Genomic DNA, 135,763 nt, shown 5'->3' with positions numbered 1-135,763 from the left:
GTTTTGATCAAAGTTTTGTCGAGTAACCAAACTGCGTCGCCAAAGAAACTAATCAAAAAGTAAATGTCAACACATATCAAGAGAGAAATCCGAGCAGCTGAGCTCATATCAGAAGGCTTGCCAAGCTCTGGTCTAATCGGGTGAACTGCAATATTCATTCACACATTCATTCACCCGTTTTTCATATATCAGAACATTACTTGTACAAAAGAAGATCGCACGGTATTTTTGTAGCAAGACGCTCACCAATCACCATTGACATGAAACCATAAGAAAAAGCCCTTGGAAATTTCCACTTAATTAAAGACAGCAAAAACAACTGAGGTTTAGAGGAGCTTTAGCAATGATGTTAGAACCAAAGAACAACCACACGAGTTTCAGCAATGCAACACTAGAGAGCTTTCACAATTCAGGGAGAATTCTTATTAGATTGAATAACACTTGTGGCTGTTAAATAGCCTTACAATGAAACTGAAAAAAGGATAACAGCTGCCCACGATTTTACAGCTCCTAGAATCGTGGTAAAGACTATGTCAAACAGAAAATGCATACTTGTCCCTTAAGTATAGGGATTATTGAATAACAACCCTAAAAGCTAGGAACCCTAGCACTAACAGAAAAACCCTAGCGATAACAGAAAGCCCTAATAACTTTAACATCCTCCCTTAAACTGAATACTTCAAACATTCAGTTTACTTCTGAAAACTTGCAGATGCCCAGTAATCCTCGCAACTTCAAGAAAACATCACCCTTCAAAGGTTTTGTGAAAATATCTGCAATTTGTTCTAGAGTTGAACACTGTACCAGCTCCAGAACTTCACTTTTAACTAAGTCTCGAAGAAAATGAAACCTTACATCAATATGCTTACTACGACCGTGCATCACAGGATTCCTTGAAAGTTTGATTGTTGAGACATTATCACAATACACTAGGCTGGGACCATTTTGTTCCTGACCAAGACTGTTAAGAATTCTTCTTAACCATACAACTTGACAAGCGCTCGAAGCTGCAGCTATGAATTCTGCTTCTGTCGTGGATAAGGTTACAACTGGCTGTTTCTTTGAGGACCAAGAAACAGCCCCTGAGCTTATTATAAACACATAACCTGAAGTGCTCTTTCTATCGTCTTGATCACCTGCATAATCACTATCGGTATATCCAGTAAGCCCTTCAGTTCCTTCCTTTTTGTAGAATATCCCTAAATCAACAGTCCCTTTCACATATCTCAGAGCTCTTTTTACTGCCTGCATATGAGACTCAGTTGGTCGTTCCATGTATCGACTTATCAAACTTACAATAAACATTAGATCAGGTCATGTAGCTGTTAGGTACATGAGACTTCCCACCATCTGCTTATAGACAGTGTTGTCCACCTCAATACCTCCCTCATCCTTCGTGAGTTTAAAGCCGGGAACCACAGGATTTAGTACTGGGTTACATTGATCCATGTTGAATCGTTTTAAGACTTCCTGAGCATATTTCCGTTGACTGATGAAGATCCCTCCAGAACTTTGATTTACTTCAATACCAAGAAAGTATCTCATTTTGCCAAGATCGGTCATGTCGAATTCCTCCATCATCGATTTTTTAAATTGTTCAAACATTGCATAATCATTTCCAGTAAAGATGAGATCATCAACATAGAGACATACTATTAAAATCTTACCTCATTCTGCTGACTTTATGAACAAAGTATGCTCATAAGGACACTTGTTGAATCCTTCCTTTATGAAATATGACTCTATACGACTGTACCAGGCTCGGGGGGCCTGTTTCAGTCCATATAAAGCCTTCTTGAGTCGATACACCTTTGACTCTTGGCCCTTCTGTTCATATCCCGGTGGCTGATCAACAAACACCTCTTCATCAATCTCCCCATGCAGAAATGCAGATTTAACATCAAGTTGGTATATCACCCAATTCCTTTGTGCAGCGAGAGAGATGACAATTCGAATGGTATCTAGACGTGCTACTGGTGCAAACACCTATGCATAGTCAATTCCATACTGTTGACAGTAGCCCTTGGCAACCAAACGAGCTTTGTACTTGTCCACTTTGCCATTCTCGTTCAGCTTTGTCTTAAACACCCACTTCACTCCAATTTTTTTCCCTCCTGGTGGTAGCTCTACCAATTCCCACGTATTGTTTTTCTCTATGGCCTGTATTTCTTGATCCATGGCATGTCTCCACTTCTCAGACTTCACTGCATCTTCAAAGGTAGTGGGATCTTGTGTAATACACAACGCCAAGTGAGCCATGCTAGCACCCTCCTCATCAGATAATCCTTGACCCGTCTCATAATCTCTCATCCACACTGGTGGTCTTCGAGTTCGTCCCTCGTGGGGTGAACTCTCATTACTTTGCATGTCCCGTTCAACCAATGAGTCACTAGAATCCGAATCAGGTTCAGTTTCTCCCCCAGCTTCATCTTCATCAGACTCGGGGTCATTCTCCTCCCTTGATGAGTTATTCTCTTCATCAGTGTCCCATTCAAGTTCTGTCACTATGGCTTCCTTGTGACTGTCTCCCCATTTCCACTGTTGATCCTCTTCAAACACAACATCTCGACTAATAATTATTTTCTGAGAAACAGGTTCATACAGTCGATATGCTTTAGATTCTTCACTCACCCCAAGCAAGATACACTTACAGCTTTTGGCATCGAGCTTTACCCTTCTATTGTCAGGAACATAAGCATGTGCAATGCAACCAAAAATCCTGAAGTGATCCACAGATGGTTTGTGTCCATTCCAAGCCTTATCTGGTGTTTTGTTCGTTACAGCAAGGGTAGGGCATCGATTCAACACATGCACCGTCCAATTCACTGTTTCAGGCCAGAAAGTTTTAGGAATTTGTTTTGCTGACAGCATACTTCGCACCATGTTCATGATGGTGCGATTCTTCCTTTCTGCAACCCTGTTCTGTTGGGGAGTATAGGCTGCAGTTAGTTGCCTGTGAATTCCATTCTCAAGACAGAAGTTTGCAAACTCATGTGAGTTGAATTCTCCTCCTCGATCTGTCCTCAGACCTTTTATAAATGCTCCAGTCTCTTTTTCAACCCGTGCCTTGTAGGATTTGAATACGCCAAAGGCTTCTGACTTTTCTACCAAAAAATAAACCCATGTTTTTCTGCTGAAATCATCAATAAACGTAATAAGGTACCTCTTATTGCTGTTTGAAGTAGGGTTTATTGGCCCGCATATGTCTGCATGGATCAGTTGGAGGATCTCGGAGGCTCTCCATAGGCTTTCTTTGGGAAATGGATCTCGATGTTGCCTTCCTACCAAGCAATCTTCACACACCCTTTGAGAGGCTATGAACTGAGGCAATCCTCTCACCATGTTCTTCTGTTGTAGTACTTTCAGCCCGTTCCAACTGAGATGCCCAAAGCGATGGTGCCATAGGTTTGCTGGATCTGTGGTGAGAGAGGAGAAACACTTTTGTTCCTTTGGAGAGCAGCGAGTCAACACTGCAAACATTCGATTGTGACTCATCGTGGTTTCTATAATTAATCCTCTCTCAGCATGAAAGATCTTGCATTTTCCATGTTGAATGAGAACTGTAAGTCCCTTCTCTTGCAACTGACCAATGCTCAACAAGTTGTTTCTCAAATCTGGCATATAGAAAACATTTGTGATCACATGTATGATGCCATTCACCTCCATTCGCACGCTTCCCTTGCCTTGCACGGTCAAACTTGAATCATTTCCCAACTTAACTAATTCTCTGAAACTCTCATCAAGCTCACAAAACAGGTCCTTCTTGCCACACATATGGTTGCTGCACCCGGAATCCAGAAACCAAATATGCTCCATTGTTGTCTCCTTGATATCCACGAGTGCCATCAGTAGCATCTCTTCTTCTGTCTCCACAAAGTTTGCTTTCTCTTCCTTGGATTTCTTAGGGCACTCCCATTGAAAATGCCCTAGTGCATGGCAATTATAGCATTCTAGGGTTGACTTGTCAAACCCTCTACCTCGTCCTCTTCCTCTTCCTCGAAAGGTTCCTCGTCCTCGCCCTCCTTGTTGGACTCCATGAGTGACTTGGAGAGCCTGTTCATCTACCATATGTCGGCTGATCCTTTGCTCGTGGACCAGTAGACTGCTTTGAAGCTCATCAATGGATAAGGTGTCCAGATCGTTAGATTCTTCGATGGAACAAACCACATAATCAAATTTTGAAATCATGGATCTCAAAATTTTCTCTATGATTACCACATCATCCATCTTCTCCCCATGAGTCCTCATCTTGTTTGCTATGGCTAGTGTTCTCCCAAAATAATCAGTGACTGTTTCTCCATTCTTCATATGGAGTACCTCAAACTCCTTGCGCAGAGCCTGCAACTGAGCACGTTTTACACGTGCAGTTCCTTGATACTTTTGCTTCAAGGAGTCCCATATATCTTTCGCAGTATCCTTCTTCAGGATAGTCTCCAATATTGATCGATATATGGCTTGAAACAAATAGTTCTTCGTCTTCAAGTCCTTCAGCTTTAGTTCATCCATAGTCTTCTTCTGTACTTCACTGGATTCTGACCCTTCTGCTGCAGCAGTAATTCCATTTTCCACCAGGTTCCAATACTCTTTGGAACGAAGAAAGTTTTCCATCAGCATACTCCAATGGTCGTAATGACCATCGAACCTTGGAATAGCTGGTTGCACGAAACTGTTCTCGGACGCCATGTTTGTTTCTTCACTCTAGCACCTAGATTGCAAGCTGTTGATCAGGCCCCGTATCGGGGCTCTGATACCAGATGTTAGAACCAAAGAACAACCACACGAGTTTCAGCAATGCAACACTAGAGAGCTTTCACAATTCAGGGAGAATTCTTATTAGATTGAATAACACTTATGGCTGTTAAATAGCCTTACAATGAAACTTAAAAAAGGATAACAGCTGCCCACGATTTTACAGCTCCTAGAATCGTGGTAAAGACTATGTCAAACAGAAAATGCATACTTGTCCCTTAAGTATAGGGATTATTGAATAACAACCCTAAAAGCTAGGAACCCTAGCACTAACAGAAAAACCCTAGCGATAACAGAAAACCCTAATAACTTTAACAAAAAGATCATCACTGAATTCAATTTCCATCGAATGCAGATTGGAACGAAATCATGTGACATAATGAAGGTAATAGAACGAAATTTGGGATGAAATGAAAGGGAAATGAATCATGTGCATATTTTTCCGTTGTATTGAATAGATATAAAAGAAGAATTAAGGCCAAAATTAAAAGAAAATGCGTAGATAACAAAAAAATGTGTGCAGAAATCACTATCAAAAGAAATTGAAACCCAATAAAGAAGTGAACAAGCAAAAAGAAGGGCTGTGAGAGTCATCCTTTAGCGTTGGATCATATCGATATGATCTTAACGGTTGTAATGAAATCACAAGTAAGAAAGTGGCGGGAGAGGAATCAGAAGTGTTACAATCTAATCTGACACCGCACCCCAAATTAGTCTCTTCCGGTCCAACGAGAGAGAGTGAGAAAGAGAGAGATGAGTTCTTCGCCGAAGAGCAAGGGTGACAAAAGACCAAATGCGGATGTAGTGCCGGGCCGACACCCTGAGCGGTGGCGCAAAGACGCCGCTGGAAACGTAGTCTGTAAGCGCTTCTGTAACTGCCAGGGCTGCCTATGCTTCGAGTACGATCATATCGTCCTCTTCTCCAAAGGTCTCAGTTTCCTCTCTTTTCAACTGGATAATTTAAATTTCTTTCTGCAAAGTTTCAATCTTTCGATGAATTTTGAAGTGGGTATTTTGAATCTCGCAATTGTATCGTAAAGTTTCAATCTTTTGATTGGTTTTGGATATTTTTGAACTGGGTATTTAGAATTTTAGCATTTTTAATGCATATACTGTTGTGCCTTGGCCTGTTCATTAGTGCAGAAAGGAGATTCAGATTTCAACCTCATCAAAATCACTCACAGTTGAACAGAATAAAATACAAGAAATAAAGACACCGAGAAATTTACGAGGTTCGGCAAAAACCTACCTACGTCCCCGAAGAGATATTGCTCTTCACTATGAGAATAACAGTACAAGTATACATGAGTTAAATCAACATAACCCAATCCCAAATCCCTTGCACACCCACTCATAGAATTTTCCCAAGAACCTCACTCTACCCCAAGAGTTCTTTCATTAGAATACTTTTCACTCTAGCTCTCTTGATTTTCTCTCACCCATGCCCATGCTTTCCCATGGGAGAGCCAAATGCTCTCCCCCTTTGGATGTTCTCTGATGCTTTCCTCATACCTTCTCAGGAGAGAGCCGAATGCTCTCACTCTCTCCCTTCGGTTCTTAGCAAAATAAATAACAAAAGAAAAAGGAATCAACTTTCCCTTTTTCCACAAACATCATCATTAAAGTAAAAGCAAGCATCATCATTATGTTTTTACTCATGATGATGTCCACCAAACTTTTGCTTTTACTTTGTCTGCAATTTTCATGCAACCCACACCATGTGATATTTCCACCGAAAGCAAACACAGGTCACTTCATTGTTGTTAACACATGACTCATAATTACTCACAAATGTATGAACCAAACACAACATATACTAGTTTCTTGAGCTCGATTTCACTACGGGCTTTTGTGAATTCATTTGAGTTCTCATTTACTTAATTCTTTGCTGCTGAGTAATGGTGGGAAAGAAACAGTGTTTTGAGCTGGATTTACTTAATTGTTGCTGAGTGGCTTCCTAATTGACAATGTAATTTACTTCATTTGGACTTTTGAATTGTTCAAACCATGGCCTTATGGAGGAAAGTTTTTTTCATTTCTGTCCTAATCACTGGTTACACAAAATAGGGGCCTTAATCTGCAACCAATTTGGACTTTGGTGTTTGAGTTACTTGAGATTTGGGTTTGTGTTGTAGGTGGTGAATCCACTGAAGGCAATTGTCACATTCCTCAAACAAGAGTGAACAGATACGAATCAGACAAAAGACAAAGTCGACACAACTCAGTTGAAAGGGAGGATCGCTGCGTGAATCTGTGTGACGCAATGCTCTTATGTTCCACTGATAACTGTTGTGGGTGCCATCCCCAAAATCATTTATCACCGGTTGAAGAATGCCTATGAACTGTCTTCCTGATGTAAGATGCAAAGATTCGCTATAAGAATATTTGTTTTGGTCATGGTAACATGAATTATGTCTCAATATGTCCAGTGCTTTGTAAATGTTCTAGTTGGGGTCGTTCTTTCACAATGCGGACGTGCTAAGGGGGTTGTGGTTAGTTTTCGGGGGACAAACTGAAGGGTTGAATTTGGTAGGCTTTGGTCTTTGTTTGAGTTACTTAGATATTGATATCATTATCATATCATATCATATCCTCGTTGATTCAATGTTGGGACTTGGGAGTCGAAAATACAAATTTTCTTAGGTTATGGTATGCATTTTGATTATTTGTGAAAGAGTTATGAGTAGTAGACATCAGGGAGTGCTAGAATTCCTTTGTCCCACATCGGCCAGAAGGCTTGAGAACAAACCATTTATATAGAATTACCCCACTCTAACTAACACCGAAGCATTTTGTATTAAAACCCCACACCTGACGGATTGAGCAGGTGGCCAAGTGGGGACAGTATCGGTGTTGTTGGAGTGGGCCTATGGCCCGTCTACCTGAAATTTAAGATGGTATCAGAGTCAGGGGACGGGTCCGTACATCCACATGAACGGGTGGGTCTCCTTTGGCCCCGCGCAAATGCGTGAGCCCTGACTTGGCTCCACGTAGGCCAAGAGATGCCACGTGCATTGGCCCAGCGCGAACGGGTGAGTCCCGACTTGGCTCCACGTGGTTGCCGATGTGTGGAACTCCACGTGTGATCCATAAAACGGGGTCTCACGTGCGGGGGAGTGTTAGAATTTCTTTGTTTCACATCGGCCAGAAGGCTTGAGAACAAGCCATTTATATAGAATTACCCCACTCTAACTAACACCGAGGCCTTTTGTATTAAAACCTCACACCTGATGGATTGAGCAAGTGGGGGAGTGGGCACATGGCCCATCTACCTGAAATTTAAGAGGGAGGGAAGTACATTTATCTCTAGCTTATATTCGTTTAGGCTATACCTTCGCTCTGAACTTTCTGATAACTAACTGTTTACTTGAAATTTCCTCATAACCTTGACTTCCCGTTGCTTATACCTGCCATAATTGCATCAGATCTCGTTCTTGAAATATATTCATAAACCTAGATTTGACATGATTTATAACATTTGTTCATTTTTCTATGAATCTTATGCTTGGCCAGAAGGCCTGAGAACAAGTCATTTATATAGAATTACCCCACTCTAACTAACACCGAGACCTTTTGTATTAAAACCCCACACCTGATGGATTGAGCAAGTGGGGGAGTGGGCACATGGCCCGTCTACCTGAAATTTAAGAGGGAATGAAGTACATTTATCTCTAGCTTATATTCGTTTAGGCTATACCTTCGCTCTGAACTTTCCGATAACTAACTGTTTACTTGAAATTTCCTCATAACCTTGACTTCCCGTTGCTTGTACCTGCCATAATTGCATCAGATCTCGTTCTTGAAATATATTCATAAACCTAGATTTGACATGATTTATAACATTTGTTCATTTTTCTGTGAATCTTATGCTTTCATTTATCGAATACCGAATATGAAATGAATGTATGCACAAACGTTTCACATTCTTGTTCCTGTAGTAGTAACTAGAACCGGTCACACATGCATCTCTTTAACTTGCAGATAAGGAGCTGGACATAATCGAGATGGCCGTGTATGGTGACGTGATCCGGCCAGGAAACCAATGCCGATGCAGAACTGTGGCCGAGATGCTTGGCCAGCACAAGTCGAAGGACCAAACAGCTGCTTGCAAGTTGCAATAGCTTAGGCTCCTCAGCAACCAATTGCTAGGTTCTAAATAGTTTTTGAGAAGGGTAACCCAGCCCACAAATTTGGGTCAACTTGATTAATGTCTGGTTAGACATGTTAATCAAATTTTAACTTTCCTTGTGCCATCATGGCCATTGACATAATGTTTGGAAATTACCTTCCCCATTATAAAAAGCAATCATGCAAAGCAATTTTCTTAACCTGCTGTGCTAAAGTCAATGGAAACGGTAAAGGTCTGATTTATTGTTTTACTTTCACGAAAATGATTACCGCACATCTCTTTTCTCCTTCATGTGGATAGTACGTCTCTAAATTTTTATTTATTTATTCAATTCAAACGTTTGGTGGTAAAGCATCACCACGTCAAAAAATGAGTGTAGCTGAGATGAATGTTTTGTTGAATGTGTAAGCACATGAAAAAAGACAAAGACATGATTAAGAATGAGGATATCTGAAGTAAAATAGGAGTAGCCGCAATTGAAGATACAATGAGAGAAAATCGGTTAAGGTGGTTTGGACACGTGACCAAAGACCTACAGATGCTCTGATTAGAAAATGCGAATATGTGACAGAAGCTCAGAGCAAAAGGGTAGAGGAATACCTAGAAAGACTACGAAAGAGACTCTAAAAAAAACATGAAGTATTTGGAGCTAACAAAAATTTTGATACAAAATTGAGCATAATAATATTTTAGAATTCATATAATCAACCCACTTGTTATGATAATTATTGTTGTTGTATTCACTACAAATGTTAGAAATAATCAAGAGTGCAAAAAAGAAGCTGGGCATGTAAAAATCATTTTCATTGGTTGACAAAAAACAAACCACTTTCTTTGTTTTTTACATTTTTGTACAACTATCGTACATGAGATGATGAGGACGTATTTCAGTAAATAAAATCTTAGCATACATGATTGGTGAAAGGGACATTATTAATTCTAGCATTTCTAAGATCTAGGCATGCATGATTGATGCTGCACCACCGTCGAATCATTGAAGGTTGGACTAAAATCAAATAAGTAAATAATGAATAGGAACACTATCTAGAGGGGACATAAAGAGAAGAATGGGTCATACCTCCATTGACAAAGTAGACCTACCTTCTTGATTGACCCACCAACTGCGGTACAATTCTGGCCGGAAGCAAACATGAACCTTAAAGCTCATTTTTGTGAAAGACTAGTGTAAGACTTTTTTTTAAATACTTTTTTAAAATGAATTCAAGCGTTTTTAGTAAAAATATTTTTGAGTTTTAAAGCTCTTCAAATGTTTTTTCAGGATTCACTTACACTTTTACTAAGAATTTATTCAGAAAACATTTTCATCAAAAACGTTTTCAGCTATTTTAAAAACATTTCTAAATGAGCCCTATATTGTCAAGTTTGATACTAGATTGTACTATACTACACTACTTAAATAATTTGATTTCATGCGTATTTAATGGCACATTTGTTTATCATATAAGAGAATAAGAATGAATAGGTATGATTATCTGAATTTTGCATTTACTAAAACTTGTAAAAAGTATTAATTATGTGAGTCTCGTTAATTTTGGGTGTGAGATACCCAAAAAATGATAACTTAGGGGAGCTGTTTATCTCATATCAATATTTTACATCCACAAACTATACCCTAAGAATTTGAAAGTTGTCTTTTAACTTAGTTGTCTTCTAGCTTGGGGACTAAGAAGGAATACTCCTACCCTCCTAGGCAGTCGATGTCTAAAACTTATTCTTACTAATCTCACCATTTCAAGCTGATATGTGCGGATAAATTTTAGGCATCAATCTCCAAGTTATAAAACTTGTATGTTCTTCATGATTGCGCATAAAATCTAGTTATTTAGTTAATCCAATCTAGTTATAAAACTTGTATTTTTAGAGGGATGTATATTCATTTCCTCCTACTGGTATTGACATTATATAAAGTAGTTTTAAACTTTTAAATATGAGCTCATCTGAAAATGCTTTTAAAAATGATGAAGCGTTTTTGGGGAAAATATTATTAGAATTAACATTTGGTAAATATGCAAGTGAATCATAGAAATGCACTTTGAAGCGCTTCATGCGATAAGCACCTATTCTTATAGAAAAAAACATTTTCTCTAAAAATAATTTCAATTATTTTAAATATACTTTCCAACAAACTCTATAACTATTATAATTAACCCAACCTAAAAGCATATTATTATATGGTAGTGCATGCAACCAAACCTGAAAGCATTATTCTTGAAGGATATAAGAATTTATATCTTTCTTTTATTTTATTTTTCCTGTTTTGTGAGTGTTCCTATATAAGATATTTTCTGAGACGAACAATGTGCAAGAGTCTCAAAGGTCAAAAATCCATCTGTCCTGCGATAGTTAAATAACTGAACCAAAATATCTTATTTGTTTGCCTTGTGAGAGTCTCTGACCTGTCCTTGCAAGTGTGTTATAATATGTATTGTTCTTCTATCTTTTTTTTTTTTAAGGAAAACTAATGAAAATAACTTGAAAATTTTGAGTTTTAATGATAAGGACAAAATAAAAGGTAAAGTGAATAGTACCAGGTTTGACTTTTTAGTGTAAAAATATGATTTTTCGTTAAAGTAAACAGTACCGTGAGCTTTTCCTTAAAACTCAATTTTTTTAATATTATTATTTAGAGAAGGGGATGATTCGAAATTTAGGAGAGTGAAAGTCTCTAACTCAAAACACATAAATATAAACTCAACATCTTATCCACTAAGCTATTAAACCGCGCGCAGATGCATTGTTCTTGTATCTTTAGCTCATAAATAAGATATTAAAAAATGTATTCACCAAGGAGACATATATAGCTGTCGATTAATTAGTTGATCTCAATATTATATATATATATATATATATATATATATATATATATATACTCATCTTAATTATATATGAGTGAAGTCGTTCAACTAAATGGTCTTCGTATGTGACACACATGCAACCAGACCTACCTTCAACTACCCCATCAAATGTCCCTATTTCTTTAAGGTTAACTGGGCAATTTGGTTTCTGCAGATCGCACAGTTTTGTGTCATGAGATCTTTTGCAGTGAGTATGAGTTATTTTGAGTGTTTTAACGGTTAGATTTTTGTTTACATTATATATCCGAAGGAAGCTTTCAGTTTTAGGAATTAGGATATAGGGTTAAGTTCTTATGATAATTAGGTTTCAAGGTCATCAAAAGTAAGCCTTAGGTTCAGAAAGTGATATAGGGTTTCTGATCCTCTTTTGCAATGTGATATAATTAATAAAAACAAATTAATATGATAACAAATTCTTTGTATAAATTAAAAAAAATGATATCAACTAATTTATTATGTTTTCTTTTCATCAAAAGAAGGTTTCTTATATTTTCTGGTGCGTGAGTGCTATCGATGAGTAGCTAGAGAGATCTTTGATTGGATCATGGGAAGCAGCAATCATAAAGGGTGGGTTCAAGTAGTGGTGGCAACTGGCATGCACACACATCACATGCCAATTTCTTAATTAAAGTACGTAAAAGTTGGATTATCGTTGTCTTATTAACTAACTAATTAGAAGGTTCATTAGATATAGCTAATACATGTACCCAATTCATGGACTGGTTCAAGTTGCACTGTTGCAGCATCACAACTAGTGAATTTGTAATAAATTATAATAATAACCACTACAAAGTGACCTAGTGAATAGGGATGAGTTCCAAACCCGTATTTTACATCATGTCCTGAGTTCGATTGGCGCATGTGAATCACAAGATAGTGACCCGAAGAATGGCTAAAATACTTCTTTGAGTATTTCAGATAGCACATGCTGATCCCCTTTTATAAAAACCAAAGATATAAATTATAATATTGTTTTGTGTGTCATATGAACGTACGAAACTTCATGCATATTGTTTCGTGGAAACCAAAAATGAAGTAGACACATTGCGTATTTTGCATGTAGATTAACAAAGCACACCCCAACAACATGTAATTGTTAAATCTCAGCTAAACTGACTTGACGAGGTCAGCTAATTTAGATATCTTTGTAATTGGGAAGCTTAATTAAGGTGAAGGATTAGCATTGTTAGACAATTATCATGCTTCAAAAGCTTAAGCAGAAATACATACAAGGCACAACGTACAAAATCTCATAGAATATAAACTCTAACAGTATATTAGACAACCACTAAGTACTAAAAACTGGATTAGGATTCTCTCAGGATCCATTATATCAGGATCCTCCGAATTACCCACTCTTCTCATTCTCCTGTCTTCTGCAATCACCAATCACTGCTGTAAACAACCCGATACGCGCCGCTGTAAATTTACCGCTGCAAACTCGAACCCTCATGGATCACAAGAAGCACAGCACAACGAACCCTCATGGAATCCAAGATTTAATGCCATATCAGATAACTATAAAGTCCCAAAAGCTTAAGTAAAGACAAATACACGACACAAAGAAACCTCATGAAACTAAAACTTTGATAACATATTAGACTCAAAACTTTAAACCACCAAAAAAATAAGCTGACAATGCATATTAAACTAACAAAAATTCCTCTTAACATCAATTGTATGCATAATTGCTTTGAATTTACTTTGTCAAAATTGAGATGTGGTTTGAGTATATTTCAACTTTTACATTTATGCATTGCTCCTCACTTTCTCAGACATGCCCTTAAATATATTAGTTTTTAGCTAACTACTTTTTACATGTATCATCAATTGCATGTCCCCAAAACCATCATATGAAAGTGTCAAATTGTGAAATCCCACTATTCATTTATTTTCAGCATCTTAAAAAAGTACTCCTTCAAGAAATGAAATGTGGTAAATGTCACTCAATATTTAGAAATTTATGAGATTAGATTTACATTTAGGGATTTAGATACTCCTACCAAACTTAGGTGAAAACAGATAATATAATTAAGATGTTTATTTCTTCATTAAAGTGGGCAGATGCAGCAAACCAACTTGAGCTAAAACTGCTAAACTAAGATTAAGCATAGAGATGCTTTGTCCCATTGTTTTAAATGGACCCCACCATCAAACTCAACATGTGGAGAAATTTTTTAGTGTTCCTGAAACACGGGATCTGATACACTAAGTGTAATAATATAATTGGTTGGAATTTTTTTTTTCAAATTTGTAATCAATCGTATTATTATACTTATTATAACAAGTTGTGTTCTAGACACGTGAATTTTTTTTTTCCAACATGTGGGGCCATGAGACTAATGAAGTTTGAAGCCCTCATGGGCAGAAACTTAGAAGTGGGAGATGGGCAAAGGAACAGCAAGGAGAAGGAAAGGTCTTTTGTTTGAGTTTTCCATTCTCCTTTATTGCTTTCCAATTTTCTTTAATCAACTCCCTTTCTTTTCTTCCATTCCCCCCTCTTGTATCTTTCCACAAACCCTACCCCTACTCTTATGCCAAGGCTTGAAACAGACTTTACAAAATCAAATATATTTAATTTTGAAATTTATATATATAATTTATGTATACCTATATTATGTAACGCTCCGCCTCCAAAATATTTATTTCAGAAAATAAAATTGGTGATAGGCCCCAAACTTAACTCTTGTTTAGTTAAATATCTACAATCACGATTCTTTAATTAAATCCCTTAATCCCTCTCAAAATTTATATCCAACATTTATTTACCAAGCATAAGGTTAAAACTCAATTTAATCACCCAATTCCTTTTCTTAGTCCAATTCCTCAACAAAACATTTATCTCGATTATTTAACCCCATTTATTTTATGACTGCATTTAACTTCTCGTTAAACTGTCTACGTATCCAAAACAGGGATCAAGCCATTTGTAGTTCACCAACTCAAATTTAATTCAATTCCGAATATTCAAACAAGTACCTAACAATCACCAACTAGTTTCAAACAAGTGAATCACACCAAATTCGGTTTCAGAACATCAAAATTAGCTTTGAAAGATGACATTGGTTCACTGGCCATGCAACGCCGTACACGGCGGTAGGCCGTCCTGAGTCGCAGGAAAAATCAACTATCTCCAAAAATTACCAAATTTTATAGAAATGTAGATCGCGATGAGTGGAGCAAGTTTTATACATGTGACTAAGGCCAATTTGACCAGGAAAAGCTCCAATTTCACTAAAATCCGTCGAAACCCTTGAATTTAGGTGTCCTCGATTCATCACCTCCAGTACTCCGCCGCCCAACCAAGGCTTGGGACATGTTCTTGGGTTCACAAGGAGTCTATTGATGGTGGTGGTGATCGGTGTTAGCTTCAGAATCGGTGGATCACCGCCAAAGAGCTCTGGTGAACCCACCGTGTGAAATTCACCATTCCAAGGTTCTTTTCCCATCAATTTTTGGGGTGGAATGGGTAAAAGGGAAGTCGTGGAGTGATTTCCCAGGGGTTGATTGATATGGTTCGTCGGAAAACCGATGAAAACCACAGGTGAAGACGAAGGAAACGGGTTCGCCGGGTCCAGTGTGATCTAGTGTGACCCCCTTCTCTCCGTTTCCCTCCCGGTTCTTCCCCCCCCCCCCCCATTCATCATTTCCCTTATTTCTCTCCTTTCTCTTCTCTCATTTCCATCACAGCCGCCCATCTCTTCTTTTCCTTTCATCCCAGCCACACATGTGGCACATCTCAAACTCCAGAAAATTTGGAGTCTTCTAGATAAGGCCAAAATTACCTAAACGTCCCTAACTTTAAACGTTAATAACTCTTTCGTTATAACTCCGTTTCATGAACAGTATTCGCCTATGCGCTTGTAGGGTCGTCCTCTATTCAAATATATCAAGAAATATGATAAAATATATGAGGATAAAATACGACCTCGTATAATTACGTTAAATCGACTAGGGGTATTTTTGTCTTTTCCCATTTATCGATAAATTTTACGACGTACATTAACATAATTCCTAGAAACAAAATTTTAAAATTTTCCAATTACATTTTTTTATAGCTATAAATTGATTTATTTTCGATTTCCTCCACATATTCATAATTATGAATATCTAATTCATATATTTAAATTTTCAGGGTATTACATATTACCATCACACCAACAACAAAGTTACGTCACTTTAATTTGGCCTATCACAACTAGATATTGATTTCGTTACAAGTCCTAATAAACTAAATGAGTCGAATCTGCGATGAGTGAAGACAAGTGCTAAGAGGCTACTTTAATTGAGCTAGTTACATATAGGTATTAAATTCATCATAAATACAAATAGAGCAAGTTAATCGAACTTAAGATGAGTGGAGATAGCTGCCAATAAACCAAGTGAATTGAATCCATAACAAAGTTAATAATCAAGTGAATTGAGCATGATATGAGTGGAAAGAACAGCTAATAACCCAAATGAGTCGAAATAACAACAAATTAAACTGCTAACTAGATTATTCTTGTATCCAGAAGAATCAAGCCTAAGACATTACCGACTATATTAATACAACTACCATTCAACCAAGAACTACTTGCTTCAAAATCAAATTTTTATAACCCAAAACTGAATCCAGAAAATAATCACAACCCAATTACATATCATTAGTCAACATTACAACAACTACCCATATTTGAGTCCTCATGACTAATGACTCATGACCCAACCACTATACTAGTTCAAAATCACCAAACTTGATCGGGACCACTTGTATAATGCCAGTCTATGCCTAAAACATGATTATGTACACCAAATGTCATAATACAGTTGTTAGAAATTCTTTTTTTTTTCAAGTATCCAACCGTTTCTATTATGACACCTGGTACCGAAACTGTATTCCCGACACACTGAAAAATATCTTTCATGCAGCAACCCCATCCCCACGTAGTTGCCTAATGGTGCCTAAATAATACAGCCTCATTAACTTTGAGCACACGAAATAGCAATGGAAACAAAAGAAAATAGCAATGCAAACAAAAACAAAGAATAAAATGGCTGCAAACAAAACAACAACAGTCCCCGCATGTCCGTCGGCAATCGCGCGACTCATTCTCATTTTGTTTTCAAAAAGTAAAGAATAGAACTAGTCATCTATGGAACTTGAATTCACAACTAGAGAGAAATGTTCTTGAAAACGTAATGTAGAAGTGTCTTTTCTTTTTCAGACAACTATATATTTACATTTAAGAATGATGAGAGGTTTGTGTGAAACTACATAATAAATTAGTCATAATATATGAACATGAAACTCGCCGTCAACTTAAATCAAATTTAAGACATTTTCATTCCTAAAGGAGTGAAGAGCAATACCACTTATAAGTGCCATCTAAATACGAAAGAAAACTGTATGAATTCCTCTGTACTTAAGAGTCTTTGTGATTTCAAACTGTCATTTTCTTTTTAATATTATATTAGTATTCTTAATATAGATTAGTATAGTATACAGTTTGTGTTGGAAAAAAAAATCAAAAAAAACTTAAGCTTTAGCACCATGAGAAGAAATTTTTCAGTATGTGAGGTACATGGCTCAGTATATTAAGAGCTCGTTTGAATGTGTTTTTACAATGATTGAAAGTGTTTTCGGTGAAAATGTTTTTAAAACTAATCTTTAGTAAATACGCAAGTGAATCCTGGAAAAGCACATAACTGGTGTTTCTTACAGAAATTCTTACAGAAAGCAATTCAAGTACTTTTGAAACCCAAAATCATTTCCTCTAAAAGCGCTTTCAATCATTTTAAAAGTACATCCAAACCAATCCTAAATCTAATAATACAACTAGTTAAAAATTAAAATAAAATAAAAATTCAACCAATTATATTATCGCCGTGTCCAGCACTGAAACGGGCTCAAATACGTTTCCGTTGATTTCGGTGTTTTTAAAATTCTGTTCTTTTCTGTTTGCATGAAGAAGACCGCGCATTAAAATCCTGTATCCTCCATCGGCCGCGATTACCGCAAAAAATAGAAAGTAAATTTTCAAAAAAGCGAAGAGAAAAAGTTAGAGAGAGAGAGAGAGAGAGAGAGAAAGCGAGTGATGAAATGGATCGTTGAGATAATTACAAACAAACATTCTATCTTTGGATTGTTTGTATAAAAACCCAATTTCTGTTTCCTCCTCAATTCAAGCTCTGCATTTTCCCATTTTTTGATGTTTTGAGCTTACCAGCTGGTTCGTTGGTTGGTTGGTTGCTCTGCACTTCCGACCCCAGCAGAGCCGGTGGTTTCCCGATCCGGGTCGACCCAGAATTTCGGCGGGTGGGTCGTGCATGGTCATTGGGTCGGCGGCCGGGGATGGGTTGCGTGAGCTCGAAGCAAGCGGTGTCGGTGACGCCGGCGATCGACCACTCGGGCGCCTTCAGGGACAATGTGGGGAACTCGGGTCGGAGTCGGGTCGGGGTGGGGGAGGTGGAGAAGAAGAGTAAGAAGGGGGCTGAGTTGAGCGGGAACGAGTTGGGTGAGTCGGGCAGATCGAGTTCAAATGGTGGCGGCGGTAATTGTCACAAGAGTAATAATAGTTATCCCGAGTCTCTGAGTTTTAGATTGAGCAATCTGCAGAAGTATGTGGAGGGTGAGCATGTGGCGGCTGGTTGGCCGGCGTGGCTCAGCGCCGTCGCAGGCGAAGCCATTCAAGGGTGGGTCCCACTCCGTTCCGATGCATACGAGAAGTTAGAGAAAGTGAGTCTCTCTCTCTCTCTCTCTCTCTCTCTCTCTCTCTCTCTCTCTCTCCCTCCTTTTATTTGATTTTGTATGCAAAGTTTGTGTCTTTTTGTGTGATGATACTGATTTGTTTGGTTTTTGTTTAAAAGGTTTTGGATTTTACAGAAATGTTGAGCACAAACGTTTGCTTACACCTTTTTAGAAACTTGGCATTTTTGTGTAGAAAGTTGGCATGTTTTGTTTAGAGTAGTTTTTGAACCTGAGTTTGGTCCCGTCTAAATTAGAGTAGTTTAGAATATCGACTGGTTAAAAAGCTAGAAACTTTAAGCACTTGCTTGAAATCGACGGCGTGCATCAGAGTAAGCTTACAACAACTTACCATTTTCAGATTGTTTGGTAAAATATAAGGCCTTCAAATCCAAACTGGTGTTTCTGTGACTGCTTTTTCTGCTGTCTAAACTTTCAACATGATTAATTTGGCTGCCCGGAATATGTACATGATAAGTTTTTCGATAGGATCATAATCTCGTGCTTTTGTTATTGTTTGTATTCCTCCTTGCAAGCATTAGTTGATTGTGAATTGTTAAAACTCTGTTCTTATTCGATCGCAATTCCTTGAATAGATTGGACAGGGTACATATAGTAGTGTGTTCCGAGCACGCGACCTTGAAACTGGGAAGATAGTTGCTCTGAAGAAGGTGCGGTTTGACAATTTTGAGCCTGAGAGCGTCAGGTTTATGGCACGAGAAATCTTGATTCTTAGAAGGCTTGACCATCCAAACGTCATTAAACTGGAGGGCTTAATAACTTCCCGATTATCATGTAGCATATACCTTGTGTTCGAGTACATGGAACATGACATTACCGGACTCTTGTCTAACCCTGACATCAAGTTCAGTGAGGCACAGGTATGCTTGCCAATGCCCTTATGAGTAGCTGCTGTTATCATGCTAGTTTCATAGGCTTCATCTCTTGTGATGTTCTATTTCACTCTTAGTTATCTGTTTATCCATCCACTATCAAGCTGACATTGGCGATGTTGGTTTTGATTTTGTAGATTAAATGTTACATGAAGCAGTTGTTATCTGGACTTGAACATTGTCACTCGCGGGGTGTAATGCATCGGGACATAAAAGGATCAAATCTTCTGGTGAGCAACGAAGGGATTTTGAAGGTGGCTGATTTCGGGTTGGCAAACTTCTGTAATTCTGGGAATAAGCAACCCCTTACGAGTCGTGTTGTCACTCTATGGTATCGTCCTCCTGAACTTTTGCTTGGATCGACTGATTATGGAGCTTCAATAGATCTATGGAGTGTCGGCTGTGCATTTGCAGAGCTACTGATGGGGAAACCTGTTCTTCAAGGGAGAACAGAGGTAATGAACTAACCATAATACATGAATTCCCGTTATCAATCTTGTTATAATAGTCTGGATGTCTACCAACACGACAGTTTGAATGCGGAGTCCTCCCCGTTCTAATTATGCTTGCATAAATCACGAAATTAAGTATCTGATTCTCTTAAGGCATATGCTTACAAGAACAAACTGGTTGATTCTCTTAGGATGCGTTAGATTATTTGTCATACTTTGCTTTGACTTCTCCAATTCAAGTTCTTATAAGCATTTTCCACAGGTTGAACAATTACACAAGATTTTCAAGCTTTGTGGCTCCCCGCCAGACGAATACTGGAAAAAGTCCAAACTTCCTCATGCAACTCTATTTAAGCCACAACAACCCTACGATAGTTCTCTGCGGGAGACCTTTAAAGATTTGCCTGCAGCCACTTTTAACCTACTAGAGACTCTCCTTTCTGTAGAACCACACAAGCGTGCGACTGCCTCCTCTGCTCTTGCATCCGAGGTAACTCGCAAAATAATGTAATATGTACCTTAAACATTGGTTGCATCATTCAGATTTTCCTAATACAGTATTCTTCATTTACCACTTCAGTATTTCAAAATGAAGCCTCATGCATGTGATCCGTCAAGCTTGCCTGTTTACCCACCTAGCAAAGAGATTGATGCGAAGAACCGGGAGGAGGCAAAGAGGTGAGTGGTTCTCGAAAATTTAGTATAGTCCTCACCAAAATATGAAAATTGAAATTTAGCATGTGGCCACTGATTTTTCAGGAAAAAAATTGGTGGGCGAGTTCGTGGATCTGAAACACGAAAGCCAACAAGGAAGTCACTTGGGTTTAGTAAATTGGCACAAGCAGAGGTCTCTCTCTCTCTCTCTCTCTCTCTCTCTCTCTCTCTCTCTCTCTCTCTCTCTCTCTTCCTTTCATGTATGTTTGTGAATCTGTGTGTTATAATGGTAACCACTAGGTTCTTGTTGACACTCAGCTTGTCTTGCAGAACTTGGCAGTACAGTCTCGAGGTTCTTATAAAATTAATGGCACTAACGGACATATTCTTAAGGAAGATGATTCAGTTCTGGGTAGGGAGCTTCCAAAGCCGTCAGCTGGTAAAGTAGAAGACTCTTCGCATGTAAAGAATGCATCTCAAGGAGACATTCCCTTCTCCGGTCCATTAGAGGTTTCTACATCAAGTGGCTTTGCATGGGCAAGGAGACGAAAAGATGAGGCCAGAAGATCTCATACTCGGTCTTTTTCAAGAGGTCACATTTTTAACTCAATAGAATCTTCAATCACAGTGCATCCAAGGAGTAACTTTGACTCCAAAAGGCATGAAAATGCGGAGCTTATGTATAAGGGGCGCAATGATTCAAGAGGGCATGATTCGTATGAGATTGCAAAGCTTGCAATGCTGAAACAATGGGGCAAGCTTGAAAATCCAGATTCCTTTGATGCTTGCGATGGGTACCACTCGCAGGAATTATCGTTGGCACTTTATCAAAGGGAGGAAATGGCAGCTCACGGTGATATGGTAAGTTTGTAAATACAAAAATCAGTTGCATCATTATTTGAATTTTGACGTAGAACTCCCAGTTTTCGCATTACCTGGAACACCACAAGGAGTACTGTCTCATATATCTTGTAGCTTTTCTTTAGTTATTCGTTTGTTTGGTTGAGTTGAAAATACAAGTAAAAGGCAAACAAGTTTTCTTTTTTTATGATGTTATATGTGTTCACCTAACGTATTTAACCTCGTTAATATTGGTTTTGTAGCAGGGGTTTCAACTTCAAGATCAAGAAGACAAGGTTGAATTTTCCGGACCCTTGTTGTCTCAACCGTATAGAGTTGATGAATTTTTAGAAAGACATGAGCGCCACATCAGAAGAGCAACCCGGAACTCATGGTTCCATAGAGGTACAGGACTAATACTAATTTTTCCGTATCTCTTCTGAAGGTGTTTTCCCCATACCTAGTGGGTTGGCGATACATAAACGTGTAGCCGACTAAATATTGTGATAATTGCTGTGGCTGTCTTTAGCTAAATATTGTGACTTTTGAATTGCAGGCAAGAAGCAGGGGAAGTAATCGTCTGATGGAGAGACTTTGAGTAAACCAGAAAAGGAAACAGTTCTCGACGAGAAACAGATTATGCAAGAGTTCAGCCTGGTAGCTGGCATTTCCATCTAGGTGGCTTCATCCACTAGTTGAGGAATTGAAAATCTCCGCCACAAGCTCGGTGACAAAGCCAAGAACTACCCTTCCACTTTAGAACATCCGGGAGGGGAGGAAAGCGCGAGAATGATTGAATCTCTTGTCTAGAGTAATGTTCTTTCTCTCTTGTTCGAAACTTTTTGTTTGTTGCCTGATTAGCTCCTGGTTTCCTATATTTGTCAAGTCCCATTGGGCAAATGTGTAGATTAGTAGCGATGGTTTCCGAGGAAAAGCCGTGTACAGTTTCTTGTTTCGTAGCCTCGTAGGCCAGGGCATCAGTTTCTTGTTTGGTTCTTCCAAACTACTTACTTTTCAGAAGAGTCTTGAAGTGAAAGAATAGCAAAAATGGAAGGAGGTTTACATATTTGAACGTTAGACAAGCCCAGATTGTTGCACATATAGAACATTTTGAGGCCCAAAATCTGAGAGCTTAGGACAAACCTCAACTTCACATTCAGATTTAAGTCCAATCTAACTTCACATTTAAGTCCATGTGAAGTTGAGAAATTAGAAAGTCCTTCAATTGATGGTACGAGTATACTGTTACTGTAATGTCCCATGTTAATAAAACAACAGCGTGTAGAGAAAAACGTATACATGATGATGTATTCTCCACAAGACGTCATGGTGGCTCGAGTATTCGTGTCATGACATGAAAGTGAGCTGTGAGACAGAGGAGAGAGACAATATTTAGGGAGTGCACTCGATTTCATGTAACTTTTAACCTGTGATTGAGAGAACTTAGATGAAATAAGGATGTCAAGGTGACAAAGGGCAGTATCCCAAACCAATTACGTGACATCGTGTAAAAAAAATTCATGTAACTTTTAACCTGTGATTGAGAGAACTTAGATGAAATAAGGATGTCAAGGTGACAAAGGGCAGTATCCCAAACCAATTACGTGACATCGTGTAAAAAAGTTAAAACATTTATGACGACACATGATAAATTTGGGACACATGATAAATTTGAAACACCATTTAGTATGTCACGTTGGCGTCCTCGTCTTATGTAAGTCTCTATCGGATATCTCAAAACCTTAGCCGCAACTACACCTTGTAAGCTTAGTGTTGGATTCTCATGTCAGAGAATCATACGGCTGGCTTTGCATCAGCATCAGCAACTAATTAGTTGGCCAGCTTTGCACCAATTGGATGAAAACAAATAAAAAAACAACGTTAAGATGGAAATTAAAGGCATGGGTGGAGTGAAGGGCTCTCCAACCTCCATGATTGTAATGTAATGGGGAACATGAAAAGGAACCAATGGCCCAAATCTGTCACTGCCACAGAACATGGGTCTATCTGCATGGTTATCCTCCACTCAATCTTCCTACCTCGGAATGCTATTGTGATAATATCTTAAATCAATCATGTATTATTATGTACGTAACTTTTCTAAGTGATGGTGCATGATTCCCTTGGAATACTGCCACATTGATATTCACGTTGCATTGATGTCTTTGTGGTGACACCTAAAGTCAATGACACATTGTTATATGTTTTAAATTTTACATTGCGTGATTAACTTGAAATATTGCTACAATAACGTTCAGTTTGAATGAAAGTTCTCTTTTTATACAAATCTTAATGGTGCGCAAGACGGGCGGGGTTGATGGACCATCCACTCACACCCACATTTGCTGGCCAGCATTAGTTAGGATCACATTTTGCATGAGAAATTTCTACATTGGAACGTCACTATAATAATATTTCAAGTTAATTACGCATTACATTCTACATTTTAACTTTCTCACTTGATCGTGTGTAATTGACTAAAGATATTATTACAATAACATTCTTATTGTATGAAAGTTCTCTTATGCAGTCTTCCATGGTAAGCATCAGGTGCGGGATTGAGTGACCAAGCGGCACTCACACCCGCTCTTGATGAACACCATAATAGGACTTCAATCCTCTCCTGAGCCCAAGAAGAGGATCCTCCTGACCAAAGGACTTGGACCATTGGATGAAAATCTAACGGCTATAATTATTATAATTTAAAGGGAACCTCTGTTTGTAACCGTTGGATTTTCATCCAACGGTCTAAGTCATTTGGTCAGGAGGATCCTCTCCTTGGGCTCAGGAGAGGATCCAAGTCCACCATAACAACCCTCATTAGATAAATTCCAAATATTGTTAACAACCTTATAACTAGTACTCGTCAGCACCATTCAAACTAATTAAAGTAAGGAGTCCCACATTTTAATCAAAAGAGTTGTCTGAAGACTGAAGCAATTGAGATTACTGTTACCATAATAATTACCTTGGTAAAACACATGATGGTGAAGCCAGGTGAAGTTCAGTTTTCCACAAATATCATATTCGGAAGAAATTTTTTAGTATATCGAAAACACGATTTAAATTGGTACAAAAAAGATATGAATTTTTGTAAGAGTAAACTTCATAATGAGAGAAAGCTTCCTTGAAGTTATTGAAATTTTATTTTAAGTATACAACTACTTATACTATGACATTTAGCCCAGATTTGGTACTGAAGTGATTCTGAAAAAAAATGGCTATAAAAAAAAGCTGGGAGCTTTTTTATGTTTGGTAAACATTCAGTTTTAGTTTTTTTCACATTTTTTGGTGAAAAAAAAAGCCAAAAACACAAAGTTGCAAAACCCAGCTTTGAAAAACCAGTTTTTTTTTCACATCTTTTTTACATAAAAGTTTATCAAACACTATAATACTGTTTTTTTCTTTTTTCAAAAGCATTTTTACAAAAAAGTTTACCAAATATTCTGCTGCTTTATTTCACAGCTGCTTATTCTCACAGCACAACAAAAGCTGTTTTTTTTCAAAGCACAACAATACCAAACCAGCCCTTAATGTATCACACCGTGTCTATAGTCCACTGAAAAATCTGTCCACATGTGGCAGGTGAGATCTCCCTTTCATGATCATCTCACCAATTGATATATATATTCTGTCAGAATATGCTGGGATTGCACATGGCATGCATGGAGTGGCTGGAATCGTTTCGTGGGTCCCGTTTTAAGATGATAACACTAATCGCACCGTTCATGTTGTTGACTTTATGACGAATCACCTGCATGGCATGCACGCCACGTGGATCTAGATCTCATTGACTTTGTGGTCCTATCTTCTTTCACACCCCCGCCCCCCAACATGTGTCTCTGATTTCTCCAATGACAATGTTTCTTTGGTTACAACTTACAAGGATATTTAAAGAGATTAACAAAGTAATTAACAACTTAAGAACCTCATTGGTATTGTATGGTAATTAAAAGAAAGTCTTAATGAAACATTCCTGGTATAATTCACCTCCACCTTTATTTTGTCATTTTGATTGAAACTAAAGTTTTTAAAGACTTTTCTTTAATTTTTCTTAATTAAAACCAATCCAATAATGCATTTCATGCTATGAGAAATTTGCTTTCTTTTGCTTGCTTGCTTGCTGGCTTGCTTTTTTTTTTTTTTTTTATCTCATCAGTTGTATAAAACATGTATGATGAGGGATGGCTCCACTAACGTTCGAGTCCTGCTGCCAACAGTCATATGATGAGGGATGGCTCCACTAACGTTCGAGTCCTGCTGCCAACAGTCATCGTTGATGCACAATATGTAAATTTTTACGTAAATTCATAATGGTGACAGCTGACAGTTAAGTGTCACGCGTAAGTTATTATGACTCAAAATTGTAGATATTCCCAGTGCTAGTGATGAGAGTAACGGATCTCCCCCTAAATTTTTTTTTTACCCAAAAAAAGTTAAAACCCGCAAACCAAAATGGCATGCGATCTTCATCTTGTCCGCGGAGAAAAATTGCTTCATCTTGCACTTGTAAATGGGATTAGGCTACTGCCACTTAGTATTACAGTCTCATGGTATTTTTCTTCACTTGTAAATGAGAGGTCTTAGGTTCGATTTTCGTCAAATGTGAGTTTGAATTATATTATTGATAATCCATCGTGATGCTAAGTTCACTCCCTTCTCTTAGCATAGATACTATCGATTGTTAAAAAAACAAAATACAAAGGTTGCTTGCCCCATCGCCGTACATTAAATTGTCACCGTCCATTGCTTGAATCGGCTGAAAAGTAGGTAAATGGGCGGCAGTGATTGGTGCCTTAAGAAACCTGACCTGCTATACGAAGCAAAGCGACGGCCCAAACTTTGACCCCGAAGAAAACCAAATTAGGCGGCCCAAACTTTGACCACACGTGAGAGCAATCATGTGGTGGTTCCAGTTGCTTAACGACATCCCTCGGTGCTGCAAAGCTGTCGTATTGCAGGTAACGAGCGAAAGACGTTCCCGGAAACGTACACACGCGACGACATGACGTTTTTTTGGCGCAATATGATTATATAACTTCTTGGCCTCCCTATCCTCAAAAGATGAACATTGGAACTTCAAATTTGAATTCTTGGATTGTAAATCAAAGCAAATCAAAGCAAATCAATATAAAGTGCCTTTCGATATAGCCTAAGATCGAGAATATTACTTAGGTACTCATTAACGAGTACTTATTTTATTATTTTGTCTAATTTAGAAATTTAAAAATCTCATGATAAATCGTATTGTGCATTTTGAAGTAGCATTATAGTTGAAAAAAAATAAAATAAAAGCTAGACAAAACTCGAATTACATGTATTTGACTCGTGCAACGATCAAAGTAAAAATATCTTGAAAATGGCCCTTTATAAATTGTTTTCAAATGAACTTGAGTCACTACTATTGCAACACTTTTAAGTTTCTGACAATTCTAACTTTTTGTGATTAAAAGAAAGTAAACTTGCTTAATGCTACGAAAGTATTAAAATATCCACGAAAGTATAAAATATCCACGAAAGTGTCGTTATTTTTCGTGAAATATTTAAAAAACAAGGATCGATATGTAAAGGAATGAAATGCAAATTTCACCTTATATTGACGATATATAGGAAAATCAATGAATATCAATATTTTTCTAAAACACATTTCAAATTTCGAATTTTTTAAAAATTTTTTTAAAGAATTTTTCTCTAATTTTGATTATATCTGAATGAGTTGATATACCCACTCTATTACAACTTTCCATAACTTTCGTCAAAGACAAATGATATTGATATAACCATTAATATTTTTATAAATTTATATATCGGCAATTTTTTTTTGAACAATCGATATTATCTATTGTAAAGGGAGAGTGGTGGATTTAACCTCACAATGAGCTAGCAATTATATGATTCAAATTCGTCTTTGGTGAAAATTGAATCTAAAACCTCTCACTTACAAATGAAAATAAATACAATTAGACCGAAATACTAATTAATTTGAATATCGTAATTTCACCGTATTAAAGAGGTCGCACTTGGTGCGATGACAAGTGCATTCGCCCATGAACGGTAGGTCTCGGGTTCGAGACTTGGGAGCAGCCTCTCCATAAATGGGGGTAAGGCTAGCCGACATTCACCTCTCCCAGACCCTGCGTAAAGCGGGAGCCTTGTGCACTGGGTACGACCTTTTTTTTTTATCGTAATTTCACCGTATTAATATTTTCACCCACATTTATATATATATTTTTTTAGTATATCGATATTTTTACGCTATGAAATGAAGAATTCGGCTAAATTACATAATGGCCAGCTTAATTTGATATCAAATTCACCATTCACGATATTCGAATTTAAAACATCTCACTTTTAAACAAAGATCTACATCGATATTTTAAACAGAGGTTTACCACAAGACCAAAGAAACAAACGTAATCTTTTTCCTTTTCAGGCAGTTACAGTGGTCTTAATTACCTCATAACGAATTTAATTCATTGATCAATTATTTTACCAGTGTCGTATTTGCCACGTCGGACAGCTGCCCGCCCGATCGCTCCCCGCGCTGCCCAACCGAAAAACAGAAAAACATAAAAAGAAGAGAATTAAATTTAAAAAAAAAAAAGGAAAAAAAAAGAGGAAGAGTTGCAGAAGACACACAGGTGCCCAAGGAGCCAGGGAGAAGAAGACGGGTCGGGTCCTAATAGCTGCTTTCTCCTTCTCAGTCCACTTCTCTTCTCTCTCTCTCCTCTCTTCTTTCTCTCTCTAGAATTCCCTCGAATTCCAATTCCCTTTGCTTTTCCATTCCCAAAACCCCCACTCCCTCACTTCGTCTCGGGAATTCAATACCCCCTTTTGATTTTTCTCAATAGGCGATTTCTTTCGTGATTTTCGTTTCGCCGGAAGGGTTCGGCTCGTTCGGGTCGGGTTTTGGACCGTTGAAGAATCGGATAAGGGGGAGATCTGGCTGCGTATATTGTTAGGGATCGGGATTGTGATCTAATTGGAGCTGGTTTGGATTACCGTTTTGGATCCGATCGGGGGAGAAACAGCGCCATCTGATGGCGCTGTTCAGACGATTCTTTTACCGGAAGCCGCCGGACCGCCTTCTTGAGATCTCCGAGCGGGTGTACGGTAATTTGCCGTTTCCTGTTTCTTGAGAATTTGAGAAATTCTGGTTTTTTGGTGCTCAATTGTTGAGGTTTGGTCCGTGTTTGGGCCAATGCGATTGAATTTGATGGAAATTCAGAGTCTTTTTTTGGGGTTCTTGCTGAAATGCGATTGAATTTGCTTCGAAATCGATTGAATTTTGTATTTTTTTAGTGCATTTTGTATGTTTGGGGATTCTTTTAGCTCAAAATTGTGAACCTTTTAGTGTAATGTGGATTGATTTTAACTTGTTTTGGCTCCAAATTATGCAGTTTTTGACTGCTGCTTCTCGACCGATGTGTTGGAAGAAGATGAGTACAAAGTATACTTGGGTGGCATTGTAGCACAGCTGCAAGACTACTTCCCGGATGCTTCTTTCATGGTGTTTAACTTCAGAGAAGGGGATAGGCGGAGCCAAATTTCCGACGTGCTTTCGCAGTATGACATGACAGTAATGGATTACCCTCGGCAATATGAGGGATGTCCTTTGTTGCCACTAGAGATGATTCATCACTTCCTTCGTTCGAGTGAAAGTTGGTTGTCATTGGAGGGGCAACAGAATGTGTTACTGATGCACTGTGAAAGAGGAGGATGGCCTGTTCTCGCATTTATGCTTGCGGGTCTTCTGTTGTACCGTAAACAATACAATGGGGAGCAGAAGACTCTTGAAATGGTTTACAAGCAGGCTCCTAGGGAACTTCTCCATCTTTTGTCTCCTTTAAACCCACAGCCTTCGCAGATGAGATATCTTCAGTACATTTCGCGACGAAATTTGGGTTCTGAATGGCCTCCATCAGATACACCTTTACTTTTGGATTGTCTGATACTTCGAAACCTTCCACTTTTTGATGATGGAAAAGGTTGTAGGCCTTTCATACGTGTTTTTGGTCAAGACCCTTCTACACCAGCTAACAGGATCTCTAAGCTTCTCTTTTCAACTTTAAGGAATGAAAAGAATACCCACCTCTATGTACAGGTAATGTCTACTTCATGCAACGAAATCTGATGTATAAGATGATATATTTTTTAAGCATTCTTATGAATCCTAATCACAGGCAGAGTGTGTGCTGGTGAAAATTGATATTCGTTGCCGTGTTCGAGGGGATGTGGTTCTTGAATGCATCCACCTGGATGAAGATCTTGTTCGCGAGGAGATGATGTTCAGGGTTATGTTCCACACAGCATTTGTACGGTCAAATATATTGATGCTTGGTCGTGATGATATTGATATTCTTTGGGATGCCAAGGATCAATTTCCAAAGGACTTCAGAGCAGAGGTATGTTATTGTTTATTGTGTGGATGTCCTTTTCTGATGCTATAGGAGTTGAATGCATACTCAAATCTGTATCAGGTACTTTTTCTGGACGCTGATGCTGTTGTGCCTAATATCACCACAGTTGTGGCAAGTGAAGAAAACGAGACAGGGAGTGCTTCACCCGAGGAATTTTTTGAGGTGGAAGAGATATTTAGCAATGCATTGGATTCACAGGAAGTGAAGGCGGATTTCGACTCTTCCATGGTTCACGACAATACTCGTAAACATATAGATCAGCAAAAAGTCTGGAAGGAGGATTTAGATCGTCATGCTTTTGTAGACTGTACGTCAGACGATGGAAAGCACAAAAAGGACAGAATGGCAAATTCTAATAATGATGCAGTGAAGGACATTGCCGTTGATGATGTGAAGTATAAGCTCGGTGAGGTGGATTCCAATGTCGATGCTGTGAAAGACATTGCTGTGGATGATGGAGATATGAAGTCAAATTCCATCCCAGTTGCTGCTGATGTGCGGAGTCATACTGGAACTAAGGAAGTGGTAGAAGAGGTGCGCCAGAAATTGGAAGAGATGGAAGATATAACTAATGAAGAAGACTTGGCTACACGAAAGAGATTAGAGACCAAGGTTGCACAATCAAAACTGAGTGCTGAGGTCTCTAGACCAAAAGCTGAGAAATTGCAGCCACCTGCCTATAAGAGACAGCCTTCATTTAACACAAAAGTAGGTGTAGAAACTACGACAGCAAAACAGAAGTCTAAACAACAAGAAACTCAGGGAACTTCGGCAAAAATAGCAAAACCAAATGCGGTGTCTAGGTGGATTCCCCCTAACAAAGGCTCTTATACTAATTCAATGCACGTTTCCTATCCACCATCAAGATATAATAGTGCACCAGCTGGTTTTGCCGGTGCTGCTTCTTCAAAAGATACAAATGCAAATGATAAACTGAAAGCTTCTTCTGGAACTGTGGTTTCAAAGGATGTGGAAACTGAACTGAAACATAGTAAAGTGGACCCTTTGAAGCATTCGAAGTCTGCACCAGAGACACTAACAGAGACATCCACATCCTGCCTGCCATCGACACTACCACCAATCCAAGAGACAGAGACTTCCTCTATTACAACAGAACATACTGATGCACAAGCAGTTTCCCCTCCACCTCCACCTCCGCCTCCACCTCCGCCTCCACCACCTATGTCTCAAATATCTTCATTGTACACTTCTCCAAAGCTTTTGTCACCAGCTATACCATTGTCACAAGTAGCTGCAACAGCACCTCCTTCTCCTCCTCCTCCACCATCGCTGCCACCTCCTCTGCTAAGTTCTAATTCTGTCTTCTCAAAGCCCTCTCCAGTCTCGTGCTTGTTTCCATCTTCTACCCCGCCACCACCTCCACCTCCACCTCCACCTCCACCTCCTTATGCCTCGTCATCTATCACGCAGAATACTGGTATAGCTTTGGTCCCTGCACCTCCCCCTTTCCCTCCACCTCCGCTGCAATCTGGTGGGCAGAATAGTGGCACCATAATGCCTCCACAGCCTTCTTCGTCCCTTTGGAAGGTTGGGTACTCTTCAGCTGCTCATGTTATGGTGGCAAGTTCTCAAAATTCACCATCACCGCCTCCCCCTCCACCTCCTCTTGCTGCAAGTGTATCCAAACCTCTTGGAGTTGGAGTACCTACTCCACCGCCACCACCTACTCGTGGTACTCCACCTCCTCCTCCACCGCCGCCTCCTTTGCCGGGAGTTTCATCTACTCCACCACCCCCACCACCGTCGCCGCCTCCAATGCAAGGAACTCCACATCCACCGCCACCACCTCCCTTATTTGGAGCTCCACCACCGCCCCCACCTTCTTTACATGGAGCTTCACAGCCACCCCCGCCCCCACCACCTCCAATGCAAGGGGCTCCACCTCCACCACCTTTACGTGGAACTCCACCTCCACCACCCCCACCACCATTTTCAGTACATGGAGCACCTCCTCCACCACCACCACCACCACCTCCAATGCAAGGAGCTCCACCTCCACCACCACCTCCAATGCGTGGGCCCCCACCTCCACCGCCACCTCCAATGCACAGTGCCCCCCCTCCGCCGCCACCTCCAATGTATGGGGCCCCACCTCCACCGCCCCCTCCAATGCGTGGGGGGCCACCTCCACCACCTTCAGGACGTGGTGCACCACCTCCGCCACCCCCTCCAATGTGTGGGGGAGTGCCTCCACCCCCTCCACCACCTTCAGGGCATGGTGTGCCACCTCCTCCTCCACCTCCCGGTGGAGGCCGCGCTCCCTCACAGCCTGGAGCACCACCTCCACCACCACCTCCAGGAGGTCGTGGTCCAGGGCCTCCTGCTCCACCTGGACTTCCTGGTGGTGCTCCTCCACCACCACCCTCATTAGGTGGCAGAGGACCTGCTGCTGGCAGAGGGCGCGGACGTGGGATACCTGCCACAGCGCCTCGACGCTCCTCCTTGAAACCACTACATTGGAACAAGGTGACAAGGGCGTTGCAAGGAAGCCTGTGGGAGGAACTGCAAAGACATGGAGAGACTCAAAAGTATTCCATCTTATTTTTCAACTTATTATTGCCTTTATAGCTGTTTTCTGCCATAAAGTTTTGTTGTTGATTTGATGGATCTTACATGTTCAACACACACAACCATGTATTTTATTTCAGGATTGTTCATTTCAAATCACTAATATGCTTCTCTTTTAATCTAGTGCGCAGGAATTTGATGTGTCAGAGATAGAGAGCCTTTTCTCTGCTACAGTTCCAAAATCTTCAAACTCAGGAGATAAAGGAGGGCGCCGCAAGCCTGCTGGTTCTAAACCTGACAAAGTTCAACTGGTAATTTTATGCAATTGGTTATTTTACTGTAAAATCATCCTTCTAAAAGTTATGCTTGTTTTTTTTGAACAAAAAAGTTATGCTTGTTAAAGGTGATTCTTTCCCTGTTCTTCCTACCGGTTATGGGATTTGATTCTTCTGTTAGAATGTAACTATCTGTCAACCATCTCTCCATGTCTCTAGAGTTTTTGTTGTAGAGTTGCACTTATATTGATAAGTTGGGTGTGTACGATGCTGGCTATATTTGTTAACGCAGAGATTTATTTTGATGAATATTTTTTTTTCTCTTTTTTCCATATAATTTCAGATGCTATTACTTCTCTACTTTCTTACTGTGATTCTCTTTGAACCACATTGTAGGTTGACCTGAGAAGGGCATACAACACAGAAATTATGCTCACAAAAGTTAAGATGCCACTTCCTGATATGATGGTAAACTGATACAGTTGAATTTCTTCTTACTCATGATTTGTGAATATAGATAATTTGCATATCTGATGAGTCTTCTCAATTGGCTTTTTGCTTCCCGAATATTTTAATGCTGATGTTGTAAATGAACGCTTTTCATACTTAGCTAATTATGTATTTATATGCACATTCTCAGGCTGCTGTTTTAAAAATGGATGACTCAGTATTAGATGTTGATCAGGTGGAAAATTTAATTAAATTTTGTCCTACTAAAGAGGAGATGGAACTTCTCAAGGTGTAGCCTTTTTTCTTTATTTTATTTTTACTATTTTGATGGTTATTTTACTCTTTTTACAATCTGACATGGCTCCATCCCCTCATTAATCATATGTTTTCTTGCTTGTGATTTCTGTTGTTTAGAACTACACTGGTGACAAGGAGGCCCTGGGGAGGTGTGAACAGGTATGACCAGATCAAATATATTCTTGAAGTATTTGTCGTAGTTACTATAAGAGCATCTTCAATGGTAGGATTAATATTTGCATATCTCCGTTGGAAAGTTGACTGGCCAACCAAAATTGTATATTACACATTTCAAGGGATTTTGCATCTCCCATTGGAGATGCTCTAAGTCGCTGGCCCTTTCTGTGTCATGTACGAAAGCTTTGACCAGATTTTGGATATTGATTATGATTTAAATTCTATACTGGGCCCCTTATCCTGTACTCTATGAAGTTATAATATTAAGGAGACACAGATCAGTCCATTCACTACTTATTCAGTTTAATTTTCAAATATTCCTCGAATATTACTACACGTATAAATGTGGCGGCAATGGAAGACTTGAAGATGGGCTGATAATCGGTAAACATCAATAAAGGATTTCCCTGGACTGTTGAAAAATGAAAGATTCTAAGGGATATATTTCGCTTGTCCTTGTTTAAGATGCTAAGTTGCACTGCTACTGGTTTAATTGGTGTGTTAAATAGACATAGGAAAAACCTAGACATTTAGTGAGGCACCATAGCATGTTATATGAAGTGATGTTAATTCAGGCGGAGTCATTTCAGATTAGTTTTTGTGGTTGTAGTTTTATTGAGTTTTTGAATATTGTTTTCCTAAAAATATTTTATGTTGCTCAGAGAATTTTAATAATAGCAATTATGTGTTAGATGTTTTGAGTGCATATTGGATTGTAATGTCCCTTAAATACTTTTACAGCTATAACTAATTGTCAGATATATAAAGTCTCTGTATATTTGTAATGTTTCAGTTTTTTTTGGAGTTGATGAAAGTGCCTCGGGTGGAGTCAAAGATGAGAGTATTTTCTTTCAAGATTCAGTTCAACACTCAGGTTTGGTAGTATCTGCCGTTTTGTTCCCAATGCAGTAAATGGGACCTAATGTATGTCTCTTTGCATCATATCTAATTATTGACCTTTTTTGCAGGTCTCAGAATTTACAAGAAGTTTGAACACAGTAAACTCTGCATGTGAGGAGGTATGTCAGCACTACTAATGAATCGCTTCCTGCAGTATATAGATACCGATTTTAACTTAGCTACTCTTTTACTGATAAATTAGGTTCGGAACTCTTCTAAGCTGAAGGAAATTATGAAGAAGATTCTTTTTTTGGGGAACACATTGAACCAAGGAACTGCAAGGGGTAAGTTATATTGGAATTTGTTATGTTTGTTGACTTAGAGCATGTAGGAAGGTTCTTTTACATGTTGCTTAAAGTAAGCACTTTAGATAATCTATTACTGTATACTGGGAGGTGGGAAGTATTAAGATAAATTATATGAATGCAAAGCAACTGCCTCATATCTCCAAATGGCTTTCAAACGCTTGAGTACCATTTGATTTAACCATAGGCAAGTCCTTTCGGAACATTGTGCTTCTGTTTTAAAATTATGATCACTGTTGGGTTCAAGGAGGAGGATTTAATTAATTTTAACGACACTTTATTCTGAGGCATGTGCTTCACATGCCGGAGCTTAGAATTGATCTTTTTATCTGGACCTTAGAATTTATCCTGGAGAATTAAGAGTTACTGGCAGAAGCAACCTTTATATTTGAAACCAGCTATTTCATGTTCCATTTTAAATTCCTATGTGCACTTGGCTTTATTTTAGGTAGCCTCCAAAATAATATGAATTGTCAAATGTTTTTGTACAGGTGCTGCTGTTGGGTTCAAGTTGGACAGTCTACTGAAGCTCTATGATACGCGTGCCTCTACTAGTAAGATGACACTCATGCATTATCTTTGTAAGGTACGTTTCTTAAATAGTTTTGGTTATGTAATGAATAATCAAAGCGGGGAATAAGAGATGATCTAGAACTAACAAATAAGAGATGAGTGCTTGCAAAATTTATGTTTTTGTTGCCAAATGTTTTGAGATACAAGATAACTATCATATTTTGAGTCTCATGTTTGGCTTTCTTGTGTCTTAGATCCTTGCTTCTAAATCGCCAGGACTTCTTGATTTTTACCAGGACCTTGTCAGCCTGGAGCCTGCAACAAAGGTGCTCATTCGTTTCCTTGGTGCTAATTCTAAGCATTGTAGTTAGATTTTGAATGTGACAAATCTTGTTTCCATGCAGATACAATTGAAGTCTTTAGCTGAAGAAATGCAAGCTTTAATCAAGGGGTTAGAAAAGCTCAAGCAGGAGCTGACGGCATCAGAAAATGATGGCCCTGTGTCAGAAGTTTTCCGTAAGGTATGTAATCTTTCTCTTTTAAAGTTTATAAAGCTTTCTTGAAAGGCCCTTCCTTTCTTCTTCTGTTTTTTCCTATTCCCTAACAATTTCTTTGTACTTGTTTTTGTTGTTGAATTTCTAGACATTGAAAGAGTTCATTACTGTTGCTGAGACCGAAGTGGCATCTGTGACAAACCTATATTCTGTAGTGGTAATATGCTAATTATCGTCTCCTTGTCGCCTGTCTTATTTTGTATTTTGTGATCTCAATTTTGTCATTTGCTTTTGGTGGACAGGGTAGAAATGCAGATGCTCTTGCATTATATTTTGGTGAGGATCCCGCCCGCTGTCCATTTGAGCAAGGTTAGTTGCGGGTGGGGTTGGGGGGTTTTTGAATTTTTTAGATTTTGAATTTTGTAAGATAGTTTTGGGACCTTTATGCTATTTTAGGGGCTGAGGGCTTCTCTGGATGCCTACAAATGCACTCTTTTCATGCAGTAATAATGGAGCTGACTTAAACCGTATTAAAACCCTGTTTTGATGACTGCAGTTACTGTGACTCTCTTGAACTTTGTTAAGTTGTTTCGGAAAGCACACGAAGAGAATATCAAACAGGCTGAATTGGAGAAGAAGAAAGCCGAAAAGGAAGCTGAAATGGAAAAGGCCCAGGGCATTAACCTCACAAAAAAAGCACCAAAATAGGTGAAGGATATAGTCATTCTATCGCTACATGGGAAATCGAGCTCTCCCGCCATACAGAAGAGTGTTCAGTCGCAGTGTTGCTAACTAGTGGCAAGGAGCATATGCTTTTAGGATCCTGGTCGGAATCCCCTTCTCAGAACTAGTGCAAAGGAAAGCCCTTCGAGATATTATTTGGATGAGGGCGGAAAGGGCAACTAGTCGAGTCCTGCAGCATTTGAAGTTTTGAACTATGCATGAATCTTTAACTATACATGCTTGACAAGATGTTCAATCAGACGATCACGGCCAACTGATCAGTCATGTGGGATATCATACAAAGAGACCGGACCTTGGCTCTCACTCTACAGTTGTGTACCATTCATTTAGAAGCAAGGGTTCCCCGAGGCAATCTGGCTTCGTCTTCCACCATGATGTCGGACATGGCCCCTCTGGCATCCTTGGGAGAGCAAAGTTCAGTCTCGGTTCACAATCAGGTTTCAGCTTTCATCATTCGTTTGGCATAAAATGTACAGCGCCAAGGAAGATGCCGTTGGGATCTGTAAATCCCACATCGCTGCTGTGCCGTGGAACTCCTGTAAATCACACTAACCCTCTCTCCGTAGTTTAGAATTCAATTCATTTTCCTGTAACATATAATTTAGTTCCTCGTCACATTGAAATTTTGGATAGGAGACCCGTCGTGATAGGCGTTGTATAGGGAATCAGGTTCAGAAAGAAACTAGACGACGACAGGGAATTTTTTAAATTTTTAGGGTAATTGTAAAATAAATACTGAGCGCAGCAGTGCTTTAGGATTCATACAGCCGACCCCATTTAATGGGATAAGGCTTTGTTGTTGTAATTGTAAAATAAATATAGGTTGGTTTAAGAAACTGACTGTTTCTTCCTTGTGGTTGTTAGTCAAAAAGTATATACTTAAATTCATGAAATTTCAGAATTTCCATATTTTTAGAGAAATTTATGATTTGCATCCTCTATCAATTTCTCAAAGAGTTTTAACTATCAAACTAATTGATGACTGAAGTTTCCTGTTTATGAATACAAATTTAAAAGATCAGAAGAAAACAAAAATACGATTATAATAATACAACGACAAATCACAGTACGAACATCTCAACGTAAGTAACAAAGTTAGATTTGCTATGCCACACGGGAAAAACGCACATTCAACAGACCTTGTATATTTCCAAAGTCACCTGCAACCTTTTCAAATTAATAAATTGAGTCCCACAATTAAACATGAAATTTGGACCATCAATTAAAACTAGTGAGTTAATGCTCACATTTTTTGTGAAAAGTGTAATTGTTGAATGTTGGTAACATCGTCACGTGATGTCATAAATATCTCGTGTATCATGTATGAATTTAAAAAACCATATGGTGTGATGAAAATTTCACGAAAATATGTTTTAAAATGATTTTTGCAGTTTTTAGCAAAATCAATATAAGACTATGAGCTACATTTTTTTTGTTTGTTTTTTTGTGAAAAATGTGATGACTGAGTTTCAAAATATCTTTTGCGTACACAATAGAACATCTTTGAAATTTCATGCATGAGTTTATAAACCGCTGCAAGATGTCAATTTTATATTGCTCAATCACTCTGGTACAATTCATTGGAATTTGACCAATATTATCCCTCTAATGCTAAACCAACACAAAACTAACTTCAATAACAAAAGTGGAAAAAGAAACAAAGAGACCAAAATGTAACATCCACACTGCTAAAGTTGCCAAATTCCAATGGTTGGGAACGAATTTCAGGTCTGTATTCCACACGGCATGTTCTGGGTTTAATATCTAACGCTCGTGAATCACACGATGGTGGTAAAGGAGAGGTTGAAATGCCTCTGTGAGTCAGCCCTTGAAAAAATGAATTGTTATAGCAAAGCCACCCGGTAATCCCTTAAAAAAAAAGATTGGAACAAAGCAGCTAAATAAAATGGAATATAATAGTCATAAGCAAAGTTGTGTATACAATTCTCCTACTTTAGAGAGGACGCTTTTTTTATGTCAAGAAAGTTGCCTGGTGTGAGTGATTACCAAGCAAAAGAAATCATGCTTTGAATTGAAGATACAAACTATTTTTTTTTTCTTTGGCAATGCCTTTTTTACATTCTTTCCTCTAAAAAAAAAAAGGAATGAACTAAAACTGGATTGGTTTGAACTTTGAAGGGTTCCCTTCAATTTCTTGAACCAAAATTCATGGAAGCACTTTGACAGCCTTCAAATCTCCACAACTTTCTTCGTCGTCTCTGTATTCGATCCCTCGAGAACTCGGCTTGCAGCTTTGCAAGAACAAAAAGCTCACAGTTGTATCAAGAACAACAAGAATTGAGTACAAATAAGCAATGAAAACACCCTCCATGGCCATGGAAGATCCGAGCTGTCTTGTGAAATGGCAGGCTCGTACGAGGCGGTATTGGAACAATGCTTCAACTGCAGCTAGGGTTAAGCTGACAGGCAAAGCAAGAGAGAGAGCAGTTGAAGTTCTTCCTCTGATTAAAAGACAAGCCTTGAGAATTGCCAAGTAGCCGCCACTATTTTGTGTACCTGATAGAACCAATGCAAGATTGCATATTATGAGTGCATTGGCAAGAACAATGGAGTACAAAACTGCCCCAGATGCCGATAAGAAGAGGAGGGTGTTCGGAGAAGAGAACCCGGATCCTTCGAGGACATTGAAGGCGATGAACAAGATAGAAAAGACGGTTGCATTGGCAGAGATGATAAAAAACGAGTTGTAAACATGGGTGTGGAGGAGTGGGGTGTAGAGAGAAATTGTGGAAAGAAATGATGGGTGCGATGAGGAATTCGGTTTCTGGTGGCGGCTGAGAGTTTGGATTACAAAAGATTTGGTTATGAGGAGGAAGGTGAGGGAGAATGGGAATGTGAAGACTGAGGAGGTGATGGTTTGGGAGAGCTTGTGGTTGAGAATGTTGAAGAATTCCAAGGAGGGAGGGAAGCCAGCCGCGTTGAAAAGACTGTGGAGGCGGTTGTAGACGGCGGCCAAGAGGGCGGAGCTTGAAGGAAGAAGTGCTTGAGAGATGAGAACTGAGGCTGAGAAGGGTAAGGCAATGAGTGCAGCAGTTGAGGTGAAGTATTGGTAGTTTAGAAGAAATGTGTGGACTGATCTTCTGAGAATTTTGCCTGCTGTTTCCATTGCAAGAACTTTTTGAGCCTTCTTGCACTCCAAGGGAGAGGAAATTGATATGAAATTGGGTGTGTGAATCACAAATTTGGGTGTGTATTAGAAGAGAAAGGTTTGGTTCTCCTCTCTTCCAAATTTTTTTAATGGTCTCTCTCTCTCTCTCTCTCTCACTTTCTCTCTCTTAATTGGTGGGTTAGAGGAGAGGATTAGGAGGTTGGTGTTTTGGATGGAAGGACTGGCCAACAACTGAAAACTAACAAATTTGGAGAGTTGGAGTTGTTTGGGAAAGCTATTGTTTTCATCAAAGAAATTGATTTGGACTCTTCTGGGGTTAGTTGTTTTTGGTGACTTTGTAATCTCCAAATTCCCAACAATGTAGTTGGCCAAAGGAGGCTGTTGTGGCAATTTCTTGAGTAAAATTATGAGTAGAAACAATCCTTTGTTTTGGATTTGCTTCAATTACACTTCTTACATTTTGCTTTTTTTGTTTGTTTCATGATGATATCGTTATTTTTTTTGCTTATTAAGGCTATAGCCTCATTACAACTAAGACAATCAATCATTGATAAAGCCTTATCCAACTAAGTAGGATCGGTTGTATGAATCATAAAACATCATTGCGCTGGGCTTTGCGCCAAGTCTTTCTTCAGCTCCAACTACTTCATGTCTTTTCTTAGAGTCTCTTTTCAAGTATTTCTAAGTCTTCCTTTACCTCTTTTTATTCTGAATTTCTGTCTTATAAAGCCTCATTACTACTCATTGGAAATTTTAATTTTCTTGTGGGGTTTCAACCCTTGACTTAACTTCAAAGAATTGTTGTTGATTTGGATATAAATCATGGGAAAATGTCAATCCCACATTTTTTTTTTTTGGAAAAACGTTTATTAATTAGTTTGAAAAAAATCAGTTTGCATTCTTTCCAAATACTAATAACGATTCTGCATTCTTTATAGTCATCTCAAACCTCAAGCATTATTTTGTAAAAAGTTAAAGGCATATAACTTGTTTGGATGTGCTTTTAAAATGACTAAAAATGTTTTTCAAATCAATCCTTAATAAAAATTCGAGTAGATCCTGACAAAGCATTTGAAGTGTTTTTGAGACCTAAAATCAATTTCATCAAAAACTTGATTTCGATAATTTTAAAAATACTTTCAAACAATTTCATAATTATTTCTGATTGGTTCCTGATCCTCAATTGATTAGCAATATATCTGATAATTAGCAAATTCTATTATTCTGAGATAAATAGATAATCCCATTCACGCCACGTGTTAAGTAGGCCCTTGATTCCTTATATGTAATGTTTCACGTGCGAAGGGTATAATTCTTAGCTTGCAAGATAATTATAATAATAGCTACGTACGAAATAAAAAGGAAAAAGAAATGTCGAAAATATTAAATACAAATTGGTTTAGATTCAGATGTGTTACCTTCTTATTCTATCAACAATTATTTATGACAGGTCATAATAATAGAAACATAATCCTCACCGTCGATATTCGTATTAATTAAATCCAATGATGATGGATGCCTCCACTTCTTGAATTTCTGAACAATTGCACATCATCCATTTTGTCATGATTAATTGTAATTTTCTTCTGCACGTTTACATCCACATTAGCATAATAAATTTTTCTCTAATATGTCTTGAATATTATTTATATTGTGGATGACTCAACTTTTCAATTGTATATATAATTTATGTTATGAATATATTGTCGATAAACTTGACTTGACTTTTCGAAATAATTGTTGTTAATCTTAATGGAGAATTTGTGTTACTGTGAGAGCAAGTGGAAAAAGGTCAAAGAGAGAGGGAGGTGAAAAGAAAAATGGGGCCAACTGATGTTGTTACATCGTTATGGGGGAGAGAGAAAAAAAACAATAAAATTATTTTGTGTGTAATTTACTATGTTGCTTATAACTTTATTTTAATTATTTATCTTTAGTTTTGTTGATATGAGAGAATTTCACTAATATTATCTGTACTTTGATTAACTCAAGCATAATTTTACTAAAGTTTTGTGGAGATAATATTAGTGAAATTCTGCTTAAGTTAATCAATATGATTAGGTATATTTAGGTGAGGAACCCTAATCCCATGGTCCAATAAGTACAAAGATGATGAGGGATTATCATCTTCACGATGTGCTGTTGGTGCTCAGACTTTTGACTTGGTTGGGTGCATACTTGCCTGCTCACTCGATAAACTTAGAGAGTTCTGTATAAGGCAATATTCAAATTTTTAATTTAGTTTCAATGGAATATAAAAGGTGGTCGTTGCTTAGGTGAAGTGTCTGTGTTTATGGTGACCTTCGAACTGAAAAATATTTAAACCAAAATATGCTGTATACTTAAAGGACTATTAGTAACAAATTTAATTAATTTAATAACTCGTTTGGTAAGTGTTTTTAAATGATAGAAAGCGTTTTTTGAGAAAATATTTTTGAAACCATGTCCTTAATAAAAATGTAGGTTAATCATGGAAAATATGAAAATAGTAATATTTCAATTCTTAAACAATTGTATTTGGGTTTATCTTCAGAACTATATAGGATTTGGGTTTATCTTCAGAATTATATAAGGCTTGCATAAGCACTTTAAGCGCTATTGAAAATTAGAACCAAATAAAATTTTCTCTAAAAACGCTTTTAGTCAGACTATGTGCCTTCGGTCCACAGTAATAAAATCCCTTTTAATATATAGGATTTTGATCTTCATCGTCGGTATTCGTAGGCTTTCGAGTTTTAATACATTTCTCCCTCAAGCTTAATAAACTCCATCGTTGGTATTATTCGTTTGTTGGAGTTTGGTTCCCTTCTTGAACCTTTACCGTCTGTAGGGTAATGAACCTTCACCATAGGTTTGAAGGGTGGTGAACCTTCACCACAAATATATGGCTTTAAGATGTTAATGAACCTCTGATGAAGGGTGGTGAATCTTTAGTTAACTAGGTTCGTAAATGGCGAAGCCACATAAGAGCAAGGAGGGGTGGTTGCGCCCTCCAGTCGTTGGAAACTACATGAAAACTGAGGAATCCATTCTTCTGAACTTGCATGAAAGGTGTTTGACAAAATTGCTTGAATGAAACTCAAGCCTATTGTCGATACTGCATTGCACTCAGCTCGCGGCCAATTATTATTTTTTAAACTTAGGCCAAAACAACGTTGTTGAGGATGTTGCCACTTTTTTTAAAACGGTTAGTAGTTTGGTTAATATTTTAAATAAATGATTTGGTTGTCTAAATTTTATTTAGATACCTTTTGACTTTTCAAATTTCGCCCGTCCCTTCTGGCTTCCTAACTATTTGTAACTTTGTAATGTTAACAAACCTATGCTGGTTTATGAATTTATCCATGTGGTTTATAAATTTATACAAACCAATACATATACCTTCTCAAAAGCAAATAGAGAAATAAAAGTAACGGTCAATGGTGTAATATGGAAACATAGCTAAAATTAAGGATGCATTATTGTGGAGAGGGTACACGATATTCCGAAAAGAAAAAAAGAAATATCAACGAGACTATTTCAAAGTGAGATTTTTTATGGAATCTCTGTCACTTTACAATTTAACGTGAATTCTAATACCAATATTATTGTGTCACACAAAAACAAGGTGGCAGATAATTTCACTTTTAAAAGAGTCTTCTTAATATTTTTGTCAAAAAAATTGTAAACATACATTCTTAAAAATAGGCTGATCTCATCACTATAAAATAGAAAAGTTATTCAATTGTATTCAAAATAAATGGACCAAAACTGAAGCGAAATCTCGAACATTAAACCTAATAAATGACCACATGATTGGTCTTTTTATCTAATTATTCCATTAATCAAGAATACACACCAAGTGACTGTTTTTAATGATTTTGATTCTGAACTTTATTTGCCTGGAGTTGTTGGATCTACCAAATTATTGGATCAATTCCTGTTTCATTTTCTTATTGTGAAAAATTAAAGACCACATATGGTTGTAATTTACGTATAAACAGCAAGACAGCCCTATTATTGATATTTGGTTCTTCAATGATAGAATGTATTAGTTTCATCATCTAATGATTATATGAAAATAAACGGTGGCGGATCTAGAAAAAAATATCGGGGGGTTAGTAAGAATAGTGCGTGTATCGTGCAAAATTTGTTGGACAGAATAGCATGCAAATTGACAGTTTCATCGAGTCTTGATGGGTTTGAAGTCATTTGCCAAGTCATATTGCACACCTGTCAACAGATGCCAACTTCTGAACAAGCATGTTGATTGATGTCAGCTTTTGATCGAGCATTTCGAGAACCAATATATGCGGAGTGAGCCTATCGACAGAAGCACATAGCAATGCATACAAAGATGTGAGGCTAGCAATTAGAGGACAGCTTTCAAGGGCATCTCAGATTTTCAAAAGGCAACATCAAACTCTTCCATATAAGATTTATGAGCTTGGGTGGGAGTCAGTTGCCCACCTTATCTCAAAGTGAATCCGCCCCTAAATATACATATAATCAAATGACGAAAATTGCACCAAGAAAAAAAAGACGAAAATTTGAATGGGTTTGTTAAAAAGTGTAAATATAGCCACTTAGTAGTTAGTACTACAATCTAGCTAACTGATTAGATTAGTTGGAACTTAAGTGTCAATGGATTAAGTTAACTGACCTTTTCTTCTTAAAAAATGGACTAGCTGGAAATGTGATGAAAATGTTCAACTTATTAGCGGGAGTAAAGCTTCCACTACTTTTTAAGTTGACGGAAAATTTTGACGACATATAGAGAACAAAATCTCTGATTCTGCAGAAAGTAAAAAAAACCAATCTAATAATAGCTTCTAAAACAAAATGACAATAATCCATGTAGTTCAAATCCTAAAAAAATCATCAAATTATAGTCTGACGCTAAAGAGAACCATCAGAATTTCATTTGATACGAAAAATCCATTTGTTGGGCAAGACATTCATGGAGGGACTTCAGGGTACAAGGATCCATGTGCCGACTCGGAGAAGAGCGTTAAATTCATTTGTCATGGCATGACACCGTTTCAAAGATTTATATGTCTAAGTGAAAGAAGTGGGTTCAAGATGAATATTAAAGCACTTTCACCTCTAACAAATGTGCTAGCCCAAGGTTTATTTTCTAGGCTAGCCCCCCTCCCCCCAAAACCCCACTTCACCCCACCCAATAGGCTGGCCCAAAGTGGAGGCCAACTTTAAGCCCAGCACATAATGGACTGAGCAAGAAATTGCCCTATATGACATCAAGCTGACGTCAGCTATGTGATTTTTTTTTTTTTGCCACTGGCACATGGGATACATGTCAACTTTTGGGCCGTTGGATTCATTTTTTTTAAATCCAACGATCCAAATTAATTAAGGGCTATTGGATTCATTTTTTTAAAATCCAACAATCCAAATGAATTAACTTAATAAAAAATTGTTTAAAATAAAGAAAAAAATTAAAAGATTATATATATATATATATATATGTAAACACCTAACCATCTTTCACAAAAATTGTATTTTCGGAAAATGACATTTGGGGTGACAATATTGGTTAAAAATTCGATCCGAAATTAAAAAAAAAAATTCTTTTATAAAAAAAAATAATAATATTTTAATACGAATTGACTAGACTCTTGCCCATCTCATTTTTTAGAAGTGAAGATGCACTTGGCCAATTACTATTCATTTGGATGGATTAAATGAACTTTGGGTCAGCTCATTTTTTAGAGATAGAGTTGCTCTTAGTGAATCACGGACCAAAGCCTCATGAGCAAATTTAGATAATTTCAAGGCCTCTGGCTGATTATTGGGCTGATAATGACAGGCCCAGGATAGCTTTTGGGTTAGGCCCGAACTACTCAGTATTTGCTTGGGAGATGGACGTGTCTTTATGGCATGCATATGCCTCCTCCTTGTCACTTTACGTAGATTCGGCTTTGTGAAAAGATGGTGTCGAATGGGATTCGATTTTCAGATTTTTTTTTATTTCTTAAAAAATGGGACTACCTTGTGGTTTTGTTACAGTAGTTTTTCATTTTTGGGATTGAGAAAATTCAGAGAGACATTTTAATCTCTTCCTGACTACCATTATGTGATTCACCAATGCTAAGAATCGAACTTAGAACGTGCCGTGTGAAATATAGGTATGAAATTTGTCCTCAACAACTAAGTTACCATGTGATGGTTGATTTTCAGATCGTTAGGTGAGGCTAAATTTAATTTCAAAGGACTCATAAATAAGCTTGCAACAATACTTGGTGCAGTTTGAATCACCAATTCCAATCTTGATCCAATCTACCAATTCTTCTACTTCAGTTTTTTTTTTGTTTTTTTGTTTTTTTTTTTTCACATGGGCATCTCGCGTGAGTGAGCCTCCTTAGAGAGGAGAAATATTTCAATGTATCTTATACAAGATGTAGTGACGGAATCAAGATTTCATGTGTAGGAGGGCCTCTACATGTATGATAATTTGAACTCAAAACATGAGAGATTTGAGTAATTGCATAAAAATCAGAAGATCCTAAATTTAGTAGAGAGAATTAAAAAAAACAGTGTATAAACCCAGAAACCTGAATATGAGGTAAAGATATATAAGCAAGAAATTTAAAATATAATTTAAAGCCCAAGAAAAGTTGATAGAATAAGGAGAGAAGTGAAGAATGCACCACGATAAGAGAGATGGAGAGAAAAATGAGGTCTGACCTGGAACAAAAAAAATGTTTGGATTTAGAACACACTTGAATTTTAGAGAATTAGATTAATATGCAGCAACATCATTTGTTATAGTAGCAAGAAGAAAAAAAGGCAGGATGGGCTAGGGACCATTCTGATCCCTTAGTGGCTCCACCACTGACAATATGTGTCATAATAAAATACAGTGCAAGTTGATAGAAGTGGTATCTGAGTTTTTTTTCACCGTAAATCATTTTAGTCATTCCGTAAAAAATTTGTCAATCTCCTCATTCACGTGACTATATAACAATAATATTGACATATTTTTCACAAAATGATCAAAATGAGCTACGGTGGACAAACTCAGGAACCACTTCTATCGATTTTTATTAGTGACCAAAGTAAGAAGTTATACCAATCTCAAAGACCATGTAGATTAAAAAGTCGAACTGGATGGAATTTTCACATTATTTAACAAGGCTCAAATCAAATCGAACCAAAGCGTTCAATATTGGTTTTGATTCGTTTTGTTTCCATAGTGATTTTTTGTTAAAATTATGCAGAAAACCCTAAGAAGAACCCACAGGGCAGTTAGGGCACACTTGATGTAGACCAAGTTTCATTGATTCCAAATTGATAAAGACAAGATAATACAATCCCATGCAAGCTTCCAATCTTGCTCATTTGTTTTAAGCATTTTGGTTCGCATTTTTATTACTCTTCCAATCCTGCTCAAATCAATGTTTACTGCTCACTTTTTTAAGAGTGTAACTAGTAAATAACGATCAGTCATGAAATTTAAACTTAAAACATTACCAAACAAAACGAAAACTGGATATTGCTAAGAACAAATGACCATGTATGTATACAATCAGATAGAATCCTCAGTCTCTGGATTCTTCTCCTTAATCAAAGGATCTTTACCTCATTATTTACCCAAATGCCATTTAAACCAGAACTAATTAACAAAGACCTTTGGAACGGCTTTAAGAAAACTTAGAAGTACATTTGATTCTTTGAATATATTTAACAACACAAAAAACCTTAAAAACTCTTTTACCATCTAAAAACGCTTAAAAACGGTAGTGCTTTCAACATAACAATTTCCAGCCAACCCTAAGTGTTTTTTGGAGTGAAAAAAGCAGGTGAGAAATAAGATAATGACATATGTTTAGTTGCATATCAATTTTTTAATGAGTTTGGAACACAGAGTAATTATGTCATTATACAAGTGTCAAAAATTTATTTTCAAATGTCCCCTTACTTTTATAATTATGTATATGACATGTTTTTTGCACATTGAAAAATCTCTCGATCATGCTGTTGACCCTAAAAACTACCAAACCTACGTGGAGCGCATGCCGAGTAACTAATGAGCTAACTACGTCATTCGGTTATATGCGGGCGTGCCAACTCGTCGACCGAGCTCAGCCGGAGAGTGCGCTGCTAACTTCTGAATCTCGCGACTGTGGCCGAGGAAGGAACATGCTTCGGCCTTTGGGTTCTAGAGCCTGAAGACAAGGCTACTAGTTATGCGAACTTCACAAATTGTCGACGCCGGATTCGGCCACAGTGATTATATTCGTAAGAGTATAAGCACGCCGAATCGACACCAGAATATAGGAGCACATATATTCAAAACAGATATATGTCTTGATGGTAAACGTGGTTCGGCCGTCAGAATGCCGAACTCTAGAACCTACTTGTGAGTATCCAATCATAAAACAACTCAGCGTTCAATGTGCCGAGCCCTAGTAAACTGTAACACCTCATTTCGCCGAGAATGCTAATGAGATGATCTCTGCCAATAAGGATTCGAAAACCCTTCTTGACCGAGACTTGGATAGATAACCAGTCGGCCTCGACGCAATGCTGTTTATCCAAACTGAAGGTGTTCCACGGTCGGATGATTCTACGACAACAATGCTGTTTATCCAAACTGAAGATGTTCGCCGGTTGCCTTCACAGTGCTGTTTATCCAAACTGAAGATGTGTTGGCGAAAAAGAAACTAAAAAATCTCAAGGTTATTGAGAGGTTTCGCGTAGAGTGAAGGTTTGCGCATGGCAGTTTGTGTGTTGAATTGGAGAGGGCCTTTCCCGTTGCATAATGCCTCTGTATTTATAGGGATGTATCTTTTGCTTGGCATGGCCGGATAATTTTGTAAAGTTCCACTACAACTCTAATTCGTGGAATTAAAATTGATCCACATCATAAACCAAGGCATATTCTTTAAACTGAGTTGTGGGATTTGTTCCAAGACTTTTCAAACCTAATAAAAGTCCATCTAGGCTTATCACATCACATTTCTAGCCCACCTAGGCTTCTCTTCATCAAAAACCCATTAGTAGCCATGCTTTATCAAAACACCATAGAAAACGGCCTAGCCTACTTAGGTTCCTTATGTCATCATTATCCAAGACCATGATTTTCCCTTATCTCATTTGTTTATACCATACTTAGGGCCTTCGTATTTAGGCCTCGTATAAATACTTGGGGGACTCAAATGTAATTATGTAATAAAAGAAGGGGCAAATATGTAATTAGGGGAGGAGCCATTTTTCTATAAAAGGGCATCCTCACCCTCACGAACCCTAGATCTCTCCTATCTAGAGCAAAGCTCTCACACTCTCTCCCTCACAAATACTCTTAGAGAAATACAATCAGTGTGGACGTAGCCCAAACCTTGGGGTGAACTACGATACATCTTGTGTTATTTACATTTCTTGCAGATTCACAGCCGGATTTACGTTGTTCCAAGACTTCCAGTTTTGTGCATCAACATTTGACGCCGTCTGTGGGAATCGATATGAAAAGTTGTGTCAGTTCTCTTTCAATTTTTCACCTCTGCCGTGAATCTGCAAAAACCCAGCAACCCTGTTTTTTAAATCAATCTGCAACACTCTTTCAACTCCCCCACCCAATAACAACAAACAGAAAAAGCTGAAAACCGAAATATTGCGATTCCTCTCTCTCTCTTCTTTCTCTGTCTGAAACACACAAACTAATGGAAGTATCAGTGGCTACTATTAGTGCTGTTTTGGTGGGGATAACAATAATAATAATTGCAAGGGCATGGAGGTTGCTGAGCTGGTTGTGGCTAAGGATAAAAAAAAATGAAGGAGAAGAGCGACGACGGCGAAAGCGGAAGATGGTATGTGAGGGCGGATCAGATAGATCTAAAGAGCTTGGACGAGCAGCTGCAGCGGCACCTCAGCAAGGCATGGACGATGGAGAAAAACAAGAAGTGATCTTCCTCTGCCAGTCTCTTCAGAAGTGGATTGCATTTGCATCCTCAGATTTCAGCCGTTGATCGAATCGGATCTGTGAAATGCTTGCTCATTGATCTCTCATCTTAGTCCGATCTGCGGCCTTCCAAAGATGATGATCTTTAGCCCTGTAACTGTCAGCCAGGCTTCGTTCATGCTTAGAGTTATTCCGATAATATCAACTTGGATTTATGTCGAGTATTTGGAGTACAAGAAGAATTCACTTTCTTCCAAATTGTGAGTTGAACAATGGTGATGCTTTAGCTTTCTCTCTCTCTCTCTCTCACTGCATCTCTGTTCCTCAGTCGCTTTTCACCTTCTTCTTCCTTCGGACTCCCTCTCTCTCACTTCCCCAAACACAACAGCAACAATATCAATTGCATCTCCTACACACTTTAAATCCACAAATCAAACCCAAAAGCCTCAACCTTCTATTTAATTGCTCATTCAACGAATAGGGGACAACCAAATTTGGGAAAATTGAAGAATAAATCCCTTTTGAGCTGTCAAATTGTTGAATATAAACGTCTCCCATGAAACCCTGTCAGATTGGAGAATTGACATTCCTATCTGGATTTTGTTGAGATGCAAGGGGATTTTGATTCGGCTGTAAAACTTTACGAGAGATGCTTGATTCCCCGTGGTAATTACCCCGAGTTTTGGATGCGTTATGTGGATTTCATGGAAATTAATGGAGGAAGAGAGATTGCAAACTATGCTCTTGACCAAGCAACCCAAATTTTTCTAAAGCTTCATCAATGTTCTTTTCAAAGACTCAGTCTCGCCCTTTTCTCCTTCTTGGGTTTGCTCGTGAAGTTTGAACGTGAAGTGCCCAGTAGCGATCTTCCCGTCGGCCAGCCTCTGACCTACACACAGAGAAACCTCAACTTCATTCTCCTCGAGGTCTCTTAGATTCGAGATTTGTGGAATTGGGAATTAGGGATTTGAATTTATAATGCGATGCTCTCCAGCTCCTGCTTTCCTTGCTTTTCTGCTATGCGTTTTGAGCGCGGAGGCATCGGTCCACAAGTACGCCGCTGAGAGATTCACCACCAAAGGCAGCGCCTTGGTCATCCATGGCGGCAGCGAGGGAATCTTTCACCCCCTGACCACGCCTACACCTACGTCACCAGGCTGACCCACCTTGACCAGAGCCCACGTTAGCAGCTCTCTACTCTTCGAGTACAGCTTCACCCCCACCACAACCGAACGACCGTCGCAGCTCTCCACCTCTGCATGTCCTCCGCCACAGCCTTTTTGCACCATTTTCAAGCAGTGCAATGTCCGTTTGCCCAAACGGGGTCGCTTTGTTTTTCTCGTGGTGTGGAAGGTCTTGGTGTGAATTGGGGAACGATGGCAACCCACAAGTTGCCGCCGGACATAATGGTTCAGATGCTAAAGGACAATAGGATTCAGAATGTGAAGCTTTTCGATGCAGAGGAGTCGACCATGAGTGCCTTGGTTGGCAGTGGTTTTGAGGTCATGATTGCTCAGACCGACACCATCACCCCCGACAACAAAATCCCAGTTCATCGGTGCCGAGATATGCCGCATCGTCTCCGATGCCACTGGAGCTGACAGCCCCAACCGACGCGTCTGCTTCTACGTCTCACCTTAAGAGCGGACGCGCTCCACACTGCGTAGGATCTCGGGATATTCCAAGTGCATGAGCAGATTTTCATCCCTCTCCAACTTGTTTAAAGTGCACCGTCGTCGCAAAACACAACCAAAAGTTTGATAAAATGACTCAAAGAGTCGAAGCCTAGTGCTACGGTGCTGGTTGTGGAAGATGGTGCTGGTGTAAAAGATGCACGTGGTCGTCAGTCCTACGGCTATTGTGGCCGTCGTCACCCCGGAGATGATAGTCGTCTCCAATTACGGCGAGTACCGCGCTGTACTTTGGCGTGAAGAATGGCGCCATTCGAGTAGGCCACGGAGAAGGCCCAGATTTGGGACACCGACGGCCAGGAAAGCCATAGGAAAACAGAGAACTTGAGTGCCATCTGCACTCTACAAAGTAAAAGCAAAAGCTAAAAGAGAAAGATTATACTTTTGCTTTTGTCGATGGATGCATGTTCCTATTTTTTAAATTCCAGAGAAAAGCAAATGGGCGATGTCGGAAAGGCTGTCCAAAACAGCTGTCATTTTAGAGAAAAGAGAAAGCAAAAAAGAAAGCAAAAGCAAGGAATAAACACCTCACCAGAATGATGTAATTTATTTTATCTTTCGGAGACATCTGTATAAACTCCATCAGAGGATAAAAAAAAAAGGCAAGCCCAAAATAAATAGGCTACAATATCATGTGGAGGGCGAAGGCCCATATGCCCAAAAGAGCTAGGCCCTCTATTATCACCAACCAGGTGATCAAAAGTACACCTAGTATTCCAAAATTATTCGGCAACCTGCCGCTATTACCACCAACCAGGTAATGAAATGTACAACCCGTACTCTAATATCATTTGGCAACTAGCCATTCATGCCACCAACCAGGTGATGAAATGTACAACCTGTACTCTCCTTCATGCCACCAACCAGGTGATTAAAAATACGCCCAGTACTCCAAATTATACATGAGCATTACTCATGTCATTCATACATAAACATTCATGAGCATCACTCATGACAATCATACATAAACATTCATAACCATCATTCATGTCAACATTCATGAGCATTGTTGATGCACAAAACTGGAGGTATTGGAACAACTTAAATCCGGCCGTGAATCTGCAATAAATGTAAATAACACAAGATGTATCGTGGTTCACCCCAAGGTTTGGGCTACGTCCACACTGATTGTATTTCTCTGAGAGTATTTGTGAGGAAGAAAGTGTGAGAGCTTTGCTCTAGATAGGAGAGATTTAGGGTTTGTGAGGGAGAGAATGCCCTTTTATAGAATAATGGCTCATCCCCTAATTACATATTTGCCCATTCTTTTATTACATAATTACATTTGAGTCTCCTGAGTATTTATACGAGACCTAAATACGGAGGCCCTAAGTATGGTATAAACATTAGTCCCCCAAGTCTACAGTCAAGATAGTCTTTTGGCTGGAGACTTGAAATTCAACCCATGTGTGGGCCGAAGTAACTAGATGTTGTCTTGAACTAATGTTCGCGGCGAGACGGTTGCTCAGCAGGCAGCGATGTTCTCTAATGATGGTGAAAGAGTCCCTTTTATAGAATAAGGGATCGCTCCTCAATACATAAGTGATGGGCTAGAGTTGATGCTTGCAACGAGGCGGTTGCTCAGTAGGCGGCGATGCTCTCTAATGGTGATGAAGGAGTCCCTTTTATAGAATAAAGGCTTGCTCCTCAATACATAAGTGATGGGTTATGAGTGATGCTTGCGGCGAGCTGGTTGCTCAGCTGGCGGCGTTGCTCTCTAATGAAGGTGAGGGAGTCCCTTTTATAGAATAAGGGTTCGCTCCTCAATACATAAGTGATGGGTTAGAGTTGATGCTCGCGGCGAGATGGTTGCTCAGCTGGCGGCGATGCTCTCTAATGATGGTGAGGGAGTCCCTTTTATAGAATAATGGCTCGCTCCTCAATACATGAATCATGGGTGATCTCTTAATGAAAGTGATGGAGTCCTTTTTATAGAATAATGACTCGCTCCTCAATACATAAATAATGGGCTAAGTACCCCAAGTATTTTTCATAAAGCCTAGTTGAGTCCCAATATATGGTACATAATGTAGTCCCCTAAGTCTTCGGTTAATAGAGTTTGTTGGCTGGAGACTTTAAATTGAATCCATTTATGGGCCAAAGTGGTGGTTGTTCGGAGGCGGTATTTGTATACCCTGCACTGAAGCTTTGTAGGTGAAGCTTTGCAAGTAAAGCTTTGAAGCTAGATCTCTGTAAATGAAGCTTTCGAAGCTGGAGGTCTGTAAATGAAGCTTTTGAAGCTAAAGCTCTGTAAATGAACCTTTTGAAGCTAGAGCTCTGTAAATGAAGTTGTTTGACATGAGTGATGCTCATGAATGTTTATATGGATTGACATGAGTGATGCTCATGGATGTTTGTCATGAGTGATGCTCATGAATGTTAACATGAGTGATGCTCATGAATGTTGACATGAATGATGGTCATGAATGTTTATGTATGATTGTCATGAGTGATGCTCATAAATGTTTATGTATGAATGACACGAGTAATGCTCATGTATAATTTGGAGTACTGGGCGTACTTTTGATCAAATGTTCATGTTTACGTAATTACTTTTGTATAATTTTCAAGCATTGCAATGTCTGTTTGCCCAAACGGGGTCGCTTTGTTTTTCTCGTGGTGTGAAAGGTCTTGGTGTGAATTAGGGAACAATGACAATCCACAAGTTGCCGATGGATATGGTGGTTCAGATGCTAAAGGACAGTGGGATTCAGAAAGTGAAGCTTTTCGATGCAGAGGAGTCGACCATGAATGCCTTGGCTGGCAGTGGTCTTGAGGTCATGATTGCTCAGACTGACACCATCACACCCGACAACAAAATCCCAGTTCACCGGTGCTGAGATCCATCGCATCGTCTCCGATGCCGCTGGAGCTGACAGCCCCAACTGACGCGTCTGCTTCTACGTCTTACCCTAAGAGCGAACGCACTCCACGCTACGCAGGATCCTGGGATCTTCCAAATGCAGGAACAGATTCTCCTCCCTCTCCAGCTTGTTTAAAGTGCACCGTCGTCGCAAAACACAACCAAAAGTTCAATAAAATGACTGAAAGAGTCGAAGCCTAGTGCTACGGTGCTGGTTGTGGAAGATGGTGCTGGTGTAAAAGATGCATGTGGTCGTCGATCCTACGGCTATTGTGGCCGTTGTCACCCCGGAGAAGATAGTCGTCTCCAATTACGGCGAGTATCGCGCTGTACTTTGGCGTGAAGAATGGCGCCGTTCGAGTGGGCCACGGAGAAGGCCCAGATTTGGGACACCGACGGCTAGGAAAGCCATGGGGAAACAGAGAACTTGAGTGCCATCTGCACTCTGCAAAGTAAAAGCAAAAGCTAAAAGAGAAAAATTATACTTTTGCTTTTGTCGACGGATGCATGTTCCTATCTTTTAAAATCCAGAGAAAAGCAAATGGGCGATGTCAGAAAGGCTGTCCAAAGAAGCTGTCATTTTAGAGAAAAGAGAAAGCAAAAGAGAAAGCAAAAGCAGAAAGCAAAAGAGAAAGCAAAAGCAAGGAATAAACACCCCACCAGAATGATGTAATTTATTTTATCTTTCAAAAACATTTGTATAAACCCCATCAGACGGTAATATGTACAAACCCCATCAGAGGATAAAAAAAAAAAAAAAGGCAAGCCCAAAATAAATGGGCTGCAATGTCATGTGGAGGGCGAATGCCCATATGCCCAAAAGAGTTAGGCCCTCTATTATCACCAACCAGGTGATCAAAATTACACCCAGTACTCCAAAATTATTCGGCAACCTGCCGCTATTACCACCAACCAGGTGATAAAATGTACAACCCGTCTTCTAATATCATTTGGCAACTAGCCATTCATGCCACCAACCAAGTGATGAAATGTACAACCCGTACTCTAATATCATTTGGCAACTAGCCATTCATGCCACCAACCAGGTGATGAAATGTACAACCTGTATTCTCCTTCATGCCACCAACCAGATGATCAAAAGTACGCCCAGTACTTCAAATTATACATGAGCATTACTCATGTCATTCGTACATAAACATTCATGAGCATCACTCATGACAATCATACATAAACATTCATGACCATCATTCATGTCAACATTCATGAGCATCACTCATGACAAACATCCATGAGCATCACTCATGACAAACATCCATGAGCATCACTCATGTTAATCAACATAAACATTCATGAGCATCACTTATGTCAAACAGCTTCAAAAGCTTAATTTACAGAGTTCTAGCTTCAAAAGCTTCATTTACAGTGCTCCAGCTTCGAAAGCTTCATTTACAGAGCTCTAGCTTCAAAGCTTCACTTGCAAAGCTTCACCTACAAAGCTTCAGTGCAGGGTATACAAATACCGCCTCCGAACAATCGCCACTTTGGCCCATACATGGATTCAATTTGAAGTCTCCAGCCAACAGACTCTATTGACCAAAGACTTGGGAGACTACATTATGTACCATATATTGGGCCTCAACTAGGCTTTATAAAAAATACTTGAGGGACTTAGCCCATTATTTATATATTGAGGAGCGAACCCTTATTCTATAAAAGGGACTCTCTCACTTTCATTAAGAGATCACCCATGATTCATGTATTAAGGAGCGAGCCCTTATTCTATAAAATGGACTCCCTCACCATCATTAGAGAGCATCACCGCCAGCTGAGCAACCGCCTCGCCGCGAGTATCAACTATAGCCTATCACTTATGTATTGAGGAGCGAGCCCTTATTCTATAAAAGGGACTCCCTCACCTTTATTAGAAAGCAACGCCGCCAGCTGAGCAACCGCCTCGCCGCAAGCATCACTCCTAACCCATCACTTATGTATTGAGGAGCAAACCCTTATTCTATGAAAGGGACTCCCTCACCACCATTAGAGAGCATCGCCGCCTACTGAGCAACCGCCTCGCTGCAAGCATCAACTCTAGCCCATCACTTATGTTTTGAGGAGTGAGCCCTTATTCTATAAAAGGGACTCCCTCACCATCATTAGAGAACATCGCTGCCTGCTGAGCAACCGTCTCGCCGCGAGCATCAGTTCAAGACAACATCTAGTTACTTCGGCCCACACATGGACTGAATTTCAAGTCTCCAACCAAAAGACTCTTTTGACTGAAGACTGGGGGACTAGTGTTTATACCATACTTAGGGCCTTCGTATTTAGGCCTCGTATAAATACTCGGGGGACTCAAATGTAATTATGTAATAAAGGAAGGGGCAATTATGTAATTAGGGGAAGAACCCTTATTCTATAAAAGGGCCTTCTTACCCTCACAAGCCCTAGGTCTCTCATATCTAGAGCAAAGCTCTCACACTCTCTCCCTCACAAATACTCTCAGAGAAATACAATCAGTGTGAACGTAGCCCATGCCTTGGGGTGAACCACGATACATCTTGTGTTATTTACATTTCTTGTAGATTCAAGGCCGGATTTACGTTGTTCAAAGACCTTCGGTTTTGTGCATCAACACCATTATTCCACGTGGCAACCATAGAATGCTCCCTTATTGTTTGTCTCATCACTGCAAACTCGTATGCAGCCATATATGTAATTATTATCTTCCATCACCTTGCCTTTTACCAAAAATATAATCATTATCTTCCTTCACATTTATATCTGTGCATGAAATCTCCATTATCTTATTAGTCTTTGAACTTGATCATCTTCCTGCCATACTCGGACTCTATTCAAGATCTTTCCATGAAATTGCAGCATTATTAAACCGCACCGCATTGATCAAATCATCACGACTTTATTATCCAACTGTGCTCTAGATAATTCCATATATTATTAGAAAATAATTATTATGATAAAATCACAATATTATTTCTCAATAATAATTGAAAATCATTTCAACCACTTTGTCGTCCAACTGTTTAAAATTTTGCTCATCCAACGATCTTGATTACTTGGGCCGATAGTGTAATTTTGGGTCCAAACACATGCATAATAAAATAAAAAAGACTTAAATAAATAATGTGGGCATAACCAAGTCAACGTGGCGTTATCTCAATCACTCCTAGCCAAATTTGTCGTAGGCCGTACTCCTCATTCTTGTTAGGGCATCTTTTTTAATTAATTTTTATTTTAATATTTACATTTTGACCCATATTATTCACTTTAACGAAAAACCACATTTTAACACTAAAAAGTCAATTCTGATACTATTCACTTTACCTTTTATTTTATCCTTATCATTAAAACTCAAAGTTTTCAAACCATTTTAATTAGTTTTTTTTTATTGGTTTTTAAATTCTTGGTCATCACTCCAACTCACATTAGATTCACATTTCCCATTCACATTAACTAATATAATGATTAAGGATTAAGATTAGGGTTAGTGGACTTAAACACGAGTTTTGTCTCATGTTATTTGTAAGCAAACTTCTTTGGGCTCTTAAGACGGTTGCCGTTTCAACCAACCAACCAACAGTATCAAGACCAAGAGGTTCAAGACGGCTTTTATACTCTGTATCCAGCACACTCATGTTCCTCCAAACGTTTCAAACATAACCACTCACAATGCTCTAATTGTTTGGTTTCGGTTTTGGCCCTGTGAAGCCGAAGCTATATTCATTTTGTTTGCAAATGGTTTAAAACTGAACCAAAATCGTTTGATACCGTACTGAAATAAAATCACATGGTTTAGTTCCATTTTGATTATAACTTCAAAATCGTGCTGAACCAAATGTAAAAACTTTCGGTTTTGGTTTCAATTTTGGCTATCTGAAACTGAAGCTATATTCATTTTGTTTACAAATGGTTTGAAGCCAAACCAAAACCGTTTGAAACCCAACTGAACCAAAATCAAATAGTTTGGTTTCAAGTCCGTTTTAGCTTCAAAACCGAACTGCAAAATCTCTCTGTTTTGATTTCAATTTCACTCAAAACCATACTGAACTGAACATTGTCCACCGAAACCAAACTATTTGGTTTTTCCCACTACAGTTCGGTTTCAAACCAAAACCATCCAAAACGGCAAAAATCGACAGTCCTGTGTTGTTCAGTTTGGTTCGTGTTTCGGTTTAGGTTTTTGGATTCAAGTGCCCACCCCTTTATTTAACGGGAGCATTTTTGCTCGCTACCCTAGTTATCACCGTTAAACGAATTTGAATTTTGAGATTCGTGGAGTGGATAATCACAAATCTCAATATTCAAACTCATCTAACGGTGATAAATAGGATGATGAACATACACCATGGTGAGCAAAAATGCACTCTTATTTAACTAATACTATGTTTGGATGAAGAAATTTAAGATTATTAAGGAATTTTAAAATGACCGAAATTGAAATGACGGGATTTTATTTTCTAGAATTTGTGAATTTTCTTATTTGGTTAACCTAAAAGGACAATGAAATTAAATACGGAATTTTTTATTTTTAAACTCTCAATCATGAAAATTGGGAAATGACACCTATTTACATGGAATTAAAACTTGAGAATTGGAGGTCCCAAATTCCAAGTTTTTTTTTTTTCACGCGGAAATTATAAATTTCTATGTTTATGAATCCAAACAAAGGAATTAGTGCATGTTAATTTATAAATTCTGACTTTTACTCAAATTCCAAGTTTATTTCTCTCATCCAAACATAGTGTAATGAATTCAAGACAGGTGTGCTGAAATGGTGACAACTCGACTCCCTCACTTAAATCCAGCTGGATAGAATGGGATGCCATTGCGCGCACAGATAGAACGGGCCACAGAGGATCCGGAACCAAGAAGCAGAAAAGCACGTAGTAAAAAAGCGCTTCTGGCGAAAAGCCGCGGAGAGGACGTAGTGCAATGTGGTCCGCGAGTGAAATGAAGCGATACAGAAACGAACACGAAGCATGCAGGACTCGCACGCACACTCACACTCTCACCCGTTTGGCTTCTCTATAAGCGCTTCCGCTTCCCCCGAAGCTTTCAAAGCCTCGGTCTTCTCAAAGCTTCCAACTTTCAAGCTTCTTTCCGCGGATTCTTGGAATCGGCTTCCTTCATGTCCAGCGAGGCCGAGCCGTCGCCGTCCGGGTTCGGCACCGACGTGCCTAGCGACGTCGAGGACTACATTTCGGTGAGTGTGCGTTTTTTTTTTTGTTAGTTTTGTTTGGCCTGTTTGGTTGCTGAGAAAATGTTGGAAAATTAGGAGAATTTAAGTATTGTTGTTGGAATTATGTTTATTTTTCTGATGGAAACGTGATTTCTGTTGATAATTTGATCGATAGAACAAGAACATGTGGGCAAAATGATTTCTTTCAATAATTTAAAGCTGTAGGATTGGAGGAAACAAGAAAGTTTTAGTTGAAATCTGCTTGGTAGATGTAATTTGGGAACTTAGTTTGTAGTGTTTGGCTGCTGCGAAGATTTTACGGAAAAACAAGTTGATTATTTAGTTGGCTTATTTTCTTTCCTTTGTATCCTCAATTGAATAAAGTATCATGTCAAATTCACATTCTTTTATATAGCTGGTGCATTTGATTGGTTGTTCGTTTTTTTTCGATCTATTGAGCTTAATATAAACTGTGGAACATTAGCCATGTTAAAGTTTTTGTATATCGGAGTGTTAGAACTTGAACTGAAGCCTGTGTATGTGACTTCTTCACGGCTTATAGCTGCTTCATTCGGTGCAGTATTTGTAACAAAATAAAGAATAAAATGCAATCTATTTTGAGCTCGAACGATTAATAAAGTTTTCTGATTTGGCTTGGTGGAGTTCCTAATTTATGTAACTCAAGTCAAGAATATATGAGATTGAGTCTCGTTGTCATTGTGTTTACTAGTTTTACTGCTATAAATTTGTCCGAAACCAATTCAAGTGTTAAGTTTTGTTAAGCGAGAAAACATTTTTCCGTTGACACTTGAAGACCGTGCATGTGAATCTGATGCTATGGTAATGTCTGGAATGCAGGCGAATGCAGGAGAGCCCTCGTTGCCCTGGGACATATTTGGTCACGTTTTTGACATTGTGAAGAATGGAAATCAGGCATTTCGAGAGAATCGCTTTGAGGAGGTTATATTTTAGCATCAATCACTGTGTGCATATTATCTTCTTTTGCGAGCTTCTAAATTTTAAACTCCACAGGATATCTTTTTTAAGTGTTCTTAATTTGCTGCAGCTATCCTAGGAAACCTTGTCTTTGGAGTTACCTTGTAGGTGTTGCCTAACTATTTGAGTTGTAAGGACCATTATGAGGGATGACTGTAATTTTCTTCCATTGTATTTGTGGATTTCCTTAGGTGACCAAGGCTTTTAGAAACCTTAGTTTTATTGGAAATGGTGATTGTGATCAGGTAGATGTTGTTGATATGAGATTCTTAGAGGAGTATAAGAGAAGTAGAGAGCCAGTGTTTATTGATTATATTCCTTAAAAGGTAATTATATGCTGTACGAGTTTTGACAAAAGAAGACACGGTGTTTCAATTTTCATCAGTGCCATTCTTCCATCAACAACTGAAGGGACATGTAACATTTGGTTTTTAAACCTTTTTGTTTTGGGGGTTTCCTTCTTGCCATGTTTAGTGTTAAGGGTCACCAAGGGTTGTCAGTTTGGGAAGGATTATTATAGTAATATTATCGTGGTTGTCGTTATTATCATCAGATTCCTTTATACTATGTTGCCACTATTGCCATGCTTATTTCTTTAGGAAATTAAATATGTTACATCAAGTGATAAATTTTTCTTGATGACTGGAATGATTATTAGCACTTTATCATTCTGCTTAATCTTTTGTGTAATTTCATGAGTTTTAAGTTTTTGGCTGAAATATTTTCGGTTAGCTGCTCTGAATCTTGTTTATTCATTGCTGATGAGTAAGTTCATTTCATCAGGCAATTAATTGTTACTCCAGAGCCAATAACATTAAACCATGTGATCCAATTATTCTTGCCAACCGATGTGCTGCTTATATCAGGTTACTTTTATCAATTATATTCTTTAACCTTAATTTTTATTCCATTCACTGTCTAAGCTGTGCTCTTCTCAAGCATCTTCGAGATGAATTTTGACCTAATTTTGTACACTATTTGTAATATGTTTTGTTAAACTTATTTCAAGCAGGATCAGTAAATTCCTTAAACGCTTACTGGCATCAGCTTCTGAATATAGAGCACAGACTGGATTGGATCCCACAACACTTGCTGAAGTATGTCTTATTGGCTCACTGCTTACGTTTTAGGAAACCAGAGTCTTTTTCAACCAGATAGCCGTTGGTATCATTCTAAAGAACTTTTAAAAAATTCTTCAGCTTGCGTTAAAGGATGCAGAGAAGCTAATCGACCCTCGAAGTAATACAGAAAAGGCGTACATATTAAAGGCCGAAGCTCTCATTTTGGTGAGGACATGTTGCTATTTGTTTTTACCTTTATTCTTTTAGGACGAGGTGCCCGGGGGTCTATTACTTGTAAATTGGTCAGGCTATGTGGCCCCTTTTCATAATTTTTATCATATTGAAATATTGAATATGAGGTTACAACCATTTATTATTATTTTTATCTGCAATGACTATTTCCCCCCTGCACCTTTTTACCTGTGATTGATTGTCCATCAGTTTAAAGTATGCATTCATTTGAATTGGCAGTTGGAGAAATATGAATTGGCCCGTGATGTTATTCTTTCGGGTCTTCAGGTTAATCCTTTTAGGTAAATATAATGCTTTTCATTTTTCTGATTACTAAATAAATGGATATAACCATATGTTATTCAATACCCACTGGCTGTTCAAGATTCTGTTTGTGAATTTCTAATTTGTTTTTATGTGGTATTTTGTAGCAATTATCTTCAGGAATCTTTCCAGAATTTAGAGAGAGTACAATCTAATTTCACAGGGATGAGAAGCCATAGAAAAGCAGAACGCAGTGATGACTTTGATTGCACACTATGCTTAAAATTACTATACAAACCTGTCACAACTCCTTGTGGGCATTCCTTTTGTCGTTCATGCCTATTTCAGTCAATGGATCGAGGTGAGTGTTTTGCTGGTATTATTCTATTTAATTGCACTTGTATATATCTTCTTTTCCCTTATTCTTTCTCTGCCTTTTGTTAATTATCTTAGGTAACAAATGTCCTTTGTGCCGCACAGTTCTTTTCATTAGTCCTAGAACGTGTGCAATCAGGTAAAGTGCTGATTTATAATATTTGAATGAGTTGTATCATTTGACATCGGAATTATTGCTATATGGTTTTTTCTACCCATGTTTTTTTTTATTGGGGAATGGCACATCTAGACAATGGTTCATGGTTTTACCTTGTATAATATTGAGACTGGCATTGTGCCTAATACAGGGCATAACAATTAGTAAATTTATGGTTCTACATTGTCCAATAAACGAAAAAAATAATTCAAGTACTGTGAAATTAATAATGTCAATCTGTATTTAGGAAATCATTGTTGGAGCAGTTCAAATTGTTACGTTCATCATGGAATGTTTTATTTTCATTTTTTCCAGTGTTACACTCAATGACATTATACAAAAGAACTTCCCAGAAGAATTTGCCGAAAGGAAGTTAGAAAATGACCAAATGACAAACTTTGGTGTTGATTTGATGCCACTCTTTGTAATGGATGTTGTCCTCCCATTCCAGAAGTTTCCGCTGCACATTTTTGAACCACGGTATAGACTTATGGTAAGTTGCTTAGCATTTATACTTTCCACCTATGACATTAATAAAATATTGAGACTTGGATTGACATTTTATGCAAAAGAACTATTTGACAAACTTATCTGGCAAAGTTTTTGTCTATCGACTTGGTACATTTGTATGGTCCATGTGTTTTGTTTTGAATAATTATAGAATTTATTTTTAACTTGTTACTGAAAAACAACAGGTAAGGAGGATAATGGAAGGCAATCGTCGGATGGGAATGGTAGATTATTGTCACTGGTCCTTTTCTTTCCCTTTTAACTTTTTTTTACGTATATAAAGTTTGGTGCAGAAGTATAACTTTCGCTGATTGTGGCTTTCTTGTATTTTATAGGTTATCATTGATTCATCAACAGGTTCAATAGCTGAATTTGCTTGCGAAGTGGAAATTACCGAGTATGTCTTTCATCATCCTTCTTTCCTTCTTAATTTTATAGTATGCAGAATGTCATTTGTAAACTCCACCATGAATGCTGCCTCTTAATACTTCTATTTTATAGATTTTTTCTTATAATTATTTTACTAATGACTATCTATGTAGGTGTGAGCCACTTCCGGATGGTCGTTTTTATTTAGAGGTTAGATACTAGTGCCGTTTTACTTAAACTGTACTGTCTTTTGTGATTTTCTTTTTTCAAAGAACCAATCATATATTTATGATAATAAAATTTCATGCAGATTGAAAGTCGGCGAAGGTTTCGCATAATTCGATCTCGGGACCAAGATGGGTGAGTTGTCTTATGAGTTGTCTAGCTATTCATTCAATCTCCAGTAACTGTTCTTGGCATCTTGCTCAGTATTTTTGTCTTTTTAATGTCCTCTTCAGGTACCGTGTTGCAGAGATTGAATGGGTACAAGACACTCCACCAGAAGGGTGTGAAGCGAGAGAAGAAGTAAGTTTGTGATAATTTGGTTTCCGGAAATGGGAAGATAGAGATAATTTCGTCTCTTGTTTTCCTGTCATTTTGGTTATGCATATTGGTTTAACTTCTGTATCCGTACAGTTGCAGGAATTGGCAAGTAATGCAGCAGAGTATGCTCGATCATGGATAGCGTGGGGTAAAAGGGCAGCACGTCAAGGTAAAACGCTCAGGGATGACGTCTAGTCTTTATTGAAGCCATGAAAGTTTTTAGTATACATGTGATGCATGCCAGTGCACATGAGAATGGTTTCTGCCCCTCTTTCTATTTGCAGATCGAAGACGACTTGAGAGACTTCTCGGTGTGGAAGCAATGATGCCTTCACTACAAGATCCTGAACGCTTCAGCTTCTGGGTAATCTTATAAATTTGGGAACTTTAACGAAAAGCTCCTGGTATTGTTTACTTTAACGAAAAACCACATTTTTACACTAAAAGTCAATCCTGGTACTATTCACTTTACCCTTTATTTTGTTATTTTCGTTAAAACTCAAAGTTTTCAAGTCTTTTTCATTAGTTTTCCATATAATTTTCTGTTCATCAACAGTTAGTATATTGAGCACACAATCACGTTATCAACGGCATTAATGTATGATTTGATGCAGCTTGCTTCCTTATCAAACCGGCCTCCTCATGAAAGGTTGGATCTTCTAAGCTTGCAAGATACAAAAGAGGTATTTTACTTTTCTCCCATCTGCATTAGCGATTTCATGGACACGTAAGGCCTAGCGATGAATTTTACTTCTCAACAAAGAACAGACACATCCTCTTTGAGATCTCGTTTAGAATAAGTTCATACATCAACGCCATGACGTATGAACTACAGAGCTGCGAAGCTCTGGTGTTTGTGTCGTTAGACGGTTTCTTATCCATTTTTCGGTCTGCAGAGAATACACCGGGGACTGTCACATCTTCGAGCGGAAGAGCAGGGTTGTCGAGTGCAATGACGAGAGCTGTAAGTGGGTTTAGTTCATATTCTTAATTGAATACAGTTTACAGATTAAATTGTTATACAAGCAAAATTACATACTCTGAAAATTCAACATTCTTTGATCCACAAAATGTTGGTGGATCATTTGTTTATTTGTTGTAACTTTGGGTTTGACCCCAATTAATAATACCATAAATAAAATAAAATTTCCGTTTTTTTTTTTTATTGTGCAACTTTGTTCTTCTCTTAATTCTTGAATTCATAAATTTTAATTTCTTTCTTATTAATTTTTCTTCAATAGTCCGGACTACTTCGTAGTACGGAAATTAATGATCAACATTGAATTAGGAAAGGTATTTTAGCCAAAATGATCTATAAGATTGCCACTCCTTACTTTGTCTTTGAGATTTGAAATCGATAGAAATTAAATAAGGAGTTAAATAATAAAAATGCTCTCAATTTAATAAACAATGAGCAAAATAAATTGACAAAATTTGAGGGTTGTTATTTTGGTTTTATTTAACGAAGATTTTTCAGGGAATGACCAAATTGATTGGCAGTGGACAAGCTCAAAGATCACTTCTATTGATTTTAAATTTCAAGATAAAAATAAAGAGTTTTGACAATCCCAAATATTAATTAGCTAAAAACCCAATTAGAAAAGGTTATTTATTCTAACTTATTAATCTAATGAATACAAAGTCAGACCAATCCTATTTTATTGTACGAAGTTGAAGAGTTGACTTTAAATTAGATCCGAAGCAAACATTGGCCTACATTTTAATTTGTTGTCCATCTCTGTCGTCATGCTATTGGTTTGTGCCTCTTTGACAATCCCAAATATGCTGACTTCTTGGAACTTGGAAGCCGTCCATCTCTGTCGTCATGGTATTGGTTTGTTCCTCTTTAACGTGATTTACTATTCGTTTAGTTATCTACATGGGAAACAGTCATGCATTGTTTGGTTTGCCTGCAATCTCTAGTGCGCATGCACCCATTTTAGAGTCAGTAACATGTTTTCCGACAATCAAAAACGCTTTTTATTAACTTATGACAAAACAAAGAAGTGTTCATGGATAAGGGGAGCATTTTTCAAAGAAGCAAATGTCAGATGCTTTTTCAGGTGTTTTTTTTATGAAGCATTTTCAGGTGTTTTTTTTTCATGAAGCAAAAACACCATGATTTTTCCACGAAAAACTACATCGTAACGGAAAATTAAACAAGATGAACTCGTCAGCTTGAACTTTTATCTAATGCGAAAACCTGTGGATACATATGCACATAAAGATCCCAAACCAGATATACACAAGCTAAGATATTTCAACTGGTTTCATAAACCACGAACTAAAATGTAAGCAAACTAATAAGACCGTCTGACTTCCATACATAAAGAATATTATGCATCAAAGTCTCTCCGCAATTTCTTCGAAACTTCGGAAATCGGATGCCAGACTTGCTTTCTCCACTCAGAAATAGTTTGCAGAGCCCAAAGTTGTGCTTGCATTTCCGTTATACGATCTGCAACTTGAGATTGGTCCTCCCTCCTCAGAGATGACTGGAGCATCGGATCGCCATTGCAAGTCTACTGCAATGTTTCGCAGCTCTGTTATTGCGCCGTCAATCCTAATTTGGCAAATTCAATAGCAAGCTAGTACCTAAAGATGTTATATTTCTCTATTCAATTAGCCAGTTTGGGAGCCAGAACTCTATGCCGAGCGACTAGAACTTCGTTCATCTGAGCGATTTGGTGCAGCAGTTTATTAATTTTCTGCAAATGCATCAACTCAAACAATTCAGTACACAAAAGGAGGCTACATTCACAGTAATAAACCAGACATTTGCTTCAATTAATCACACCAACAAGAAACAAAAGGAAGCTTGAAAACCGCTTCCGGTGTAAAGTTTTCGGCACCCACATTGGCATTTCATCGAACACATAAAAGTCAATCAAATTTGAAGCAATTCATCAAACAAATGGTAGGCAGCAGCTAAATTCAAGACATTGGATGACAAACTAACCTCGTCTTTCTCGTTGCCAATCAACATCAAACGATTTCGATACCGCCTTCGCCGAGCCCGCAAGAACAAGGACCATAACACGAACACCACACCCGCCATTCCTGCGCCGGAGGCAAAGCTCCAAACTTTATCGAACACAGATGAGGAAGCCATGGCAGAAAGCTTGGAACGCAGTAACCCAAAACCAATTCCTACCCAGGTGGAGAATTCGCCGGGTTTCCGGACCTGGGCAACGGACGGAAGCGGCGAAACCGGGCCCGGTTCATCGGAATCGGACGGTGAGAATGACGACAGCGACGACGACGAAGACGACGATAGCAACGGAGACGTCAGGGATGGCGATAATGGGTCTGGGTGCTTTTGATCAGGTTGTGATGGACGGTGGAGATTTTCGTGGTTGATTGGAGGGAAGACGGAGGAGTCAGTGTTGGGTGAGGGAGAGTCTCTGATGGCGACCATGGACCATTCTTTGAATTGGGTTTCGGGGATGCGTTTGAATATGAAGCTCGCTGAATCGAAGTGCTCGCCCGCCATTTTTTAAGCCGGGCCTCGAGAAAACTCCATGGAAGCTCTCTGGATCGCCGCCGTGTCTTCCAACGGTGGTGATATCAGCTTAATCAATTGGCAAACTCTTGTATTTTATTATCCTTTTAAATTTTGTTAATCGGTAGAACATGGATCCCAACGGCTTTGGCTATCAACGGCTCAGATCTTGTAGAAAAGTGTGGTAATAATTTTGAGAAATTGCCTAAAATTATTATTTTCTAAATGGGACACCATTTTAGTGTTGATTTAAAAAAAAAAAATTATTTAAAGAATAAATTCAATAATCAATCGCTACATGTGACTTACAAAATATGATTTAATAAGATGATTTCTTTTCCATCGTTTTTTTTAAATTTCAATTGATGAAATGATGTTAAATATGTTGTTGATCACTAATTTGATTAGTTCAATAATTGAAATTTGTTTTGTTTATTTTAGTCAATTTTTTTTATTAATTGATTAGCAATCAATCATAGGCCATAATCAACCTTGATGTAACATAGAGGCATTGGTAACCATCACAACCTTAGTACTATTAGATGTGTTTAAATTTTAAAATTTGTATCTATATACTATACAAATCTCGAAATTTAAAAATTTCTCATGTAAATGCAAACTGAAGAACAACTTCAAAAGACTTATCAAATTTAAAACGTTAAATTAAATTTATATTTAAAAATTTCTCATGCAAATGCAAACTTGACAATGTGACTTATTGCTAAACTATCTATTCCACCATCCACCCATATGTAAAAACATAAATGTTTTTTATATCATTAAAGAAAATAGTGGCTCATTGGTAATAACAAAATCAACGGCAAAGGAAGCATCATCGGTACCTCATGGTTTGAAAAAAAAAACAATTAAATAATAATAAGAAATAATAAGACATTGCTGTCAGGCAAAAAACAAAACAAGTGGGTTGATTCCTGCGGCTTTTTTTAATGGAAAGAAATCCTCTTCGGATCTCTCTCTTCAAAGTCCAAAGATTAAATAATACGGATCTTTGAAATTTGATCCAATGGTAAAAAATTATTATAATTTTTAATTTTTTTTACTAACTTCTCTATTTTTAACTATTGAATTAAATTTCAAAGACTCGAATAACTTGATCTTTGGATTTTGGAGAAAGAGATCTTTCCTATTTTACTACGTTTGACATCTTTTTGTATGAGAGATTTTAATTGTATTTTGAGCACGTACCAGTGCACCATCTGTCATATAAGTCGAATAACATTAAAATTTATATTACTCTTTTACTTATATTATGACTTGTTCCCCGTACATAAAAAAATCTCTCTTTCAAAATGCTCCCTGATTGCAGGTGAATCCTTTAAAAGTACTAAAGGTAATTCTTGCAAGAAACCATAATTGGTGCTTCTTGTATGAAGCACTTCAAGTACTTTTGGAACCTAAAAATATTTTCCCTAAAAGCGTTTTCAGTAATTTTGAAAACACTTCAAAATGAGCCTTAAAACTTGAAGTGGCATGGCACAACATACATATCACAACAAGGCTTCTCTCTTAACATAAAATTTTAGAGTAAGGGCTGGTTTGGTATTGCTGTGCTTTGAAAAAAAGCTGCTGTGAGAATAAGCGGCTGTGAAATAAATCAGCAGAGTGTTTGGTAAACTTTTTTGTAAAAGTGCTTTTGGAAAAAAAAACAGTCTAATAGTGGGTCTTTTCATTAAAGAAGCACTGTAGCTCCGTGTGCTTTGAAAAAAAGCCAGTTTTCCAAAGCTGCAAATAGCAGCTTTAGCTTTTTCCTTTGATTTCAGCTTATTCTCACAGCAGCTTCCAAAATAAGCCATTTTTTTCAGTTTACCAAACACCTAAAACCTTCATAGCTTTTTTTCATGGGTGCTTTTTTTTTAATCACCTCACTCCCAAACTAGGTCTAAGTTCCCTCTCTGGAATCCAACTAGTGTTCCTTCCAAATTAACTTCCAAGTACTGACGACTACTAAAACCTAAGTTGACAAACCCTAGACCTAAAATATGCTTATGGTGATGGATGGACTTACAAGGAGAACAAATAGCGAAAATTCTACTATGCTCCGAGGTATCCTATAAATCTCGGACAAATAGTATTAAAAAATAACTCGGGATGACAAGAACATGGGAAAGTATAATGCAGTCGATACTTCAACGATTACTAGAACACAGTACAAAATGATGTCAAGATTGTAAAAGAATTCTGATCTATTGCTCTTGAAAGTTGGAAACAAGAGGAAAGACAACTGAGCAAACAAAATACTAAGAAAACGCGAACTGTAATCGAGTTTAAAATCTTCTTCTGTAACTCATGTATTACATCGTTACCTACCAAATAATCAAACATTCGACGGCGATGAGGATGTTTTACTCATTAGCTGTGTGATCCACTGCCCCCTTGCACTGGATGCCGCCTAATATCATACTGATCAACAAACTCTAGAGGGGCTGCTGTCTCGTTCCTGATCCTCTTGATCTTAGGGCTCAACAAACCCCTGTGCCTAAACCCGTAGAGCTTAAGCACCTGGTTATCCGCAAAATTAAATGCCCTCTCCATGCTGCTCAAGCACCGCTCCACCGGGTAATCTCCGTAGCTTCCACAGGGTTTGCAACCCACGAAATGGGTCACAAACGGCCACCTTTCATCACCCAAACCGGGATGATACTTCTCGATCATCTCCTCGTACCGATCCACCAATCCAGCCCAGTAACCGTGCAAATAATACGAATTCTCAACGTACACCTTCTCCATCCACTGATCCTTCTGCGAAAGCAACAAGTATATCAATGCAGACTGATCATCCGCCTCAAATGCCGGCCTCCCCTTCAAATTAGCCGTCAAAATCTTCCCGGCCTCCTCCCTTATCGGACCCTTAGGACCCATCGGAGCCCAAGCATCGAGCAAATCCAAAGACCACTGGCAATTCCTAAACAGAAAACTCCCGGTGTTCAGCGCAATCCACGACTTCTGATCAAACAACAAATCGGGGTACCCGTGAATCACTAGATTATGACTATCATACTTCGACAGCGGAATCTCAAACACCATGTCAGTGAACAATGCATCACTATCCATCCACCAAATCCACTCAACCTCCGGATGCGAAAGCATCAGCCTCCGAATCAACGGCAATTTCGCCCAATACCCGGCGAGTTCCTTATCCAAATGAGCTAAATTATACACAATTTCAATCCCATGAAGTCTACAGTAATCAATTTTGTTCTTGATTACTTTCAGCAAGTAATGATCCCCAATTGGGTTATCACAAGGCTTAGGAGGAGACCCAGTAACGAGAAGAACACGGGGCTTACCGTTGACCAAGCTCGGAAAATCTGGGTTCGACCGGAGCCAATCCTTCCGCTCCGCGTCCCAATTCGCGATCTTGGGTCCGAGCGTGTATGTGATGTTGGGGTTGGTCTCGGTGAGCTCGTCCGGGTCGTTGGGGTCGGAATCGGACCGGATCTCGGCGAGGATCCGGTTCGTCTCTTCAATCAGATTCTGGTTGACGGCGTCGGTCTCGGAGCTGCCGAGGCTGCCGACGCCGATCGTGCCGCGGAGGACGAGGATGGTGACGAAGCCGCAGAGGATGGTGATTTTGATGTTGTTGAATGTCTTCTGGATCTGTCGTCCACGTGGCAGGGCTCCGTAACCGCGGCCCGCACGGCCGTTGGCCGAGGTTCCAGTGGTGGTTGTCGGAAGCCCGCCCGAGCTGGTTCGCTTCTGAGCTGCGAAAGGACTGTCTTGCCCCATATCCAGTTGCTCTGTGCGTCGAGTGTCTTTGGTGTTTTCTGGGGTTGTATTTGTAAATTCGTATGGGGAGTTTATAGGGCTGTGAGGAGGTGTAAAACCCTAGCCGGAGAGAGTGAGGAGGGCATGGCGGAGGGTTGGCGCCTGATTGTTTGGGGATTACTCTTGGAAAAATGGGGGAAGTGTGAAAGACGTGCCCAACACCGACTGTCGTAGGGCTTTATGCCCTTATATTTTATGACAAATGCTAGGGGGATGCGGGACTTTCTATCAACAGCAAGTTTAACGTTAATTTTAAACGAAACTAATGAAAATGTTTGAAAACTTTGAGATTTAATGATAAGGATGAAATAAAGAGTAAAGTGAATAATACTATGATTGACTTTTTAGTATAAAAATGTGGTTTTTCGTTAAAATGAACAGTACCGGGTGCTTTTCGTTAAAATTCTCTAATTTTAATGTCAATATTTTAAAATGTTATGCTTGCAGTGAAAATAAAGAAAGTTGTATTTTTTAGAGTCTTCGTAACTTTCTTTATATTATATTGTCTTAGCTGGATTTGGAAATAAGAAATGTTAAAAAGATTCTTTCAAAAGTGAAACGCTTTATTGACTATCTAGCACCTCATAGTATAACACTAACTTACGTGTCAATAATACTAAACAATGTGTCAAAAACCAAGAGTCAAAGTCTATTTTTGAGAAAATTTTCTTAACATTTTTCGTCGAAAATTTAAAATAATTTTTTCAGTAGTGCACACACTCAACTTTGAAAAATGATCTTCGTCGGATTCTTTTTTTCGGGATCCAGAGATCTCGAGTTCGTAACCGTTTATCGTAGATCATACGATTAGTTTTCGTTAGATACTATTTATATTTAATTTAAAATTTAAAATTTTAAATAATTTCTGACCAAATGATGTACGATGAATGATCATGATTACGGGATTCTTAGGATTCCCATGAAAAGAGGATCCTTTATCCTCAACTTTATACTTAATTATGAATTGTCTTATTATATAATAATAAAACGCGCATCTTTGTGTGAACGGTCCAGGTGGAGCCTGTCTCAGCTGTCCCCCGCCTGTTATGCACCGCGCCTCCACGCGCCACTGCTGGCATTGACATTGCCACGTGATCTCCAGACTCCTGTTTACATCAGCACGAAAAGGCGTGTCGGCGATCAGAAAGTGGAAGCCGGCTTCCCTCTCGTACTTTGCATGGAGAATGTCCACTCGCTGCCACGCCAGCTCAAAGCGCGTAGAAACAACCAGCTTCGGGTTACTGAGTTGCATGCGTCGGAGACTCCGGAGACATGTGAGGCTGGAGCAAGATTCGGGATCGGGGGGCCCACAATATCCCATCTCAACAGGCATGTCAGTGCTCAGTGTCTTCATCCTCATGGACCATGTGCCATGTTTCTACTAACTGATCGTTGCAGGCTTTCAGGCAGTTGCACAAATTGTCCTTCTCTTGAAAATGATCTTAAATCATTGGCGATCGTGGAACGAATTTCAGGTCAGCATTTCAGATGTATGTCTTAAATTCGATTTTTGGTGTTGATGAATTATCTGATGATGGTTAATGGGAGGCTGAAATGCCTCATTGAGTCTTCTTAGTTCTAAAAAATATAAACTACCGCGACGAAACCACCAGCTGATCATTTTAAAATTAAAAAGAAGAAAATGATGTTAATCATGCTCTTGTGGTACGAACTTAGTCTCAATTTAGTTGAAATTTTTATTTGAATTAAATCCAATGGTACCTAGGTTCACTTTGAAATTCTTTTATGCATCTAAGTTTTAATCATAATAATAGTATCGTTTGATACTGTTTGTCACTTGTTTAAAACTTGTACAATAAATAATTGCCGTATAGTAAATTAAGTACATAAGAGAACATTTTGTTGCCGCTTTAAGCGATGTGCACATTTGGTCGAAAATGAAGGGTATGGTCATGAAATTTTTACTACACGAGTAACATTGATAAGCCAACACCACATACGACTTTGTGCAATCTTGCAGTAGTGCTCTCTCAGTTAGGTGGAAAGAAGTGGAATTTGGATTGAAAAATTGTGTTTGTAAAAGCAGGTAAACAAAAGTAGGCAACCAACTAAATAAGGGGGTCTTTTGATAAAAGGTTAATAATTAATTCAACCAAATCATCTTTACTTTTTGTTAAAAAAAAAAATAATAATAATCATCTTTACTCAATTCAAATGTAACATTTTGGACCAAATTTTTTACATTTGGTTCACATCCTTGTCAAGTCTCCTAATTTTGTCTTGGCTTTCACCGTAAGTTTTGGCCACTGAAACTACCTCATCAACTTTAATCGATCAACGATCAATCTGGTGATACCTCTCTTCAATTTCGAATCTCTACTTCCCAGGTCAAATTACCAATTAAGTTGGGGCGGATTTCTTTTTCTTCTTCATTTTCTTCTTCAGCATCCTCCTTAGAATCTTTTTCTTCTTCTTCGTCTGCTTTGTCTTTCCCGTCCTTCTTCTAACTTTCTCTTCAGCCTTTGCATTGGCGCATTCTGCAAGGCGGAGTTTTTCCTCATTCCTAGTTGGCTTGAAAACCTCAGTGATCGAGGGGTCCAACAAATTGCTCGAGCAGCGAAGAGTGATGCCCATAGCCACGGCTTCATGCCAGAGCTCTCTACCCTTTTCAAAGTCCCCTCCCCTACAAAACTTGGGAATCAGCACATCATAAACCGGCCCATAACCTCCCAATGCGCTTGCCTTCATTCTTTGAAGTAGCTCCAGAGCATAATGTGGTCTATCCTTGCCAACGAGTACACCAATCAAGTCATAGTAGAACTTACGATTCGGTTGCAGGCCCTGTTCAAGCATCTCGTCCACCATCTTATTTCCTTTACCAAATCTTCCGGACAAATACAACACTCTTACCACAAGGTAATAGCTAACGCAATCCGGAGAGCAGCCTGTCTTTTTCATAGTCTCAAGAATGTTACAAGATTCCTTGACTCTTCTTGTTCTTCCCAAACAAGAAAGCAATATATTGTAACTAATGGAATTGGGAGAAATTCTATAAGACCTCATCTCAATCATCACATTTAAAGCTTCAGGAACTAGTCCAGATGGATTGAGCTTGAGGTTTCTCTCGCAAAGGGCCCGAAGGAATGTGTTGTAGCAAAACAAGTCTGGCATAATCCCAATCGACTTCATTTCTTTGATGATCCTTCTTGCTTCCTTCACATTCTCCTGCACAGACCATCCATACAAAAGACTTTTGTAAATACAAGGCTCTATACCGGCAATCTTATCCCTGTGGTGCAAAACAACCCCTTCTGCTCTTTTAGCGTGCCCTTGAGCGCAAAGCGCATTGACAATGGCAATGACTGTAACACCATCTTGAGGGCACTTGTACTTGTCCAAGTTCTTAAACATACCCAATGCCTCATCTTCCTTCCCCAACTTGACCAATGCCTCAGTAACAAGACCAAAAGTTTGAGCTTCCATCACCCGGCCCGCCTTCACAAGATCAGAGAGTACAATGTTCATTGCCGTGTGGTCCTTCTTCTCTGCGAAAACCCGAATGCCATAGTTATAGTCCTTGTCTTCCAAACCATAACCCAAATTCTTATGGCACCAGGAGAAGAACCTGAGCAACCTTCTAGTGGGTGCTTCGCTTTTGCAAGAATCGATTACTTGGGTCACAAGCGACGATGTTAAGGAAGCCGAAAACTCATTTAGACTCGATTCCAAGTCATCCAGACCGCCAATTGCACTTGAAATAATGGTACACAGCTCTTGCAGCTCGGGTGGCGAAGACGCAGGCAACATGGTAGAGTAGTAAAAAAACGAAAAGCATTGAGATTTCTGAGTACTGACTGCATTTTGCAGCAAAAACCTCTGCCATTTCGATAGCAATACAGAACGCATTTTCTCTGAGGAAATTCGTCGAACACTTGGAGTGCGCTATAAAAAGCTCGAACCCTACATGACCTGCTAGCTGACACCAAACAGAAATATTACTTAACCCATGTATGTAACGACAAGTTCAATACCCGCCCCTTTGTGTGTAATTCAACGCAACAACCAAGGGCATGATGGAACACTAGCAAACTCCCAGACCTGCAGCTGCAAGCCTAAAAATCCATCAGTTTATCCGAGATTGATCCACTGATTGAACCTCTAATGCAGAATTCAAAGTTTGATTAACAAAAAAATTGATTAATTTAGGCACTAATCGGATTCAGGAGTATTGGGTCGGTGGTGGAATTGAGATCGAGAAGGATGAGTGAGGTGTTTGAGGGGTACGAGCGCCAATACTGCGAGCTCTCAGCCAATCTCTCAAGCAAGTGCACGGCTGCCACCGCCGGGGGATGGAGGAGGTATTCAAAATTAAAATCTCTGAATAATGAAAAGCAATTGTCTTCTTTTTTTTTTTTTAATATTTTTTTTTTTTTAAATTCTCCATTTCTTTTGTTTGAAGGGGTTATTGGAGTATTTATAGGTGTGTGTGTGTAGAATGCATGATAATTATCGAGTAGTTTGGAAATGTTTTTAAAATGACAAAAAATGTTTTTAGAAACATAATAATTACAAACTTGTTTTATTGATGTTTTTTTGTAAGAAGCACTACATTAGTTTCTTTTAGGATTTACTTGCATTTTTACAAATAATTGGTCCAAAAAACAATTTTACCAAAAGCGTCTTCAACTATTTTAGAAGAACTTTTGAACGAGTCGTACATTTTCAAATGCAAAGTATATCAGTTGGTTAAAGAAGTGATTTTAAACTTTTATTTTACTAAGATATGCATTTCTAAAAAGATTAGAATAGTTGGTTAAAGCAGTAAATTCCTAAACAAAAGTTGCATTTGTTTTTGTACTTCTTTCTTTATGTCGATTTCTCGAGTCTCTGAGCGGTCAACTGTTAATGTCAAGTGCAATAAAAAACGTTGAATTGTGAATTGAAGCATGAGGTATTGGTTATAGGTTAGGCAAATTGGAGAGACTTTAGAAGGTGCATAAATGGTGGTGGGTACTGGCAATGTGAATTCTTGCTTTGCAGAGCCAAAAAGCAGATAATTGCAGAGGTAAAAAGCTGGATTAGAGGATGCAGATACTATGGTATGGCATCAACTCCGCTTAATTTCCATTGTTTAGATGTTTGTTGATTTCAAAGAGAGGGTTGTCTAATTAGGACAACTCTCACATTGGGTGGACTGGAGTTCCACGTTTTTGTAAGAAGTGTTTTACGAAGGGCATGGTCGGAATAACTGATTTTTTCTTTCTGTTTATGATGTTAGATTAATGATTATACCGTGTCGAAAAAATATCCAGCTTAGATTAATTTTCATTGATTAGATGTTTGTTGTTTATAAAGAGAAATTTCAGTAAGGTTGTCTAATTATGACTCTCTCACACTAGGTGGACATGGACCCCACGTTTTTGTAAAAAATGCTCTACAAATGACATGATCGGGCACCTTTACCCAAGTTTTTCTTTCTATCTATGATATTAGATTAATGATTATACCGTGTCGAAAAAATATCTAGCTTAGGAAAATGGAGCGTGAGCAAAAGGGGTTTGCAGCCAAGTGTGAAGGCAGCTTTTCTTGCCAAGCTAAGAGAATGCATAACTGATTTGAACAATTTGAAGACCCAGGTGAAGAGAATCACATCACCTGTTGCGAACTTTGCAGCCCGGTATGTGTTGTTGGAGCCCGGAATTGCAGATTCCTTGACGGTAATGCATTATCTCCACACCTTACCTCTATATGCATGTCAGCTTGTCAAGATTTGTTGTTCATAGGAAGTTTTGGTTATGTGACAGACATCGAACGATCAACGAGGAAGATTGTTGATGACGACTGAGGTTGAATCAGTCGACGGACAGAATCAAGGAGAGGAGAAGAGCAATGCTGGAAACCGAGGAGCTCGGGGTCTCAATCCTCCAAGATTTGCATCAGCAACGCGAGTCACTTCTGCATGCACTTGTTGCTTACGTGACGAGAGATACAGGAAGAGGGGGATATATCCACAGTTACATTAGCTACTCTCCGTTGAATTAGGGTGATGAGAATATGAGATCGTCGAGGTGGTAACCCTAATTTCGTTTATTTGTATTAGCAGCTCCACGGGGTGGATGAAAGTTTCAGCAAGAGCAAGGTGTTGACTGCCATGACGAGGAGTACCGAGCGGGAACAAATGGATCGTCGGCTCCATCATCGGAGTCTTTGCCGTTGCAATCTTGTTTATCCTATATCTTAAGATTAAAGCGCTGGCTAGCCTACGGGCTGGTTTGGTATTGCTGTGCTTTGAAAAAAATACTGTTTTAGCTATGCTATGAGAATAAGCTCATTTTTGCTCATTCATGTTTTCAGTTTTTTTTTTCATCCAAAATTGTGAAAATAAACTGTTTTTAAATGTTTACCAAACACCTTTTTGAGCTCAGCTTTTTTTGATACCAACTTTTTATAAAAGCACATCAGTACCAAACCAGTACTACGGCTCCTGCCTCATCTAACATTATCCTCTGTGTGTGTTATTTCGTTCTATCTTTACAAAATTTGGTGTTGGAATGAATGAAAGCAGCCGTGGATTTGTTTGAGACGAACAGCATGGCTGGGGATGGCCGGAAAAAACAGGGTATATCGTGTATCGGGTGAAGACAGAGGGCCTCATTTCGGCAAGTCACAGATGTGTCTTTCTTTTGTTCTACAAACTGTACTTTTTACATCAAATAGGCACAAAAAATCTTCCAAAATTCACAGAAATTATGGAAACAGAACGAGAGTGTGAAATCTCAAGCATAAAACTCCATGGTAATAAGAGAAAACACCGTTCTCGATTAAGTCATTGTTTAAAACTTCTCCATTGACACACAATTCAAAATCTCAAACGTTACAGAAGAATTCGGAAGTTGAACCCATTTCCGTTTGGATTTTGGACATGGAGATGAATCATGGACGAAAGCTTCCCGACCTCAGTAGTTCTACATCGGGTGTCTTTTGGGCTATGCTGTACCTCAGGAAGATGGACACAGAGATATCTTACGATGATCGGATCTTTGATTTTACCGAAATAGAATCAGTAGCTTGAACCCTGAATCAATGGCCTTCAACCCATACGACGATGCACCCAGTATACATCAATTAAACTGTGAGCCACCAATCCCCACTCATCCACATAGGTAACATTATGCAGGAACTTTAAGGAGCACCATCTTCCGGTGAGGAATCCCTTGATGCAAGCTCCTCGTCGTCCCTTTCATCCTCCTCATCATCTTCAACAGATGCAGGCTCGCCGTTAAGATCCACATTTACACCATTTAACTTCCTCACAAACTGTCCCCGGACACGAGGCCTCCTTTCGGCAAGTTTCTTTCGATTTACATACCTGATCTTTTTATCAAAACACCGCTCCTTTCTTTTTTGCCTAAATTTAATCAATGCTGCCTCCCTTCTGTCAACCTTATTTGGATTCACTTCAGTGGAAGCTGAACTTCCAAATGAGGGCCATGGCTGAGCATTCAGCATTTGTTGACCAGGATGCATGCATATACTATAATAGGGGAACGAAGCCATCCCATTTATGTGTGGAGGGCAGTGCGGAAGATGATTGTATTGTGGCATCATAGCATGATTTTGCATGTCTTGCAGATTCTTTTGATAAACTTGGGGTGACGATGACATCATAACTTGATTGACAGCCCCCGGCATATAATATTGATAGGCGGCTTGGGCAGGTAAGCCAGAAAAATCATGTTGAAGTTCATTTCTTGGATGTGCAGGCACTTGAGAGGATCTGTCTTCCTCAAAACTTCTCTGATGTTGAAGTTCCATTGATCCAGACGGGGTACTAGACCTCTCCAACGAAAGAGAATCTGGGATACTATTACTACTTGGCAAGTCATCTCCCTGTAAGTTGCTTTCCCATGCCTCTCCATTTCCATGTACTTGGGGATCATCATCAACCACTTGGTGGCAAACAAATTCTTGATGTTTCTCTTCTATCCTCAAATGTTCAGTGGCAATGTCTTCAACATGGGCAACCACCTGGGAGTTGATTTTAAGTTTGCTTGATTTGACATAGGTAAAGAAGGCAGATGACTCGCCAATGCCAATCTTTAGTTCACTCTTTCTTGGGGCAGATAAAAACTTTCCTGAATAATATAATCAGAGAAAATGGAAAAGGTTACTTAAGCGGAAAAGATGAAAAATGTCATGCCGAAAAACTATTCTTCTTAAAGATAGTTTTTGCTTTACTCAGATTAGTGAAGTCGAATTAATGATGCAGCTAAGACACAATAAAGTCTTAGCCATACATGATGGTGTTTCTAGTGAACAAATGTTCAAAACATATGATATAACAAAATTTCTCAATGTCACAAGTGGCTCACCAGTTTGGCGGTCACTTATTCCTGGATCATCAGGCTGAAATTCTGATATTCTCTTGACCGGAAGCTCCATAGCAGCAGCAACAGCAGCAGACTGAAAAATACAATTAATTAATTAACAAGAAGATGATAAAGAAGAAGAAAAGATTCATCTTGAGTCCTAAATGAGTTTTCAGATTCTAATATCGGTTTCATCTCAAATCTCGTTAAGCATGAGTCAGTTGTTCCAGAGTATATGATGTAGAGGAAAATAGAATAACAACTAAAGAGATTTGTAATGAATTAAATTTATATTAAAGTACATTCTAAATATTGTGATTGGTTAAAATAACATCTCCAATGTGCTTTCCCAGATAACACGGCCCTAAAACAGTGGGATCACACACCTCAGATAACTTCATATATGTATGCTTCGCTAGTATGCTTAATCTACAGTTCTATTCTCCGACAACTACTTCATTTAGAATTATGCACTCTTCTAATTCCATGTAAAACCGTTTCCGTAGCTCCCAAATGAAACTCAAAACAACGTATAAAGTAGACATTTGACATTTTGCATGTGTTACATATGAGACCCCTCCCAGACCAATACAACGGTAAAGACTTGACACAGATCCGGCGTCATTGGAGCTAATAGTCTCACAGTGACGAGTGAACAGATTTTTTAAGTTGCATACACTTAACAATCAAGCTTAACTCTATATTTAATAAATATCTTACATGACAACCAAAAAAAACTTTAAAAAGAAAATAATTAGTATACAGTCACCTTATCTTCCTCAGGAGCTGAGGTTCCTGTCTCGGGATTGCCAGATTTATCATCTGTGTCATCCGAGAATAAAGTAGTACTGTTTGTATTGGATCCGCTAGGGTCTGATATCACCAGATCAACATAATTTATAAGGTTCTTCTCTGCCAGCCCAAGCTGCCAAATACAGTAAATAAAAAATGATTAGTTACTAATTTGAGAGGATATGGTAGTATCCTAGTGCACATGCATCAGTTAGTAATGAGGAACTTGAAAAAAGAGGTATTACTGATGAATAGACGTGGCCCCTTGAAATAAAGGTTACGAACTTTAGCTTCAGAAGTGAGAAGGCAAGTAATTTGGTTGCATGCTTTCTTCTGAACTATCCAAGATAGTAGATGCACCTAAGAGGATATATAAAGATACTAACAGCCCAAAAGAAACATCAACTCCTACATGACGATCACTTACTGACTTGCTAGCTTGCTAGGCATCCCTACTGTGTTTATTTCTATCAGCAAAGATTTTGATAAAGCAAGGGGCAGGAGAAGATTGACTGGTATGGAAGAGGGGTGTGCGGGTAATTACAAGAACAGCTCAGAAACAAAAGCATCAAAGTCATGCAAACAAACCATGCGCCTTCTTCTCCACATGTGCGTCCACAAGTTCAGAAGCTCATTAGTTCGTAAAGGCTTTACAAGATAGTCTGCTGCTCCAAGCTTCAAGCACTTAACAACAGTAGAGACCTCATCTTCTGCCGACATCACTGGCCAAAAAAAGGTTCAGCAGTGAAGTTAAGACTATAATTTTCCCTGATAGGAAATATTTAACATTAAGTGAAAATAGTATTAAGAAAAGACATGCTTACTGATTACAGGAATGCGCCTTAACTCTCTGTCCCGTGTGATGTACTTCAACAATTTCATGCCTTTGCGCATTGGAAGGTCAACTTCGGCAAGTATGAGATCGATATCAGGTCCCTCTGCATTCAATGCATCAATCACCTGTCGAGGAGACTTCACAGAAATAACTGTAAAGCCAAGAAATCAAGAGTCAGAATTGAACACATACGACATCTTCAAGCGTTGGCTTCTCATCTTGGCCTTCCTAAACCTTGTCGCACTGTTCAGGTGGCATGTTTAGCATTACTCTTCACAAAATATTTACTTATTCGAATAAATTCACACCATCTTTCACCTAAACTCTAAGGATTCATTTGGAAACTCGAGAAAGTTAGAAACGATCAAACATCCACAACGACAATCAATTCACAATTGGCACAACTCAGTGCACCTTATCTTTGTAGATTGAAAACAAGAGACACCACAAAGCAACTCTTAACTTTGTTTCTTCCTTTCTCAGGTCATCAAAAAGTTAAATTTCGGATCAATTCATTTTCTATCTTTCACAGAATTTTCCCTCCATTTTCTTAGAAGCCAAACAAGTGATAAGCTTTAACAATTTCCAAACTTCGAAAACAGAAGATACGATCAAAGTAATGAACTTTTACAAAAATAAAATAAATAAAATATGTTCATACCCTGGTAAGAGCATTTCACAAGAAGCGTGAAAACCTCTTCCGAACTGGACCCGTTGTTATCGCACAGTAAAATCCTCACTCTGCTCCTGTCGATGAACCCATCAGCACCACCACCACCGCCGCCACAACCTCCACCCCCGCCGCCACTGCTACCAGTTTCATAGTCCCTGTTCAAATTCAGCACCTTCGGCTCCATATCAAACGCAAAAGCCCCCAAAAACACTCCGATTCTACAAAACCTCCACAACTCCAATCAAAATACTCACCGCTCCATCTCCAAGGCCGCAATCAGATTCCCAAATCAGGGTTTTTCCGGTCCCCAATCCCCAACTCCGAGCGCTGACTCCATTTCTCAGTCAAAACCCCCAAACCCCCGTCCGTACAACCACGGACTCCAAGCGAGCTGAGACTGTGAGATGATCGGAAGGTTCGGAATTTGAGACGAACGCGGAAGAAGCTGATAGAATTAGATACTTAAATAGTAAAAGGAGTTCCGAGTTCGGATCACCGGCCACCGCGGCGCACGTTAGCACCAGCCGAAATCGGTCCGACTCGGCCTCCGAAAAAGAGAGAAAAAACCGAAAAAGAACAGTTGGCAGAAAAAAGTGGACTTTTAAATAAACTCTCAGTCCACCTATCACCTTCTATATCAATATAGTGGAGGATACGCGTCACGCCAGCTAACGTGCGCGTGGGGGTGTAGTGGACGTAGGATAAAGATGAGGAGAGACGTGGAGGATTGGACCGACAGAAAAGAAAAGTGCAAAAAGGTGGGCGTATTTGGTAAAGACAGTGAGGACTCACTTTTTTTGTTTTTATTGTTTTTTTTTTGTTTTTTTAGTGTTGACATGTGAACTGAAGATTTACAGTTGGTCTGATTAGAAGATGTGATTATAATACAGAAGTCTAAGGCAAAAGGGGCAGAGAAAGACGTCGCTAAAAAAAGATATAGAGCATTTGAAATTGCCGGAAAACTTGGCATAAAATCTAACTCAGTAGCATTCTAGAATCCATATAACCGACCTCAAGATAAAACTTTGTTGTTGTTTTTCTTATTTTTTAGCTTTTCCAAGAGAAAAAAACCATATTTTAAACTGTTTATTTTTAGTTATTTCTTAAACTGTTTTTATTCCATTTTGGGAAAGTGAATGAAACACATGAAATTTGGCATATGTTTGCTTTTATTGTCCATGCATCAAATTGGCAATGAATTGATAACTGCTTGAGTTATGGTGGGGATTAAGCTCCAATATGATTATGTAGTTTAAGTTTAGAAAGTGGATAATCAGACTACATTATAGATAATTAGACCACATTATAAGATAAGTTGTTGGATCGTATTACAATTGATTAAGGTGGACCTAAAATTGTCTAAATTGTTCACGCCAGTAGAACAAAACTAAAAACGAACTAAATAGTTCAATTTTTACATTAAAAAATATGTAATCCTAGAATAGAATGTTAAAATTTCTCAACTTCTGATAGTAAAAATTTTTCTCAACTACTGTTCAGTTTTCCGCATGAACTAACATAAATAATATAATATGTAATATGTTCTGAATGAAAATAACCGAACGAAACTAAACTATACCAATAATTATATAACTAGTTTAATGCATGAACTAAGTCAATATGAACTGTAGTCTTATATTGGTTTAGCGCGACCCGAATTTTGGGATGCAATGATGAAGGGGTAGAGCTTGCACTACCTATTTGTTGCAAACAAAAATTTAGAAGTGGAATTATTATTAAGGAAAATTAATGAAAATGGCTTGAAAACTTTAAGTTTTAATGATAAGGACAAAATAAAGGGTAAAGTGAATAGTACCAGGATTGACTTTTTAGTGTAAAAATGTGTTTTTTCATTAAAGTGAACAGTACCAGGAGCTTTTCGTTAAAGTTCTCTTATTATTAGCCCTCGAATATTCTTCCCGTGTATTTTAAATTTTTTATATTTAAAAAGAAAAATATACTTGTAGAGAGTATGTTGTACCTTATTTAGACCTCATTCTTTAGTCCATGAACTATGTAAAGGGGAGGGAAACCCTAATCCTACAAGGGGGATCCGTCACCCTTGTCTTAGGAGAGCTCTCATTCAAAACCTCTAGCCTCTCCAGGAAATCCTAGCTTCTCTACTCTCTTAAAGGTAACAAGTCTCCATGTACAATGTAACTCTTATTTAGTGAAATCAGATCTACACCAATGTGGACGTAGTGACGTAGTCCCAACTTGAGGTGAATCACGATAGATCTTGTGTGTTCTTGTGTTTGTATGATTTTACGGTTAGATCTAAGCTGGTTTAAGGTTGATTTGACTTTGTACATCAACTGAGTGCACAATAATTTAAATCCCCTCTCCGTAGTTAGGTTAGTTTAATGTAGACCATCGCTGGAATCATAGAAAACATAAGCAGAATGTCTGCATGTGTATTGCTGGAAACCAGTAGAAAAAGAATCATACAACTTTATGGGAGGGGATGTAGCTGCTAACTAGCCTATACTCTTCTTCTCCAAGATTTTATCTCCACATGCTATTTTACCAAACTGATAGCACAAGCAGGTGTCTGTCACATCCTTTACCACATCAAGTTTCAAGCACATTAAGCACATGGATTTCCATCTAAAAAGTTGAAATTACAAAGGACATGATATATTCCAGAACCAACGTACGTAAATCTTTCGCACGCTGAGAGTTAGGGGGGACTGGGACCATCTTACAGTACCATGACATGGATGAAGCTGAGCTGCTGCGATTGCCTAACCAGTCACATTTGTAGCTAGCTTTCCTACTTTCCCTGTCGATCGACAAAGCTAACGCGATATGTTACCGTACATGATCAGAAGTTGATCTTGCTAGAATTGCTCAGTTTCCTTCCTATTTATCGGGAGTTCAGTCACTCGTCCACTAAGAGCACCAAAAGATATTGCCATTTTACTCCAAGAAAGATAAGATTAATCGGACATTTACGCTAAATGTAGGAGATATGTGCTTTACCATTTGAGCGATAAGTCCTTGCTTCTAACATGTAAGGAAAGGTTTGTTAAGGGCGTTGTCGAAGTATCTATGGTTATCGGTCAACAAACTCTCTACTTATCAACATTCTGATAGCACATGTTATCGGTCTCATTGTCTAACCAAAATTTATACCATTGAAAGCAGGCGAATATGTGATGGACATTGACGAATTTGCTCACAACCAATGTTTTAAAAGACGAAGGTATGAGTGAGACGTTTCATGAATAACCCTGCCTAAGTGAAAGCTTTGCAAAAACTCTTATAAAAAGTGAACAAAATGGAAGACAGTGGGGTAATAAATGCTAGGAAAGTGGGGTAATAAAAAGTATAGAAAAACAAAAAGTGAAGAGGAAGGAAGATGGTGGAGTAATAAATACCAGCAAAGTGGGTAATAAAGTTTAGAAAAATGAAAAGGTAGAAAGAAAAAAAAAACCCCTAGCTATCTTCATCTTTTTCGTTGGGCAGACTCTACAACTCAAAAATTCTAGATTTCTGCAACTTAAAAATGAAATGAGGACGCCTCAGGCATGCCCCTCGAAGCCTAAACGAGTATTTCACCGACTCCCACAAAACAGAGGCAAAAACGTTAAAGCCCCGCTTCCAAGACTGCCTAGGCATGTCCGGAGCCAAATTTTTTAAAACACTGCTCACAACTCATAAATCTAAAGATCTGCTAAATTTGTAGCCGATTTCAACTAGTCCATATGATAAAAAATCATGAGCAACTTTTAAGACGATGAACTGATGATGCTTATATGTAAACATTCAGGCGCTTACTATGCAGCTTGGCCAGGTAAGCTGGAAACATCATGTTGAATTTCTCTTCTTGGATGCAAACGCAGTTGTGAGGATTGGTCTTCCTCGAAATTCTTTTGACGTTGAAGTTTCATTGATCCCGGTGGGGAACGAGATCTCTCCAGCGAAAGAGAATCTAGGTCGACACTGGTACTGCTCGGCAAGTCATCTCCTTCCTCTCCACTTCCTTGTACTTGCGGATCATCAACCACTTGGTAACCAAGTGCTTGATGTTTCTCTTCCATCCTCGAATGTTCAGCGACATTGTCTCCACTGCGGGCAGTCACTTGGGAGTTGATTTGAAGTGTTCAGCGACATTGTTCACCCTTTTTTGAACGTCCAAAAGAAATTGGTCCCTGCTTGAGTTCAGCTAGAGAGAGAATCCTTCTTTTCGTAGCAAGAAGAGTTGCTTCATCTAACTCCTCCTCCTCCTTCACAGAGGCCACAGCATGCTCGAAATTGTCCTTTGGCTGCTTCGGATCTACATTATTACCAGCGGCCTCCGTCCCTAAGACTCATTTTGTTTGATTTCAACTTACACCATCATCACCAATATCAATCTTCCTTCTATATTATGGTGATACCAAATTAAACGGATCTTAACGGGTACGCTTTAACAATCCGATGGGTTGGTTTGCCACCTACCTCATCAAATTAAGCATATGAATATGAATAAGGATTATGAATTTTGAAGGTTTGATTAAAACAGGGCAGGGCCTGCATGCAGGAGGAGCCGTCTCATAATCTGGTGATCATTCTAAAGAACAAGGATTATGAATTTTGAAGGTTTGATTAAAAGGTCATTTTTGGCTTTTACTAGTATAAAAGTTCACCTTTTCCTTGCTCGCAACCTCAAATCTCAAAGTGGGCCCCATCATTTCACTTTGTTTACAATGATAAGAGAGTTCTCATTTTCACGCTCCGTTTTCTCTTTCTGCACTTATTTCCGATGTTTTGGTTGTTTGATTATGCTTAAATTATTGAATTTGAATGATAAGACTGATTACGATACTTGCATGTATTCGATATAATTATGATTTAACGGCTAGCATAACTCAAGCGAATATATATATATTAATATAATCACCATCTGACCATCGTAATTGTATTAAATACATGTAAGTATTATAGCCAAATCCTTGAATGCTAGGACAAAATGAAGGATTGCACACGGAGAAAAGCTGAGTGCGAAAATCATATTTTCCGTAATAATAACTTCATACTAATAAGATAAATTGATCAGATTGCATAGTCAAAGAACATATATGGTAGCATAAATTTTTAATAACAAAGAATTAACATTAACACATGCTTGAATTACATGTCACAACCATCAGCATCCCCTAATTTCCACTTTTATTAATGAAATTGAAAAACTAATCTTCTGAATATGTCAATCTACTTGGCCAGATTTACAGATCAACTTCCCCACATCAAATAAATCAGAGATCCAAATTCAATTGTCAATTGGAATGAAGAATCAATTTCTTTGCCACCAACCTAATGCCTGCTCTCTGCTGATAGTCGTACGGATCCAAGGAGAAGAACGCATCCATAAAAGTCCCCGGTTTGAAAAGGGTGCTAAGTTCCGAAGAATCAAACTTGGTGAAGACGAGCCTCTGCTCGGTGCCCGAAGGCTCTTTCTGATATATCTCTGTTGCGTATATTGCAATATCCCCACATACTGCTGTCGGTATACTGCAGAAACAAATTATACAAAGAAACAGTACATAATCAGATGAGTCCTCCTTTTGAGTAGCCAATAAACTGCAGTAAAATTGTGTTTTCTTATGTGTGTGTGTGTGTGAGAGAGAGAGAGAGAAACTTACTGTAATCTCACTGTAGGACAGTTATAGAAACCCTCGTTTCGGAAAACAGCAGGCCTCCATTCGGAGCTGCTACCAGAATCCATAGACAACTTTTGTGCAATGCCATCACATGCATCAAGAACTTTGCACAAACTTGGTGATGCGTAACCAACAATATTCAATCGTGGCCGGCCAGCATGATCAAAATACTTTCCATTGATTCCAAACCGCAATTTCATATGCCTACAGCAAATCTGCAAAGTTACATCTTTGTGCAACAACTTTATCCTCTGACTACCGCGATACAACGGAACAAGGGAAGCACAGATAGAAGGAATGGAAACTTCATCAGGCTGTAAAAACTCCACAGTGCCATTGGAGCTCCCCAATGCAGCAGGTGGAGAACTCTCAATAGACTCCTCCACAGGTATTTCTCTCAATGTGATGTCTGGCTGATTAAACTCTTTCATCACTACATCGCCAAGTGGGCCCATGTCAAAGGGATCTGGTCGAGCTGTGCTCAATTCAACCAGATTAGAGACTTCTTCGGTATTGTTATCCCTAAGAGATATTATTGGATGATTCTCCCCTGTTCTTTGATTTGTAGAAGATAACATCTGACCATTCTCACGCTGAGTATTCATGTTTATGCGAGCCCCCTCAGCAGAAGATTTCCCATCACTACGACTTCTTGTGATAGCATTTGGAGAAACCCAACTGTTCTCCGTGAATATGTCTGGGAGACTCGACTCCTGTGAGTAGATCAGACTATAGTTAAGTTCTTACTTTTGATATATTTTGTTGAGTTAAGCAGCTCAACTTGAGCTTCAAAAGGTCTAACTCAAAGGATGTGAGCCAAGTACTGTTTTAAGAATATTAGTCTTATGTCTAATCTCGAGCCTCATACTGTGCATTATGACCCTTATAAATAAAGAAACTACACATTTCAAAATTGAAAATAAAATACAACTTATTTATAATCTAACATGGTAACACCCCGCCCCTTCACGTGTGAGCTCCTCACCACCATTAGAAAACCAACATGAAATTCAATATAAATGCTTTATTATTCAAGAATGAATGGGTTCACCATTCCTTTCAAAATCGAATCATTACCAAGAATAAAACGGTTGCACAGTATTTCAGAACTTCAAGATTCATTCGAACATCATCCAAACTCCTGACAAACCATTACATAAAAGATTAGTTCAAGGAAACCAAATTGAAGGCAAGAGTAATTAGTTTAAACTTGAAGTACGTTTCCAGAAATACCTGTGTTTCTGCTGTCCAAGCCCGAAATAGGTTGCAAGAGTGGCCATCTGCGCAAAATAATACATGTCATGTATGTATAAACAATTAACATTCACCAAAATCACAATTCCATATTTCTTTTTGTCCTTTAAATATGGATTTGAATAATTTAACGAACTTATTCGGATCAAAATCTAACCGGTAACATTTACTGACAGATGGAGAGAAAATAAATACCTTCATGTTACCAGCTCTCCTTCCGAACCGCTGTGTCAATAATGCCAAGGAATCAATTGTACCTTTCGGTTCTGGAGCAGGCCGACCAATTTGTGTGAAAGCCTCCCGAATCCGAGCACAATCAAACCTCAGAATGTTGTGACCAGCCCATATACGTCCTATACAAAAAACAACCATAAAATCAAATTCCACTCATCAAAACTGCAAATCAACCAAAATTCTTCATACCATTAATGAAATATGAATCTCAAATTATCCATCATCGCCAACAGCCACAGAAATGAAATCCAAAGCAACCCACAAAAATCAAATTGAGCTAATTTACCTGCATTGCATCTAATTTCCTTCCATTTCTCGGCAACCAAACACACAATCAACCATAAATATCAAACCTTCAAGTTAAAATTCAAATCATTCGTACAAAATTAAAATAAAAGTCCAAAATTTAGCTTCTTCTCTTCCCTCAATTTTCTCGGCACCCAAACACCCAAACGCATAGAGTTAAACTGAGAAAACAAAAACTAAAGGCAAGGAACTAACCGTGGAGAATGTCGTAGACCTTATCGGCGATGTCTTGAAAAGAAGGGGCGGCGACAACGGCGTCGCGGGTAATGCCGTTGCAGCGCACGGACAAGGAGTTGATGGCGGAGAGGTCGGCGGGTCGGACCAGGGTGGAGTAGCTGTCGAGCTCCACCAGCTTCCTAGGGCAAACGAGAATCGACCCGAATTCCAAGATAGCGAAGCCCTGCCGGGGTCGCGTCGGCACCGTCGTCTCCACGTCGAAGAAGGCTATTTCGAACCGGTCCTCGCTCCGACTCCCCATTTTTTTATCTTCAGCGGTTCAAGGGTTTTGATTTGGTGCACAAATAATAACCTGCCATGCCAAAACCCAAGCCCCCGCTTCTATATAAACTAGCTGTACAACAAGGCCTTTGCTTCCTCGTTAAGTTTTGGTTTCATTAAACTTTGGGCGAATCTAAAAGTGACACGAGGAGAAATTCTTGTGTCCGTTCGGAGGGTTTGTCATCCATTTATCTACATATGCTGAAGGGACATTTTGAGTTTAGATCATTTCCGAAACTTATTGTTCATAGCTCGAGGATCAATAAATTTAAACTGTTCAAATTAATTTCGACAGTCTCATTAACTCATACTATTGATCTACTTCACACAAATCAAGGGTTCGAATCTCTCTCTCTTGAATGGTTCAGATTTGATGGTTCTTAGGCTCCAGATAGTGAGGTAGGAAGAGGAACTCAACTCCTTATGTATCTAAAGTTTTGTTTTTATGATTTTAATAAAATTCATTTGTATACGTGTTAGACTGTGATTTGCACATAACAAATAAAAACGTTGGTATTTCATGCATGAATAAAGGTAGGTAATATGAGTAAAGAAGCAATAGGGGAATGTAGGTTTGGTATCTAATTCCTCGCCTTGGTGTGTGACCAAAGCTTGATACAAAACCCTAACTGCAAAGCCACATGTAGCCCCATTTCCCACGTCTAGTTGCATTCTTTGTAATGCAACCCCACTAATTACAAATACAAAGAATGGTAAATCTATTTAATTTACAAAGAGTTTTAACTTTAAAGGGTAAAAACCTCTAGAGAAAATTGAGGACATGCTTATGTTCTGAGAAAGGGGACATCAAGGTGGCAATGTCTCAAACTTATCACGCGTCGTCACATGTTTTAATTTTTCCATGCAGCACTCCCGTTTCATGCAAGCCCTTCGAGCTTCTGTCGGATTTACCCTTCCAGTCTTAGGGAAGCTAAGGATTTTCCCTTTTCCTATTCTTCAATATGGAAAAGCACATCTGATATGTCTGGTTTAGTGATCTCACCAAGCATCTCGTAGATCAAAGATCCATCCTTATGGGTCCTATCACCTGCCACAAAACTATGAACAGCTCCATTGATTTGAACCCAACTTCGACCCGGGGGCTTTTTCGCGCCCATCTTAACCATTTTCTGTCTCACACAAGCAACATCTAGCCATCTTTTAGCGGAGGCATACACGTTTGACAAGAGCACAAGATATCCTGCAGCCTGGTCAGGGTCAAGTGTAACTGTTAATTTTTGAGCCGCTTTTGATGCGAGTTCAGCGTGCTTGTGAAGCCTACAACCGCCAAGGAGAGCACCCCAAACAGCTTCGTTTGGATTCATAGGAATACTCTCCACAAGCATATGCGCTTCATCTAGAAAACCTGCTCGGCTCAAGAGATCAACCATGCACCCATAGTGCTCAATCCTCGGGGTGAGTCTGCAAGATTGGGTCATGAACTTGAAAAGCTGGCGGCCCTCCTCAACTAATCCAGCATGGCTACAAGCACACAGGACACCAATGAAAGTGATTTCATCAGGTCTTACATAATCAACTCCCGAGCTTAGCATCAACTGAAAGATACGAAGAGCTTCCTCCCCGCGACCTTGTTTTGCAAATCCAACGATGATGCTGGTCCATGAGACAGTGCTTTTTCTTGGCATCTGCTTGAATAACTTATAGGCATCATCAATTAAACCACAGCTGGCATACATGTGTATGAGTGCATTGTACAGAGTCACCAACCGCGGCTGCGACTTCATCCACAATTGCTCTTCGATGTACCAGTGAATCCACCTTCCCAGTTTCAAGTCCCCTATTTCGGCACAGGCTGATAATGCTGCCACTAGCGCCACCTGATCCAGTTCCACACCGGCCCTCCTCATCTGACCAAACAAAGACAAAGCTTGCTTACACCTCCCACTCTGAGCACACCCCGCAATCATGGTGGTCCATGAAACAACATTCCTCTCCGGCATCTCGTCAAAAATCCTCCGCGCCCCATCAACATCCCGACACCTTATATACCCCACAAGCAGCGAATTCCAACTCACAACACTCCTCTCACGCATACCATCAAACACCCGGCGTGCATACTCAACACCACCAGCCGACCCTCCACCCGTCGCATACAAATTAACCAAACTCGTCTGAACAAACAAATTGGAATCAAACCCACTTCCCAAAACCCTCCCGTGCACCTGTTCCCCTTCTCTCACCAACCCCGACCTCGCACAAGCACTAAGAACATATGAATAAGTAAACCCATCAGCCTCCGCCTCCGAACCCACCAGCCGTTTATACAATTCAACAGATTTCCGCGGAGTTTCGCTCCGAGCATGGCCTCTGATCATCTGGTTCCAGACAGTAGTACTTGGGTTTTCGACATTTTCGAAAACTTTGCGGGCGTGATCGAGACACCCAGAAGCAACATAGAGTGATAAAATCCGAACAAGAATGTAGCTTTTTTGTGTGAGTCCGTGAATTGTTATTTGGGTGTGAATTTGGGTGAGTTTTTTGATCGAGTTGCAGCTCTGTAGTAGAGAGAAGAGGTGTTGTTGCAGAGCTCTGGAGGTTGTGGGGTTGGCGGGAAGGGGTTCCTCAACTGACATTTGAAACCCTTCTGTTTTGTGAAAGCAAAGCAAAAGAAGGGCATGTAATTAACATTTTGCAAAATATTTTTCCGTTCTGCATGCAAAAACATGTTAAAAAATACCGCTAATGTTAGGGAGATTAAATTTATAGATAAAATTTATAAATTAAATGATGTGTCACAAATAAATATAAACACGTTTATCAACGCTTAAATAATAATTCAATCATCAACTTTCATGTCATTTAGACCATGTTGTATTGTCATTTATCTAATTACGTCAATACACTCAATAAAATTAGCATGTGAGTAATATATTTGAAACTCCGTTTTGATCAGTGTAGTTTCAATTGTGTCAATTTATATTTTGTAGTTTATTTGATTACATCAGTACATTCAACAAAATTAGCACGTAAGTGGCAAAAAATTAGCATTTAAATCTCAATGCAGGAAAAATATTAATAATCACTTGAGTTAGAAACTTATTGTAAATCGTGATATTTAAAATGTAATACTCATAATCAGCAAACCTTTAGCTTCAACTTTAAGCATACGTGAATAAATCAGTTAACGAGATCAATGTCTCAGAGATCTCTTGCACTTAAGTTCAAATCTCCCTCGTCAAAGTTCAATTTTCCCTCCCATTAGTCTTAAGAATATTGTTTAACACTTGAAACTATAGGGACGACGCGACACTCTCATGAAGCAATTCTTCCGTCCAAAACACACACTCGTCTTCACCTCCTCCACTTCCACTTCCACTACCACCATATCAAGACCATTTTCTTCTTCCTCGTCTTCTCCGGCATCCGATTCCAGGAGCACCATTTGCAACCCGAGCACTGGAGCTCTTCAACTCGGCCGCGGCAAAACAAGGGTAGCGAATCCATCTCCGCGGTTTCATCTTCCGAAAACCCAACTCCGCACAAACCGCAAACAGCCGAAAGCAAACCAGACACTTAAGAGATACCTTAAATCCAACTCCGCCACCAAAGCTCTCTTGCTGTTCCGAGACGTACTGCGTAAAAGTCCGTCCACAACGGATACCTACGCTCTCTTGTTTGTCATCATCAAAGCTTGCACCCAAAAGTCCGTCTCGAGGGAAAGCAACTGCATGCCCTTGTGCTTAAATATGGATTTGAATCCATATTTTACCTGCAAACTTCTTATATGAACATGTATTCTGCTGCAGGTGATGCTGTGAATGCGCACCTGGTGTTTGATGAAATACCCTCCAAGAGTGTAGTTTGCTGAACCACATTGGTTTCTGCTTATGTCGACAACCTAACGAAGCTCTTCAGCTGTTCAGGCAGATGCAGATGCACAATGTGGAACCCGATCAAGTTACATTGACGGTGGCTCTCTCAGCGTGCGCTGATCTTGGAGCGTTAGAAATGGGAGAGTGGATTAACGCTTATGTCTGTCATAAGCATGGGTTTGATACAGATTTATGCTTGAACAATGCGCTTGTCAACATGTATGCAAAATGCGGGGACATTGGAACGGCGAGGAGATTGTTCGATAACATACGAGAGAAGGATGTTATGACATGTACATCGATGATCGTGGGGGCATGCACTACATGGACAAGCAGAAGAAGCGCTTACCCTTTTCGGAAGAATGAAAGAAGCAAGTAAAAACACCAGGAAGAACAAGAAGAATGGTGAGTTTGGAAGCGCTTTAGTTGTCCCTAACGATGTTACTTTCATAGGAGTTTTGATGGCTTGCAGCCACGCGAGGATGATGGAGGAAGGGAAGCGGCATTTCAGAAGCATGAGCCAAGAATACGGGTTGAAACCCCGCGAAGCTCATTTTGGGTGCATGGTGGGTGCATGGTGGATCTGTTCTGCCGAGCCGGGCTCTTACAGGAAGCTTATTACTTTGCTCTGAAGATGGCAGGGCGTTCAAATGCAGTGGTGTGGAGGACTTTGCTCGGCGCATGCAGCCTCCACGGAGACATTAAACTTGGCTCGCAAGTTAGAGCCTAGTTATGCTGGTGATGATGTTGCTTTGTCCAACATCTATGCTGCCAAAGGCATGTGGGATAGGAAGACGATTGTTAGAGATCGAATGAAGCAACGAAGGTCGCCGGGTTGCAGTTTGATTGAGGTGGGAAGGAGTATCGGTGAATTCGTTTCGGCCGATGTCGACCACCCTTTGAGGACTGAAATTTATCAGATTCTTCGGCAGTTGATTGCAAGTATGAAAGCTTATAGCTACTCTCCGGAGCTTTCAAGCCTAAACGGGTGTTGAAGGGAGGGAACAAAGATTTAAAGCATTTGTACTACAATTCCATATGGTTTAAAACATCCTTTGCACTCTTCATTCTCAAGTCACCCACAAAAAACTTTTATATGGCATGAAGTTTCGTAAATCGGTAAAAATCTAAACTATTTATTAATAAAATCTTCTCGTCTTTTAAAAGAGAGTGAAAAAATAATTCCACTTTAATTATAAAATCTAAACTTTCTTTCTGCTCTGGCGTTTCCTCTCTCTCAGTCCCTCTCTCCTTCGCATTTATCTCCAACTTTTCTCTCCCTAATTTAAAAAAATAAAATCCGTGCAATTAAATTTTCCAATTCCATTATTTACAGAAATGGTATTTTCCTAAATATTTAATATTTTATAATCTCTCTGTTCCCTGTACTTGATTCCGTACAACCGGTTCTCTGCAGCAGCAGCAGCAAAAAGCCCCCCACTTTCGACCAATCCGCCGCCGTTTTGACCCGCTATGGAGAGCGTTGGGCTTCAAAGAGTTGGAGTCGTTCAACGTCTTCCGCTCCTCGTCGTCAACTTAGTTGCTGGGGCTCTGGTTTTGCTTTTTGCTCTTGGTATTTTTATTTTGTTTATTTTTAAAGGGTGTTTTAATTTCTTGTTGATTTTTTTTTTGTGATCAATTCTTTTGGTTGAATTATAAATGCCCCAGTGTGGAATTTGATAATTTTAAATATCTAGATAATTGATGTTATTGTTCCCATAAATTCAACGTTGCTAATAATTTATGTTTTTTTTTTTTTAAATTAATGGAGTTTGATATGCATTTTTACATTTTTTTTTTCTTGCAGCTGGATTTTTCACAGGAGGTATTGCTGGTGCTTTAGCTGGGAAGGCTTCTGATAGAGGTGTTGTACGTGGAGCTGGATTGGGTGCTGTTGCTGGGGCTGTGCTCTCCGTCGAGATTTTGGAGGCGTCGCGTGATCTACTGCGGCTAGGCCGCCCTGGCTGGCGGAGATCTTCATTGATGGTGAGCTATTAAGCGCTGAGGTATCCGTTTCTCGTTATTTATTTCACCTGTGTAGCTGTTATGATAGAATGTGACCTGCCAAGAACCGGAGATGATCTCGTTTTTAGGTTAAATTGAATGATCCATGGTTTTTAAAATGTGAACTTCAACAAAAAGCTCGCGGTATTGTTTACTTTAACGAAAAATCATATTTTTACACTAAAAAGTCAATTATGATACGATTCATTTTACCATTTATTTTGTCTTTATAGTTAAAACTCAAATTTTCAAACCTTTTTCATTAGTTTTTCTTTTAAAAATATGATATTTCCGTTGAAGCCTATAACGATGGACGCATAGTTAAGGATATGCATGCATAGTGTTGCAACTACATAGTTCTGTATCAGTTTTATGGAAGTAGTCTTAACTCTTCATCTGTGGACCGAGTTTCTCTTTTTCCGGTCATGCAAAAATCACAGAGGAGCTTATTTGTTGGAGATTCGAGGAGGAAAACTTAGCACCGCCGGAAGTGGTAATTGCTAACCAGGTTTCCACTCTTTTTTCCACATGCTTTAGTTTAAAAAGCAATAAATAAATTTCCAGTTTAGTTGGATGATAGCAAATGGTTTTGCAAATTTGTTGTTGGATTCAGAACCTCAGCCTCCGTCCTGTGCTTACGAGAGGAAGGGGTTCCCCGGGGACTGGTGCATCTTACCAGTTTTAATGTTTTGAAAGTTAATGATGGAACAAGTTTAGTGATCAAAACTGCGATGTTCCTTTGCGCAATTGCTTTTTATCTGATTTTATGAAGCTGGAATGAGCAGGTTACCCTTGCCAATCTTCGTCATGATGTCGATGGAGGAGCGGAAACCAGAGGGCTGTCAAGGGATGTTCTGAAGAAACTACCATCTGATGTGATCTTGAAGGATACCAAGGCAGCTCGGGGTTGCTGTTGTACGATATGTTTGCAGGTCGTAACTCTTTCTAAGACGACTTGAACTTTTTGTCCGTTTTAGTTTGAAAGTGTTTGTGATAAAATAGATAGATACATTCACATATTTGGAAGATTAAACTATGGTAACTGGTTAATCAATACTCAAATCTTAATATTGTTTTCATTGATGGCGGAAAGCAATCATGTTTATGAATCCTGGTGGGGGTTCAATCTCCCTGCCTCCTAACAACTAACAATTTAACTCACTAATGCTATCGTTTGTCAATGAAAAAATAACTTGTTTTCAACTCAAGGGGACACTATCTGAAATCATAACAACAACAATGTGGCTTCTGCAGGATGTTGAAGAAGGAGAAACTGCGAGGACTCTGCCCATGTGTCAGCATACGTTTCACTTGGCGTGCGTGGACAAGTGGCTCAGCAGACACGGTTCGTGCCCTTTATGCCGGCGAGATTTGTGAACAAAACACAGGTTGATTTTTATCACCAAGGTCTTTCGAAGTAAAGTTTTTAAGAAAAACTAATGAAAAGAGCTTGAAAACTTTGAGTTTTAATCATGAAGACAAAAAAGTGTTGAGTAAATAGTATCAGAAGTGACTTTTTAGATTAAAAATATCATTTTTCGTTAAAAGTGAATAGTACCATGAGTGTTTCGTTAAAACTCCCAAGTTTTTATCCCCTTACTGTTTATGTAAATTCAGGTTTTGGATTTGTGTAAGCTGTAAATAGCTTAATCATAGTTTGTGGTGAGTATTGAAGATGTTCTTGTGTATCCCTTTAGAGATGGACCGGATATTGAACAAGAATATTTTATCTAAGAAAATTGAACAAAAAATTTTTGAAAATATAATAAACTGAATCTTTTGGCATGTGTGATGAATATTCCTTTTCTGATCGTTGAATTGAATCGAGAACGAGGTCCTGTGTTTGATTCTCTCGGGATCGTGTGTTTCATTCTATTGGGTCACAGTATCTTCTTTATCTATACTATATGATACACTTGTTTGTTGCTGCATCCATCTGAGATTCCCTAACAGGTAATTGATGTCTCATCTGCTCAATATGTTGATTTAATTATCATAAAACATTTCATGAATTCATTTGCATTGGACCATCAAAATATCCTCAACAACTCATCTTGTTGGAAGCATTGTACGCGACAATGGTCAAAAAGAGGTTGAAATATTTTTGTGAGTCTTCTCGGCCCTCAGTAAGGTGTATAGCAATGATGAAGTCACCAACTGATTCCATTTTCTACTCCTTTGGGCCCTCAAAGTCCAGTTGGCTCATGGCCCATTATACGAGATTTCTGAGGTACGGGTGGCCATACCACCTCACTCCGTCCGACCCACACCCACTCCTTGATCCAGCGTTATGAGTCGTGATTGAACAATCACGTGGTACGGACATCCGGACTAAAGAACATCTCCTACTGAACGGTTTACGTATATTAAAGGAGGGAGGACTCGAGCACTGGACTTCGGGGCAAGGATACCCCTCTTAATTACTTGAGCTACAAACTCTTGCAGATAACGACCGAAATTGCTTTTAAACATTTTCACCAAAAGTGCTTTCAGTTATTTTAAAAGCACTTTCAAACAAGTCCAAATATTTTAACAACCATTTGTTTGATTTTAGACTGGATAAGGAAAACGATCAAAGCAAGAAAGACAAGAAAAATGCTTCATTAAGATTGGAGTGATCTCTTACATACATAGCCAAGGAAATGGTACAGAACCTATGTGTCCTAGGCGAACCGCAGGCTTAGTTGCTTATCAGTTTCTCTGCATTTTTTAGTACAAGAGATATTGCACGAACCGAAAGGACATCCGAGGAGAAGAAGATGTGATGAGTATGCTTCCTAGGTCGTACGTAAATTTCTGCAAAGATGTGGATTAACTTATTTGGGTTAGTGGTAAAAAATTTCAGAACAAAACCAAACTCGTGCTTCAAATAGCCGTTCATCATGTGCGGAAATTCAAGTCCGTCAACCAGATGAATTTTAAGAAGGCAACTTATGCAGCTCGTCGGTGAAAGGACTCAAAGAAAATGCTTGTAGGTTTTCGTATATCAGAAACTCGAATGAGCGAGAAGATGGCTTACATGGCAATGATGAACAGCAACAACACGATCATTTGGACGTCATTTCACACTGCAACTGCTACAGGCCTTTTGCTGGTCTTGATTCCTTTAATAGCTGCAGTATTGAAAATAAAAGCCAATGTTAAGATGCAAGTTAATTAGCTCGTCTGGACTAATAACATAGGTTCTGAAATCTGTGTGATCCGTACCTTCAGCGTAATCTTTAGCTCCAAAGACAGCAGAACCAGCAACAAGAGCATTAGCTCCGGCCTCAATAACCTGCCACGACAGAAAATGTTTGAAACCGGATTCTTACATCCTAAATCGTGCAACTATTTTCACACTCAACGAATGTGTTCGGGTTCCATTAATCAACACGACTAATTTGTTCTTTTTGTTGATATAATTACATCCTAGGAAAGCTCTCAGCACGACACATGTCGAATTATTTATAACGGGGTACATTGAAACTTGGTCCACATACCTTGTACGCATTTGCTGGACCAACTCCGCCATCCACTTCAATCCATGGGTTCACTCCCTGCAGTAATAACAAGCAAAACTGTGAATACCTCTTGCGTTCAGATAAAGTGTCTGAACGGAATCCCACAGCGGGAGAGAGGGAGAGAGAGATTGAATCAAGGTGAATTGGGATCATACTTTCTCCACACACATTCTTCTCAAGTCTGCAATTTTCTTCACTTGGCTTTCTATGAAGCTCTGCCCACCAAAGCCAGGGTTTACCGACATAATCAAGACCAAATCGACCACTGAATCATGAAAAAGAAAGTCAATATCACCCCATTTCTCGAGATGATATACCAGATGAGTTAACAATAAGCAACAATCGTTTTTTCTTTTTGTACTCTCCCTTCCCATGCATTAACTCATCATGTAAAATGCAAAATTGATTGAGAACAGGAGTATTCTGGCAGAATTTCGAATAAAAGTTGGCCTTTGTGATCCCATACAAGTAAAATACACCACATAGGGGGACGATCCTTGACCATATAATATCACTATGAATCAATTTTATAAAGCACCACCATGATTATATTCCCCAAATGAATCAGAACGTATATAATATCCAAAAGAGAAGCTCACCATCGAGGATATACTCAATTGCCGTTAGAGGGGTGCCAGGGTTGAGCACAACTCCAGCTTTAGCTCCCAGACTCTTTATCTGAATTACAACAAAAGTATAGGATTACTAAAATGAACTTGTGGTACAACCATATTATTTTCTGGTAATACTTTCATGATTGCAGGGATAAGCTTAAATGCATTCTCTTGAAAAATGAAAAGCAACTAAATTGGATCGTGTAGCCCTAGCTTTGCTTCACCATCTATGTATATCATACTTCTTCACTTCTCACCACCACAGGAATATTACATCCCATGAATTCGTAGTAGAGACAAGATAACACAAACCAAATTCAGAACAGTAACGTAGCTGCATCAGTTCTTTAACAAGTATGCCATTACGAGGATATGAGGGAAACCTTACCAGATTAACTGAACGGTGTAAATGGATGGTGGAAGATTGTTCAGCATGAACACTGACTATGTCTGCTCCAGCTTTGATAAAATCTGGCACTCGCTGTTCAGGCTCCACGATCATCTGCAGCGCTTCAATTTCACATTAGCCATTGCTCTTTATTCAAAGCCTATCTAATAGATACCAAAACCAGCAGAATGAAAAATACCAGATGCACGTCCAAAGGAAGGTCTGTCACAGGACGCAAAGCATCAACCACAAGAGGTCCAATGGTAATATTTGGAACAAAACGGCCATCCATCACATCGACATGAATCCAGTCACAACCTGCCAACTCTACAGCTTTTACCTAGATCAAGTGAGAGTCAAACTCTAATGCTAAGAGTTTCAATCTTATAATTCAACACTGGAAAATCTGATGCAACAATTTTTAAACAACGTTTTTGCAGTAAAACATAATACAAACATTTCAAGGTTTACATAATCCGTGATTTCGCCTATAATCCAGGAACCGAAAAAGAAATACATGCTGACAAAGATTGAAAAAAAAATAGAACCTGCTCTCCCAACTTGGCAAAGTTAGCAGAAAGAATAGATGGTGAAACAATGATGTCACTTTTCGAGAATTTATCAACCCGAGATGAAGCCTTCACCAGAGTCCTACATCTCCTCCTAAAACCGAAACGATAACAGAAGCAACATCAGAAATGCAAATGATCATTCTTTTCCTTCTTCCGGATAATTATTTGCACTTCAAGTTCAGCCAAGCTTAATTGCAAATCATCAGGCACAAATTTCAAATACCAATTCACTAAATTCAATGACCATAACATCCATTCGAGCAAAGAACTCTGCTTTTCACAAACAAAGTCAAATGAATACACTCCCACGATCTCCCATCTCAAATTTCCAACAATTTCTTAACGTTGTACCACTTTCCTCAGCTGGGTTTCATCCGAAAGCACGAATTTTTCTATCCTGGAACTGAAAACCCGATAAACAAAACCAAACCCAAATGGAATTCAAACGAAACAACGTTAGCCAAATAAAAAAAACAATACCTTGTGAAGGTAAGAGAAGTGGGTTGAGAAACAGATGGTTTTTGAAGCTTAAGACCTCCGCCGAGTCCGCTGATCTGCTGGGACTTGAGAGTTGACGAACAAAGTGAAGCAGCCGACATCTTTCCCTTCCCCGAATCTCTGTCTCTCTGGCTTCAACGGTCAGCTGGTGGCGCAGTGCTGCAGAGAGGATTGAAAAATCTCGGAGAAATTCAGGAAGAAAAAACGCGTGGCCGACACGTGTAGTTCGCGGTTTTCGTTGGGGATTTTTCTTATCTGCAATGGTTGGCGCTCTATTGTGCTTGCTTGTGATTGTGTAAACTTGCAAGTGGGCAACGACAGTTTGTTAACGTTTGTTCAAAGTGGCTCTTGAAGTAAAGTAAAGGCCTTTTTGCCTACGTGGGGATTTTTGGCTTAGTTTATTGGATCGAGATCTACTATGGAATTCCATGTGTTTGGAGCTTACGAACTAAAAGATTCGGACCATTTAATTTCAATTTTACTGTTCCTATTAACACATCTCACCAGCCCATTTTTTAAAAAAATGAATGACAGAACTGTCTGGATCTCTCGGTCCAGGATTCCAGACATAGAGGTTTAGAGTGAACCTCATTCCTAGTTTGTTAACGTTAGTCCACTCATTTCTTAGGTTGTTTAATAACTGTTTCGCAGGTCAGTTTGGACTTGACCATTTCAATTACATCGAAGTAATGTTTTGATCTTTGTTTTATGAACTTAGGAGTGTTAAGATTGAACTTGTGAAATTGAATAACAGTATAACATATTGTGTCTTATAAGTCATTTGAAAGGGGTGAGATTCTATAAGATTGGTTTGGATTCAATTTCGTCGATGTCTAATCTTTAGCTACCAACACCCGATAGGTATGTTTCTCTTTTAAGGAAAACAACTCTTTGAACAATGGATTAGTATATTTGGCAATGTCTAATCTCCCTAAATTAGAATTTCTTTAAAACCATGAACCATTCAGGCTCTTCATACTACTAATCATTAGATTTTCTTAGTTATGAACAAAATATCTTCGTTAATATCTAATTAGATTTACTTACCTAATAATTCAGTGGTCGATTGTTACGATGAGTTATTGTATAGGGTTGTAGTTTGTGTTATAAATCGTTGAGTTTAGTGGAAGAGTAAATTGTCAAAATTTGTCCGATTTTTCCTCTGAACTTCTTATTTAGAAAATTAAAGACTCAAATTAAATTTGTTGGCCAATTTCCTCCGTCAAATATGATAATGTGCATACATATAAGAGGAATTTGCTAATCCATACCCTACTTGGGAGGTGTTACCTACATATCTCGCTCACTTGCCTCGATCATGCAGGCTTTTTTAATCCTCTCTTCATAACATTTTATGATCTATTAGTTCAAAACTTGGCATCAAACATTGCCTAAGTCATCGAGCCACTAGCACTATTACCCACTTGATGCTAAGAGGGTTCACGTTCGGCTCTCATAGATAACGAGTTTAGTATCTAATATTGCAGTTGTGGGTTGCACCATCCGGTGAGGAGCAGTGTGTCTCTTTCTCTTAAGTTTAAAGTTTGAACCACCATTCCCTCCATAATAAAATAACAACAAATAAAAGAATAATTAAAATAAACAAAAAATAAAAATAAATAAATAAATAAACAAAAATAGAGAGAATAAAAATGTTAAAATAAAGAAGCAAGTAGTTTATAGGCCTTCATCTTCTTTCAACCTACTACGTCCCGCATTCACATCATTTCTCCTCTCAAAGTCTAGTCCAGACTACCTCGTAGTACAGAAAATGAACGGTCTAAATTGAATTGAGAAAATATTATTTTTGCTTACTTGCCAACCTACGAGTTTTTTCCTTATAACTTGCAGGCTATGTTTAAGGGAGGTTCCGTGCCTGCATTTGAGAATCACAAGCCATGGTTCCCATGTATTTCGCGACAGCTTGGTTCAACGATTATGTTTGCACCTGAACCCTGCAACATCAGCAGGGATTTGGTTTCTTTCAAACCTTCAAAAAGCTAGCAGCATCCGCTACTCGGAGTCGGAACCTGACAGTGGCATTTCATAGGAGTCTCTTGGTTCCATATCGGTGATGGAAGGGGGTAGGTCTTGATTAAGCACGTTTCTAGCCCGGTCTCTCCTTCTTCGTCTACTTTCATCCTGTAAGACGGAGATTAAACATGTCATCGGAATGATCTAGACCAAAAACATGGGTGAAGTGTACTTAAGTACTAAGTTGGTCTGTTATTTTTTTTGCTCTTAATGCTCACCGTGGAATTTGGCTGATTTGGTTGACTTGACACTGGAGTTGCTTGACTCCTCCGAAGCCAGATGGTACCGAAAGACATCAATGCGGCTAGAAGCAGCATTGGACCAAACCTTGGATCTCCAATGCGATCATAGACTCCGCGTAACATTCCACGGATGCTCTGCATGATCGTGTTTGTTGAAGGAATTCTTTGGACACCAGCTGACCATATTGGCTCTGAATCCTCAGGAACCAAATGAGGAGTTCTTGTTCTCTGCAACGGGAACATAAAGTAAAGCTCCTGAAAAAAAGTAGTTTATGAAACTGCTCGTATGAGAAGGTCAAGTATATTTACATAATCAGGAAGATCTCGGGAGTCGCCATCGTTGATTATTTGCGAGATCCATTTAGTAATCTGCATGAAAAAGGTGAAAATGAAGCAACCAACTTAGAGAAAATTTGTATTCTGTGACGTCTGAGGCGTCGATTGTAGCTTAAAGTATTATGCAAACTCAAGGAATTCTCAAAACAGAGTTAGATACCTCCTGAGTATCATCTGAACCATTGTACTTTGCCACAAGCTGTGATGCAGGATCTAATTCCTGGTCTTGCACTGCATCCCATATGCTTTTTGGCTTCTTCTCGGGCTTCTCACTCTCTTCTGTCACATTCCTCTTATAGCGTACAATAAATAACTGAGGAACATCGGTCATATCTGTCCTTTCTCCACAAGTTTCATGGCTGTTTTCAGATTGGAGGAAGAAGAGGCAATATTTCTGAACAAAAATTAAATCATTTGTCACACAAAAGTTTCAAGACCACACTTAATGATATAACAGTTAGAAAGGCAAACAACACACAAAGGTTCACCTTTTGGGCTTCTCCGTCAAGCCAAGCAAATGTCAGTCGTTTGCTTTTAAGCGCTTCTGCTGCTGGTGCTATAGATTGCTCTTCATCAGCTGACCTTGACTCAACTTCATTTGACAATTTCTCTTGAACACTGCGAATGGCCTATCAAACTTATGTCATTCACACCAATTGCGAAGTTTTGAAAAACTTGAAGGTTAGATTGCATAGAAAACTCATAAAGTCAGAAGTTTTGATTGCTTCTCTGAATATAGTAACTTTTTAGAATGCATGCATATTGGGTTTAGGATTTCTATAGACATAACTTGTTGATCTACAGCCGACATCTGAAACAACTCTAAACAATAGACACAAACCAAAAATTAGAGCAATATTGTGAAAAAAAATTTGACAGGAAAGACACTTACTCCACGCATGTTACTGAGTTCTGGGCTATGCCTCCCTGCTATAACAGCACAATACCAAGTCACGGTATCATATCCAGCACGAGAATAACCTCGAGAATCACAACCCAATTCCATGGATGTTGTACTCCTCAACTGAGGTAGCTCTGAAAGAATGTGTGAGAAATAAATGGGAATTAATTAGTCTTACCGCATATTACTACAAAAAGTTCTAAAGTACAATTCACTACCACCAGAAAATTTGATGCATTATTTTTTGTTACGTAGATCCACTAGTAAATGAATAGGGAATCCAAAGCAGCTTATTGAATATATTGTATTGTCTGAAGTTCTCTGAACTACTTTTTGAGAGTCCAGGTATATTGCTAATAGGTTAAGGTCAATGCCAACCTATGTAAGCTTTGTAATGCACTCTTTCATATTAAATGAAGAATGTCGCAAGAAGATAACAGTACCTTGTTGTTTATTTTGCTCCATAATATTTAAGAACTGTAAGTAGTTAACAGATCCTGCAAATCAAAACATATGGCTTTGGTTATCACATGAAGCACAAAAGTTTATAAAATTGTTATAGAGGGTTAAGAGAGTTACGTACCGTGGTACACAACAGGTTTGACACCAGGATCTTTCAAAATCACTATAGCAGGTGCAGATTCCACCTCAAACCTGTTGGAAAACATAAGAGTTCTTCTGAATCACAGATGCATAAATTTAGGTATCCAACTTATGGTAATAGTTCAAGTTCCAACTCACAATAGTGGTGTTTGTGTTATTATAGACTCGGTTCACATAAAAATTTTGAAAATCTGAAACTGTACTGTTTCAGGAGGATTAATATTAGATAAGCCACTCTTCACCAAAAAAAAAAAATTATTAGATTAGCCACTCACGAATTAAACCAAAAGGAAGATTCCTCTTCTTGCCACAGCACGAATGCAAAAGAAGCATGAGCCCAATAATTTTTAGCAGCTTGGCGTATGAATGGAGCAGCACGCACCCCCGTTTTTGAGAAGAAAATGACTCTTACCTATGAGCCAGAAGAACAAAACCATTATCCAAGTGGCAGGTCAAAAGTATTAACAATAGATAGCAGCATGTTGCAGAGGCATCTATTTATACGTTATTGAATTTAAATGCATTAGAAAAATATTGAATCTGCAAGTGTACCTTATGAAGACTAACTTTTGCTAGAAACTTCTGCCCCTGAAAATTGAAGTATGCATTCATATCATTTTGGGGTATGTTAAAGGGTGACGGAAAATAAAGAGCAGAAAAGCGAAAAAAATGAAAGGTGAATTAATAATACGCCTAAATCAGCGAATCAAAAGTAAAATTAGATGACAAAAACAGATTGGATAACCTTATACTGCATCAAACTTATATTTTGAACAAAGTTGTATTTAATCTTAAGTTAGAGAGGAGAAGGAAAGAAATCTTCTCATAGAATTACCAGTGTCTCCTTTGAGTAGTAAAGAATACGAGGCAAACCAAGTATGGTTGTTGCAAACCAATCTGTGACTGAATCAACAGAGAGATCTCCTTCATACCTGAGACAAGAATCAGACTAAGATGTCATTCCATAACTAATGAAGGAAACATGACGTGCTTGATCATATCAAGCAAGAAGGAAAAGACAGAAAGAAAAACTTGCCCTTATATATAGATATAGCATAGTATCTAAAATCTTCTGCCATGGAAATAAAAAATCAATCTTTACAATATTGTGCATGTCTACTACATGTAGTAGTAATCTTACAGCTTACCGAAAACCTCACCTAATAAAACAATTGGCAGTTTTACACCCCGGTGGAAAAGCAACAAGAGAAGGAATGCCTGTAAGAGATTGATATGCGGTTAGAAACATGAAACAAGAAATGAAAATACTACAGCACGAAACAGTTTCCATGCCAAAAAATTCATGGTCAAATTTACGATTGCTTAGTAGTTCAGCAGCCCCATAGTCCTGGTACCAGTTGGCACAATAGATACAATGCCCCGGGATAAGGGATAAAAATTGCAGTATTATGTGTAATGAATATCCCTCAAGTTTCAAGATCTTATTTCTAAAGCCTGCTATGCCCCTAACTTCGTCTATTGCCAACCATTTATTTATCAAAATATGCATATTCTTGAGCAGTTTTTTTAGTTCACATTCACAAATTCCAAGACCTGCAATTAAATAAGAATCGAATCTTTCGAAAATAACAGCAGGTAATATTGATCATTATCAAACCACTTACCATTCCTGAAGAAAGGTTGTCCAGTTGGTTTTCTCTCAGCAAAATGTGTCGCTAGCTGAAGCTCTCCAAGTTCCAACATACCAGTATTTGCCACACCGTCCAAAAAAACAGCTAGAGGGTAACAAAACAAAATTATCATATTCTCAAACAAAAATTATCATAAATAAAAATAATATTGAGTCAAATATTGGAATTTAAAGAGGGAAACAAAGAAAAGAAGGGAAAGAATGGGTTGTAAAGTTGTGACTATAATGCTTGGAATGTATGAATATTTATTTCTTAAAAGGAATAAACAACTTTAAACATACAATCCTGGATCAGAAAGTAGAAGAGAGAAAATTTTCCCAGTCAATCTGAATGGTTAAACTTATGGAGACAAAACCAACTAATCAATTGGTAAAACACAGTCTCCACTCTGTTTAGTGCATGAATTAGCCACTAAACATGTATTCACCTTTCACGAAACCATTTCAAATACAGGTAAAGAATCTTAAATCAGGTTCTCCAAACTGAAATCATACCAATTTTCTTCCACACATCAGAAAACTGAAAGCAGCTTTTGCTCCCAAATGAGCACACCTGGTCCAAATTCCAACAAGCAGAGTCAGAATACTATTAAAAGATAAATAAAAGAAGTTATCCTGATAACAAAATACAACAAGAAATATAAATAAGGCTATTTTATGACTGAACATGTACGCACATTCTAGTTATGTGTTGGCTAGAACTTTATAACAAAATAGGTTTGTCTGTCAGGTTATGCATGTCCCTCATTAATTTAAAGTAAAAATCTAATGGAAGGGGAGGTAAACCAAAGAGAAGATATAAGCATATGCCGGACAAATTGTCATGGCATGCAAGGCATCATTTATAACGTGGCTTTACCTGAATCAGCCATGGTTTGTTACCCTCGAACATAGTCTGAAAATCCTTGGAGGTCATGACTGTACCATCATGGTCTTCAGTTTCTATTAAAAAGAAAAGATTACACTTATTAATCAGTGTAGAAATAATGGAAATCCTTTAATAATTGTTCTAAGAAAAAAAAAACAATGTTAATGTAACTGAAACGTTAACATGATGAAAAGATTAAGTTCCAACCAGAAGTAACAGACTCTAGCAAAGGAAGGTCTATCTTCGAAAAGCTTTCTCCTTTATATTGCTCTGTGACCTTCTCAACCACATCCTAAGGTCAAAAAAGGGAAATTAATGGGACGATTGAGCACGCCGCAGAGGTTAGCGAAAAAAGAACATGGATGGAACTACAAGCTGGACACGTAAGATGTCGATAAGCCTTGGAATGGGAGGGAGAACTCACTATTTGCTCATCAATGCCGAATATGTCATAGTTTCTTTTCCACACTGGATTTGTCAGCAACTCATAAGCATATTGAATCTGCACATACATCCCGATGTCATACTTAGACCAATAGTATAAACGAAAGAACAGAGAGCAAGCCAAAATACTGACTACGAAAACTATTCATTCTAATAGCATTGACACAGCAGTTATCATATTACTTCTATTCGAAAATAGTGAACAAAAAACTCATACTTTTTAAGTAAAAGATGCATCTTTTCTTTGTTATATAGAAAACGACCATTTTCGCGTAATGTATTCAAAATATTAGTAATAAAAAAATGCCCAATTCAACATATTTTCTCTCATTCTTTGGTAAAGCCATATAATTTTATCATCAGATTGCATATTTGATAAATCAGGCTACATGAAGTTTTTCATCTACATGTAACAATAAAACTCCGCCCCGCGGAAAAGCCACGGAGTTCACTAACCTTGATAAAATCGGAAGTATCCGGAGCCTGCCCTTCTGAATTCCTGAAAAGCATGAAAATTTGAAGCGTTTCAGATTGTGTTTTTTCAAACTTTGACACACAGAGCCTTCTTCTTCTTCCGGAAATTACCAAAACCAATCAAATTGACCAATTTCAGCCATTAAAACGACATACCAGACTGAAGAAATATTTTCATACGCCTCCTTCACTTCTTTAACGGAGCTATAGCTCCTTATACCAAGAACTGCAACAATTCAATCAACCAAGCAATCATTCACAATCCATATTCATACAATATATGTATATGTGTGTGTGTGTGTGTGTAGATAGATAGGGAGAGAGAGAGAGAGAGAGAGAGAGAGAGAGAGAGAGAGAGAATTACTGTCGTAGTGAGAGGGAGGGAAGGATTTGGGAATAACGAAGAGCTGGAAGAACATGGCGGCAGCGAAGAGAATCAGAGGCAAAGAGTAGGCTTTGATTACCGACGCCGTCGACTTCGTCGCGGCCGGAGACGCAGGCTTTGCCATGGAGCTCAACCGCAGCGGAAAATTCCTGGTTCCAGTTGCAGAGAAGAGAGTGACGAAGAGACTGCCGTCTGCGAGTAGCGGTGACCCCAATATTGTGGCGCAAGTGACGACAAAACAGGAGAGTCCACTTGTACTCGCGCATTGGTGAAGAGCGATCGGCTTAACGGAACTTGACACGTGTGAGGAGGTGATTGCTTTTTTGACGGAGAGTCAACGGAATTTGGGGTTGAAGAACACGTTTGGAATGTTTGTAATACACGCTAAGTACCACTTTTGGGCTTAAAACTAAACTATTTGGGCCTATATTGTTAAACGGATCACGACCAATAATGCTTAGGCCCATGATGTCTTCTCTAGTTCAATTTGCATCCATGGCCTAGTGTATTAGTTGCCATAACTAATTAACATAACTGAAGGATTGAGATTATATCTAGATCTCACATTCTGGAGTTCACAGATCAGGCAGTTCGCAACGTTCAAGAGAGAGACATATAAGCTTTGAATATAAAGATTGTGTGTAAAGTAGGCCAGTGAGATGCGTTAATGGGGATCGCAAGATTTAAATTAAACCATCCCCAGGCTCTAGAGTGTGAGATCCGGAGAGGATCTCAATCCATAACGGAACATACTTGGCTTCTTAACGTGTAAGGACTAAGAAATCTACTGCTTGTAAACAATAGTTTGGCGCGTGCGTATAAAATTTATTTGTTTTTTAATTTTAATGCATTATGTTTGCTTATGTATCAGATTGTCGAGTTATATTGTATATTAGTATAATATATAGTCTTTAAAGCGGCTCAGGATCACCCGCTAAAATTCTTGAAAAGCTGTAATGTGCAACCAGTCAACCGGTGATTATATTCAACAATATATATCATATATATCATATATATCATATATATTACTATGTACTATGTGATTTTCAATCTAATTCGCAGCTACATCAAATGTGTGCTTCTTGCCTTTTACAATTGTCTCTTTTATGTGTCTCTTTTGTTTTTACAGGTTTTAGATGCTTCTTTACTATTATAATCTTGTAAGATAAAGTTCTTTTTGTCTAATATTTTGGTTATTGAATACATAACCGAAAGAGCCTTCTCCCATTAGTGTTATTCCTCTTTCTATGTTGAAAGTTCAAGTTTCAATTTTTCTTGATTGTTTTTCTCTTTTGGGGGTAAAGAACGAGGAAAAACAACCCAACATCTAACTCAAACATCACAGAAAACACAAGAAGTCTGAGACACCCCAAAATTATCATCTGTGAGAGGCGATCCAATCCAAGTAGGGGATTAATTATCAAACACATGAAGGCATTAGCTAGTTTGCCAACTGATCCGCCATATAATATTTCACAAGAAGATTAACTAATTAACTGTACCCATCAGAAACGGCAATAGACCGACACAATGCTTGCCTGTTGGTGTTATATATTTGGCGATTTGATGGTGTGGAACCCTACGTACGCCAAGTTACATGAAGATAACTTATCAATACGAAGGCTTTAATTTTGAAGCTTGTGAAGGCCAAGGCAGAACTTAACTAAACAAATAAAACAGTTTACCATTTCAGGGCATGCATGGCGGGACACACGTACATAGTTGAATAAATAATCAACGATGTAGTCAGCTCACATATGCATGTCATAAGTCATAGCTAGCATGGTCCATATGTATCTGGGGTGAAAGACAACATTAATACATGAAAATATCCACAGATGCATGTGATTTATATATTGTCATACATATTGCGGTCAATCTAAATATACAGTGGCGAAGTTTAGAATTGATGGGGGGAGGAGCGAAATTTTAAAGGATAAAAAGTCTCAAAAAATGTAGACAATATTAATGTCTGTTATAACACGTACCTAAAAAAATAAGGGAGTTTTAATGAAAAGGGCTTGGGCCAACAAATATTTAACCAAAAACCATCCAAAAATATTATTTAACCAAAAGGGCTCAAAGTTTAATAAAAAATCATCCAAAACTATTGCTACAAATCTACACTTTCGTTAATACCCCTAAATGATTCGATATTATCCTGACTCTTCACCAACCTCAACCCAGCGTGAAACCACCATAATAACTCTCTGTCTTCCTATCAAATCGAATTCCCCCATTTAAAAAACAACCAAATCAAAGTTCAAATCAAAGTTGAAAAAGGAAGCATTCATCCAAACAAAGCCGCCAAAACAAGTTCAAAGAAGTTTAAAGGCAGAAACCGACGAAAAAAGTGTCTGAAAAAAAAATAACCAAAACATAAAACTGTTTCTGGAAAAAAAAATCAGATACAGTGTTTGTTTTGTCTGTGCACAAACAAATACTGTATCTGGAAAGAAAAGAACCAAAATCCAGAAACAGTGACTTAAATTCCATAAATAGTGACTTAAATTTCAGAAACGATGACTTAGATTCCAGAAACAATCTATATCTTTAACCTTTGATTGTTTCTTTTCTTTCATGCATCAGTTGATTATATTTAAGAAACGTGTTGCTTATTTTGCTTTCAATCCAAATACAGTGAATTTCACTATTTCTTTTCTAGCTTACATTTAAGAAACAGTGTGTCTATTTCATTTGGATAAAAAAACAGTGACTTAGATTCCAGAAACAGTGTTACTTAAAATCCAAAAACAATTTATTTTGACAGTCCAGAAATAGTGACTTGTCGTTATTATTGAATAGCATGCAAATCTCAAATTTATTTTTTAGAGAAACAAATGATGAACTCCACTGACGAATAAAGATTGAAAAACAGTACCTCGAATACACTATGAATAATAACGATGATCACATTTTAACGAAATAATACAAAATATAAATTAAATAGCACGAGGATCTATATTTTTGTTTCAAAGAAAAAGAAGAAGGTTTGCAAAACAACGATGAACTCCATTAACGATGAAAATCTGGAACTCAACCTAAAAAAGTTAGGGGTAAAATCGATAAATCATAATTTATTATAGTTGGGTCATTTTTAGTTGGACTACTTTAATATGGGCCTTGTACTAATCATTAAACAAAACTTATAACATGATTTTTTATTAAAACTAAAACTTTTCAAGCTCTTTTCATTAATTTTCCTAAAAAATAAATGTATTTATTGTGAAATTACCAAAATGCCCTTGGTTAAAATGTGTTGAATAAATATAGACCTCTGAGTTTAAATTCAATTTCTCATGTTTTCTTATTTTATTAATTATTTTTCATACTCACGAATGCGTGGACAAAAGCAAAATCAAATTCAAAGTTATCGCGGTTGAGTTATGATTTTTGGGAAGGGCATATTGATATGATACAAAATATGATGGGCCTTAAATAAGAAAAGAAAGAAAGATAACAAGGATAGAAGTATAATAAAATATGGTGGAATACAAATAAATCGTTAAAAAAGAAATAAGGATAATAAAGAGAGTTTGAAGATGGCGGGTTAAGAGAAAAAAGGGGGAAATGATACGAAATGTTAGCAAGATGGTGGGGTCAATTTACATAGAGGAAATAAGATAAACAAATGAAAAATAAGCAAAAACCAGCCGTGTGGAAATATCAAAGACCTTCATCTTCTTCGCGTGTTGTAGTTGTGTTTTGCAACTACACTTTTCAGATTTTGTACTAAACATAAACCAAGTGATTGCCGCCCAACTCCGTCTAGCCCTGCCTAATCTTGCAAAGATCCGACCGACCAGAGGGACGACTACTCGTTTTGGGGCTACTTTTTAGGCGAGAGGAGGGGCGGCCGCCCCTCCTTGCTCCTTAGTAGCTTTGCCTATACAAATATATACAATTATATATTATATATATCCAACTATATTTGTTTAAAGTTTTTAATAATATAGGCCACGGTCCACAAATACATGATGATACACATCACCAAATTAATGTGCAGAGGTACGCTTGGGTTGTAATATCCCACATCGTCCAGGGGAGTGGATCCTTTAAGTCTTATATGTATATTCTCATCTTTACCTAGCACGAGGCCTTTTGGAAGCTCACTTGCTTTGGGTTCCATCAGAACTCCGAATTTAAGCAAGTTCGCGCGAGAGCATTCCTAGGATGGGTGACCCATTGGGAAGTTCTCGTGCGAGTTCCCAGAAACAAAATTGTGAGGCCCAAAGCGGATAATATCATGCTACGGCGGAGTTGAGCCCGGGATGCGTTGGGGGCCCAGGCCGGGATGTGATAATTTGGTATCATAGCCAATCCTTGGTCGGAAGTGTGCCGAAGATGACGTTGGGCCCCTAAGGGAGGGTGAATCGTGAGGGCGTGGTCGGGACCCAAAGCAGACAATATCTTGCTACGGCAGAGTCGAGCCCGGGATGTGGTGGGGGCCCGGGGCCGGGATGTGACATGGGTTGCCTTCTACGATATACAAATGTATACGAAATATGCAGTGTTGAAATTTTACGCTTGGATGTTCTATCTCAAGAGTCAAGATTACAATGAAACTTAACAAATGAATTTGAACTACTTAAAAATAGTATGTATATATGTACAATAGAACTCTAGCTTCTAAATGAAGATATGAAACTAATTATGAAATTCATAAAATTTCTGGAAAAGCATAGTAAGACTCTTTAATTTACCATGTACATCCTTTCAAACCTAACCTTAAGTAAATAAATGTTTATTTGTTAAGATTAGGGAGAGGTCCAAACAAAGTATTTTGTTATATATTTCTTTTAATGTTCTTTTTCCATTCCTTTTTTTTGTTTCTTGGCGGTAAGAGGCTGAACATAATAATATAAGTTAAACTAGAGTAGAAGACACACATCAATTATAAAGCTGGTGATCAATATTAATACATCATTAATTGGATGATCTTCAATTCTCCAATAAGTACTTATATTACGTCGTAAACCCTAATTAAACCATCGCCAACTTTAGTAGCTAGTTCTACAATTTCTTGCAAGTGGTGCCGTGGAGAATTAATCATCGGAAATGTCACCTGCTTCTTACATAATTTGTTCCAAACTATTCCAAGCATCCTCGAATTCAGACCCGATATTGTGATGGAGTGCCGCCAATGATTCACTGCATTCATTACCACAGTATTGACCGAAAAGTTCATAAACATCCATCGATCCAGTGGGTACTGATGACATGGGCGTTGCATCATCATATCCCATCAGGCTTGATAATTGTTGGTCAGATGTTGGATCCTCAAAATTAGGACCATAATCTTGGCCGACCATATTAACACCATGATCATGAACATGATGATGATCACCGAATGAAACATTACCCTGGCCGTTTGTATCGTCGATTAGGGCAGCCGATCTTGACGATGACTTTGACATGGATATTAGGCTTTCCCATGCGGATGCTCGTAGAATGTCCAGGCACTGTGGAACTAGTGGTGGAGCAAACTGATGGTGCTCATCGGAAAGCGACGCCGCTGGCGCAGATGCATGCATACGTAGTTTGGATTCTTTGACAAATCTTGCTTCGGCTTGAATCCTGGCACTTTCCCACTGAGCAATGTGGCTGAGATTTGACAAGTTTTTGGGGTCGCCATTTGCAGAGCCAAGAATGGCAGCCTTGGGCTTATGGGTTGCAGGGTCCAACCCTATCTTTGCCAACCTTTTCTTCAGATGTGTGTTCCAGTAATTCTTGATCTCGTTGTCTGTTCTCTTTGGTAAGTGTGTAGCTATGGCCGACCACCTACAGACCATACATGGATATTTATACATCCATCATTAACTATTTCAAGAATGTGTCTGTTTTGTATGTTTTATTGATATCACAAAAGAAAATTGAACAAAAAAAAAAACAAAAAAAAACAAAAAAAACAAATTAAGTTCTACGATAATATGCATGCATGCCCTAAATATTTAATATAAAATGGCTCTCTTGAATCAAAGTTATTGTACGTATATAAATGTTTAAGAATAATATTAACGTTAATAATATATTTTACCTGTTGCCAAGAAGTGCATGGAGTTGAATGATGGTTTGGTCTTCGTGCAAACTGAAATTTCCCCTCTTAATATCAGGTCTGAGGTAGTTTCTCCACCTTAGCCTACAGCTCTTCCCGCATCTTTTTAGACCTGTATGGATATAAAAGACCAAGTTAATTAATCAGCAAATTAACTACATGCAAGATGAGGAAGATATTTAGGTTCTTTTAAGGAAACAACATTCATTAGATGTTAGATAACGGTACATCAAAAACGTCTACAGGCCGTACAACTCGCAATAACCACAACCCTAAACTCATCCCATAAGTACTTACCAGCTTTCTGGGACAAGGAACGCCAGCTTCCATGGCCGTGTAGTTGAATGTAAGCTAAAAGCTTTCTGTCCTCTTCAGGAGTCCATGCACCTCTCTTTATCCCGGACGCCGCATAGGAACTATACTTTCTCATCTGTCTAGCTTGACGGATGTAGTATATATCTTGGTGGAAATGGTGATGTTAAGATTAGAGAGGTAGCTAGTTAGCCAGCAACTAGGATTTCCTTTTCTTTAACATTGCGTTACTATTGTGTTGGGACCTAGAACGGCAACATTGCGTTACTATTTATATGGGGAACAAATGAGTTTTTATTTTTTAACACCAATGTGGAATTTATGATCTATTTGTCCTACTACCCTTTCTTTCTGTAAGAATTAATATTTGGATTGCTATATTTACTAGGCCAGGGTTAGAGCCGTTGTGATTTTTTTTTTAACAAATGATATTATCTACACTGAGAAGAAGAGAAATGAATTTAACCCACAATAGACTAGTAATAATGTAGTTTAAATTTGCTGTTATGAGTATTATATACATGCAGTTCAAAAAGTAAAGATTTGTGTCCCACGTACCTCTAGTTGAAAACATCATATATCAGACAGCAGCTACGCTTAAAGTTTCTTTTCCCATAATTAATTTATGGGTAACTTACACTTTATTATTCTTAAATTCTCACCTTACTATACTTATTGTTTGTTGATTTACATTCATATTTAAAGTACGTGTTTCTTCCAAAATCATATTTCAGTTAGTCTGTCGATTAAGTCATCCATTAAATGATGGTGTGACATGCCTTTTGAACACCAAATAATTTAAAAAAAAAGAAAAGAAAAAGAAATGATAAATCGAAGAAGTCAACAAATAAACTTAATTAGTTATTTACCAAAAAATATTTCGAAAACCTGCAAAATTGGAAAATAAATTAAAAATCTTTGCCTGCACTTTTCGAATACCAGTATAATCTCACCCTCTTCCTTTGTCTCTTATGGGGAGTGGCGAGTGGGGGAGTTTAATCTGGGGCGCAGGCTGTCCACAAGGGCTGAGATTGGACTTTTGAGATAAAGAGCATCGCACATCTGCTTCAAAGTCGATTCTAGACCGGCTACGACAAGTCATTGTAATTCCTATTCTCAAATTCACCGCCAAACCAAATTCTCATTTATAATCAATTCGTACCAAGACTCGGCTACACAATGTTCAAGCCAAACAATGACGTTTTGGACAACGCGACAGAGGCGAACTACACGAACATGTTCGACGCAAAGATAGACACAAGTGGGACGAGTACCCGCCGGGATAAGGAGAAGGGGGTTGCGTTGGTGTAGAATTGGAGTGGGTCGGGTTGGTATGGGGTGGGGGAGAGTCCGGTGGCGGTGGGAATGTTGTGTAGGAGGTTGCACGAGTGAGGATGGGATAATGGGAGTGGCAGGGAAAATATTTTTTATTTTTTGTATTTTAATTTTAAAAAAATTCCAATATTTATGATTCTTTTAAGTAATCAAAAAGGATTTATGAGTTTGGATCATTTTAAACTTTTTGGTGGGTCAAAGACCTGTCACATTATTGTTTAACGGATAACTTAACAAAAAGACTAAGAGAAGTATGATTTTGACAAGAAATTGTAACTTTAAATATAAAAATGAGACGAAAAAAGTAATTGTAGTAAAAAATGAATTTTGATAAATTTGAGGATAGTAAAGTAAAAATTCCCTTTAATTTATATATACTAGCATATGGGCACACAAAAAGTGTGAGTCAATTTTTTTTATTTTTGTTTTTGAAGTAGAAGGAGAGAGGAAGAGAGAGATAGAGAATGTGGAAATGTGGAGAGGCTTTATTTTTTATTTATTTTTAGTTTTTAATTAGAGATATGTTATAATTACATGTAGGTGAGTCTTTGAAAAAAAAAGCAAAATTTTGATTGTGTGAAATTACATTTATGCCCATATTTCTTATTCATGTTTAGTTTTAGTTAGAGGGTTAAACTACTAATTTCATAGAATTTTGGTTGACAATGAGTGTTTTATTAATATATAGTTTAGATAATATATAATATACGTATTAATGTTATGATACCATGTTGGTTGGGAAAGGGATCCTCTCCGGATCTCTTCCACCAAATCCACCCAATCATCCAATCCGGACCCTTGAAATTTGATTAAACAGCTAAAGTTATTATAACTTTTAAAGGGATCCTCTGTTTTTAGCTGTTGGATAAAATTTCAACGGCCCGGATTGGGTGATTGGGTGGATTTGGTGGAAGGGATCTGGAGAGGATTCCTTTCCTGTTGGTTGATTGTATAAAAAAAAAATTAATTCAATAGTAAATGGATTCATATGCAATTATGCATGCATTTTCTGTTTAAGATCGATGGTTTTAGAATACGAATAGTTGGTCACTTTCACGTTTAAGTAAATGTTTTCAGGGACCATTATTATAATTAAGCTAAATTTTTTTGTCCAAGAGCCTTTTGATAATCAAACTAATAACTATTTCAGTTTTGTTTTTAATTTTTTTCTTTAAAAAAATGAAAACTATTCACGCCAAATTTTGAAAACTTATAAAGTAATTTTTAGATTTTTATTTTTTGTTTTCATTTTTTTCTAACTAAAAGCAATCACTAAACAAAAACTGATAACTAATTAACTTGATGACCACCATGCATGATAGAGTTTTATGTCCCAAAAATGAATTAAAAAGATAGCCAGCGTATTTAAGAAGAGAGATAGCCAGCGTATTTAAGAAGAGAAGTTTGTCAACATGCATGCATATTGCATTGTGAACTATAACTTCTCTGTATCAAACTTGGCCAAGTTTGCAAGTTTTTCCATGCATCATCTTTACGTACAATAGTACTGTTACGACTCAACTCCAAGTCTGATCAAACGTTCGTGCTTTAGTTTACCACAATAATTTCCACTTTGATTTGATGGTTGAGAGACTAGTATAATAGTATAACAGTGGCAAAAGTGCAACCACAATCTGTAACTTTGATGATGAATTCCTGATCCACTCTGTGATAACAAATAGCAAAGAGTTATGGTACTTGTGATTTTTCCCATACTCCAAGTTCTAGCTACCCCATTATAACCATTATTAGTCACGTACATTATGTAAAGGTGTGAAGGTAACAGAGTCTTATATCGGTAAAATGAGGAACTTTGCAAGGGATTATAAGAGGTTGGGTACTCCTATATTGCCAATTGGTTTCATAGAACCTCAACTTTCTTCATGGTATCAGAGCAAATTAGCTCACGTGTGAAGCCCAACGGCCACACATGCTCCACGTCACCCAATTCGTTTTGTTCATGTATTTGGCTTGAAAATTTACCATACATGACAAAGCGTGTAAGGATGTGAAGGTAAAAGAATCTTACATCAGTTAAAAGAAAAACTTTTTAAAAGTTTATAAGAGCTTGTGCTACTCTCCATATTTAAACCTCAATTTTCTTCGCACTGGCTAAGCTAGCACACAGACACAGCACCATATATATCATGATTATGAGAGTACTCAAATCTCCAGGTTTTAGTGCCAAAGAAACTCTTCTTAATCAATTTCAGTGCCAAAGAAACTCTTCTTAATCAACACCGAACAGTGGCGGAACCAGACTTTTGAATGAGGAGGGGCCTTTCACAAATATGTATATATATGAGTGTGTGTAAAAAGTTGAATTCATAACATGTTGACATATACAATTTGTGTAATCCATTCCTCACAAAACTGAAAAAATTCTCTTAAATTCAATACTAAGAAGAAAAAAATGAAAAAACCCAGACAACCAAGTAAGAGGTAGGTTGTGGAAGGCTAAAGAAAATACGAAGAAGTAGAAAAAGAAGGAAAAGGGGGAGAGGTCTGCAAATAAAGAAGGTGGGTTGCTTTAGAAAATTATAGGGTGTATATTACTGTTAGGTGAGAGAATTGAACCAGAAGTGGGGTTGCTTTTTCCATTTAAAATTGCACATCTCTTTTAAAACTCCTCTGCCAAACTTATCGTTTCATTAGACAGCTGAAAAGATTTAAAATCAAAACAGCTTAACGACGTCGTTTGCTTCATCTTCTTCCATGAGGTTCATACCTCAGATGAAGTCAGGATGGGCTGGGGACTACCCTAGTGACTTCCGCCCCTGACACCGAAGTAGGGGAAAGATCAGAGCAGACTATCACAATAGCTGCTGTGGAGTACTTTCAATATTATGTTTTTAACAGGCCAGAAGCATATTTAAGTACCAGTCCTGAATAATCCTGATGGAGAGACCAGAGATCAAATAATATTATAAGTATTACTGTACTAGGGCATCTTGCATGCATTAGAGAGTCTCTCGAAATTATGGTAAATGTAATCTTTTTTCATATACTGTAATTCAAAACACCTTTCAATCCGAACCATGAATGCGTATAAGCTTTCCATGTCACCGAGGTAAACACCCATGTTTCTGCATCTCATAATTATATGACTTAATGTGAAGAGATTTACAAAGAGAAGAACTGATTAGCTCCATTGAAAAGAAGTTTTTTCTTCATGAATGCAGTAGCATGGTAACATGTTCTCTAATCCCACAACTTTAGGAGTGTGTGCCCCATATGACAGTATCACTCCAGACTTTCTCCTAAGGATGGCAATTCTAACTGTTAAAATCGATAACCGTGGATAATTACCGTCCGAATGAATTGGATTTGGGTATGAATATTTAGGTATATTTTGGAATTGGGGAAAAATAGTGAATAATATCCGGTTATGATTTTGGATATGGTTTTAGGGGTTCACAATCCATATCCGTCCTTGAATCCGAACCGAATTATATATAATATAATAATATTTGTATATAATATAATTGTATTATATAATATATATATATATATATATTTATTTATTTATTATTCACTGAATCCATTACCTTGAGAATACAAAAGTTGCACCGTGTGAGTTGCATTGTGGGCAAGTTAAAAAGTTTTGATATGAATAAAAATCTATGAGAATATTATCAATGTTTAGCTTTAATTTTTATGCTCCACAAGATCCATTCATTAAATCATTTTATACATCAAATATTTAATGACGAAATTAATATTTACTACATTATCATGCATCAATTGAACGAATATATTTTTTGTATTGACAAAGATTGGTATAACCGTTAACCGATGAAGAATCCGTTACCCGGTGGGTATGGTTATGGATAATGCCCGATGGTTAATTGATGGTTATGAATATGGTTATTTTTCGTGGTTATGGGGATGGATATAGCATTTCCTTCCCCAAACCGAACCGAGGCCATCCCTACTTTCTCCTAATTGGGTGCACAAACTTGATAAGAATAGGCTGAATAGCTTTGATATTTATATTCATTTTATTGACCTAGTGTTGATTATGAGACTTAAAAAATGATAATACCAATTTCAAATGATTTACATTATTTTCTTACCGAGCATGAAAACATCTTGCAGAAACTCAACTATTGCATTCAATTTTCACATACATGTTACACGCGTTTTTAATGGTTTTGCAAAATTCTACGAAACTGGTACCAAACCTATTTTCGTTCAATTAAACGACGGGACATCTACGTAAAAATAAATTAACTGGAGTGCAGAAAGTAAAGCACATTATTTAGCCAATTCCAACAAAAACTCAACCATAGTTGACCCAAAATATATTCATGTTACGATTGTTGCTTGTTGCCTAAACCCTAAATATATATACACAAAACCATGCATGCATGCATCACATCAAAACGCTTTCAGTTGCTAGTAGCCATCTATACAAGTATACAACAATATATGATCATAGATTTTCTTTACCATACACCATAAATTTCACTGGACTATCATTCATTTATTACTGTCATGATGGCCTTTAACTTATTTCGCATCATAATTGGAAATAGTTGGGGACCTTGGCGGTTGACCAGAATATGAATATATGTCTCTATACATGCTGCTACTATCTCGTACATATTCTTCACGCAATGCTTCATCAATTTCTTAATTAATCTGAACTAATAGCAACAAGTTAAAGAAGTTGATTTTGTGTCATTATTTCCTTTCTTCAATGCTTTTGTTAGCCTCAGAAACATTGCGGAGAGACTGATTAATTCTGGGGAATCGATCTATATTAATATATACGAATATAAGGTCGACTGAAAACTATTGGTCATAGTATTAGTACTCTGCATCAGAGGAAGAAAGGGAAAATGCAGCTAGCTACCTACACCTCCATCATCATTTTATGATTTAATATCATAGATACAGTGGTTACGTTCCAGTCAGAAAGTTATAAATGGTAAACCTACCACCAGTGCCCTTACGCTTTTTACATCATACCGAAAAAAATAAATGTGATACCAATATATTGGACTAATATAAAAATCATTCTTATGGGGCAGAAAATTTGAGAGTGATACCAATATACTCATAAGTGCAATATATTAAATTCATGGGTGTGATACCAATATATTGAGCTCACGCTAGTGTAGCAATAATGTTATAGTTATCAAACTTAAGTTGTCTGTATATATAGGTATCACACTCACTCAAACTATTGTGTGTTAAAGCTAAAAAATTTCACGAAGGGCCAAGTGGATTAAAGGCCCATTGCTCTTTACGGTTGTACAGCCTCACGCTAATTTCGGTTATATCATAATTTATCTGAAAATTAGTAGTTAAGCAAAGTTTTACACAAGTTTTAATTAATTATCATGTCACACCAAACAAAGATATATATCACGCCATGCCGAGCACATTTGTTTAAACTCGACACCTACCAAGCTCACGTGACCCAAGACATGTGGTTTCAGGGTTTGCTAAAGGGGTAGGTGTGGAAGGTTATGGTGGTCCACAAGGCATATAGAAACTCTACGATAATGGAGACTTTAGTCTATTTGGGAGCACCAAAGTTCAAGCCATAATTGGAGTGATCTCACGCCGGATAAGCAAATGAGATAATTTCCAACACCTTTTTAGGCGTGCAGTGTCCATGACAATAACCTAATTCAGCCTATCCACCCAAGACATAAACCTTCTCCCTTCATGTGCCACGATATATGTTTCCCCTGAGCCTATTCATGTTGCAACTTGTCGCACCCTTTTAACTACATGGCAGTAAGAAGATTTCATTCCACCTTTTTAGCCGTTGGACATAAGATATTCCTGGCGCCTTCTATTATTCATAGGACATAAGGCCATCTCCAACCAAAGGTTGGCCAGAGCGCTCGTTTTAGCCATCTGGCCTTCCAAAAAATTAATATTTTAATGAACAGTGCATGGTCATATTTCTTACCGTCTCCAACCGAGTGCTAAACATATTTATTATTTAAAAACTACAACTTAAATTCAAATCCAACAGCTAAGTGACGTCAGCTAGTCGTTGAATTTGAATTTTTTTTGCTATAAATATGGTGGATATTGGGTTATAATTCACACACCTTTGAATTCAATCTATTTCAATTCAATCTCTTTCGATTCAAGTTTGCAATGAATTCCAACTTTGGATCCTCTTCGGATTCCAACTGGGGGTCCTTATCTAATTCCAAATTGGAAGAAAAATGGACGTAGATGAGATGAAAAGATGAGGAGTCTGATGAAGAAGATGAAGCATGGCGCAACACACAAAACAGAGCAGCAGCCATGGTGTGTCAGCCAACTCAGGAACAACCTCAATCGGGTGGCTATGTTGTTGGTTGCTCTTACAAACCATGAAACAGAACGATGACGCATGCCAATTTGATGAACAACTACTTCAAACCCAACTCGATATACACAGAAGAGGATTTTAGACGTTGGTTCCGGATGAGGCGTCATGTCTTCGAGCGTTTATTTCGTGATGTCCAGCATGGTAAATCCATACTTTCGACAAAAGAGGGACAGAGCAAGCTGCCCTGGTTTCTCACCTCATTAGAAGGTTACTGTTGGACTCCAAATGATGGCCTATGGCTTCCCAGTTGATTCGATAGATGAAACCCATTGTATGTATGAGTCTACATGCCTTAATACTCTTGCTGAATTCTGTGACACAATTGTTCAGCTTTACAAAGACGAGTACCTCTGCGAGCCAAATTAAGAAGATCTAGATCGTCTCTTTCGCAAAGTTGAAGACCGTGGGTTTCCGGGCATGATAGGGTCATTACACTTGCATGCATTGAGATTGGAAGAATTGTCCCACCAGATGACAAGGAGGCTTATGTGGAAGGTCGAGAAAGCCAACTGTTATGTTAGAGGAGGTTGCCTCGTATGACACATGAATCTGGCATGCTTTCTTTAGAGTCTCTGGATCCCAACATGACATCACAGTACTTGGTCATTCACCCCTCTCCAATACCCTGACGGAAGGTAAAGCATCTTAACTTGACTACTACATCAACGGCTGTCAGTACAATATGAGGTATTACCTGGCAGATGGCATCTACCCAAAGTGGGTGACACTTGTCCAAGCAATTCCAAACCCTGCGAATGACTCCGAAAAGTTGTTTACCTTACACCAAGAGGCATGCCGGAAATATGTTGAGAGAGCTTTTGGCATTCTACAAGCATGGTGAAAGATCATCAGCGAACCGGCAAGAGGGTGGAGTCGAGAAAATTCGGACTCCATCATGATGTCTTGCATCATATTACACAACATGATTGTGGAGGATGAGCGAGATGGATATATTGATGGAGAGTCCGATGACGACCAAGATGATCCAAATAGGTTAAAAAGGGCTCATGCAAAAATATATGATAGGCCTAATTTGCCTTTCAATCAAAGAACTGGTAGTATCTCTTTAAATGAGTACATGAGGCACTATAGAACGTTCCTGTGCCACAAACAAATACCTACAACATGATCTTGTTGCATATCTTTGGGCCAAAAGAAGCATGGAGTAGGTGTTTAAGTTTTATGTTGTTAAATGTTTTTAAAAATGTTGTTTAAGTTTCATGTTATTAAATGTTTTACTTGTATGTTGTACATTTTTTATGTTGTTTAATGTTATTTAATGTTGTTTAATATTGTTTAATATTGTTTCATGTTACTTAATGTTATGTAATGTTTTATGGTTTAGGAAGTTATAGGGAAAAAAAAGAATTTTTATAATTTTTAAAACAAATTTTGAAAGAAAAAAAAAACTGTAAAAAAGAAAAAGCCTAGTTAGGTTCCAATCCATCCATTTCATGCTGGAAACAAGTAGTTTCTGGCACACCCTTTTACCCAGCAGAAATAAGGAAAAGCCTTCACCCTTATTAATGTTCATACTAAACTTGAGTCTAGTCAACATCTAACACTATCTCATTTGATAAACTTGTGGATCTTTGGCTCCACACACTTCAAGCTCTCATGCCAAGCCCTTTTCGACATTAACTCACCACCTCAAAAGTCTTAGGAAGTGTCAACAACAACCAGAAGAACTTCGACAACCGCTGGGAGCATTTTAACATAAGATCGACCCAACACTTTGGAGCTGCTAGAGGAACAACAAAGTATTCCCTAGGATCTACTTCTCCTTCGGGATGCCTTTGTCTAGAGCAAAGCCTTCTGAAATAAGCCCCAACACTGTGTAAGACCTTATTATAGCATGTACATGCATATTTCATGGTCAGTCCTGAGACTTTAGTGAGTCGAACCAGAACATATATATAAAAGGTGAAATAAATTTAAAACGCATGCATGCCTTTGTGGTATAAGGCCATATATAGTTGTTGAGAGTATGAAACTTACATCGGGAAAAGAAGGGAAATTGCATTGCTTATATGTAATTGGGTTTGTTAACCAAGATCAATCTTATACAGTAAAGAAGAAGAAGAAGAATGTAGCAGACTTAGAGAGAGAGAGAGAGAGAGAGAACTTAGAGAGAAGATGAATTTTCTTGATATATTTTCTTAACTGTACAATTACACAATGTTCAGATATTTATCTTCTTACAACTACAAAGCTAACTTCCTTAACTAACATCTCTTCTAATCTAATTACAAGTGGCACCATCTTATACATCAATTTCTCTATTCTATCATCCCCCCGCAAACTCATGAGTCGATGCACGAAGCATGAGATTGGTACAGTGAGTACGAAACAAAGGAGAACTCAAACCTTTAGTTAGAATATCAGCAAACTGCTATTTAGATGACACAAACTGGACAGAAAGCTGTTTATTGGCAACTCTTTCACGCACAAAATGAACATCAACCTCTATGTGCTTAGTACGTTGATGATGAACTGGATTAAATGCCAAAGCAATGGTGGACAAATTATCACAAAATACAACAGGTGGTGAGGTGAGAGGAACCTGCAGAAAGACTAACAGTTGCTGAATCCAGTCTAATTCAGCTGAAGTAGATGACAAGGCTCGATATTCAGCCTTTATGGATGATCGAGAGACTGTCAATTGTTTCTTAGATGACCAGGAAATAGGATTGTTTCCTAAAAACACAGCCATGCCAGTAGTAGAGCATCTATCATTAGGGTCACCTGCCCAATCAGCATCACTAAAAGCCTTTAAGTGCATTGGTCCGTTTGAATAATAAAGACCATGATGAATGGTACCCTTTAAGTACCTCAAAATGCGTTTGACAGCAGTGAAATGAGCAATCATAGGTCGTTGCATGAATTGACACACTTAATGAACAGAAAATGCTATGTCAGGCGTGTAAAAGTGAGGTACTGCAATGCTCCTACTATACTCCTGTACAGCGTATGATTGTTATATGGAGCACCATCTTCTTTGAGAAGCCGATTATAAGGCAAACATGGAGTCTCACATAGCTTGGACGCAATCATCTCAGTTTTAGTAAGAAGATCCAAAATATATTTGGACTGAGACAAACACAAGCCATTTGCAGTTCTAGAGACTTGAATGCCCATAAAGAAATGCAAATCTCCTAGATCCTTGATATCAAACTCATTAGTTAAAGCATGAATAACCTGGTGCATGGCTGCAGCTGCATTCCCTGTGATAATAATATCGTCCACATAAAGTAGCAGAATGACAATACCAGAATCAACGGACTTGACAAATAGGGAGGAATCAGAATAAGTGTGTTGAAAACCCAATTGAGGCAAGAACTTTGTAAATCTGTCATTCCAAGCTCTAGGAGCTTGCTTAAGGCCATATAGAGACTTGTGCAACTTGTAAACAAGATGAGAATTAGTAACATCAGCAAAGCCAGGAGGCTGGGTCATATACACTTCTTCGTCCAAAACGCCATGTAAAAAGGCATTCTTGACATCGAGTTGCCTAAGAGGCTAGTTGAATTGAGCTGCAAGAGCCAATACTAGCCGAACCGTGATGGGTTTAACCACAGGACTGAAGGTTTCACCATAATTAAGACCCGGTTCTTGACTGAACCCTTTAGCTACAAGCCGAGCTTTATGGCGGGCAATAGTTCCATCAGAATGTTTCTTAATCTTGAATATCCATTTGCAACCTACCAAGTTCTTTGTAGAAGGTAATACCACTAGACTCCAGGTACCTTGTTTATGTAAAGCACCGATTTCCTCTTGCATAGCATTCAACCAAGTAGGATCCTTCATTGCAGTTTTATAAGAAGTCGGTTCAATGAGAGACAAATCAACACAATCAGACTCCTGAATAGTAGCTAATAAAGCTTTTTCTTGATAATACCATTTTTGCTCCGAGTTTGCATATGATGCAAATTGAGGGGAGGAACCTCCAACACCACTTGCAAAGTATTAGGACCAAAAGGTTCTTCTGGAGAAGCTTAAGAACCATTAACAAGTGCCACAGGGACCTGAGGACTGGAATTGGAATAACCAGTAATGGACTGAAAAGACAGTGGTGATGAAGGAATGGGAGAGATTGGTATGGGAGAATTAGCCGGTAAGGATAAAGAGTCATGAGGTGTGTGAGATGATAGTGGTATAGAAGATGAAAGAGAAGTAGGAATAGGCAAAACAACATTATCATTAGAAATCACAGGTGCTGGAAGTTGTGAACTGGGAATGCAAGAAGTGAGAGATGATGGTGTAGTGTGGACCAATAAGTTTGTGTAAGGAAATTGACTCTCATCAAATACGACATGTCTAGAAATATAAATTCTCTGTTTGGAAACCTCATAACATATATACCCTTTATATTTGGTAGCATACCCCAGAAAAAGACACTTGGTGGTCTTGGCTTGTAATTTAGTATCATTATAAGGCTTTAATAATGGATAGCACGCACATCCAAATATTCTGAGATGTGAGATAACAGGAAGATGACCAAACAAGAGTTCAAACGGAGATTTATTGCCTAGCACAGAAATGGGCATTCGATTAATAAGGTAGACAGCTGTTTGACATGCATAAGACCAAAAACTTGCAAGTAACCTAGCTGTTTGTAATAGGGTCACAGTGGTTTCAATAATATGTCTATGCTTTCTCTCGGCTAGACCATTTTGCTCGGGTGTATAAGGGCAAGAAAGTTGATGAGTAATTCCTTTAGCAAGAAGAAATGACTGAAAAACCTTACTAACATACTCTCCCCCTCCATCACTCTGTAAGGTTTGAATAACAGTTGCAAACTGAGTAAGAACAAATGAATAGAATGCAACAAAGGTAGTAAAAACATCAGATTTATTGATCAATGGGAACAGCCAACAATGTCTTGTACATTCATCGACAAAGATCACATAATATATGTAACCATCAATGGAAACAAAAGGAGATGGACCCCAAAGATCACTGTGGATAATAGCAAAAGGTTTTACACACTTATTGGTACTTAGTGAAAAGGGAAGTTTACAAAACTTGCCCTCCAAACAACTAGAGCACATTACAGAGAATGAGGATTTTGAACATGGGATATTAGCTTGCTTTAACATCAAAGAAACAATGTTATTAGAGGGATGACCTAGTCTATTGTGCCAAGTTGAAGAATGAATATGCTGACCAAGGAATGCTTTAGCTTAAAATGGAGTTGAACGGGTTGAATGAGAGGTTGCAGAAAGGAAATGGATTGGATAGAGTCCATTACTACACTTTCCTTTGTAAAAAATCCTCCATGTGGCCTTGTCCTGAATCCAGAAGCAAAAAGCATCAAAAATTAACCAGCAATTATTATCTAAACAAAGTCGATGCACAGATAACAAGTTGTGTGTCAACTTCGGAACATATATCACAGAATTGAGCTTAATCAGATGCACAGAATTCATTTTGGAAACAGGAAGAATTGTGCTACCAATATGAGATACAGGCAAACCTTCACCATTGGCAGTTTGAATAGTCTCAGATGTAGGATATGGAGATGCCAGAGAGAGGTTGCTGAGATCGGCAGTCATGTGATTAGTAGCTCCAGAGTCAGTAAGCCACACTTGAGAATTAGAATAAGAAGTATATGGTGATGAGGGTGATTGAGTCATCACAGTATGCAGGGCTTGTGGAGAATGGTGATAAGATTGAGGTTGCATTGGTGAATGCTGGTATGGAGCATTATAACTTGGAGCACCATAAGTGGAGGTTTGCACTTGAGAATGACAGAACTGTCAAGGAGGACCACCAAAATTAGGACCCTTATCATTGTAAAAACAGTACCATGTGGTGTGATTGTGCTTGCCACAAATTTGACAGTAAACTCTATCAGGAGGTTTAGACTGACAATATGGAGCTGTGTGTCCTTCAGCATTACATGTTTGACAAGTAGGCATCAAATGTGCACTTGGATTACCATAATATTGTACTGGTGATTGACCAAGTATGCCTGGATTTGGTGTAGGTGATCGGATCATATTTATATATATTTTTACTTCGAATTCACTCGTCTTTTCTTAGTTAGTTCCTTATATTTTTGAGCTATTTATGTTATTTTTGTGTTTATAGGATTTGTTATGCAAAGAAAATAAAAATAGCATAAATGAGTTTTAAATAATAAACAGAAAGAATATTGATTTTATTTTTGGATTGGGTTTTATTTTGGTTTATTTTATATGCATTGAATTGATTGTTTCATAGAATATTGGTTTTGGATTTGTTACTTGAATTTGTTCTTAATTCCCAAACTGCTACTAATTTAGAGTTTATGATACAAATCAATTTTGTATTATATTGTGAAAGGAGAATCCAAGAAGGTAGGCTGCCAGCGGAAGAAAAGTAAAAGGTCAGAAAAGAAAAATAGGGAGACAGCTGGGGGAATAATTTTGGAACAAGAGGAGAGATAGAAGGGATTGATGCGGGCCCTTGCAGGTGGAAAGCTGTGAAGACCGACAGAACTGACGGGGAGAGCAGCACGGAGGAGGTCACAAGCTGCCTTTGGCAGCGTGACTGGCAGAACACGGAGACTTGCAGGGAGACTAGCGAGGAGCTGCTTTGCGCGAGAGGACAGAGAGAGAAGGCGGGAGCAGCGTGAGCCTCGGCAGGGGTTCAAAGAGCACGGACAGAAACAGAAGCAGCAAGCTTCTCCTCTTTCGGTTAAAACTTTCCAACTTATGTTTTACTTTTGGTTAAATGTTATAATAATGTGTAACTAAATTAATTTTGGCTAGAGGTTAATTCAAAGCCATGAATATATTTGTAATATGAATTGATTACCTTCAGTTGTGATTTCTGAGTTGTGATTTAATTTGCTTAACTGCTTGATTGATAACTAATTTGTGTATGTCGATTAAGAGTGCACGCTTAATTTTCATGCATGAATTCGATGCTAGAATATAAGGGAGTTTCACCTAATCGTTATGAACTTATATTCACAAGTAGTGAAGGTTGCTAGTCACAATCACGTTAAGTAAATTCTTGGCATAAGTTTCATGCAAATCATAGTAACGAGTGCCTCGTCAATGCTTATGTTTTTCATAGAAGTTAATGATTCTTGCTTGTATCTCTATTATGCAATTCATGTAGGGAACTTGTAGGGAATGTTTTGGGTTGTTGTATGCAATCATCCAACCCAATAACTTGTGGAAAAACTGAGGGTTAATTAGTGCAATTCACGGTTAATTTGGGGCGTTGAGATTTACAATTTATTGAAAGAACAACTGAAAATCAATTTAGGTTGCATATGTGTCATGTGTGGAGAAGAACCCTCTAGCTAGTCTGTCACCTATTCTTTCACCTTAATTTCATGCTTTTGTCAATTCTGTAATTTATTTAAGTTTAATTTACTTTTCATCAAAACCAAACACCCCCCATTATTAAATTATATTATTTAGTTAGTTTTCATTGTTGTTAGTCTTTTAATTCAATTTCCGTCCATTTTAGTTCCCAGTGTCTAATTTGATTGTTTTCATTATTTTGAGTCATTCTAAGTGTGTTTCGAGTTATTAAGAGTTTTTCGCCTAGTTTTGTGTCCTTGAGTCTTGTTTAATATTTTTAAATTAATTTAGAATAGATTAGCAATCCCTCCTAATCCCCGGCCTAGAACGATACCCTACTTACATCTATACTACAATTGTCAAAAAGAGGGTTTAATTGTGTGTTAACTTATTTTTCACATCAGTAGGGAGCACATGGGTTTGAGTATATTGTTTGGGTGAATAGAATCGAGCCCATTGATTAAACCTGCCTTTCCCTTTGTTTTTATTCCCATTAAACTGCTTGTATCCCCCAGAGAAGAATTGAGACTGCCCAGATGCAAGATTAGTTGACTGATGCTTTCCAGAATGAGGTACAGTATTGGCAACTATGGCAGTAATAAAGGGTGCAGTTGTAGAGTTGTCAACAATAACCTCTTCAACAAGCAACTGAGATCGAAACTCTTTAAGAGAGATCACATTCTCACGACCCCGAATAACACATCAAAATGTGTTGTATTCAGAAGGTAACCCATTAAGAGCAAGAATAACTATGTCCTCATCAGCAAAATAAACCCCAGCAGCAGATAAGTAATCTCTAGCCTCTTTAATTCTGTGAAGATACTGAGACACCGAATCAGACCCTTTCTTTATTGTCTGAAGATTGGACTTCATTTGGAAAATACTAGTCTTGGACACTATAGAGAACTGTTCTTTAAGACGAATCCAAAGATCATGAGAACTTTTACTACCAATGGCACATGACAATGCAGTAGGTGACAAAGTGGCAGTAATCAATTGCATTATAGCCCGATCATGCATTTTCCAAACCACAAATTCATCTGTTTCAACAGAAGTACAAGAGCTAGATTGTATACCAGATTCAGCAGAAGAAACTGAAAATTGAGGAGGACAAGGGTGCGAGCCATCAACAAACCCCATAATCCCATTGCTTTCCAACAAAAGTTGTATCTGAAAATGCCAATTGAGGTAATTGGAATCATCCAATTTGACATTAACCGAAGTCGAGATTGTGGAGATTAAGGCGGTGATTGGAGATTGCACAATTTGAAGCTACGTTGCAGTCACCATTGAAATTCGTCTGAAAAACTCAGTGAGGAATTATAGCAAATAGTTGATATGCAAGATTGAAGAAAGTAGAGAAGAGGATCGAAGAAAGATCACGACCACCCAAGAAACCCAAAGTACAAGAAGACGAAGAGAATCAGAGATATCAAAACACAAGATGAGAAGGACAAAGACACCTTCAGACTGAGCGGAAGCAGAGGATCGAAGATTATGCGCAGGCAACAATGGCGATTGATACCATGTTAACCAAGATCAATCTTATACAGTAAAGAAGAAGAAGAAGAATGTATCAGACTTAGAGAGAGAGAGAGAGAGAGAGACAGAGAGAGAGAGAGAGAACTTAGAGAGAAGATGAATTTTCTTGATATATTTTCTTAACTGTACAATTACACAATGTTCAGATATTTATCTTCTTACAACTACAAAGCTAACTTCCTTAACTAACATCTCTTCTAATCTAATTACAAGTGGCACCATCTTATACATCAATTTCTCTATTCTATCAGGGTTACTCCTCGTATTTCCTATTGATTTGATGGTGGAACATCAACTTTCGTCATGGTATTAAAGCAGGTTGTCCACATATTTGGCTTAAAAAGTTGTCATATGTGAAGAGGCATGTAATATGAATCTCATAACAAAAAAAAAAAAAAAGACTTAATGGTCGGGGGCATCCAGGAGAGGGCAGAAAATTTGATACTTAATTTGAAAGCTTATTTTTCGTGGATTGCAATAATTGCATTACGTTTGCATGCAAAGGGGAAAACAAATTTAACGATGCTACGTACATTAAAATAACTTTAGGTGCATGAACCGTATGGATTACGGACCACCATTTATACGGACGATTCACTTTATTTTCTGTACACTATATTCACATTCAGTACACACTGCCAGATGATTGTGTAAGTTTTCAAGTCGAAATTATGAATCCGGATCCTCTTTGTGAGGATTACAGAAATCTGTGAATCATATATGTTTATCGTACTTCGTGCAGTCATAAATTATTTTAAATATTTTTATTTAAAATTAAACACAAACAGTATCTGATAAAAACTGACTGTACGATGTACGATGAATTAACACAATTTATAAATTTTCAAGATCCTTACCAAAAAGATCAGGAGAGGATCTTATTGGGAAATTTATGAGCTACCCTTGTCCTTTCTCATTACTATTATGTTCCTAAAACTTCAAATAAAATCATGTTTATCTTTTTCTTCTTTTTTTTATTTTTCAATGAATTTTTTAATTTTTATCTAAATTTGTACTGACATTCCAAGATATTCATGGACCGATAACTGGATGGACCTTGCTAGTTATATGATTGTGTAAGTTTTCAAGTCGAAATTATGAATCCGTATCCTCTTTGTGAGGATTCCAGATATCTGTGAATCATATATGTTCATCGTATTTCGTGCGGTCATAAATGATTTTAAATATTTTTATTTAAAATTAAATACAAATAGTACCTGACAAAACTGACCGCACGATGTACGATGAATTAACACAATTTATAAATTTTCAAGATCCTCACCAAAAAGATTAGGAGAGGATCTTATTGGGAAATTTATGATAAAAAAGCTACCCTTGTCCTTTTTCATTACTATTATGTTCCTAAAATTTCAAATAAAATCATGTTTATCTTTTTTTATTTTATTTTTTCAATGAATTTTTTAATTTTTATTTAAATTTGTACTGACATTCCAAGATCTTCATGGACCAATAACTGGATGGACCTTGCTAGTTATATGATTGTGTAAGTTTTCAAGTCGAAATTATGAATCTGGATCCTCTTTGTGGGGATTTCAGAGATCTGTGAATCATATATGTTCATTGTACTTCGTGAGGTCATAAATTATTTTAAATATTTTTATTTAAAATGAAATACAAACAATACCTGATAAAATTTGACGGTACGATGTACGATAAATAAACACAATTTATAAATTTTCAAGATCCTCACTAAAAATATCAGGAGGATCTTATTGGGAAATTTATGATAAAAAAGCTACCCTTGTCCTTTCTCATTACTATTATGTTCCTAAAATTTCAAATAAAATCATGTCTATCTTTTTTCTTTTTTTTTTCAATGAATTTTTTAATTTTTATTTAAATTTGTACTGACATTCCAAAGATATTCATGGACCAATAACTGGATGGACCTTGCTAGTTGGGTTTTTCTTAAGTTGTAGTGAAATGGGCGAAAACATCCAACTTTGTTGTTGGATTTTTTTTTTTTTTTTGACTCAAACAGTATTTTACATTAACTTTATAAATTATGGGATGAAAATTCAAATTTTGTGCACTGGAGAAGCATGTTACTTTATTTAATTTGGCTAAACCTAAGTCTAAATAACAGTATCAACTTAAAACTCGAGTTCGTATCTCATTTATCTCCCATAAACATAGATAGAATCCCACTTACCCAATAAAGAGAAGTGCGAAGCTAGTTTGGGGGATAATCGTTTCTATTGACCTATATATGCTACTAAATAAAAGGTTAGTTGACATATGTTTGAAATAAGAATTTATTCATTGGCCTAAACCAAATTTTCTGAAGTTATATTATGAAAAAATGTTGAAAAGAAACTCAACCCTTTGTTCTTGAGGGGATTAGTGATTACTGTTTAGGCTTAAGTATGTAATATGTATGTGACTACCTGCCCGTGCATTCCCAGTTGAATTCATTAACGAAATATTTTGGGGTCATTTGTTGCATTCGATCGTGACATGCACGTACTAGACATTCCTTTAATGGTTTACTTATCTTAATCCTCTAAAAGAAAATGAAACAGAAAATGAAATGGGTTAGTTCCTTTAAATGGACTACAGCTATAGTTAATGGCAATCACGAAAATTCGTCACGAATTTTGACTCAATACGTACATATATTTAATATAATACATTATGATATTTTATATTAAATATATATAAGTATTATATAATCAGACCCACATTTACCTCATAATTAATTTTTTAGCAATATTAGTATTTGTTGATGCACAAAACCGAAGGTCTTGGAACAACGTAAATCCGACCGTGAATCTGCAAGAAAGTAAATAACACAAGATGTATCGTGGTTCACCCCAAGGTTTGGACTACGTCCACACTGATTATGTATTTTTGAGGGAGAGAGAACCTCTGTAATATAAGAGGGGATGTGAGAGGATGAGGGAGCTTAAAGCCTAAGAATTGGTCTCTTCTAATTGTGAGGGTGAGGAGCCCTTTTATAGAATAAGGGCTCCTCACTTATTACATATTTGCCCATTCCTTTATTACATAATTACATTTAAGTCCCATGAGTATTTGTACGAGATCTAAATACGGAGGCCCTAAATATGGTATAAACAGTAGTCCCCCAAGTCTTCAGTCAAGAGAGTCTTTTGGCTGGAGACTTGAAATTCAGTCCATGTGTGGGCCGAAGTAATTAGATGTTGTCTTGAATTGATGCTCGATATGAGGCGGTGCTTAATCTGAAATGATGCTCAACTAGAAGTAGCACATGCTGCGAGGCTGCTCGGCTCGTGGCTTATGTTGCCTTGGTTGGCTTGGCTTGTAGCGTTGAAGGTGAGGATGTCATTTTTATAGAATAAGGACTTGCTCCTCAATACATGAATGATGGGCTAGAGTTGATGCTCTTTAATGATGGTAAGGGAGTCCCTTTTATAAAATAAGGGCTCGCTCCTCAATATATAAGTGATGGGCTAGAGTCCCCCAAGTATTTTTCATGAGTGCTCTCTAATGAAAGTGAGGGAGTCCCTTTTATAAAATAAGGGTTCGCTCCTCAATACATAAATAATGAGCTAAGTCCTCTAAGTATTTTTCATGAGGTCCAGTTGAGGCCCAATATATGGTACATAATGTAGTCCCCCAAGTCTTCGATCAATAAAGTCTGTTGGTTGGAGACTTCAAATTGAATCCATGTATGGGCCGAAGTGGCGGTTGTTCGGAGGCGGTATTTGTATACCCTATACTAAAGCTTTGTAGGTGAAGCTTTGCAATTGAAGCTTTTGAAGCTAGAGCTCTGTAAATGAAGCTTTTGAAGTTAGAGCTTTTGTAAATGAAGCTTTTGAAGCTAGAGCTCTGTAAATGAAGCTTTTGAAGCTAGATCTTTGTAAATGAAGCTTTTGAAGCTGATTGACATGAGTGATGCTTATGAATGTTTATGTTGATTGACATGAATGATGTTCATAGATGTTGTCATGAGTGATGCTCATGAATGTTTATGTATGATTGAATGAGTGATGCTCAT

At 38.2% G+C, this 135,763-nt stretch overlaps 15 protein-coding genes and 2 pseudogenes across 18 annotated transcripts; 7 read left to right on the top strand and 10 right to left on the bottom strand.

Moving 5' to 3' along the window:
• Positions 1 to 5,127: 5,127 nt before the first annotated feature.
• LOC126625624 (uncharacterized) lies at positions 5,128 to 9,077 on the top strand. The gene is made up of 3 exons (XM_050294665.1): positions 5,128 to 5,677; positions 6,885 to 7,088; positions 8,731 to 9,077. The coding sequence occupies exons 1-3, from the start codon at positions 5,503 to 5,505 to the stop codon at positions 8,868 to 8,870; spliced, it is 519 nt and encodes a 172-aa protein (XP_050150622.1). The 5' UTR covers positions 5,128 to 5,502; the 3' UTR covers positions 8,871 to 9,077.
• Positions 9,078 to 17,679: 8,602 nt separating this feature from the next.
• Positions 17,680 to 22,402, top strand: LOC126625340 (protein IMPAIRED IN BABA-INDUCED STERILITY 1-like). 4 transcript variants are annotated; one of them, XM_050294434.1, is made up of 9 exons: positions 17,680 to 18,472; positions 19,078 to 19,362; positions 19,512 to 19,829; positions 20,089 to 20,316; positions 20,407 to 20,504; positions 20,586 to 20,673; positions 20,799 to 21,341; positions 21,584 to 21,725; positions 21,877 to 22,402. In XM_050294434.1, the coding sequence occupies exons 1-9, from the start codon at positions 18,089 to 18,091 to the stop codon at positions 21,894 to 21,896; spliced, it is 2,106 nt and encodes a 701-aa protein (XP_050150391.1). In that variant the 5' UTR covers positions 17,680 to 18,088; the 3' UTR covers positions 21,897 to 22,402. The 4 variants fall into 4 exon arrangements, with proteins under 4 accessions (XP_050150391.1, XP_050150393.1, XP_050150392.1 ...); XM_050294436.1 differs by having other exon boundaries at positions 17,681 to 18,472; positions 20,811 to 21,341; XM_050294435.1 differs by having other exon boundaries at positions 17,682 to 18,472; positions 21,587 to 21,725.
• Positions 22,403 to 27,914: 5,512 nt separating this feature from the next.
• LOC126625338 (formin-like protein 20) lies at positions 27,915 to 37,260 on the top strand. Its single transcript, XM_050294432.1, has 17 exons — positions 27,915 to 28,433; positions 28,721 to 29,424; positions 29,504 to 29,725; positions 29,801 to 32,289; positions 32,454 to 32,580; positions 32,941 to 33,012; positions 33,185 to 33,283; positions 33,409 to 33,450; positions 34,262 to 34,342; positions 34,437 to 34,487; positions 34,571 to 34,652; positions 35,165 to 35,259; positions 35,441 to 35,512; positions 35,591 to 35,707; positions 35,829 to 35,897; positions 35,983 to 36,049; positions 36,237 to 37,260. The coding sequence occupies exons 1-17, from the start codon at positions 28,361 to 28,363 to the stop codon at positions 36,386 to 36,388; spliced, it is 4,614 nt and encodes a 1,537-aa protein (XP_050150389.1). The 5' UTR covers positions 27,915 to 28,360; the 3' UTR covers positions 36,389 to 37,260.
• A 1,062-nt stretch (positions 37,261 to 38,322) lies between these two features.
• On the bottom strand, positions 38,323 to 39,886 carry LOC126625343 (uncharacterized). Its single transcript, XM_050294441.1, has one exon. It carries the CDS (start codon positions 39,549 to 39,551, stop codon positions 38,592 to 38,594), a length of 960 nt encoding a protein of 319 aa, XP_050150398.1. The 5' UTR covers positions 39,552 to 39,886; the 3' UTR covers positions 38,323 to 38,591.
• Positions 39,887 to 58,903: 19,017 nt separating this feature from the next.
• LOC126627433 (uncharacterized) lies at positions 58,904 to 64,827 on the top strand (annotated as a pseudogene).
• A 1,016-nt stretch (positions 64,828 to 65,843) lies between these two features.
• Positions 65,844 to 67,267, bottom strand: LOC126624992 (uncharacterized). Its single transcript, XM_050294060.1, has 2 exons — positions 66,630 to 67,267; positions 65,844 to 66,378 (listed from the first exon to the last, which is right to left on the bottom strand). The coding sequence occupies exons 1-2, from the start codon at positions 67,161 to 67,163 to the stop codon at positions 66,289 to 66,291; spliced, it is 624 nt and encodes a 207-aa protein (XP_050150017.1). The 5' UTR covers positions 67,164 to 67,267; the 3' UTR covers positions 65,844 to 66,288.
• A 2,091-nt stretch (positions 67,268 to 69,358) lies between these two features.
• On the bottom strand, positions 69,359 to 71,142 carry LOC126626672 (probable xyloglucan 6-xylosyltransferase 5). The gene has a single exon (XM_050296045.1). It carries the CDS (start codon positions 70,917 to 70,919, stop codon positions 69,543 to 69,545), a length of 1,377 nt encoding a protein of 458 aa, XP_050152002.1. The 5' UTR covers positions 70,920 to 71,142; the 3' UTR covers positions 69,359 to 69,542.
• A 1,886-nt stretch (positions 71,143 to 73,028) lies between these two features.
• On the bottom strand, positions 73,029 to 75,297 carry LOC126626454 (pentatricopeptide repeat-containing protein At5g61370, mitochondrial). Its single transcript, XM_050295780.1, has one exon. It carries the CDS (start codon positions 74,823 to 74,825, stop codon positions 73,320 to 73,322), a length of 1,506 nt encoding a protein of 501 aa, XP_050151737.1. The 5' UTR covers positions 74,826 to 75,297; the 3' UTR covers positions 73,029 to 73,319.
• A 168-nt stretch (positions 75,298 to 75,465) lies between these two features.
• On the top strand, positions 75,466 to 77,538 carry LOC126626455 (vesicle transport v-SNARE 13-like; annotated as a pseudogene).
• A 180-nt stretch (positions 77,539 to 77,718) lies between these two features.
• On the bottom strand, positions 77,719 to 82,187 carry LOC126626453 (two-component response regulator-like APRR1). The gene is made up of 6 exons (XM_050295779.1): positions 81,577 to 82,187; positions 80,905 to 81,066; positions 80,669 to 80,802; positions 80,058 to 80,213; positions 79,292 to 79,382; positions 77,719 to 79,054 (listed from the first exon to the last, which is right to left on the bottom strand). Exons 1-6 carry the CDS (start codon positions 81,770 to 81,772, stop codon positions 78,102 to 78,104), a joined length of 1,692 nt encoding a protein of 563 aa, XP_050151736.1. The 5' UTR covers positions 81,773 to 82,187; the 3' UTR covers positions 77,719 to 78,101.
• Positions 82,188 to 86,585: 4,398 nt separating this feature from the next.
• On the bottom strand, positions 86,586 to 89,577 carry LOC126626948 (protein NEN1-like). The gene is made up of 6 exons (XM_050296351.1): positions 89,223 to 89,577; positions 88,683 to 88,840; positions 88,467 to 88,513; positions 88,311 to 88,374; positions 87,216 to 87,946; positions 86,586 to 87,084 (listed from the first exon to the last, which is right to left on the bottom strand). The coding sequence occupies exons 1-6, from the start codon at positions 89,503 to 89,505 to the stop codon at positions 86,850 to 86,852; spliced, it is 1,518 nt and encodes a 505-aa protein (XP_050152308.1). The 5' UTR covers positions 89,506 to 89,577; the 3' UTR covers positions 86,586 to 86,849.
• A 435-nt stretch (positions 89,578 to 90,012) lies between these two features.
• On the bottom strand, positions 90,013 to 92,137 carry LOC126626947 (pentatricopeptide repeat-containing protein At5g66520-like). Its single transcript, XM_050296350.1, has one exon. The coding sequence runs from the start codon at positions 92,117 to 92,119 to the stop codon at positions 90,476 to 90,478; it is 1,644 nt and encodes a 547-aa protein (XP_050152307.1). The 5' UTR covers positions 92,120 to 92,137; the 3' UTR covers positions 90,013 to 90,475.
• A 631-nt stretch (positions 92,138 to 92,768) lies between these two features.
• LOC126626520 (NEP1-interacting protein-like 2) lies at positions 92,769 to 97,147 on the top strand. Its single transcript, XM_050295873.1, has 4 exons — positions 92,769 to 94,931; positions 95,166 to 95,344; positions 96,148 to 96,294; positions 96,617 to 97,147. Exons 1-4 carry the CDS (start codon positions 94,832 to 94,834, stop codon positions 96,737 to 96,739), a joined length of 549 nt encoding a protein of 182 aa, XP_050151830.1. The 5' UTR covers positions 92,769 to 94,831; the 3' UTR covers positions 96,740 to 97,147.
• Positions 93,414 to 94,353, top strand: LOC126625623 (putative pentatricopeptide repeat-containing protein At1g74400). The gene is made up of 3 exons (XM_050294664.1): positions 93,414 to 93,733; positions 93,831 to 93,924; positions 94,015 to 94,353. The coding sequence occupies exons 1-3, from the start codon at positions 93,414 to 93,416 to the stop codon at positions 94,351 to 94,353; spliced, it is 753 nt and encodes a 250-aa protein (XP_050150621.1).
• An 800-nt stretch (positions 97,148 to 97,947) lies between the features above and the next one.
• LOC126626519 (ribulose-phosphate 3-epimerase, chloroplastic-like) lies at positions 97,948 to 101,265 on the bottom strand. The gene is made up of 10 exons (XM_050295871.1): positions 100,920 to 101,265; positions 100,416 to 100,530; positions 100,067 to 100,207; positions 99,868 to 99,981; positions 99,465 to 99,543; positions 99,021 to 99,130; positions 98,845 to 98,901; positions 98,570 to 98,639; positions 98,382 to 98,475; positions 97,948 to 98,158 (listed from the first exon to the last, which is right to left on the bottom strand). The coding sequence occupies exons 1-9, from the start codon at positions 101,036 to 101,038 to the stop codon at positions 98,426 to 98,428; spliced, it is 855 nt and encodes a 284-aa protein (XP_050151828.1). The 5' UTR covers positions 101,039 to 101,265; the 3' UTR covers positions 97,948 to 98,158; positions 98,382 to 98,425.
• A 1,310-nt stretch (positions 101,266 to 102,575) lies between these two features.
• Positions 102,576 to 109,091, bottom strand: LOC126626667 (uncharacterized). Its single transcript, XM_050296040.1, has 20 exons — positions 108,855 to 109,091; positions 108,647 to 108,716; positions 108,473 to 108,515; positions 107,997 to 108,074; positions 107,780 to 107,864; positions 107,564 to 107,646; positions 107,200 to 107,257; positions 106,679 to 106,789; positions 106,214 to 106,271; positions 105,889 to 105,985; positions 105,606 to 105,641; positions 105,329 to 105,465; positions 105,034 to 105,104; positions 104,894 to 104,947; positions 104,442 to 104,584; positions 104,038 to 104,178; positions 103,710 to 103,943; positions 103,523 to 103,582; positions 103,190 to 103,441; positions 102,576 to 103,079 (listed from the first exon to the last, which is right to left on the bottom strand). The coding sequence occupies exons 1-20, from the start codon at positions 108,997 to 108,999 to the stop codon at positions 102,951 to 102,953; spliced, it is 2,085 nt and encodes a 694-aa protein (XP_050151997.1). The 5' UTR covers positions 109,000 to 109,091; the 3' UTR covers positions 102,576 to 102,950.
• A 4,856-nt stretch (positions 109,092 to 113,947) lies between these two features.
• LOC126627061 (transcription factor MYB16-like) lies at positions 113,948 to 115,360 on the bottom strand. The gene is made up of 3 exons (XM_050296482.1): positions 115,228 to 115,360; positions 114,913 to 115,042; positions 113,948 to 114,656 (listed from the first exon to the last, which is right to left on the bottom strand). The coding sequence occupies exons 1-3, from the start codon at positions 115,358 to 115,360 to the stop codon at positions 113,948 to 113,950; spliced, it is 972 nt and encodes a 323-aa protein (XP_050152439.1).
• Between the last annotated feature and the right edge of the window lie 20,403 nt (positions 115,361 to 135,763).

The sequence above is a fragment of the Malus sylvestris genome, chromosome 6, assembly GCF_916048215.2.
Source record: "Malus sylvestris chromosome 6, drMalSylv7.2, whole genome shotgun sequence".
In the NCBI taxonomy this organism is placed as follows: Eukaryota; Viridiplantae; Streptophyta; class Magnoliopsida; order Rosales; family Rosaceae; genus Malus; species Malus sylvestris.
Note: the sequence above shows the minus strand (reverse complement) of the source record. Positions and strands in the feature narration are given on the sequence as shown.

Coding starts and splice junctions, on each gene's coding strand:
- LOC126626947 (XM_050296350.1), bottom strand. CDS start 92,119: ATGTCAGTTGAGGAACCCCTTCCCGCCAACCCCACAACCTCCAGAGCT.
- LOC126626453 (XM_050295779.1), bottom strand. CDS start 81,772: ATGGAGCCGAAGGTGCTGAATTTGAACAGGGACTATGAAACTGGTAGC. Junction 79,383..80,057: donor CAGCTCCTGAGGAAGATAAG/GTGACTGTATAC, acceptor TGTATTTTTCAG/TCTGCTGCTGTTGCTGCTGC. Junction 79,055..79,291: donor AATAAGTGACCGCCAAACTG/GTGAGCCACTTG, acceptor TATATTATTCAG/GAAAGTTTTTATCTGCCCCA.
- LOC126625624 (XM_050294665.1), top strand. CDS start 5,503: ATGAGTTCTTCGCCGAAGAGCAAGGGTGACAAAAGACCAAATGCGGAT. Junction 5,678..6,884: donor TATCGTCCTCTTCTCCAAAG/GTCTCAGTTTCC, acceptor TTTGTGTTGTAG/GTGGTGAATCCACTGAAGGC. Junction 7,089..8,730: donor ACCGGTTGAAGAATGCCTAT/GAACTGTCTTCC, acceptor TTTAACTTGCAG/ATAAGGAGCTGGACATAATC.
- LOC126626520 (XM_050295873.1), top strand. CDS start 94,832: ATGGAGAGCGTTGGGCTTCAAAGAGTTGGAGTCGTTCAACGTCTTCCG. Junction 94,932..95,165: donor GGTTTTGCTTTTTGCTCTTG/GTATTTTTATTT, acceptor TTTTTCTTGCAG/CTGGATTTTTCACAGGAGGT. Junction 96,295..96,616: donor GTTGTACGATATGTTTGCAG/GTCGTAACTCTT, acceptor TGGCTTCTGCAG/GATGTTGAAGAAGGAGAAAC.
- LOC126625623 (XM_050294664.1), top strand. CDS start 93,414: ATGCAGATGCACAATGTGGAACCCGATCAAGTTACATTGACGGTGGCT. Junction 93,734..93,830: donor CGGAAGAATGAAAGAAGCAA/GTAAAAACACCA, acceptor GATGGCTTGCAG/CCACGCGAGGATGATGGAGG. Junction 93,925..94,014: donor AAGCTCATTTTGGGTGCATG/GTGGGTGCATGG, acceptor GTTCAAATGCAG/TGGTGTGGAGGACTTTGCTC.
- LOC126626519 (XM_050295871.1), bottom strand. CDS start 101,038: ATGTCGGCTGCTTCACTTTGTTCGTCAACTCTCAAGTCCCAGCAGATC. Junction 99,982..100,066: donor TTCCTTTGGACGTGCATCTG/GTATTTTTCATT, acceptor GAAGCGCTGCAG/ATGATCGTGGAGCCTGAACA. Junction 98,476..98,569: donor AGCTAAAGATTACGCTGAAG/GTACGGATCACA, acceptor TCAATACTGCAG/CTATTAAAGGAATCAAGACC.
- LOC126626672 (XM_050296045.1), bottom strand. CDS start 70,919: ATGGGGCAAGACAGTCCTTTCGCAGCTCAGAAGCGAACCAGCTCGGGC.
- LOC126626948 (XM_050296351.1), bottom strand. CDS start 89,505: ATGGGGAGTCGGAGCGAGGACCGGTTCGAAATAGCCTTCTTCGACGTG. Junction 88,514..88,682: donor GGAGAGCTGGTAACATGAAG/GTATTTATTTTC, acceptor TATTTTGCGCAG/ATGGCCACTCTTGCAACCTA. Junction 88,375..88,466: donor CTTGGACAGCAGAAACACAG/GTATTTCTGGAA, acceptor ATGGTTTGTCAG/GAGTTTGGATGATGTTCGAA.
- LOC126624992 (XM_050294060.1), bottom strand. CDS start 67,163: ATGGCGGGCGAGCACTTCGATTCAGCGAGCTTCATATTCAAACGCATC. Junction 66,379..66,629: donor TTGGCAACGAGAAAGACGAG/GTTAGTTTGTCA, acceptor ATGCATTTGCAG/AAAATTAATAAACTGCTGCA.
- LOC126627061 (XM_050296482.1), bottom strand. CDS start 115,360: ATGAGAAAGTATAGTTCCTATGCGGCGTCCGGGATAAAGAGAGGTGCA. Junction 115,043..115,227: donor TTCCTTGTCCCAGAAAGCTG/GTAAGTACTTAT, acceptor ATATCCATACAG/GTCTAAAAAGATGCGGGAAG. Junction 114,657..114,912: donor CATGCACTTCTTGGCAACAG/GTAAAATATATT, acceptor TATGGTCTGTAG/GTGGTCGGCCATAGCTACAC.
- LOC126625343 (XM_050294441.1), bottom strand. CDS start 39,551: ATGGAAACAGCAGGCAAAATTCTCAGAAGATCAGTCCACACATTTCTT.
- LOC126625338 (XM_050294432.1), top strand. CDS start 28,361: ATGGCGCTGTTCAGACGATTCTTTTACCGGAAGCCGCCGGACCGCCTT. Junction 33,013..33,184: donor TGCCACTTCCTGATATGATG/GTAAACTGATAC, acceptor GCACATTCTCAG/GCTGCTGTTTTAAAAATGGA. Junction 35,260..35,440: donor TCATGCATTATCTTTGTAAG/GTACGTTTCTTA, acceptor CTTGTGTCTTAG/ATCCTTGCTTCTAAATCGCC.
- LOC126625340 (XM_050294434.1), top strand. CDS start 18,089: ATGGGTTGCGTGAGCTCGAAGCAAGCGGTGTCGGTGACGCCGGCGATC. Junction 19,363..19,511: donor TCAAGTTCAGTGAGGCACAG/GTATGCTTGCCA, acceptor TTGATTTTGTAG/ATTAAATGTTACATGAAGCA. Junction 21,726..21,876: donor GAACTCATGGTTCCATAGAG/GTACAGGACTAA, acceptor TTTGAATTGCAG/GCAAGAAGCAGGGGAAGTAA.
- LOC126626667 (XM_050296040.1), bottom strand. CDS start 108,999: ATGGCAAAGCCTGCGTCTCCGGCCGCGACGAAGTCGACGGCGTCGGTA. Junction 106,790..107,199: donor TGATGTGTGGAAGAAAATTG/GTATGATTTCAG, acceptor GTTACCCTCTAG/CTGTTTTTTTGGACGGTGTG. Junction 105,642..105,888: donor ACTACTCAAAGGAGACACTG/GTAATTCTATGA, acceptor TTCAATTTTCAG/GGGCAGAAGTTTCTAGCAAA.
- LOC126626454 (XM_050295780.1), bottom strand. CDS start 74,825: ATGCGTTCTGTATTGCTATCGAAATGGCAGAGGTTTTTGCTGCAAAAT.